This window comes from Bombyx mandarina, chromosome 15 (genome assembly GCF_030267445.1).
Source record: "Bombyx mandarina strain Sakado chromosome 15, ASM3026744v2".
In the NCBI taxonomy this organism is placed as follows: Eukaryota; Metazoa; Arthropoda; class Insecta; order Lepidoptera; family Bombycidae; genus Bombyx; species Bombyx mandarina.
Window position 1 is genome coordinate 7863525 of NC_143221.1, and position 126416 is coordinate 7989940.

At 37.4% G+C, this 126416-nt stretch overlaps 1 protein-coding gene and 1 long non-coding RNA gene across 2 annotated transcripts; one reads left to right on the forward strand and one right to left on the reverse strand.

Moving 5' to 3' along the window:
- The first annotated feature begins 52746 nt into the window (after positions 1-52746).
- Positions 52747-114712, forward strand: LOC114249358 (uncharacterized). Its single transcript, XM_028182888.2, has 10 exons — positions 52747-53124; positions 96338-96578; positions 109333-112228; positions 112315-112553; positions 112657-112733; positions 112805-113180; positions 113262-113392; positions 113497-113646; positions 113917-114074; positions 114446-114712. Exons 2-10 carry the CDS (start codon positions 96503-96505, stop codon positions 114564-114566), a joined length of 4224 nt encoding a protein of 1407 aa, XP_028038689.2. The 5' UTR covers positions 52747-53124; positions 96338-96502; the 3' UTR covers positions 114567-114712.
- Positions 102300-104833, reverse strand: LOC149501454 (uncharacterized). Its single transcript, XR_016324235.1, has 4 exons — positions 104733-104833; positions 104485-104556; positions 103909-104029; positions 102300-103817 (listed from the first exon to the last, which is right to left on the reverse strand). It is a non-coding gene; the product is annotated as an uncharacterized LOC149501454 (long non-coding RNA).
- Positions 114713-126416: the final 11704 nt, after the last annotated feature.

Below are 126416 nucleotides of genomic sequence, written 5' to 3' on the forward strand. Positions count from 1 at the left end.
GACACCCGAAAAACACAATTTATCAAAAAAAAAAACATCGGTCATCGTCTAGTTATTTATTATTCAGTCAATCCTTTAGGAAGCATTTTTGTGTTCCTAATGGAGATACTTCCCTTATGACATTCACTCAATTCGGTGGTAGATTCAGCGAAGCACTGCTGTTGCTAGGGCCAGTGTTAGCAATGCTCTCAGGTTGAGCCCGTGAGCTCACTTACCTGTCCGCGCGTAGTTGGAATAGTCTTTTAGGCTATCAACCAATAGGATGGAAAAATGTCTTGGAAATCTGTAGTTGTTTCGTACGCTTAATTTACGTTGCGATATTGATGCTGTTTCTCTCTTCTAAACTCGAATTTTTATTATAACTAATCTATATATTAATACGTGAAGCAAAAACTTTGTACCCCTTTTTACGAAAATTGCGCGGACGTAGGAGTATGAAATTTCCCACACTTATAGAGAACATAGAGAAGAAGTGCAGAATGCTAAGTTTTTTTTTAATTATGCAAAAAAATACATTAAATCAATAAAGAAAACATTACACACACTACTATGTATTTGACACAACACATACGTATAAATATACTCTTTGTGTATTGTCTATTGTGAAACTTTTGTTATTGTTTGAAGTCTGTGGTCAAATTGAGAATAGATTAATATTTTTTGTCTTTCATATTATTTATCTATAACGTAGTTTTGGCGAAATCTGTATTATATAGAAAATATTAAAAACTGTATTATTATAGAAATATAATAGTGTTTGACAATAGAACCATAATAATGTTTTAACTTTTAATTTCAATTAACTATAGTCGAATTTGGACTACTGCGAGGACCACTAGTTCCAGTAATTACAAGAAATCCGCAAAAAATATAATTTGCGTTTTTCTGTGCCACTACGTATAATAACCCCGTATGGGTTGTCACCCGTGGATAGCACCGCGGCTGTTTCTGCCGCAAAGCAGTCATCTGGATTGAAGGGTCGGACTTGTCTTCTATATAATTCAATTGAGACTCAGATATTATGTCTTAAGCGGCACTTAGGTTACGATGTTTCGGTAACCACTTAGCACCAGATGGGCTATGAGCCCGTCCATCTATGCAATAAATAGAAATTGAACTATTTTTTATTCCGCCTTCGTAGCTATCATTGATGAATAAGCTAGAACCAATTAACGCATTGAAATTCATTTTCGTGTTTTTTGTCGAACAACAAAAGCGGAGCAACTAAAATCGAACCGTCTGAATACTGGTCTAATTTTTTGATAATCAATCTAGAGAATCAATCAATATACTGGGCTTTCATGGAATTGCAATTTTGTTAGTCATCAGTCGTTTTTACGGAAGTACATTTTATGTGTGTATTATGTGCATCGTGTAATAAAAATCGAACCCGCAAAATTATAATTTGCGTAATTACTGGTGGTAGGATTTCTTGTGAGTCCGCACGGGTAGGTACCACCACCCTGCCTATTTCTGCCGTGAAGCAGTAATGCATTTCGATTTGAAAGGTAGAGCAGCCGTTGTAACTATACTGAGACCTTAGAACTTATATCTCAAAGTAGGTGGCGGCATTTACGTTGAAGATGTCTATGGGCTCCGGTAACCGCTTAACACCAGGTGGGCCGTGAGCTCGTCCCCCAACCTAAACAAAAAAAAAAGAAAAAAATTATCAAATTAGCCAAAAGCTAGAAAAAAAACATCAGAGTCATTGAGAAAGAGCGAACTATATTGAATAACGTCCAGTAAGCTATGTCCCAACCCATTTATTCGTTTAAATCACGGGTCAGATACCAAATTTCATTCGGTTTTATTCAGCAGAATAATCATAAAAGATGAACGGATATATGAAGGGTACCGATTATTGTAAACGTTATTGGCTTATTATTTATTCATCCACAAAATTCAGAACCCGTGTGTAATCTCCTGGAATCACCCAAATTTTTTGTTTACCGTTTTGTGACATTGTCAATGTATGCATTAAATTTTGTACGTCCTTTTCGTAATCAAAACATTAGGGCCTCATGGGTTATATAGATTTCAAATAATTATACCTAAATTACAGTTTTTCTATATCCGAAAAGTACGTAATGTTTTGATAATTTTTTATAGATACTTTAAATAAATAGCATTAACTAAAAATAAAATTTCTCTTGCCCAAAGTCTCATTTTACCCATTTTGTACTACGCTGATGCTTGCTACCTAGATTCCACTGAGGAGCTTCTCAATAAGCTTGAGCGTTTGCAAAATTTGTGCATCCGTTTTATTTTTGGTCTCAAAAAATATGATCATATTTCTGAATATCGCAAAAATCTCGAGTGGCTCCCAGTCCATTTCTGCAGAAATACTATAATATTGTGCCTGCTGTTTAATATCCTACATAATCCTAACTACCCGCAATATTTACGTGATCGCTTTACCTATGCCCGTCCCTCCATTGCTACTTGTAGAACTCACATTAAAACTCTCCTCAAATGCCCTGTTCATAAAACACATACTTACGCTAAATCATTTTCTGTACAAGCAGTTATACTTTAGAATTCCATCCCTCCAAGCATAAGAGCGTGCAAAACCATAGCAGCGTTCAAGAAATCTGTTAAAGAACACTATTTATCCTTACCATATTAAATAAAAGTATGTATATTTGTATAATGTATTATAATATAAAGTAAGTATATGTATGTGTGTATATGTATGTGTGTGTGTTTGTATGTATATATATTGTTTTGTATCTTGTAATGTTTATATATTATTATACGTAATGTTTAATGTATGCACTAGGTTTGTGTTCCTAATTCTTCTTTCCTTTTGCGGGCCGGGCCTACTGGAAGAGATTTCAACATGAAATAAGTAGTGCTCTTGTACTCTGTATCCTTATTGTCGTGTTTCTTCTAACAGCTGTGTGTACAAAATATATTAAATAAATAAATAGTATCTAAATATTGTCGTAATATGTGACTAATTGTTATAAGTATTTTTTTATTATATTTCATTCCACAAGCGGGCCATAATGTTACTTTAGCACGAAGTATCATCAACCTTTATTTAATGGGAACAAAACCTAATTCCCCTGTACCGAATACTGAACTCTTATCGAAACAAGTACACCTCGAGTGGGTTTTGTACGTGGAAAGTTTTGACTGCGGTGCAATTTGCGAGGGTTTTACGAACGGAATGGCCGCTACCGCGCCGGTGCTCTTGTTGGCGTGCAGTTTAAAAGATATATCGTTCAACTGTATTGCGACCGTAATGTGTTGAGTATATCGAGGTGTCCGGCAAGTTAACAGGCCGTTTGTTACGTCTTATGTCGGACATCGCAGTAAAATGAACTCGGCCCCGTAATGCGAGAATACGTTTACGATACACTAAGCCCGAGAGTATTACGGCGATAGTAGGTACATAATATAAAGGTTAACGCAAACAAGGTTGCTCTGCGATTTCAGAATAGGCTAATGAAAACATGGTTGAAATATTTCACGTACATAATGTACATAATATTATTATATGCCTAAAGTTTTATATATTATGTAATCTAGGAATATATGTTTTCTTCGATTTTCACGAGTAGTAGACATAATGCATTTAGGGCAGTAATGTGTTTCGGTTTGGAGGGTGGGGCAACTATACTTGAGACCTTAGAACTTATATCTCAAGGTGGGTGGCGCATTGACGTTATAGATGTCTATGGGCTCCAGTAACCATTTAACACCAGGTGGGCTGTGAGCTCGTCCACCGATTTAAGCAATAAAAAAAGGGCTTAATCTAACGTTTCTTATTATAAGTTTTCTCTCGAGTTCTTGACTCGGTTTAGTTCCTAGCTCCCGCCCTGAAACCTTCAGGGAAGAGGAGGTTCGGATTCTCCTGAATTTATGAAAACTGTATTACCCAAAACTTTACTTATTATTGTGCGTGTGTGTATGGCTGCTTGTTTTTGTATTATGTGTATGTTTATATTTGCTTCCAATTTGTTTATATATCTATGTATACTTTTTGCCACTACGGCTGTTGTGCCTATTACTATGGGGATGGTTTCTGTGTGTGTATTCCAGAGTCGTGTTAGTTCTACTTTTAAGGGGTGATATTTACTAAGTTTTTCCAGTTCTTATGGTCCTATATTGTAGTCAGTTGGTACGATTATGTCTATTAAGTAGGTTTTATTTTCTGTCTTGTCTATGTATATTATGTCTGGTCTATTGTGCTTTATTTATTTTTATTTATTTATTTATACTTTATGCACAAAACAAAACTTGTACACAGGCGGACTTAATGCCATGGGCATTCTCTTCCAGTCGACCATAGGGTGGTCATTGTAACGTCCGTCTGCATTGGTGTGATTATTATTATATATTATTTACCATGTTTCGAATGTTTTACAGTTTTCGTAGTCACGGACAACTAAGTCATTATTCGTTGGCATTTCAATATTGTACTTGCTAACTGTTGGCAGAGTTATTACATTAATAAACGCGAGTATATGTAAATGGCAAATGTAGTTGTTTAGTCATTTTTTTAAATACAAGTTCGCTTAGGAATTGGCTTGAAAAGCAACAAAGTCAGTTAGTTTTAAATGAGATACTGAAATAGACGAAATAATTTTAAGCAAAGGCGCCTATTTGACAATTTTATTTTTTACATTGCATTCCAAGTTTTTTTCTATATTCGAAGCGGGTGGAATGAATAATATTATTTTTGGCAACTTTCATGTGATTTTTTATCGCATACTCTGATTTTGTTGTTAATTTTATTTAGAAAATAGGACAACACATTAATTTCAGTACTCAAAGTAGGTTGTGAAATTTAAAATCATTCTTAAATCAGTTCCTAGATATTCTAGCGTGTTTAAAATGTTGTTAGTATCTGTTCTGTATTTTGATTTTTCATTTACTCGACTCGGAAGAGATTCATGCACCTAGGAGACTCGTGGAATAGATAGATGAGATTCAGTGGCCGAAGATTGTAAAGGCCACGGCCGAAGATGGTAAAGTGGGTGGGCTATTATACGACTCCTCTGAGCTCTTCTCGACGGCCGCGACAGTACCCGGGTAAGAAAGGGAGATTCCATATCGAACCGACGGAATCGCCAGACCCCTTGATGGGGGCATGAAGCGGGCTTCAGGGCGAATTCCTCTACCCAGGCGTGGGCTCCTTGTTCCTCAGGCAGGGGAGAATTTGAAGTGGGGATGGATTCGGGTGGATTGAAATGCATGTGTACGGCCGCAGCCACAATGATGTGGAGTTTGATTGCTGGTAAGCAGTGAGAGGTTTACTTACATTTACTGGTGGAAGGACCTCTTGTGAGTCCGCGCGGGTGGGTACCACCACCCTGCCTATTTCTGCCGTGAAGCAGTAATGCGTTTCGGTTTGAAGGGCGGGGCAGCCGTTGTAACTATACTGAGACCTTAGAACTTGTATCTCAAGATGGGTGGTGCATTTACGTTGTAGATGTCTATGGGCTCCAGTAACTACTTAACACCAGGTGGGCTGTGAGCTCGTCCACCCATCTAAGCAATAAATAAATAAAAAAATCGTCAAGGCGATTGTCGGCGATTCTGCATTGACCGTCACGGTAAATCATCATTCCCACTTTCACTACATATTCCACTTTGTTGGTGTTTCAGAATTTTCAGATTATTTATATATTATATAGTAAATGAAACTTAACAAATATGCTATCGTTGTTTGAAAAATATCTTATTCACGTTTGGCTTCGATTTTTAAACTTACATTTTACGTAAGCTGGCGACTTAAAGCAATAAAATGGCTATAATATTTCTATTTTGCAAGCAATTTAAACTTCAATTTCAGTTTGAACTTCACGTAACATGTCAACAAGCGTTCGGAGAGGTACTTAAATGTATAGAGAATATGTGTGAGCGGTTTAGACGTATTTTAGTCATTCAATATTTAGTAAGATGGAAAATTTAATGAAAATAATTTTTATTGTCAATACTATTAATAAAAACTTATGGCTTTTTCTAAGTGTGAGTAAGTTTTCTAAGAGGGATGGGCCTAGTTAAGCGTTTTTTTTTTTAACTCGAATGAATTCACCGCTTATCCCGCTAGGGCGAAGTGTGGTGGTTAATTTTGTTCAACTTCCGCGGCATCGAAAATGGAGAAGCTTACGTTGAGGTTATTACGTATGGACAGTAGCACCAACAAAGACAAACCTAAGCAGCTGTCTATCGCTTGACTTATTTTTCAAGACATTTAAGAAAGAGATATGAGAGAAAGAGGATTGAGTGTTGAGATGACGGCGGATAGATGAGAATGGAATAGAAAAATTCGCTGTGCTGACACCACCTAGTGGGATAAGTTGGAGACAAAGAAGAAGAAGAAGACTCATTTAAGAAAGACATAATAGACATAAATCACTCAGGAATTTCCGTGAAGGTTTTTCCTGGGTCGGATTGTACGTGGCAAAAATGATAATTTAGAACGCACTGTAGACGAACGCCCGTGAGTTCATCGACAAAAAATTTATGGAACGATGATTTATAGGAGATTCCTAAAGTACTCCCTTTGAAATATCCGTTACAAAATACTGAAAGAACCAAGGTCTCACCGTAGATCGAGATGCTCGAAATTAACTGTGAGAACAGGATTGTTGACAATTCGAACAACTCTATTATGTATGAGCCACGATTCATCCAGTCTGCGAGGACCGTACCTCGATTCTGGTCGTGTTCGCCGATGCCCAATACACATGATGACATTAATATATTTTACTTTTTAGTTTTCGCTGAAAATAGCTAGGTATTCGCTAATGTAGGTATTGCGTATTTAATCATGCGGGAGGCTGTGAAATGAATATATTCGTATAAGTCTGAGGTTCAACGTTAAAGTGTTTTTATTCAACAACAATCTCAATGTACATGTTAATTAGTTTTGTTAGAGAGCGAGGCCACGATCCTTGGTCTGGGTCGTACCTGGTCCAGAGATTGTCCATTGCCATACAGCGTGGCAATGCTGCTAGCGTAATGGGTACTTTCGGGCCGGGTGCGATCCAGAGTGGCTTGTTTGAGTAGCCGATGCCTATGCGCGCATTGCTGTTTTTTTTTTTTTTTTTTTTTTTTTTTTTTTTTTTTATGATTGAAACTTTACTGGTGGCCCGAAGGCCTTTCCAGTTTCACCAGGACAGGTGGGCGAGCAAAGGCTCAGCCAAGAGGGGTGGGATTTGCTAACAACTGCCCGAGCGCCTCCGAAGGAGACCTAACAACTCAAGAGCAATTGTTTCGCGAATGAATCTACTACCGGATCGGAATCGCGACCCGCTGAGAAGATCCGGCGAGAAACTCGGCGGGCTGATGCATGGGTTAGGTTGCACGTCGACCTCTTTGTCGAGTTCGACGAGTACGGTTACCGGGGTCCCTAAGACTGCCCCTAGTATTAGAGCTGAAGGCATCTAATGCAAAGGTTATTGGATCTGATGGATCCGTAAGGACGTGTCTAGGGCGTCGACGGTGACTGGCTCCTGCATGATCAGGATTCGGGGAGTAGTCAGCGGCGGCAACGATAAGGCGATTATCATGACGCATAGCCTTATCGAAGTATCGTTCCGACGCTGACTTCATGTATTTCCGAATTGATTCGAGGCCCAGGTCGTCGTGTAGGTCAACGTTCCTCACGAACCACGGAGCCCCGACAGCTAACCTGCAAAAGCGGGATTGTAGGGATTGGAGGGTGTCTATGTGTGTGCGGGCTGCGTGAGCGAACACCACACTCGCGTAAGTCATGACGGGCCTTATGCAAGCTTTGTAAAGTGTCACCTTGTTCCGAAGGGACATTTTACTCCGCTTACAGATCATGGGGTAGAGTCTACCGAGAATAAACGCGGCACGGTCACGGACTGATTTTATATGCGGGCGGAATGTCATCGATGCATCCAGGGTAACGCCCAGGTACTTGACCTTCCTGGCCCAGGGTATGGGTTGTCTAAAGAGAGTAATCGGGGGTGTGAGATTCCTCCTCCTAATCCGGGAGGAAATCCGTGTAGAGCTTCCCCTCTGAAATAGCACCGCAGTACTTTTCGCTGGGTTGATGTCTATGCGCCATTTTCGGAACCACTGTCCTAGGGCTAGGGCTGCGCTCTGAAGCTTCTTCGCGATTAGGGACTTATTTCTACTAGAATAGTAAACAGTCGTGTCGTCGGCGAATAAAGCTAAATGGGTCGGCGGCGACCGGGGAATATCGTTGACGAATAAGCTAAATAGGAGGGGTGAGAGGACAGAGCCTTGCGGGACTCCAGCTGTGAGAGGTCGTGGGGAGGAGCGGGTTCCCTCGACTCGATATCGAAAAGAGCGGTTCGACAAGAAGTCCCGTATGATGAGCACGAGACTATCCGGCACACCCATGTTGAATAGTTTGAAAATCAAACCATTGTGCCAGACTTTGTCGAACGCTTTTGCGACGTCGAAGAAGAGAGCTCCCGTGTATAACGGTTTTGGTCGATTAAGCCCCACAAGAATGTGCTCCGTGAGGCGGTGCACCTGTTGAACGCATGAGTGATTTGTACGGAATCCGAATTGTTCATCGATGAGAATGCCCTTGGATGAGACGAAGTCTCTGAGGCGTTTGTAGAGCAGACGCTCATACAGTTTGCCTAGAGACATGAGGAGGCTAATCGGGCGGTAGCTCGTTGGATGATTTTTTGGTTTACCGGGTTTATGTATGCCGATAACGTCCGCTTCTTTCCACACCGCGGGAAAGATACAGTTCGCCATAGCGGCATTGAAAATAGATGCCAACGTCACGATGAGTTGGACGGGTAGAAGTTTAATAACGCGGTTAGATATACCGTCGGAACCGGGAGCCTTGCGAGGACGTAGGTCTTTGATCAAGTCTTTAACTTCTATCGGGGTGACGGGTGGTAACGCATCCGATGGTGGCAAGCAGGCTCTGCGTTCTACCTCACTGTCTACTAATTCTACATGAACAGGGTCCACGGATTGAGTACTGGGCGTGCACTGGGTTTGCAATGTATCGGCCAGCAGCTCTGCTTTTTCATCATCATCGAACGCCGCGAGTCGGCCTGAGGGGCCTACGAGGGGGGGCATAGTTACTACCGTATCCGATTTGAGAGTACGAGCTAAGCGGTAGTAAGACCTTTGGGAGGGCGCGAGTCCTTCTAAGAAATCAGACCATCTGGCATCTCGGACTTCGGCGATGCGAGACTTTACGTCGCGTTGTAGGGCACGCATTCGAATACGATTTTCCGCGGTAGGATACCTGTCGTAGGCGCGTATCGAGGCGTTCTTAGCTCTCAGGAGTTCCCTAATATCGTCGGACAATTTGAAGCGGTGAAGGAAGTCCTCCGCTACAACTTGTTTCGATGACCTATCTAATGTCGAGGTGATGTGTGACGTTAAGATGTCTATGGCTTCAGCGGTATCCTGAGGAGACGGGATAGAGTCCGGGTTAAACGGGAGCGATGGTGGATCAGATTCAGCCAGGCTGATGCCCAGCGTGTGCCAATCCACCACAGTCCTCGTGACGGGAACGGAATCGGGAGCGCGACCGAGCTTCATAACGACGGGACGGTGGTCTGAATCTAACTCTGAAACTACTTCGATCGAGTGTAAGCGCAGAGTTACGTTTTTTAATAACGCTATGTCGAGTATATCCGGGCGATGCGCGATGTTTAGCGGGTAGTGAGTCGGGGTTAGCGGAGCGACGATATCGAAAGCGAGATCATCGACTAACGCGTCAAGCCGCCTGCCATTCGGGGTTGTGGTGTGTGAGTTCCACCTGATGTGTTTACAATTTAGGTCGCCCGCCAGAATGACAGAGCTCCCCATACCGAGCAGCGCCTCGATATCACTGCTTAGAACGATCTTATTCGGTGGAAGATAAACGGACGCGATAACGATCGGCGCGTGTCCCGTCAGTGAGATTCGGCACACAGATGCTTCGATATTAGCGAGCGCGGGAGGATCGAGCGGGACGCAATGCAGGGCTCTTCTATAGTAAATGACGGTACCACCACCACGGGCAGAGAGCCTGTCGTTCCTGACCATGTTATAGTTCGCGATTTTAGGGTCACGGCGCGCGGGCTTAAGTAGGGTCTCCTGCACTAAAAAGATATCAATTTGATGGTCACGCAAAAAGTCAGAAACCTGATCACGTTGATTTGCGAGACCGTAAGCGTTAAAAAATCCTATCGTTACGGATAGGGGCTTTATTCTACTTATATACGCCATTGATTACCGGCGGAGTGAGGGGAGGACGTACGTATTTAATGACGCGTATACGTCGGCGTATTCTTGCACAACGGCGATAAAGTGTTGTGCAGTGGAGGCAGCGCGAATGGCGTCGCCCAAAGCGTTAACGCGCTCAAAGTTGATCGACTGAAAGAAGTCGATCGCTAAAGCGAGATTTTCGGACGCGGTCGGAGGGCAAGTCGCGGGAGAGGGACGAGTCGCGGGGGCGGGACGAATCGCGGAGGAGGGAGTTGTAGCCGTGTTCGTGTACGGCAGCGGTTTTGCCCAGGCCGAGACACTGGGCACCGCCGCCGGAACGAACGCTGGCTTAGCCTGCGACGCAGAGGGTGCCGAGGCTTTGATGTCTGGGCCGGAAGCTCGGAGGCGGTTTTGGCGGGCGACGCGGCGATTTATTTTAGGGGCTCGGGGGCAACCACGGTAATTCGCGGGGTGACCCTGTGTTCGACACAGGACGCAGCTAGGCGGTTCCGTCGCGGTTTTTTGGTCGCGAGCGCAGAGGGCCGTGGCGTGATCGCCCAAACACTTAACACATCGGGGGCGCGCGTGACAGTTACGGGAAGAGTGCCCGTACAATTGACAGTTATGGCACTGGCTAGGAGTGCCTTTTTTATGGGGGGCTTCGATGGCGATACCGGAGAGCCTACAGACGGTCTGTGTGTTGAAGATTTTCTTACCCTCGGGGGTAGGCTGGAGGGTGACTAGAACCATATTATATGGCTCCCTACCGCGACCGGTGTGCATACGGTGCACAGAATTCACTGGAAAGCCCTGTTCTAACAGATCGGCCTTGACGAGCTCTACATCTAACTCTTTAGGGATTCCGCGTATTACAACGCGGAGTTCGCGCTCCTCCTGGAGCGTATAAGTATGGAAACTTATGCGTTCCTTACGGAGGTAAGAAGAGAGGGCCCTATGGTCGTCAGGTGTTTGAACCTTAATTTGAATGCCGTTCGCGAGGTTACGGGCATTCGTGAAATTTATATTTTTGGCCTTAAGGGCCAGGCAAACTCGATCCCAAGCTGCCTTCTCCTGAAGGATAACCGGGGGAGGGGTCTGGGTTTTAATTTGTGCCACCGGACGCGGCGACGGAGTGGCACGGGCTGGGGGCGCAACGGGAGTCTGAGGGCGGGGGCGCGACGCGTTCACGGCTTTGCTAATTTTAGCGGCCGCGGGAGCTCGAGACTCCGCGGCACGCTTCTTACCCTTCTGTACCAGGGTGAATCCATCCGTCGATGAGGCGGGGGCGAGGTCGACCTCCATGTCCGAGTCAGAGTCGGAGCACGAGGAGGCGGGTGCAGGCGACCTACGAGCAAGTGTAGGTGTTTTAGAGGGCGCGACGGAGGCCGCGGATGATCGCTCAGCTGAAACGATGGTCACGGCGGACGACGCAGCAGCTTTTCTCGCCAGTATAGGCGACACGGGAGCGGCAGGCACGACAGAGGCTGCGGTGCTCAATGCAGAAACTCTGCACGCAGGTACAGGCGACGCAGGAGCAGCGAGCGCGGCGGAGTCCTCGAGAGGGCTCGCAGTGTGATTGGCCTTGAAGGCCAGAAACTCTGAGGCGAGCTGTGGGTGGCGAAGTCGGAGGAATTCCGCGAATACAGCGTCCATGATCGCTGAGTACCCAGGTGGGGCGGCCCCGGGTCTTGAAACACTCGCCTTGCGGCGAGGCCCCAACTTCTCGGACCTGAGCGGTTCTATTGAACACAGGTGGCAATGCGGCGCGATTACTACAGGACAAAGAAAAAGCACAACAAAACAGAAATTACAAAAAGAAACAAAACAAATAAATACTTGCAGGAAAACACTTTGTCGGCAAATGTTCCACGAACACAAAAATAACTAAAACAAAACAAATAAAAGCTTCCAGGAAACACACTTGGTCGGCAGATGTATCACGAACACAGGCCGCGCGAACAATGGCCGGGCTAACAAAAGCCGGGCGAACAAAGACCGGGCGATCGAGTGGACGATGAGCACGTCCGCACGTGACGGGTGCCTCTATCGGAATGCATTGCTGTTAGCGTGGGCCTATAGGTTACTTATGACGACGCCTGTAGCTGAAAGTAAGTATTTTTGACGAAGCATGTTGCTGATAACTCTGTTTCTATAATCTGACGAAGCGTGTTGCGGATAATAATATGTTTAAAAAAAGTGTTATTTCATTATTGCGAAAAATAAGGATACTAGTTTGTAATTATGTATATGTGTTCATGTTAATTAGTTTTTTTCCAGGAATCTAGTACACCGTCTCTTAATTTTTTAAATCTCTTTAAATTTAGTTTTTACGTATACACTCAAGTTTAATTTCGTTTCACTTTGTGGTCGGAAAATTTGATTTTTCGTTGATTAACTTTTAAATAAAAATATAATAATTTCGTGGAAATCTTAATAGCTATATTTTATCTTAATGACGATAACGAATTTTCGATAAAGTAGCTGAAAGAAACCAATTTAAGCCAATAAATTAGTAGGCTATTTAGTAAAGGTAAGTAGAACCGATTTCATTTTTAATCAGTATTAAAAACTTCTGCCTAATTACCTGTCTACACGTTGAGGGGTTTTCAAACTTCAGCCTTTTAAAAGTTGAGAGCAAAAACCGATTCCCGAAAAGTTGGTGTCCTTAAATTTAATGGTACACTTGAGGCATTCTGAAAGTTCCAGAACAAATCGAAGTTAATTAAAAAGTTGTCTTTGAATTCTCTTAACGGCAGCTAAAGAAGCTATGGAATAGAGGCGTATTGAGCCAAACAATAAACAAAATTAAACGGTGCGCAGCTTCCAGCTATTTATTAAGCACTTAGTCAAGTTGAGTTGAATTTAAAATTTCAGTTTGTGTACAATTTATTCTATTCTAATCATAAATATTTATGGCAATTGTCCGGTATATTTAAATTTTAGTACATATTATTTGATGGGTGTGTTTGTGTTGTAGTTTATATTTGTTACTGATGATAGTAGTCGAGGTCACCACAGCCAACTACTGGCAGTTGATTTAAAATATTAGTCGTATGACTCAATAAAACAAATAATAGTTTAAAAAAACTAACAAAATATGCTTTTATAGAAAATCCAACTAAAAAATAGAATGCTTTTCAGGATATTATCAAAATAACCCTTCTACTCATATCTGTTCATAAAATATTTATAACTACTGATACTATGTACTCCACGCTTTTTTTACAATAAATTTTTTTTTTCTTACACTATTTTTACTTCAAATTTCTTAAAATTTATTTTCTATTTTTTAGTTGGATTTTCTATAAAAGCGTATTTTGTTGTGAACTATTATTTATTTTTAAATAATAGTTTTTAAATTATTAAATTATCATCGGTCCTTAATAAGTAATATAGGTATATACCAAATTTTCTGAAGTTAATAAGAGCGTATTAAAAAAACAAAAGTCTGGAAGAAGGAAGGTCTAAAGATGACTAGACCTGTGTGAGATTGTTTGCTCAACAACTAAAAAGCAGGAAGTGTGACGATTGATGTTCGTAGATGTTTGCAAAATTCTTATGTATTCAAAATTACCAATAAACTTCAAGAGTCTTGGCTAATAGCAACTTATAAGAGGCATTACTTGCGAAAAAATAAACGATGGGCCAAGCTTGATCTATCTTTTGTCTTTCAGCCCACAGACGTTCACTGCTGGATATAGCTATATACCTACGTCTTCCAGTACGCCGTCGCCACTTGAGAACGTTTTGGCCACAGCAGCCATTTGTTCTACAAGAAATGTGTCCTGCCTACTGTCACTTCAACGTTGCAACGGGCTATGTTACCGTACTTTTCCTACGAATCTTCTCATTCTTGATTTGATCTCGCAGGAAACTCCGAGCATAGTTTTCCTCATTGCTCTTTGGGTGACCTTGAGCCCTCTGATAAGACCTATTGTGCGTTCTCCGAGTATCATAACAGAACACAGCGATCGCCAACCCGCATGCCAAGCGTGGCGATTACGGCAATCCCTCCACATGACCAAGCATAAATTATACTCTAGTTTATCATTATTGGCCATATATATGTACCTAGTCAGGTCATAAGTATTGTCACACAGTAAAAACTTTTCTTTTAGAATGCTGGCCACAAAAAAGTTTATTAAATTCGAATTTCGAATTGTTCATGAAAATAAAAATGTATACTTTTAGAATTTTACTCATTTTTAAATATGGAGTGGACGCTTAAAGAAGACCGTGTTGCAGTTATTGCGTTGCATCGTTGCGGTTACGCGCCAATTCAAATTTTTAACATACTGAAAATTTTTAATATAACCAAAAGATTCGTTTATCGTACCATCAAACGATACAATGAAGACTCTAGTGTAGATGACAGGTCAAGAAGTAGTCGCCCTCGGTCTGTTAGGACTCCAGCAGTGATAAAAGCTGTGAAGGCGCGAATTCAAAGAAATCCCAAACGTAAGCAGAAACTGTTGACCCTTCAGATGGGGTTAAGCAGAACCACGGTGAAAAGGGTGTTAAATGAAGACTTAGGGCTTCGGGCATATCGAAGAAAAACAGGACATCGTTGAATGCTCGTCTAATGGACCTGAGACTCAAGAGATGCCGCGCTTTGTTGAAGCTTTACGCGGGAAAAAAATATCGGGAAATTCTTTTTTCGGATGAAAAAATTTTTATCGTAGAAGAGAGATACAACAAACAAAATGATAAGGTGTACGCACACAGTAGTGAAGAAGCGAGCAACCGTATTCCGCGTCTCCAACGAGGTCATTTTCCATCCTCGCTCATGGTATGGTTGGGAGTTTCTTATTGGGGCTTAACAGAGGTACATTTTTGTGAGAAAGGTGTAAAAACGAATGCAGTTGTGTATCAAAATACAGTCCTGACGAACCTTGTGGAACCTGTTTCTCATACCATGTTCAATAACTGGCACTGGGTATTCCAACAAGATTCGGCGCCAGCTCATAGAGCGAAGAGCACACAAGACTGGCTGGCGGCGCGTGAAATCGACTTCATCCAGCACGAAGACTGGCCCTCCTCCAGTCCAGATTTGAATCCGTTAGATTACAAGATATGGCAACACTTGGAGGAAAAGGCGTGCTCAAAGCCTCATCCCAATTTGGAGTCACTCAAGACATCCTTGATTAAGGCAGCCGCCGATATTGACATGGACCTCGTTCGTGCTGCGATAGACGACTGGCCTGTATTCAAAATCACGGAGGTCATTTTGAATAAACTTTAGTGTCATAAGAATCTATGTTTTGTTAAGTTCATTTTGGTATATGAACGGTTACATAATGAATAAACTTGTTTCAATTACTTTACATTAAACATGTGACAGAATTTATGACCTGGCTAGGTATATGACGACACCGTGAATCAGATGTAAGTAAAATCTGAAGGATTAACGGATTTTTGTGTCTATTTATGTGAGCAGGCGAGAATAAAGATCCTTTTAATTCTGAAACAATTTAAATATAAGTTGCCGATCGTGAAACAACAAGTTTCAAGATACATTCACTTAAGTCATCAATATTCGGAGCCAAATCGAATTTTTACCCTAATGGAGTCGTTCAAAGAAAAAGTTTGCTGAATTTTTTTGTAGATTGGTAAACGTTTTCTTTGCATATTTGATATTTAGCGGATGCTGTAACCTAATCATATATTTTAAATGATATGTACTGATTGAAAAATATTGTGTAAATTTTACATATTTTATTTATTTATTTTTTATTGCTTAGGTGGGTGGACGAGCTCATAGCCCACCTGGTGTTAAGTGGTTACTGGAGCCCATAGACATCTACAACGTAAATGTGCCACTCACCTTGAGATATAAGTTCTACGGTCTCAAGTATAGTTACAACGGCTGCCCCACCCTTCAAACCGAAACGCATTACTGCTTCGCGGCAGAAATAGGCAGGGTGGTGGTACCTTGTTTCGGGAGGTACCTGTGGAAGGTCTGCAGGAGAGAGCCACATCCGGACTGCCACCAGTGCGGGCACCCGGACGATGACGCGCAGCACGCGCTCGAAACGTGCCCGCGTTGGGAGCACTCGCGGCTTGATCTCGTCGCAGTGCTGGGGAGAGACCTCTCCCTGCAGGCTGTCGTCGCCCGCATGTTAGAGAATCAGGGCTCGTGGGAGGCCATGGCCAGGTTTTGTGACCTGGTAATGGCGTCCCGTGAGGCTGAGGAGCGCGAAAGGGAGTGGGATCCCTCTTCAGCACCTCAGCGCAGAAGGCGGGGTGGGTGGCGCGGGCGTGAAGCTCCCGCTCAGCCCCCGTAGGGACTATCAGGTAGCGGGTGCGGGCGCGCCCGGTACTCGACTGTCGGTCCGGTGATGGGGCGATGCAAGGTGGCGCCTGTGCGCCGCCCACGGTGTATCTCCCGAAATGACGTCCTTCGGGACTTTCCCGGAGATGAAATCCCGTCTTATCATCAGGACGGGTACCGGCGAAGGCGGATTTTCGGCGCGCCCTGCGGTACCGTAGGTCTGGTGTAGCCGGTGTGGTGGAGCTCGATGAGGTTTAGTCGGTAGTCGTTCTGCGGGGCAAGTGCTTCGCGCGCCTTTTTCTAGGCGTAGTCTCCTGCGAGGAATTCGGGGAGGTGGAGGACCATGGCCCTCCTCGTCCACCTCTTCCTCTCAGGAGGCGCCGGAGTCCGACATAACCCGGTTCGCTTACTTCCCCGGACCGGGTATCCGTAAATGGATTGCACAGAGTTAAAAAAAAAGAGTGGTGGTACCTACCCGCGCGGACTCACAAGAGGTCCTACCACCATATGCTGGACATTTAGGAAAAATGAAGGACTTAAGTTTCTTGCCGATTCTTCTTTTTCGTGAACCTTAATATTAATTTTTTGGTAATCCGATGATGTGATCTGCACACCAAAAACATAATTATTTCACGATAGAACGGTTTTCGTATGGACTCAAGGCCGCCAGTAATACCAGTTAGCCTTTTGTTTTATTTATTACCATGACAGGCAGACTGGCATGCGGCCCACCTTTTTTCAATTGCTTAGCTGGGTGAACGAGCTCACGACCCACCTGCTGTTAAGTGGTTACCGGAGCCTATAGACATCTACAACGTAAATGCCGCCACCCACCTCGAGACATGAGTTTTGAGGTCTCAGTTTTGACAACGGCTCAACGGCCAAGATATCCTAGCATTAGTGATACCACCACCTAATGCTAAGTAGTCTTTATCGCTCATGGATTTCTGCAATGCCAAGAGCATAACCACAGCGCTGCCGACTTCTGAAAACTAATCAAATCTTATTTGAAGAATGACACAGCGCTTGAAAAACTTTATTCCAATGTTCGATGGTACACATCAGAAAAGGTCTCTAGAAACGCACTGTTGATATAAACTGTCCTGAAAAGAGGCTGTAAAAAGGATGTGAAGAGATCAATTTCAATACTTCCTCACAGCACACCCAATGATACATACAGTATTCAGAAAGTCCGTCCGTAGACCTAGAGGTTCCAAACGATCCGCGAGAATAGGATTATCGACAATTTGAACCTCCCTGATCTGTGTGGAGTCAAATAGAAGTAGTTGGTATTTGAGAGTCCTGGTCCAGAGATATGGGCACCACTCCATGAGAAGTAGGATTTATACTTTATCAAACACAAGTCCTTGTCCTGGCGTGAAGTACCATATGTCTTTGTTGAGGAGTTCCAACATTATACAGTCAGAAGTTTAGTTTTGCCTTCCATATGACCTCCATACTGGAAACAGTTCCAAATATCAACCTACATATTCCATTATTTCTACGACAAAAGGGTCCTTCTTTGCAGTGAACCGAGAAACTTGTTGTTTAAAAGGATTTAACAAAATTTTCATTCTGTTTCTCGCTGATCTCCATTCCAGACACAAGTTTCGATAGTCTCTCTTGAGTTGTGTTCCGAGAAACTCTGATGGATTATACAAGCATATCTCTTTATATGAATGAAACAACCGAATATTATGTTAGATATATATTAGATAAGCTCTAGTAATCTCACATCAGGTGTGCTTCATTCACCCATTTAATTTTTTTATGTTTTTCTTAGAAAATATTTCCGTAATTTAATATTGCATTTAGGTAATATCGGTAAGTATTCACCAAGCATATATGTTCCTGATTTAAAACAGTATCAATTAAGAGAGAACAACTGTTAATTTAAAGTAAATTTAAACAGAAATAATACACATAACTCTTTCGTTCGTTCGTTCGTTTCGTTTTTTAAAAACAGTAATTGACGAATTAATTGCTTGTAAGCTGAATTACTAGGAAGAGTAGTTTTGTAGTTTCAAAACCAACTCATAACTACTATGATGTCATACAACTAAAAAATAGGAAGCTCTTTGCGAAAAATAAAGTATATACTTTGTTTTTTTTATTTTGGTTTTCTTCTGCTTTCTTATTATGTAGAAGCATGGGAGTTATAATAGTGGGCGCTTTTACTGTATAATCCGTAGACAGTCCTGTATTCTTTTTATTTATAGTTTACAGTAACTTAAAATGTTACAGTCGTCAACTCAAAGAGCATATTACCATCCATCCAGTTCATCCGATCTTATTGCTGCAAAAAGACTTTATCAAAAAATGGTAAGTCTCTTTTTCAATGCCGGCTTCAATTCCCCCAGGTGCAGGGGTGCAATTCTTTACTGTTAACATTTTCCTTTCCGCGCCACTTGCTGCAGAGTCCCGAGACAGCTTTCTGTCATTTTCGAACTCCAAGAAAAACACAAGCAGTACATTCACGACAAAGGTTCACGTGGCTTTTTAATTTTAAATTTTTCGTACCGTGGGTTGGTGACTTAATTTGTGACAAAGGGTTATCGAAGTCTATAGAGAGTGTCCATACCTTAAACTAAGTATATAAGGTGGAAGTATCTCTTGTATTGTGTAATGACTGTGCCACTTTTGACTATTTCTAGACAGAAATAGGCAAGAAACCAGTTGATAAAGCTGCTAATTCCTGTTTGGAGTATTGGACATAAGGCGTGTTGTATACTGCGCGGCATACTACTGCCGTCCTGTCTGTTTGTGTCTCAAAGCAAATATGCCTTTCTTGCGTAATGCAACCGAGCCTTTGACCTGATATCCTAGATAAGGAAGTAAGCAGTTAAAAACTTCCGTCATCTTTGTTATAGTCAAATAATTTACATGATACTTGTCAGGATAGGTCACGCTGTGTCTATCGCGAATTACGAGTGATTTAATGATTATGAATTCAAGGCCATGAATGGTTATCTTAAGGAAACTTTCTTCAGAACGTGTCACACACAGCTACTGCGCTGCGTTCTACATACACTGAGAGTATATCACCGAAGTACATATTTAGGTATGAATATGTATATAACATATATTATGTACTTCTTCCTGAACGAATATTTATTCTTTATACTTTCGTGTATACATTGCGCCGGAAATTGATTTACGGCTTTTGAGTCTGAAACGAGTTTGTCGACTTTTTACAGGAAATTAAAAATAAAACTCCAACACTCATTTTGTTTTTGGGAAGAAATCAATTTAAATTATTTCCTTTCATGCTGATGGATGATTGATTGTAATTATATTATGTGCCTCATGAAATTTTCCTTCTCTTGCGAAATTGTGCCTCAAATTGTTTTCGTTAAGCACTCATTCATATCAAACATTAATTAGTCGTTAATATATAATGAACTTGTTCGTTTTGAAACGCAATCAACATCGATGAACTGCTAAGTGGGAATGTTTCCAAAGGGAATATTCTAGCAGCACGAAAAGCATTGAAAGCAAAACATTAATGGAAACGGATTTATGACAACAAAAGTACCGAATTTTGAAGCCATGAAAAATGCAAAGCGTTCACGAACGAATATTGATGGGGCGTTCCAATTACAAAGAGAGGCTCGTGTCTGCAAATCGTTGTGCTTGTTTCGGACGTACTCGTAGGTACGTTCGACCATCACTGGGACAAGTAAAAATTGAAAAACAATTGACGGCTCCGACATGAAGTTTTGTATATATCGAATGCACGAACGCTTTTAACGAATGAATGCGCCGCGAAATTTGCTTTGTCACAATATTCCCGGCTATGGGAGCTTACAAGAGGCGGTATTTTTATCTTAATTAACTCCCGAGCGATGATGATGGATTCACCCGAATTGGATTTCATAGGGTGAATTGTGGCTGTCGATGCCTTTGCTATGAAATTGTGTGTGTGTGTGTGTGAATGTGTTTTGTGAAATTTAAACAATTTTATATCATATATTCTTCTCATATGCGGTATATAGATTGTTATAAATTTCGTGAAATACACTATAAATAAATAAAATTGAAAAACAATATTGTTTTAGGACAAGCAGTTCCGTTAGACAAGCTTACGGCCCATCTGTTGTTAAGTTATACTTCAAGGCGGGAGTAAGCATACATGACATACATCTGTTACCAGCCCTAGAAGGAAGAGGGATGGAAATAAGCTGGACATACTACTACCATAGATTATTCACGGTGAAGTAATTGTAAAGCCGGAAAAAATAATTTAGAGCGTCGACAATGGATGACGAATAGTTGGAACAAGACGAAATATAATATATAATATATTCTATATATATTAGAATTTGTCAATCTGACATTAAAACACTGTAAAGGCTAGCTACTAGAGATCTACAACGTAATGGCTAGTTTCCGAATTCTGAAAAGATTAGGTTTCGTAGACCTCCAATCCCAGTACTAGTGAATTTGGATGGACCTTATCGTATCGAAGTAGTGAACGATTTCAGACGCTCTGAATACTTTACACTTTTCGTAGCTCAGAATCCGAAGTAATAGAGACACAAAAATTAAAACTTTCACAACAAAAACATCAACAACGCTGCTATCTGGATTCCGAAATGTGATTGAAGACAGTTTCGATCGATCTTATCGCTACACAGTCAATTAGTTTTCGGCAGTCAATAAGAACATGGGATGCTACAAATTGTATTATCTATTATAGGATTACAAACGTCGGCGCAAACTAATCAGGTCTTACCATTGTATGAGAGGTCTCATTGTGTTCCATTGTGGACTTTGTTAAACAAACCTGGAAGTCGGTTTCGGGTGTTCCGCCAAATAGCTTGACTTTACCTCGTGTGTGCGACGGTTAGTAGACTAATAAAAGCTCAGTTAAATGAATCAGATGAAAATTGTATGCACCTCAATTTGTTATTCGCTTGTTAAATGATAATTTTTAATCTCTGTGAGATTAGAACAGAGAAGGGTAATTGCGTGTCGTAAATAAGTAGTATTTAGGTATGATGGAAGGATTCCGATCCGGCGGCGATCGTAAAACTCGAACAAAATGGCAGTGACATACGTACAGACGAACAAGATTAAAATCATAAGTGGTAAGTGACATGGTCACTACACAAGGGGGTCGCGGGTTCGAATCCCGCCAAGGGAAGGTATTTGTATGATAAATATAAATGTCTTTTCCAGGGTTATGGATGTATCTTAAATATATGTATGTGTATAATAAAAGTCTTACATTTATTTCCATTATCTGGTACCTGTAACACAAGTTCTTTACGAACTTATCACGGGACCAGTCAACGTGGTGTGATTGTTAGTAAATATTTATTAATATTTATTTATTATTATTATTATATTACCAGAAGCGAAACCCTAAAAATAACCTTACTAATGTCAAAACGGTCAACGGTGTTAACGTTGTTTTCATCGTTGCAAATAAAAACTCAGCTAAACACGACACGAAATCACAAAAAAAATATTTGAGAACCAAAAAAAACAGTTATTGTTTGGTAAATTCAATACATTCAACGAAAGTTTCTGCAATAAATCTCCCGAGTTGAAACTAGTTCACGGTCTAAGTAAATACGCAACGATCGGCGCGGCGGCTACAGCACTCTCGTGTATTAAAAGATTTTACGAGTCGTGTGCACTTCTTGCGGTTAAGTTTCGGCTCGAAACGGCCTCACCACCTGTGTAGCTTGTACGCGAAAATGCGCTCATATCTCTTCACTGCGCTGTAAGGTTCCCGGCTAAGTTCCCACCGGAAAGTTTGAACGTGTATCACAATAAATGTTACAAACCTTTTTTGCTTAGATGGGTGGGCTTAGGGTCCTCCTGAGGGCGTTATGAATTCCGGAGCACATAGACGTTGACAATCTTAAGTGTATGAGTTTTAAGTGTCAGTTTTATAGTATAACGACTGCCCTACCTTTCGAGTCGCAATGCATTACTGCTTCACGGCAGAAATGGGCAGGGCGGTGGCGGTACTCGCCTGTGTGGGCTCAAAGACGCCCTGCCACCAGTACTTTTAACTTTACGCTTAATTCGAACATCAGATTTGACTTGACTTTTTAAATAATTTTAATTATTGTCAGCCTACAAACAATAACTGTACAGTTTAATTTATTAATATTCTTTTTCGTTTTCACTACACATAAATCAAAAGATTTTCATCGAATAAAGTTTTGAGACGCATAACTTTAAGTTTATTAGATGAAGCCAGAAATCGAAATACTTATAACAATAGGTCTGGTTTACGGCTCTCCTTTTGCTTCAAAGTTTACAAACAAAACATTCTAGAGGACGTCTTAACCGCTGAAGGTTAATTAGACCATGTGTTAGAATGTCACCTTTAATCCGAGACTGATATCAGTTAACAACAATTTAAGATCTAATGAAATTTATATTCTAAAAATCAGATTATTTATTCATCGACTAATTAAGACTAATCCCAATTATAAAATAAAAACCGAACGATATAAAATACTTTTAGAGTTTCACTATAAGTTTTAATATCGCGGCGTTCACTGGGATCATATATCAAGTGGTGTTAAGTTGTTACAGAGTCCGTAGATACGAAAACGTTAATGTGCTACTCAGCTTGAGACGTTCCGAAATTTATCGTATCGTTTTAAAGGCTTCCGACTGGAACTCACAAATGCTTCACAACAGAAATATGAGGATAATTAATGTTAAAAAAAATTGTAATCATATTTTTGAACACGATAAAAGATTATAGGAAATAATTACGTACCAAAGTAATGTTGGTCAAATATTTCGAGATTAACCAAAAAAAACATGATTAAAAGCTGTTTAAAGCTGTGCTGCGATTAAAAGCTATTTTAAATTTTGATTTTAAACATACATTTGCAAGCATTTATGTATGACTAATGTCTGACAGTAAAATTGTTTCGCTTTACGAACGCAAAAGGCATGATTTTAGGAACGGCAAAAGGCAGACGTTCTCGTTTCGCTCGCGGGCTGTTTAATATAAGCCCGTCACACAAACCCCCACATTATGTAAATAACGGAGATAAAGACAGCAATTCAATTAGGGAAGGCTTCACGCATGGTCCCCATCCACGCGCGCCAAGAACGTCAAGATTTCCATTAATTAACTCAATTATGTTCCCGCATATCGAATTTATATGAATTCAAACAGTCATAACAATATTCGCGATTCTAAATTTTTTTGGGATTTTACAAATGCAATAGGTTTTTCTGTCGGCGAATTCATGAATTAATTTGGGCTCTGCGAGTAAATGACAGTGAGTACGGAACACGCTAGGGTTAACGTTGAAACACATGTGTTTAATTGATGTTATGAATATTTCATATCGTAGCGACAAATGTGAGGTGGATGGAGCTTACTAAAGCGTTCAGAGGCTATGTATGTTATTGCAGTTAAGTACTGTTTGTATGAACACACCATTTAAATTTACGAAAATTGCCTAATTTGGTTTTGATTGAATAATAATTATCAGAGTGATTGGAATTGGTAATATTAGAGTTTTCAGTAATATTCTCCGTGCTTACTACTAACTTTTTTTTAATTATTATGTGTCAATACATATGACACTACATATATTACGTTGGTTCGTTAGTCAGGATTTCGAAGTGCGTACCACATTCACATTGTATATGACTTTGTGATTTTGCCTTGCGTTCTGCGCGTATAGAGCGGGTAGTGACTCTACACGAATTTTGATGTTTTGATTGGGAGTTTTGTTTTTGTGTTGTATATACTTCTTTATAGGTCTACACACGTTTTTTTCAATTGCGTTTTGCAATTTTTTTAGCGGAGTATGACAGTTTCTTGTTATAAGGTCTACTCGTCTGCTGCTTTCTTTTCGTTACAGCGGGTCGTGACTGTAACAAATTCGCTAAAGACTAGACATACTCGCAATGCCGCTTGTGTAATTATATTTTGTATTAATTTTATATTTTAGAATTTTGTTACGACGTAACATGGGCTACGGTTACCTCTTAACACCACGACCCTGATGAGCTCCTAAAAAAACTATTATTCCTATCAACAAGACTCGGTGTGTTTTTAGTATTGTATACGCTTCCACGCTCCCCGTCGAGCGCTCAATCAAGTTCTACGTGTAGTCATTAATCAATTGCAAGCCGTACTCAGTTCACCTTTAATTAATTCTGCTCATTATACTCGCTACGGTTTGTTAGCTGAAAATCTACACGGCCCTGTAATTATTACGAGCTGGTACAAAAAGTTGTCGATTTTTATTCGTTGTTCGTTCGTTCAATGAATTCCGGTATTCTGCAGCTTGCAGGTAAAATTACATTTAAATTAAGGCTAATTTTCTCAAATTTGAATCTTTTTTTTTTTTTGTTTCAGTAAAAACCACATATTGTATTTCCTAGTATTACATAAAACCTATTTTAGTAACTTAAAAACACTACGCATTAATATCTGACTCTATTTATTACTGTTTTTTGAGTCTTTCATTAGTGCCAGCTGCAGTATTTCGATATGATGTTCATAAGACTGTTGCCATTGTCACGCATTCGAAGCAATAACGATGCACTTCTCTTCCGCATTAGTGCAAAGAAGTCACCTGTGTGAGATGTCCCAAGCATTGCGGAAAAAATATTTTGTATTTAGTAATATTTTTTTGTATCTGATTAAATTAATTTATAAAGATTATTGAATACTTTACACACCCGGCTCGCCTTGTTGGACGATTTTTTATTTAACTTTGATCCGATCACTACCAAACTTCACGGGATCACTCGCTGGGTTAATTTGAACTTCTTGAAAAGAAAATAGAAATCGATTTACCCGGTTAGAAATGTATATGGAACATATCGATCTTTTATTAAGATTATAAAATTACCTAAACCGAATTCACCTATATGACTAACTGATTTTCATTATTGTAATTTATTAATTAAATAAAAAGACTTAATAGAGAATGAACAGTTTCCATGAAAACTGTTACGTAGTCGCGGCGTCTGTTTCCAAGTATTACAAATGTTTCATCATTATCTTCATTATCAGAAAATAGACGGTCACTGCAGAATATAGGCCATTTATTATAAATGTTTTGCTCAAATTGATATTGCCTTAGTAGATAGTAGATATTTACAATTTAAAAACTGCACGTCACCGAAAATCTCGAAAAAAATTTGTTTGTGTGTTTGTTTATTTGTTTGTTCAAAGAGTCGTTCAAGAAGCTATATTGAGAAATTATTGTTTTTTAGAATTAAAAAATTGATGTGGAAGTACTTCTATTTAAGACGTGCGCAGTAGGAAAAAAAGGCGAGCTCTCGTTCCGAATCTATTTTTAATGCTTTGTCCAAAAACGCTGAAGGAAAATTCACAAGTCACATACAATAATACAAAATATATGCCACTAATATATAAATACAGCAAGTAAAGAAAGGTGAGAAAGTAATAAATTAATAGTTTCATATGTAATTAGCAGTAGCCATGATAAGAGAATTATCGTGTCGCGCCGCTTTGTCAAAGTAGCGTTCTGATGCTTCCTTAAGATACTTAAGTATCAGTTCTAAGTCGAGGTCATCATGGAGACCATCATTTCTCACTTATCATGGTGCTCCTACGACTAACCAAATAGTTTTGTAGAGTGTCACTTTGCTACAAAGAATAACTATAGTTATTACCGTGTTGTTAAGCGTCAGACATTATATGCTCAGTACAAAATTTAAAGTCAACCGAAAAAAGAGAGCGAATTCAAGAACATACAAACTTTTTTTAAGAAAAAATAAAATAGTTTACAAAGTAGTGAACAAATATTTATAGTTTTATTTGGAACATTTAGACTTTAGCAATTTGCTTTGCTGTTTATTTCATTGCAAAGTTCTTCGCCGATACGTTCCGCCGTGGTAGAAAATTTCGGTATTGTACATATACTGTGATAAAACATAAATCCCATGAGATTTTTTTTAATTTGTTAGAAGGCAGATACGACTAAACACAAACGCTAAGTTTTTGAAATATTCTATATCGTCCCGAGTTTCATAAATTCTAATTAATAATGCAAGTGCGAGTGCAATGACGAGTTAACTCGTAACCGATCAGCAAAAATTCTTATTTTTGTGGTGTCTTCACCCGGCGATGCGACTGTGCCCAGATTAAAATCACGGCGGAAGGTAGCAAACAATTATTGTAAAAGAAGAAGAAAACGTACTTTTTTTTTTTTTTTGTCAGGAGGAAATCGCCGGACTTCCGCCCTTCACTGGGGATGGAGGGCGGGGCATGTCGGAGTCGAACCGACTAAAACCTCCTGTCTCTCAACAACCAACGTCCAAACCTCGCATGAGACAAAACTCATGAAAAGGCAAAGGGGGGAAAGTGAAGCGTTTAGTGCGGAGCACATCTCTCCCATTACCCTCCCCCTCGGGACGCCGGACTGGCGGTCGTCGGTGCCACGACCACCAGCCCTCTCGGTCGGCAGGCTATCCGAAGCCCGCCTAGATGGCGCCGGTTAGAAGGGTCTATCCTACGGAATACCCCGCTGGGTCAGAACCAGCGTGGGTTGAGGATAGCCGGCTTTCCATCACCCGGATGCTCATGCATAAAACGTGTGCAAAGCAGCTTGCACGTCGTCTTCTTAGGCCCCTTTCGCCGGTCCCCAGGCTGACATGTGAGGGAGACCCGAAACACTTAGAGGGCCAGGGCTTGGGCGAAATCCGCCTCCCTGGCCCCCGCTCGACGGCGGCGGGCCTGTGCGTCTCTCACGCGCCCCGCCGCCTCCTTCTGCGAGATGGTGCACTCGCAGAAGTCGAGCATCGCCTTCCACGACTCGTCGTCACCGAGCATCGATGCCACAACACTCGGCAACGACAAGTCGTTTTCTATTTTTGCGACGAGGACACGGCGCCACCCCTCCCATGCGGGGCAGGCGACGAGCGTGTGCTCCGCCGTGTCCAAGTCGCAACCACAATGGTGGCACTCTGCCGTCGGCTCGGCTCCGATCCGGTGCAGGAACTCACCGAAGCAACCATGCCCAGTGAGCACCTGCGTGAGCCGGAAAGTGAGGCGTCCTCTGTCACGATTCACCCAATTCACAAGAACCGGGCGAATCGCCTCGACGGTCCTACGACCAGCCGAAGGATCGGCCAGCCGTCTGGACCATGACTCCAGCACGGACCGCCGAGATTCGGCCCTCCGCGCTCTGACCACACTGAGGCTGGGACGTGCCACGCCCCGGGCACGAAGGTCAGTGCGCCACTGATAGTCAGCAGCGAGCGCCTCCGCCTCCAGGACCCAAGGTGGCGTCCCAGCCAGTACACACGCCGCCTCGAAGGAGATGGTGCGATAGCCACGGATGACCCTGACCGCGATGGTGCGTTGCGGCCGTTGCAGCAGCTTCGCTACCCCCACGGCCAGGGACTGGCCCCACACGGGCGCCCCGTATAGGGCCATTGATCGCACCACCCCCGTATAGAGACGGCGCGTCACCTGGTCAGGCCCCCCCACGTTGGGCAGAAGCCGGCTTAACGCGCCGGCCACCCCCAACAAACGAGGGACCAGGTTCAGAAAGTCTAGCACGTGTTCACAACTGCCTATAGACACTATAGCGGTGCTGCTCTTCTATCCTCTATGAAAGCCCACTATGTGGTGATCATTCGATGGATCGGGCAAGAATCCGATGGAAGAAAATACGTTTTTAGGATTCAATTCAATTAAAAAACGAATAACCTCAAAAGCTATTGATTGTCCAGTATGTCATTAATATAATCTAAAACATATTAAAATTATATATCATTACATGAATAAATTTCTCTTAACCATACAACAGGCACTTAGTATCTCAACAATTTGTAAAATTGCGAACACGATATTCGAATAGCTGACTAAAAGGAAATAATATATTTCCGTCGTAAATTCCAGAAGTATTCCCGCATACGAGTGCATGTTACATTTTCGATTCAAAGTTATTTTGAACTGAGAATACGTCCGAGAAAATGTCATTTTCGCTCGCATAAAAACATTAAGGTCATCGTAAGTTATGGGACGTTCAAAGAAAAGTATAAAATTCGTTGTCATCAAAGCTAATTTGTCGAAGTTTGGCGCAACTTCGTGATAGGAGTACAAAAGCCCTCCGAAAAGTGTCTCACAATAAATCTTCTGTGAAAAGGCAATAAAATCGAAATTGGAATTCGAAAGGTTGCTCAAGGGTAAAGGTAAAGGGTGAAACACGCACTTATTATAAATTACAATTATTTTTATGCTAATGGTATCCTGAACTTTATAGATGCTATAACGTGAAAGCTACCTTGAGACGTGAGGTCAAATCTTCTCTGATCTTTTCTGAATAACGGCTGTTTCGCAATAGAAATAGACAGGATGGTAGGACCTACCTGTGTGAGCTCACAATGCATCCTCTCATCTTTTATAACTGCTACCTTTGAGGGATTCTTGCTTCACTTTGGTTGATGGGCGAGCTCACGGGGCTCTGAGAGCATTTGGTAGAATTTGCTCCAGCAAGAGCGTCTCACTGGATCTACCATCAGTCCCTCTTAGCAGTGACTACAGCAACTATTTTGCGCAACTATTTTCATTCGCAATATTAGCTATTCTTGAGTACTTATTAGGTGGTGGTAGGACCTCTTGTGAGTCCACGCGGGTGGGCACCATTACCCCGCCTATTTCTGCCGTGAAGCAGTAATGCGTTTGGTTTGGAAGGGTGGGGCAGCCGTTGTAACTATACTGAGGCGGTAGGCAGCTGCTTGGCTCTGCCCCTGGCATTGCTGAAGTCCATGGGCGACGGTAACCACTCACCATCAGGTGGGCCGTATGCTCGTCTGCCTACAAGGGCAATAAAAAAAAAACCTTAGAACTTATATCTCAAGGTGGGTGGCGCATTCACGTCGTAGATGTCTATGGGCTCCAGTAACCACTTAACACCAGGTAGGCTGTGAGCTCGTCCACCCACCTAAGCAATAAAAAAAAAAGTTATGTATTTTTTTAGAAAAAATTGTGCACATAGACGCATCGCTTGAGACGAAAACGCCCTTTACCTTATCCTGTAGGCCACGACGACTACATAAGGTTGAAATCTCAATTGCATTGAAATAACGGATATCCTACCCTTTCAACCGGAAAGCATTATTATCTACCGGACGTAATAGGAAAGATGGTGCCCCCACCCATGCGTGATTGACGTCTATTCTAATACAAATATTTGGGATAGAAATTAGGCAGTTAGGTATGAAAAGGATACGGATACTAACACTGCATATAGTTGATAAGGAAGTGGTAGTTCAAAGATGTCAGGGCTCGGGGTATTTATCGGTATCTTCTTATCTTATCGTACGTATAAATTTACATTTGGGCATTACCTGATTATCTGATGATAATACTCTATCCGAGTATTACCTGGTATATCTAATAAGTACATACTTCTTGGTCATCGTTGGTAGCCAAAGGGGCTTTTGAAGTACGCACGGTTTGGTAGGTGCTCAACGTTGTAGGACTTGCTAAAATTAGCCTTAGCAAGAGCAGTACTTTACCGAATCTACCACCGGATAGGAAACGCAACCCACTGAAAAGATCCGGCTAGAAACACAGTGGGTTGTGCCTATGGGCTAGGTGACTAGTGGTTGAAGTGCCTAAAATCACCTGGGTGCGGGCCGCGTACACTACACTCGCATGTCATGACTGTACGTACTGGCAGCGGGTTGGCTCAGCTCCTGGCATTACTGAAGTCCATGGGCGACGGTAACCACTCACCGTCAGGGGGACCGTATGCTCATCTGCCTAAAAGGGCAATAAAAAAATGCAAGATGTGTAGATTCTCACCTTATTACTAAGGGACAATTTACTTTGCTTGCAGATCATGGGGTAGTATCGACCGAGTAGGAAAGCGACTCGATTGTGGGCTGTCTTTATATGGGGACGGAATGTCATCCCCCTGTCGAGGGTGACGAGGGAGGGTGAGGTTAAGTATTTGACCTTCGCGGCCCAAGGTATAAGCTGACCAAAGAAGGTCATCAGGCGAACGGCGTCCGTCTAGTACGGTGTAGGATTCGTAAACGCTATGCGATTATTATTCGAGATATATTTATTGTACTCTGTACGTATACTCTGTACGAGTATTATCCGGAAGATTCTCTGATAGTTACGGAACTATTCCACATTCTAATATAATGGTACCAGTAATATGTGGAAGGTATGTCGTAATGTGAAAGAGTAATGGGCTGATTAAACATTTGGAAGTATCGGTTTTAGGCGGACTGTGAACTTATATACATATTATCAAAATATTATAATTAATAATACTACAAAATATTATCTTTATATATATGTACGATTAGTGTATTTATCACAGCTATGACATAATATGCAGCGTCTCCTCAAGTACTTCGGACACGTGGCTCGACAAAATCCTGAGAACTTGGAAAAATTAATAGTTGTAGGTCACGTGGAAGGAAAGAGAAGCCGAGGAAGATTGCCAACCAGGTGGACGGACATTATCAAGGAGGCCACAAACACCAGCGTCCCGGGCGCCATTAAGCAGGCCGAATGCAGGCAACATTGGAGGAAGCTGGTGCAAAAACTGGACCAAGGTGGTCACGACCCTCAGTAATGAGGAAACGACAAAGAAGAAGAAGAAGATGACATAATATATGTATATATTTGGCCATAACATGGACCCACTTTACAAAGTGCCTCTGAAATGTGAGAGAATATGCGCTAACTCGAATTTCCACGAAGCCATTTACGAATAAAATGTATTAATGACATCACGTTTTAACAATGAAATTTGTATGCGGCTAATGAAAAATTCCCAAGTTCAACGGCTCCCAGCTAGAGTTTTCTTTTTTTATGAAGGGCGAAAATACACACGTAACAATAGAATACTTAGAATAGAATACTTAGACAACAGATCCGGAGTGTATTCATCAAGATATCGACTGTGACTGAAAATCGTGAAGGATCTCATGGTGTTAGAAACATAAAATTGTGTCTATGGTTAAAAGAAATAAAAAATACTCTATGGAGTCTGTCGAACAAACGCAGCGCGAGTGGTTTTATTTTATATTACATTATATAGATTCATAGCTGACTAACTAGGCAATCAAAGACTTTAACATGTGGCGCTTATGTCAGTTTCACATTCCTGACAGAATAGAGCAAATTCTATTCTATTCTGTTGGGAAATTTAGTTAGTTTAAGTTTCTATGTATGAATTCTAATATAAACATATTGTAGATTAGATTGATCTATGTTACTACATTATTACAAACTATTGTAACAATTATTATTTAAAATTTTCATAGATACATAAATCTTTATTAATGTTTATTTGGAAGTGTCATTTCTATTTAAGAGTCTTACACTCAATAATGTTCGAACATATTTGTTTTTATTATGTACAATTTCTTAAAGTTTAATACAACATGCAATAGGTATTACGATAAAATTTACAGTCCACTCTAGAGGCAGATATCATGCAGTTAATAAAATACATTAAAGTTAAACTCAATTATTGTAGGTACTTGTATACTTTGTTTAAAATGAATATTGTAACCTCATCTCTTGTGGGGGAATATGTTAGAAACATAAAATTGTGTCTATGGTTAAAAGAAATAAAAAATACTCTATGGAGTCTGTCGAACAAACGCAGCGCGAGTGGTTTTATTTTATATTACATTATATAGATTCATAGCTGACTAACTAGGCAATCAAAGACTTTAACACATGGGCAGAAGTAAAGATCACCAAGCAATGAGGTCCCCACTTAATCTGTTTTCCTCTATAAACACACGAGTAGATCAGTGTTAGCTATAATTAAAATAGATTAAATTTTGATTGCGATAATGAAACAACCGTACCTAATAATAATGCCATTTGAATACTCATATTAACGTATTGGTCTTGAATTATTCCAAACTTCGTTGGGTAGAAATTGGAAATAATTTCCAGATGATCTGCTTTTATTTTATTTTCATCAACAACTAAGAAAATCAATTATAATATTTGTATAGGTTGCGTCTGGTATTTCAATCTTAAACGTTTGAAGTGGATTTCAGTTTTAAAATAAAAGAAGTTTCTTAATTTAGTAATAGTCGACCCTGCTCCAATCCTATTGAATAATAAAACAAAGCTATGCTTTGATACAAAAGTATTTTGTGAAACAATAATGTTTTTCATTTAAAATAAATATCTACGTCGCTTTTCGTTTGAGTGTTCTTTGATAAATTATTCTTTTATAAGTACAAAACCTACACAGAAGACAAAGGAAATTAAAATGTTTCCTTAATACTCGCAAAATTTCTTTAGTGCCATTTTTCTTTTGTCGCGACTAAAAAAATTGAAGAGACGTTGATTTAAAAGTAGTACAACCCAAGGCTTTTGTCCGAATGGTTTCTTTATACAAAAAAAAACTTCCGCGTTTGACAAATTACTAATTACAAAATAGAACTCAATCAGCTTAAAATGAGTCTCGAGTTGAAGTTTCATCCTTTGTATTTGTAATTTTAGTAAAAAAAAAAAAACAGAAAATATAGCAAAAGCTAATATACGGTGGCAAATAACGATCCTATTAATCGGTAGCCAGCAATTAGAAGCTTTGATCTCGGAATCAACTTTGTAAACGAATACTTGATTGGGTTTCAATATTTGCCCTTCTTTTTATCAATGTTACTGACGAAGAGAAGCAATCGACGTTATGAAAGGCGACAGGATTATATTGGCAGGCGGGATGAATACTACGGGAAGCCGTAAGGAACTTTGTCGCATTATCGATACCGAAGATAGCGGCGCGCTCTATAAGCTCCCTATTCGATTTTACCATTGGCAGACTTGATTTCCGTAGATACTATAGACAGCTTAGTGTGAGCTAACAGTTTGAGCACGTGATTATCGATTGTGAAATACAATACAGCTCCAATTTTGTCGAACTTAATTGCAATTAAATGTAAACAAAGAGTACAATTTCATTCCGCCGCGTTTTAAATCGCAAAACCGTTTTCAATTCTGAGGCAAATTTCTTACAAGAAGATCAATGGCTACTATCTAATACTAACATTGTTACATAATTCACTGTTTACGTCAAATATTGAGTAGAACACAATGCCCCCAATAATTGTTCAAAATCCATAAAGCCTCTAAACTATGTATAACCACACTAATTGACAAGCATTAATAGGGCTTATACCACTCAATTGAGATGCCTACAAATGGTCAGATAGCTAGATCGTTTGCTTATATCTTATGGTCTCGATCATTTTAAGACGACATTAATGTGTGGAGGTATTTGTGTAAACAGTTGGCCGAGACTATTCAAATGTTTGTTGAAAGTCTGGTCCAGGGTGGGGATGAATCGGACATTAGTATTTATTGTCTATGTTGTAAATGAGATGTTTTGGAGAACGTTTTTCGGTAATCATTTGTCGGCTATTTAAATACGTTGTTGAAGTTTTTTTACTAAAGTAGACTTGGAAATTATCGAATGAAATGGGTAATCTAACAAAACTGTCTATATACAAACTATATTTATAACTAGAGTTTATTTAAACAGAGAGTTATAAAGCAGAATATTCACCTTGTGAAGGTATACAAAGAATATATTAGTAAAATACTTAGAGGTTTTTTCCGCTACTAACTTATGGGGATATTCCAGCTAAGTTGTGACTAGTAGGTGAGCCCATAAGACTCAATCTGAGAGATTATGCTAACACTAGCCCTAGCAAGAGCAGTGCTTCACAGAATCTACTACTGGATCGGAATCGCGATCCACTGAAAAAATCCGGCTTGAAACTCAGTGGGTTGCGAGCTTATAATTATGCTACTTGAAAAACTATTATTAAATTTACGCGTATCCAACGTTGGACCTACCACGTGTATTTTCTATACATATAACTACTTTCAGCAAAATAACCTTTCGCTATCTCGATTTTCATCTACTGTAATGCAATAAAATAATATATAATTTGTAAAAAATCATATAATATAATTATACGTTTTGATTATCAAATCTATTCTAGATAAAAGATAAATATAATGTACATATCTAAAATTATTTTTTTCATTTACTTTATATCGATTGTTTGGTACAACAATTAATAGGTGCACTTAAGAAGAAAGAAAAATTACACATTGAATAAGTTCCTCTCAATCGTTACATAATCAAAAGGTATTGAACGCCAAAGTCAAACTCACAATGGCGGCACAATGTCGCGCCGAATGAAACCGGCCGAGGTTTCAATAAAATTGTATTTATCTTTTCCTTTCTTTAGTTCCCAAGATAAACGTCAATCGGCAGATTGCATAAACTTGGCCGAACTTTGCTTTTGATTGATTGCTACTTTTCAAACTCCCTGTGTTGAGAGTTGTGTCTGTTTACTTTTGAGATTGCCAAAGTGTACGGGCGTTTCCTTTTCACAGATATTTTACCTTATCTACCTTTATCAAACCCAGGAAAACTTTAGATCCACAACGACTCCGAACTTAACCGGAGTCAGCACTTTGTTAGTATAATTTTATGTGTTTTAACATATTCAATTTTTACAAATACCTTTTTACTGTTCAGTTGGCAGTCACAAAATAAAATAACTAAAACGTAAAAAATTCGTGATTTCCGTATGTCACAAACATGTATTTAAATCTTGAATCTTTTAGCACATGAAAAGGAGGTAGCTACGTAGGCAACAACAACGATCGATTGAGGTAAAAAAAATTGAAATTATAGGTGGTGATTTTTGTGTTAAAGGGTTATTAAGACCTTTAAATACATTAGATTGTTTTAAATGTTCTTTTCTCGAGTTGTGGACATAATTCAAGCTAATCTTAATCTTACTTAATCTGGTGTTTTTTTTTAAATTGTTGTTATATTATTTCCGGTGTTTCGAATAGTTTATTTACAGTTGTCATGGTCCCGGATGACTGTCGTAATATGCGGACAATAAAAAACGCGAGATTAAACTCTAAAGTAGTTTTAATTAGGATCAAGCTTGTGGAATTTTTTTAGGATATGTGATATTTTGATTGTACGAGGCTTTAAGTTACTTGCTTCGTTTTTTTCCTTAGTTTGACGGCGAACATGGATTCTGCTACGAAGTCCTTCTCTGTCCGAGAGACATTTGACCGATTTTTTTATTATTATTATTGATCCTAGTTCTGGCGACAGTCGGTGGATTGAAGTGCTTTTATTAAATATGATTAAATCACATTTAACGTTATAACTACTACATTTTTTTAAACTAACAATAAAAACAATTTTCAATTTACTAAATAAAACAATATACCTAATTACAACAGATTAAGTAAAAGGAATAAATAAAGCCGAACATAATCTGAAAAAATGTTTTGTTTTTAGTCTAAAAATGACGTATTTCGTCTCTTTACATTAAAAGACCAGTTAGATGTGTTTTTTTTATATATTTTCTAATAAATAGCCATTAATTGACTAATTAGCTAATTAAACTAATTACCTGTTGACATCCCAGACAAACTGAGGTATCTGAAACATATACTGAGCAATACGAACTAGTAATCAACAATGACTTCAGGCTAATCAATAGCAATGGTAGGTAGAAATAAAATAATAACAGTAAATTATTTTGTGTTATTGGGATAGGATGATTTTTTATTCTACACTATCTGACCCGGCAGACTTCGTAGTACCTCAATCGATAAACAGAAAACCTAAACTTTTGTGTAAAATAAACTTAAAACAAACAAAAGGAATCTGTCCGACGGGGGACACATCAAAGGAAAAACATAATTGTTATTTTTATTTAATTCCGAGCATTTTCATATTTATCTACCTTTTAAACCTTCTCTGGACCTTCACAAATAATTCAAGACCAAAATTAGCCAAATCGGTCCAGCCGTTCCCGAGTTTTAGCGAGACTAACGAACAGTAATTCATTTATATATATACATAGTCAGGTCATAAATTCTGTCACATGTTTAATGTAAAATAATTGAAACAAGTTTATTCATTATGTAACCATTCATATACCAAAATGAACTTAACAAAACATAGATTCTTATGACACTGAAGTATATTCAAAATGACCTCCGTGATTTTGAATACAGGCCTTCAATCTGCGCGGCCAGTCGTCTATCGCAGCACGAACGAGGTCCATGTCAATATCGGCGGCTGCCTTAATCAAGGATGTCTTGAGTGACTCCAAATTGGGATGAGGCTTTGAGCACGCCTTTTCCTCCAAGTGTTGCCATATCTTGTAATCTAACGGATTCAAATCTGGACTGGAGGAGGGCCAGTCTTCGTGCCGGATGAAGTCGATTTCACGCACCGCCAGCCAGTCTTGTGTGCTCTTCGCTCTATGAGCTGGCGCCGAATCTTGTTGGAATACCCAGTGCCTGTTATTGAACATGGTATGAGAAACAGGTTCCACAAGGTTCGTCAGGACTGTATTTTGATACACAACTGCATTCGTTTTTACACCTTTCTCACAAAAATGTACCTCTGTTAAGCCCCAATAAGAAACTCCCAACCATACCATGAGCGAGGATGGAAAATGACCTCGTTGGACACGCGGAATACGGTTGCTCGCTTCTTCACTACTGTGTGCGTACACCTTATCATTTTGTTTGTTGTAGCTCTCTTCTACGGTAAAAATTTTTTCGTCCGAAAAAAGAATTTCCCGATATTTTTTTCCCGCGTACCGCTTCAACAAAGCGCGGCATCTCTTCAGTCTCAGGTCCATTAGACGAGCATTCAAACGATGTCCTGTTTTTCTTCGATATGCCCGAAGCCCTAAGTCTTCATTTAACACCCTTTTCACCGTGGTTCTGCTTAACCCCATCTGAAGGGCCAACAGTTTCTGCTTACGTTTGGGATTTCTTTGAATTCGCGCCTTCACAGCTTTTATCACTGCTAGAGTCCTAACAGACCGAGGGCGACCACTTCTTGACCTGTCATCTACACTAGAGTCTTCATTGTATCGTTTGATGCTACGATAAACGAATCTTTTGGTTGTATTCAAATTTTACAGTATGTTAAAATTTGAATTGGCGCGTAACCGCAACGATGCAACGCAATAACTGCAACACGGTCTTCTTTAAGCGTCCACTCCATATTTAAAAATGAGTGAAATTCTAAATGTATACTATTTTTATTTTCATGAACAACTCGAAATTCGAATTCAATAAACTTTTTTGTGGCCAGCATTCTAAAAGAAAAGTTTTTACTGTGTGACAATACTTATGACCTGACTAGGTATAGAAGAAGATATTAGATTCTCTTGTAATCCATTGTGAGTCGATGACGTATCTTGTTCAATAGTTGATAGAGTACACCGACTCAAACGTAAAGGTCAGTATCGCTTTGGATACTTTATTCTGACTGTCAGTTTCAAGAACAGAGTTATTTCGTTCATATATTTGTGGTATTGTGAGATAGCTATATTAAGTCATGAATTCTAGAATGAAAGGTAGAACAGGTCTTTTTATAATACAATTCATACTTGGACCCAATGACTCAAGATCGCAGTGATTGACTTCGGTAGCAATGTTTTTCTTGCACTGGGAGCTCTTCATCGTTGTCATCATCGTTGTCATCAGCCTGCCGACGTCAAATTAGAAATTTAGTCCAAGAAACAGCAGAATTATTAAAAAGCAACGAAAAATTACAGAAATTAATTGAACCCATTGCTTAATATCACAGCTATACTTAAAATATAATTTTATTATTTACTAAATTATTAAATTATAATCTATTATAAAAAAGAGGATACGCATTATTCTAGGCATGTGCATGTGCGCTGTAGTCTAAGACCAGAAAATAATTTTGGGTTTAAATTGCAATTCGTATAATGAATATAACGTATTTTCTGTAGAAAGTTTTACAATAACAACAAAAATTGGAATAACATCAAAGTGACTTGATAATAGAAAATAACAAAAATCGTGTTTGGATAAACCTAAATTCCTACATATTTTCTTTAATTCCAATAGATGAACTTTTATGATGATAAGACTTTAGATATCGTCGGGGTCTCTGGTTCTCTGGACTGCGTACCGCGGGCCCAAGGATGTTTTTAGGGTCCTACCGCACTAAACGACTCCCCTGCACTCTTACACCCGACGTCCGATCTCAGCCCGGGGTCAGAACCCGGTCAGAGTAAGGGGGTTCCCGCGGTCAAAACTACAACCCGACTCGCGGTGCCACCCCTAGGAGACCCGACCGACGGGTCGTCGAGGCGATAATCGACGATCCGGGCGATACCGCTGATGTTCCGGGATACCTCGCTGCGTCAGAACCGGCCTGCCGGGTCGGAACGCGATACACCTTCGACCGGATTTCTCTCCCACAGTATGTTCGGCGACGACAACGACGACGGCGATGCTCACGTGGGCCGGGGTTGGACGAATGCCCTCCTTCGACCCCCGGCTCGGCGGCGGCGGCACAGCGCCGAGAGGGAAGAACAGCTCTCCCTCTCCCGTTCCTCCTTGTGCGAGATGGTGGACTCGTAGAAGTCGAGCATCGCCTCACCGCTACAACAACCAATAACAAAATAGATGACTATTGTAATATGACACTTTCTGGGACTTATTGATTAATTATTAATTGCATTAACGAAATCGCAAGCTATTTGTTGTTAAATTATTACTACAGCCCGTAAATATCTCAATGAATGGATCTACTATTTAATTTTATTAGTCATGGCTTCGACTTCTCAATAGTATTGAATTCCGCCTGTCACACACTTTATACTGGAACGCATGACTGCGCCTCGGTAGAGATAAGCGGGTCCCATACGTGCGGGCTTACAGTGCGCCCTAAATAATTATTATCCTACAGTGGATCGTGGATATTATTCGTGAGCACATGTAAACTACGTATTGTCTTAAAGAAATTGGTTCCTGCCCGCGAGATTCGAATGCTGACTAGCATAGCTTGATACGAGTACAACTGGCCATTTAAATCCATATTTTAATCCACAAAAACCAGTTCTGAGCATCAGAAACACATACAAAACAAGAACAACGATTCCGGGACTCAGAATGCAACCAAACGAGATTCGAATGCGAATCTCCTAGTATGGCATTCAGGTTAATTGTCGATCATCGTTGATCACACTATGTCCGACAAGAGGTCTCCATTATTGATATTAATGTACCTTGCAATATTAGAAAAGTGAATGTGTTAATCACGCTAAGCTATTTTAGCACGATTAAGGAAGATACTTGGAAAAAATGTATCACAACAATACGTCTAACGTCGATGCCTGGATTAACACATACTTTCGTGATGATGATGATGAAAATGACCCATACAACGTCGAATATTTTTGGTACAATATATACTTTAATGTGTTTGCTGGGTCAGGAATTTATGTAAAAAGGAACCTACAAATAGATTGGTTGTTTGTGGATCAGTGAGTGACAATATCAACTCTTTACCACTAGAATATGCAACGTGCTTAATTCTTTCTAATTTACAGGTGAAACCGCGGGAAAATAATTGCTTAGAAATAAATTCATCATTAAAATATTGTTCTACGAAGCAACTTAAATAAATTTGCATTGAAATCATCGGACAAACAAGTAAACAACGAAAAGACGTTATGTCAAAGTAGCACCCTGTGTCAGCAGAGAGTTGCTGTCGTACTTAGGAGGAGTTAGCTACAAACTCCAAACAAAGCAATAGTAACGATATGCCCTCAACTTAAAGCCGATTTTTCAATGATCAGATTAAAGCTATCATTCAACCGCATAATTCATTCATGGAACTACATATTGTTTATTTTATTGATGTTTTAAAACCTTTTTGAAAGTTTAATAATTAAAAAATGGCTCACAATAACTTTTTTTTTATTGCACTTGTAGGCAGTCGAGCATACGGCCCACCTGATGGTGTGTGGTTACCGTCACCCATGGACTTCAGCAATGCCAGGGGCAGAGCCAAGCCGCTGCCTACCGCTTAATACTCTCCACAAGCCTCGTTTGAAGAAGGACATGTCATAGCGCTCGGGAAACACCGTGGAGGGGAACTCATTCCATAGCCGCATGGTACGTGGCAAAAAATGTAAAAAATCTATCACTATATAATCTTTATAACGGCTTATTAAATACCAATAACATATTTTACCAGTGTTCACCAGTATTTTACGTATAACGTAATTAGTGTACTGTTGCGTGAATTTTCCAGCTGTGAAACGAGGCCGCTTACAAACGGAGTGTTACTTGAGCGTTAAATGAATTTGTATGTGAACGAACACATTGCTAGTCACTTTTTTAATTTGTTATGTTCGCAACACATTTTTGCTTTTTTATTATTTTTTTATTCCTACCTATGCTGATAGCCTTGAGAGGCTATTTCAGCTTACCCTAGCGTGTGTAGGTCAGCTCAAGGGGTTCTAACCGGAGAATTGCTAACACTGACCCTAGCAAGAGCAGTGCTTCGCAGAATCTACTACAGGATCGGAAGCGCGACCCACTGAGAAGATCCGGCGAGAAACTCAGTGGGCTACATTTTTGCGTTTATGCAACAACAACAAAAATAAAATCTAAAACAATCTGATTGACGTTTTAAATTAGAATTTAATAGTGAACATTTTTTATTTTATTTTTTATTGCTTAGATGTGTGGACGAGCTCACAGCCCACCTGGTGTTAAGTGGTTACTGGAGCCCATATACATCTACAACGTAAATGCGCCTTGAGATATAACCTATATACCTATCTTGAGATATAAGTTGTAAGGTCTTAAGTATAGTTACTAACTAAATGTTATAACGAAAAAGTACTTAAATTAGATGTTTTTGACGATTTATTAAGTCATTCGTTGTGTTTGTCGTCTAATTTCGCCACTGTCTACTTTACTTAGGATATTCTTCGATTTCACGCGGCCCCGGACATTGTCTTCGGTAACGTTATAGTTTATGAGAGGAGCCTCTTGAGAGGGATCTTAAATCGGCCTAAATTTTGTAGGACGGGTGGAGTTAAGAACTCCACCCGTCCTACAAAATTTAGGCCGACCTCTTTCGTTGGGTCGGCAATGTTTTCGTTTTGCTTCTGTGGCCTTGTATTATTTGTAACAGTAATAACAAAAAAAAAAAAATCTACTACGTAAATCTAACGAAAGGTCTTGTTCAAATTGATCTGAAATAAAAATTGGTGTGTTGATTGGATTAGAATGAATTAGAAAACCTATATGTATTACAGTTATGTACATTCAAAGCTCTTTTTTCATAAATATAACTTAATGATTACATATTCTTCAGACATTAATTAAATTATTTGACTATATGTTAGTTTTTATTTTTTATTTTTATTTATACTTATTGTACACAAAAAGAAAATACAATAAAAACAGATTTAAAGAATGTCTAAATACTATGTACAAAGGCGAGCTTAACTCATTCATGAGTTTTCTTCCAGCAAACCATTAGCAGAGAGAAATACGATGTATAAGAGGGGAATAGTGTACAATATAAAAGCTATTAAAGCATAATTTTTAAACTAAGTATTAAAAAAAACAAAAATCTAATATTAAATGAAAAATACATATAAATAAAAATACATAAAACAATAACTTAAATACGATTAAAGTGACAGGAAATGTTTCTTCATTTGACTCTTAAAAACTTCTAGAGAGGAACTAGCACGAATAGGTTGAGGGAGAGAATACCATAATCGCACTGCTTGTATTGTGAAAGAGCCACTATAGCGACTAGAGCTGTGTATGGGAGTTTTTAAAAGAAGAGAAGTGGCTTGTCGACTAACTTTGCCGTCAGGAATCAGATATTCAAAGCGTTCACGGAGATAGATAGGGGCATCAAGATTGTGAAGAATAGAATAGAGAAAAGAGAGAATGTGGCAATCTCGACGTCGCCTAATTGGCAGCCACCCCAGCTCAGCCCGGAAATCAGACACATGGTCATACTTCCGGAGACCAAAAATGAAGCGGATGCACAAATTCTGCAGACGTTCGAGTTTATCTAAAAGCAATTCAGAAGCATCTAGAAAACAGATATCAGCATAATCAAGGAGAGGAAGTAGAAGCGTTTGGGCAAGAGAAATTTTAGTGCGAAGAGGCAAGAATTTTTGAAGGCGTTTCAGAGACTGAAAGGAGTAAACTGTTTTTCTGCTTACTTCGGAAACGTGATTAATCCACGAGAGGTGACTGTCGATGTATAAACCTAGATTTTTGACACATTTCGAATACGCTATCGGAACGTTGTCGTAGAGGATGGGCGCTAACGAGCTGTAATCGAGAAGGCCGCACATATACCTGCCACCAACAATGAGAGCTTGCGATTTCGAAGGGTTCACCAAAAGACCAAAGGACTTGGCCCAGTTTTAAATCGCAGAGAGATCCACGTTGATTGCCGAAATGGCAGCCCCAACGTCAGCAACCCTCGTATGGCGATATAGCTGCAAGTCGTCTGCATAGAGATGGAAGTGGGAAGATAAAGATTGAGAAATTGTGTTTATAAACCCAGAGAAGAGGAGAGGAGAAAGTACGCCACCCTGTGGAACACCCGCAGTGAGGTCACACCACTCAGAGAAAGACTCTTCATAGCGAACCGACTGCGAGCGTCCACGGAGGTAAGAATTAAACCACTGAATTACCGAAGACGAGACATTAAGAGAGGATAGGATACCGAGAAGAATGTCAAAATCAACTGAATTAAAAGCATTGCTGAAGTCCAGTAAAACCAAAATAGTAATTGATTTCCGCTCCATGGCCAAGCGAATATCATCGGTGATTTTCACCAACGCGGTGACAGTGCTGTGACCTGGACGGAATCCAGATTGATACGGACTCAGTAGGTTATTCGAAGAGAGGTAAAAAGACAGTTGTTTCTGAACAATGCTCTCGAGGACTTTGGAAAAGATCAGAAGAATAGAGATGGGACGGTAATGGGACAAAGAAGCAGGTTTTGCAATTTTAGGCAAGGGTAGGACATTTTTATGTCATATTTGTACCTGTATGCATTAATCATAATTGCTGACACGCAAACTAATTGCTCACGTACTCTCAGGACACTATCAAAACAAAGGTCACAACCAAGCCCAGGTACTGCTATGCCATAATCCCTCTATAAAATAGAAGGTCAACAATGACCAAAATAAGATGGAAATTAATGGATTAAGTTAGTTTTTTTTTTGCTAAGATGAGTGAGCGAGCTCACGGCCCACTAGGTACTGGTCACCGGAGCCCGTAGACATCAAACAAGTTAATGACGCTGTCTATCTTGAGACATGAGTTCTAAGTCTCTTTTTTTACAGTATATCGGCTGCCCCACTCTTGAAACCGAAACGCATTACTGCTTCACGCCAGAAATAAGCAGGGCGGCGCTCACTTGACGCCCTACCACCAGTAATTATGCAAATTAGAATTTTTGCAGGTTTAATTTTTGTTACACGATGTTATTCCTTCGCCGTGGAAGTAATTCTTGAATATTTGTCAAGCACGTATTTCATTACAAAAATTGGTACTTGCCGGTGGATCTGAACAGCAGTACAGTCGCATGGCCCGATACGGATTCACTAGCCATAATAACCTTTAGGCCACGATAAATTCAGAAAATAAGCCGAGTGGTGGTATATAACCGCGCGATTCAATACCACCAGTAACTGTTATAGCTTACAGGGTTGGGACAACCATATGTAACAAAATTCTTAAAGATCAATCAATATATTAGCTGATGGTAGGACATAGTGTGCGTCTGCATAGGCATAAGATCATTACGTGTTCTCGATTGAAATGCAGAATAGCCATTTAACAGTGTATTTGAGATTTTATTCGGTTTTCGCGATTCGTATTTAGTTAAAACTACTTTTAATGATTAAGCTCGGGTTTAATTTTAATAATTTTTTTCCGGCGTTTCGAATATATTATAATTTCCAGTCGTCCTTCATCACTTTATATACATACATATATATTTGTATGCTTTCGTGGACACGGAAGACTAAAAACTATTTATCATTAATAATAAATGGGAGACCATAAAAATAGATTTTATTATATTAACTAGTCAGGTCATAAGTATTGTCACACAGTAAAAACTTTTCTTTTAGAATGCTGGCCACAAAAAAGTTTATTGAATTCGAATTTCGAATTGTTCGTGAAAATAAAAATGTATACTTTTAGAATTTTACTCATTTTTAAATATGGAGTGGACGCTTAAAGAAGACCGTGTTGCAGTTATGGCGTTGCATCGTTGCGGTTACGCGCCAATTCAAATTTTTAACATACTGTAAAATTTGAATATAACCAAAAGATTCGTTTATCGTACCATCAAACGATACAATGAAGACTCTAGTGTAGATGACAGGTCAAGAAGTGGTCGCCCTCGGTCTGTTAGGACTCCAGCAGTGATAAAAGCTGTGAAGGCGCGAATTCAAAGAAATCCCAAACGTAAGCAGAAACTGTTGGCCCTTCAGATGGGGTTAAGCAGAACCACGGTGAAAAGGGTGCTAAATGAAGACTTCGGCTTCGGGCATATCGAAGAAAAACAGGACATCGTTTGAATGCTCGTCTAATGGACCTGAGACTGAAGAGATGCCGCGCTTTGTTGAAGCGGTACGCGGGAAAAAAATATCGGGAAATTCTTTTTTCGGATGAAAAAATTTTTACCGTAGAAGAGAGCTACAACAAACAAAATGATAAGGTGTACGCACACAGTACTGAAGAAGCGAGCAACCGTATTCCGCGTGTCCAACGAGGTCATTTTCCATCCTCGCTCATGGTATGGTTGGGAGTTTCTTATTGGGGCTTAACAGAGGTACATTTTTGTGAGAAAGGTGTAAAAACGAATGCAGTTGTGTATCAAAATACAGTCCTGACGAACCTTGTGGAACCTGTTTCTCATACCATGTTCAATAACAGGCACTGGGTATTCCAACAAGATTCGGCGCCAGCTCATAGAGCGAAGAGCACACAAGACTGGCTGGCGGCGCGTGAAATCGACTTCATCCGGCACGAAGAATGGCCCTCCTCCAGTCCAGATTTGAATCCGTTAGATTACAAGATATGGCAACACTTGGAGGAAAAGGCGTGCTCAAAGCCTCATTCCAATTTGGAGTCACTCAAGACATCCTTGATTAAGGCAGCCGCCGATATTGACATGGACCTCGTTCGTGCTGCGATAGACGACTGGCCGCGCAGATTGAAGGCCTGTATTCAAAATCACGGAGGTCATTTTGAATAAACTTTAGTGTCATAAGAATCTATGTTTTGTTAAGTTCATTTTGGTATATGAATGGTTACATAATGAATAAACTTATTTCAATTATTTTACATTAAACATGTGACAGAATTTATGACCTGACTAGGTATAACTTTTCTATCATTACATTTGAGACTTAGACTTCATATGTCAGTGGGTTCCCGTAGCCACTTCCTCGAAGAAATATCTTCCTTTGTAAATTTTCAACAATAGTAAAAATGGCAGATGGCAAACGACTGTATCATAATTTTACTTATTATGTTAATATATCAAACATAGTCCAACGTTCCCAGTCTAATAATCGTCAAGTTTGAATATGCGGTGGAAGATTCTACGCTTTCAATTATTTCGCCAAGATGGCAGCTGTCACTTGTCAACAGTAGTTAGGCGATCACTTTAGCTATTATATAGGACACGTGCGAATGCCGCCGTGCACCTTGGAACATGAGCTTAAAGCTTTAAATACATTGGCGCAACGTGTATCAAGCCAGAGCAGCGTTGTAAACACAAAGACTTTTAACACTTCTTTTCTGGCCCCGCAGAAAGTCTTTAACAAACCAAAATCCTTCATTACTCTTAAAAAAAACGTAATTCGGTCCGTAAAACTATCACACATCGTCGGACAATCGAAAACGCTTTATAGTTGGTATCACGCTCTCGATCACCATAAAGATGTTGATTGGAAAACCGAATTGTCCGGGTGCTGTGACCCGGAAACAATAAAAACTTTACGGGCTTGCGGAAGCCGGCCTTCTTCCTCGACGTGTTTCCGTACGGTTCTGTACTCTGCTTGAGCTCCGCATGTTCACATGAAAATAATTTGAGTTTAGTAATAACACCAAAGTCCAGGAGTAGTTTAATTTGTAACTTTATAATGAAACTTAGCTTCGAACACGTGCTGTAATTGATTTTATATATTTATATATATGCTCTAGTATTCACTGTTGATTATTAATAATATTGTAAGCCATAGTAAAACGTCTTACTGGTGGTAGGACCTCTTGTGAGTCCGCACGGGTAGGTACCACCACCCCGCCTATTTCTCCCGTGAAGCAGTAATGCGTTTCGGTTTGAAGGGTGAGGCAGCCGTTGTAACTATACTGAGACCGTAGAACTTATATCTCAAGCTGGGTAGCGCATTTACGTTGTAGATGTCTATGGGCTCCAGTAACCACTCTAGGTGGGCTGTGAGCTCGTTCACCCAACTAAGCAAAAAAAAAACGTTGCGTCTATTTTCGTAACCGGCTTTTTAAATCTCGCTTTTAAATCATTTAAATCCCAGCGTGTTAGTTCTGCGGCGTGGTGGTATATAGGATAAATTTGATTTCACTGAACAAGCCAAACTCAAACGTCAGATCTTCAGCGACACAGACTTTGGACTTGGGAAATTACGCCATGATTGAAATTAAGTATGTCGTATGAGGAGGACCTTTAGAAAAACTTTGGATACGTTGCTTGTTTGAAACTGAGTTTTATAAATTTTTGAAACACACAGATGTATTGAAAATATATTTGGGGACTTTTAAAAATCAGTTAAGCATACAACAAGGAACTGACCGGCGGAATTCGAATTAAATGAATTGAATCGTGCTCGGCTAGTCTTCTGCAATCTTGAATTAAGACTATTGCCTATCTATTTATCTATCTATAAGTGTCATAAGTGTATTACCGTCGCAGCCCGAAGCAAACTTTAACTTATATGTCGTAGCTAGCTTGTTTTCGTGTCATTTGCCAAGTTTACACATCCTGAAATAGGATAATAAAGAAATAACAATATTTTAGGGGCCCTGCCTACCTGCAAAAGTTTCCTCATATTTATATTTCTGAAGCAGCGTTCGTTCGCAAACTTTAGATTCGCATCACGTGCAAACCCTTAGGGAACGTGACTTTAAGTAAATATATATTTTTTTCCGAACTCGTATACTATTAGATCATCGCAAAACTTTGTTGGGAACCTTGGCGTGCCCTCGATTCACTTTCGTTAGGCGGAGCCACGGTCGCGCACCACCTGTGAATGAAATAATTCGACACAGATTAAAAATGTATCACACAACCTTTCGAAACAGAACGCTTCGGTTTCTATATTTAGAATTGTGTTCTAGCATATTTTTAATGTCGCTTATTGAACATAGAATAGTAATAGTAGTAATTTTATTTTTATTGCTCAGATGGGTGGACCAGCTCACAGCCCACCTGGTGTTAAGTGGTTACTGGAGCCCATAGTCATCTAAAACGTAAATGCACCACCCACCTTGAGATATAAGTTCTATGGTCTCAAGTATAGTTACAACGGCTGCCACACCCTTCAAACTGAAACGCATTACTGCTTCACGGCAGAATTAGGCAGTGTGGTGGTACCTACCCGTGAGGACTCACAAGAGGTAGTAATTTGGAATTTAACAAGAACAATATACTACAGTAAATAATCGAATACAAAACAGTTCCATCCTTTTTCTCCTCTATTTATGAACCTACTATGTTTTTTCTTTTCTGTTTGGTATTTATTGTGTTGGCAACATTTGTATTGAATAACCGCTGACTTTGGGTTCACGTCAGTAGTGGGTTCAACACCTTATCACCATACGACACCAAGAGCATGGTTGAGGGGCTCCCAATTAACTTAGCTTTCGAAGATCAACTAAAGTAATAGGAATTTTCTAAAACGAAGAATACTTACCAAATACTAAATAAATATTACTGTGTAGTGTAATAATTCAGTTGTTACTTCGATTATCTTTAATCCTGCACAGCGTGCGTCACTGAAAGGAACAGCTCAAAAATCGAATCAAATTATTAACTTAATAATACCAAAAACATTATTTTTCGATGTAATTTAATAATAAAAAAAATCATTTCTTTTCTAAAACATCTGTTTTTCATTAACCCTATAGATGTTGTGTTTACATTGTTCAGCACTTTATTTTAATGAACAAATCATGTTTTTGCTTTATCCGCAATAATTATATCTCGTATACAACAGACCGGCCGCACTGGAGATCTATTGGAGATGCCTGTGTTCATCAGTAGACAGATATAGGCTGAGATGATGATGATCATGATACACATAGTTTTAATAGGAAGTTTATTAAAGTGCAAAATAGAAGGATGGATTAGACGGCACTAGATGCCCAAGGTATCGGAAGTCTTTGCCGACGCTTTGGCGAGTTTTCTTTTCAACGTCGATAAGGCAACCTTAAATATTCTATACATACAAACTTGGGAGTATGTCATTTTAAAAATCAAAGTATTTATCTAAATTTATTTGTATTTTTTATTTATCGCAGAGGTCACGGCCTCCTGGTGTAATTTGGTTGCGGAGCCCAGGAACATCACTACGTGAATGCTGTCACCCGTCCTGAGACATGTGCTCGAAGTCTCAATTGTATTATTTAATGTTTATTCCATCCTTGAAGCTAGAACGCATAGCTGCTTTACAAAAATAAGCAGGTTTTTGGTAGCTAACCGTTCGGCCCTATAATACACCCTACTAAGAATAAAAAAAGACACTTTCAAAATTATAATAAACCATCACGTTCACGAGTTGTAGAGATAAAACCATTTCCTCCAAACTATTGTTTCTTAAAATCTTTTGAACTCGCTTGGCCAATTCTGTTACGTGACTTGATCCACTTCGTAGTTCTAGTTACTCGCACACATTAAGTTTACAATAGTTTTTTCGTGTTGCACGGTTGCCCTACAAGGTTATTTGTTAACAGTTCCGTGAGCGGTTTTGTGGTACCAGACTTAAGTTTAAAAGTAATTAGGTACTACTTTTTTGATACTCGGTTTTTCGACTTGGACATGAAAGTCTATGTCGAAGGATCTTCCATAATAGTAGCCTGCCCTTCCGGTTACTGTAGGAAGATACGGATATGTCACTCGGGCCATTTCTGGCTATGACAATTTTTCTCATTATCTTACCGTTGTAGTTTTATTTTTATTGGTGTTTTTGTTTCATTAAATAAGTGAAGCTTCCCAGTTCCTGCCCTGGCTTCCCAAAACCCAATTTTTGCCTTTTCTTTTCCTATCTTTTTTAAAGACCGTAGATGGCCATTTCTAAACCTATACGCTAACTTATATACAAACCTAATTCCGATTCATATTATTACTGTTGTTCACTGAAGGAGCTGTCCCTTCTATGTTTATGTACGAAAATTTCAAATAAAAAAATAACTGCTTATAAATCGTTTCTACTGTGTTTCTCCCCTCAAAATTTTGTACTTCCTTTCTTATTTCCATGGACATAAAAGTATATCTAGAGATTCAAGACGGATGTTTCGCATAAAAAAATTACGATTGCTTCATTTTTTTGTATATAAACATGGAGTTCGTGTTCCTGTTGCAATTAATTAATCGATTAGTCATTTACCTCTTTACTTTTAAACTAACTGTACACGTGTTCCCGTTCAAGGCCATACTCTAGGATTTCTACACGTGTACCTGAAAAGCACGAGACAATATGAACAAGTGCACCCCAACGTGTATACTGCCGCTGAGCTCGAGATACAATTGAAGTCTTAATTGCATTACAACTTTTAGATGTTGTGTGTATCTACATTGATGTGATATAGTTAGTTGTAGCCGTCTTTGTATTCGTAATCCGAAAACGGATTAATTAAACACAATAATTAATACCCTATGATAATGCTAGGTATTAAAATAAAAAGGAAATAGATTTCATGATAGATATATATGAGGATGTGGCCCACCCTAACTGTGTGAAACTTGATACAATGGTCGAGGTTATATTAAAATGAAACAAGCTAAATGCGCCGACATCAATGCATTTTGATGTACGCGATAAACATTCTTAGCATTGCGTTGCCTCGTTGTCGTAACCAGTTCCTTTATTTACACTTTGAAATAAAAAGTTGAAATTATATTCAAAACTCTCTTTTGCCGGTATTTTTCTTTGTCGGTTTTTATTAGCTTGGATGGGCAGATGAGCTCTTAACACGTTGACTGCCATATAGGTCACCGGTGCCCTGCGTGGCGCACTGAAGTAATTATGTCAATTTCTGTTACTAAGCGCCTGGATTGCCTAAATTTGCCTTCTTTTGTTTGTTAATGTACATGTTTTATTCTTTTAAGTGTTTTAGAAATATATTCATTCTCGATATTTTCGGATTCCTCTTTCTCATAGTTTACTAGATATTTTGGCGCTTTAGTAAGATCTAAGAGAGAAATCGACATAATTACTTCAGAGCACCACGTAGGGCACCGGTGACCTACATGGCAGTCAACGTGTTAACCCACCTGGGATAAAGCAGTTACCGGAACCCATACAGGCTTCAATGTGAATGCAGTCGTCCACCTTGAGACATAAGCTGGTAATTTCAGTGGCGTTGGAATAAAGATAGTAATATTCATCAGGCCGGAACGATTGCTGTAAAAAGAACTAGTTTGTTATGTTCCGAACGGTCTTCTCATTTCCCATTGGTTTGGAATAGTTTATAAAAATGTATTTTTAATTTATTTTAAATTCTGTCAATGCCAAATAAATAATGGGCATTCCTTAACACCGCAAACACCGAATCTTCTTTTGGATTCAAATATTGCGAAAATCATTGCGTCTCAAGTTCATTTGTGTAAGTAGAAAAAATGAATTTCAATTGTTTTATTGTATACGCTTCGAGGTTTTCATAAATAAGGAAATCTCAATAAAACAAAAGATCGCTGCAGGGTGTTTATTTTCTTCGGAGCTTTTTAAAGTATGAATTCTATTGTTTGCCTTAATGTTTTAATTAATTCGTATAAAAGTATATTCGATATTTCCTATTGTTCTTTCAATCCGAATTCTTAACATTTTTTTCAGTAATTGTTTTTTATCTCTCCCATGTTCGTACTTACTATGTTGTTTGGCTTGTATGGAATGTCTTAGGCATTGGATCGGCCATTGTACATTTTATGTCTAAAGTTTAGTTGTTGCCATAAATACCTAATCAAATACGTTATGTACCGCTAAGATACCTATCTACATATCTAGCTTACCTACTGTGTGTCCGTTGTATGCGATATGCGAACCTAAATCTTATTCAAAAATAAAGCTTCATACCAGTAAACGCACAACTTCAAAAAGCTTAAATCAATTTTGCTGTTTTCAAATCCTTGTAGACCGAATAACACTTATATAAAAATTAATTTCGGAAAGAAATGACTTAATCAACTATTTTCATTAAACAATCAAACAATAATGAAAATAAAGGTACAGGCCATAATTAACTCACATATTCAATTTCCTGTTTCAATATTTTAGGTAAACAAAGGGTCGAAATTTGCGTAGCATACAATGATATTATAATACTGTAATCCTCAGACAATACCTACGAAAACTCGAATTTCACTCGCACTTAAATAGCTGTTGCTTCAAGTTCGAGCAAGCGTACTCGAGAATACTACTATATTAAGTTCAATGATTTAATATTAAAACTTTGATTATATTACTGACACTCGATCATCAAAGACATATTTGTCGAAACTATCCGCGCGCCACCTGTGTGCTTGTTGATGGATGTGTGAAAATATCCTTTCGTGAAGTCCAAAATACAACTTACGTACAAAGTTTATCTAACAGATAAAAGATAAGCGAACGCATAGTACACTAACAAAACAAGCCACAGACGTTAATTTATTTTCGAATTTCCGGCTCCTTTTATATGAAGAAATCAAATAAAAAGGTTTTACTACCACTCATCAGAAGATTGAGCGTTTATTGGATATTTTTATCTAAAAATGTACGTATATCCGAGTCCAATGACATTATCTGAACATACTATCTACCGATCATCAGCGGAAGCGCTGTATCGTAACAGTTGTGGAAAGTAGCGGAAAGAAAATGAGTTTTCTTTTGCTATTATAGCATTGCTGGATGTGGATTTAGTGGGTGGTTTCATTAAGACAAAAGCAACGTACACATTAATAATTGTTTTTCTCATTTCCGTTTACATATAACAAACGCTTGTGCAATGATCTATGCCTTTCAAATAATTTATAAAGGCAAAGCGCGGTTAGCTTAGAACTATAAAGGCTCCAGTTCGAGTTTCTAAGGCTGTGTTGTTTTCGTCTCTGTCAGCGCCGCGAGTTATGTATGTTCTGTTTCAGTCTAACTTGAGAAGGCTTGCGCGGAAAGAGAATGTGGGTAACGAACGACCTTTTGCCGTTGTTGGCGAGCAGTGCGGCCCGTGCGTTCACCGGGAGTGGTACATTTGGTTGTGTAGACAGAGAACATCGCGACCGCTGACTGAAAAAAAAATTACGTAAATATTACAACCGTCACGCATTGATTATGAAACGTCTGTAAGGCTCGATGCTGCAGTACGGTTCGATACGAGATTCCTGAACGGGTCACGTTGCTCTAGTGTATGGTGTGCCAAACGCGTTTTGTTAGAATCGTGCGTTGATGTTTGACCCTGGTGATTTCATTTTACTATAATATTATTTTGTAATCTCCCCTCTTGTGGTGTATTTCTTCAACTTAAGTTTCTGTGGTTCTGTTGTGTTTTTATTTCGAAATTCCATTGGATTGTCACGTTTGTTAAGGTAAGTTTTTCAGAAAGATCCTAAGCTTGTTTTTATTACGAGCCAATTAAAAAAAATTATCCGTGCTTTTAGAGCTTTGTAATTCTAATAGAAATGATGATTTTTAAAGGTTCTTTTTGGTTAATTAAATTAGACACATTTTATTGGTTAAGAAAGGTAGGGATATGCGAAGATAATTTAATTGACAATCGACAAACCTTTCCTGACATGATTACCAGAATCAAGGGATATTTTTACCTAAATTTATTTATTTATTTGTAGTTATTGTATAGAAAGATAAATAGATAGAATTGTAAATGATGTAATTTTGTCCACAAAACCTGTAAATTAATACACCTAAAAAGAAATGTTAAACCCTAACTAAGCAATGGCATCGACAATTATTACACCTGATCTCGTGTTTGTATGAAAAAACGCATTTATGTGTGGCATACATGACCTGGGCGGTCCGTCCAAAATAAAATAATGAAGATCGTGTTAAGAAGTAGATACTTTAAAAACTACTTGTAACATTTATAGAAATTCCACATGGTAATTTCAATTACATTAAGTTACATCTATTCGTCCAGTTCATTATGAAACCTGAAAGGAAAAGAGGAAGTTTTATCGCCACTTAACATCTTCTCTTCTTGATGGTAATTTTCAGAGCTTTCGTACCCTTCTAGTAATATTTTCTACTGCTTTCTGTCTTCAGTTTTCTACTTGGATGGGTTTCTTTTTTAAATTTAGTTTAGTTGTTATATTATCCACCTTTCCTCATTAGCACTTTCTATTTTGATCCAAGTTTTTGCATTGTTTCTCAATTTGACAAACTTTGAGATTGGTCAAAGAAATAGGTTTATGTTTTCTTCACAAATTTACTAAAAACTACTTTTACTATTCAATCTCGTGTTTTTTAAATATATTGATAATAAAAAACGCGTGATTAAACCGTAAAAGGAGTTTTAATTATATTTCAATTTGTCTTTATGAATAGCTCATATTGAATAAGTACATAATGTGACTAAGCCTTTATTCACACCTTCGTAACAGCAGCCTTCGTGGCGTAACTCTCTCGCAAGGTAGCTGAGTATCGTTTTATGAATCCGAAGGTTAGGACCTCGAATTCATTAAAGAATGAGGATAAGGTATCCGAATTAAAAACAGAGTTGCATGTCATTGAATTGCTAAGGGTCCATTCAACACAATATTGGCTTTTATTTCCATAGATGCTCAGGGAACATTTGTTCTTAAATAGTCAGCGAAGTATTTACATGAAGCTGAGGTCTAGACTGTTTTAAAATTACCCTGTTCTTCAGACCGCAATGAATAGTTGCCCGGTGACAGGAATAGACAGTAAATTAGTCAATTTCACAAAACGCCCTTACTGCACTAATCCATTACATTCTATTGTCACCCCTGTTTCCATGGCGAAACATTCTGCTTCCCGACTTTGAAGGTAGGACAGAGATTTCTACCTCGTGACTGAAAGTGGTTAGTGTTTGCGTTGTAAGTTATATGAGCTAGTATCAGCTGGATTGTAAGATTCTTTGATAACCTAAAACTATATTAAAACAAGCAGAATGTGTAACGCAGTATGTTCAGGTAATCAAACACAGGTAATTAAAAAAATCCTGATCATCGGTGAATCACTTAGTCGCCTTTTATTATACTTACAGGAAGATATGGAGTGCTTCCCTAGAGGGCTATAAACAGATGTGAAAATATAGATCTGTCATCTATTATAATCCCTTCCCGTATTTATTTGTACAACTAAACCATATAAAACATAAAGACAGTGAGCATCACAAATATTAAATCGGAAATCGTATGCAGGAGTGCAGATTTTACTGGTGGTAGTGCGTCTTGTGATCCCACACGAGTAGGTACCACCACACTGCCCATTTCTGCCGTGAAGCAGTAATGCGTTTCGGTTTGAAGGGTGGGGCAGCCGTTTTACTATAAAATTAAGATTTAGAACTAATATCTCAATGAATGGTGGCATTTAGGTACGTTGTTGATGTCTATGGACTTCCATAATCACCTAACACCATAGCAATAAAAAATATGAAGAATAATGGAATATATGTTACATACATAGACGTGACTCTAATAACAAACTGGGTTAAAGCATAAGTAAGTTAAGCATTGTAACAATGGTTTATGAAAAAGCTAGTTAGATACTAAAGTCTTAAATAGTCCGACGCGTCTGGTACAGAATATGAGGGAACTGTGAAGGAATGTTTTTTAATATTAAATAATTATCAACTTACTATTGAGTGATAACCAACTCGAGTGCTGAGTTGTTCGTATTGTTGTTTTTGTATTATCTCATTTTGAACAGCCATTCCAAACATGATCGTAACTATTAAGTTGGTAATGACTATACGTTCGTACTACAAACACTTAAATGCAAATATTATTCACCAAGCTTTTGTGTTTAATAATATTCACAGATGAAATAATAATATACTTCATTGTGTGAATAAAATTAAAATGCCGCTTAGTATTTAAACGAGTTTATTATCCGATCTTATAAAATTGGATGAAGAATCAACATTCACACAAAATTATACTTCTGAGAATATTTTATTAAGTAAAAAAAAATTCCATTTTTCAAAGCACTATTTATGTCACATTGGAGCTAAAGTAACTCATATTCATTTCTCGTTCGCACTATTTGCTGAAATTTCCCATGATGTGATTTTTACTACTTTGTCTTGTTCCCAAACTAGTATTATTTCCTGTAAGTGCTAGTAAAACATAAACGGACAGAGATTAATTAATTAACCTTAAATGCCAAATAATTTTCATAAACTTAGCATTTTGATCTGGAATTGAGAATAGAGCTCGGATTTCGTGTAGGTACTTTGCGTTTAATAACTGACACCCAACACTAGTCCAATGAGGCGATCAAAATTAAATCAAAAACAAAATTAGAATCGAAACTAGATACCATTGGCTAACGAAGTGTAAACTTTTTTCCACTTGTCTAACTTCTTTTTATAAATCGACCATCGAGCGTCGTAGATATTTCGTAATACCTACTACAAAAAACGTGACGATTTCTAAACAACCGTGCACGATTCATAAACTAAAATGAATGTTTCCATTGACCTGGATTATGGGGTAGTTCTTTGATTGAGAAGAGAAAAGAAAAATATCGTATTTTTGAACGGGAAATGATTAGGCACTTGTAGTCCGTGGCTTAAGTGGTAATAAGCGAACTAGAAATAGAGAAGAACAAACTTTTTAAGTAAATACCTTTTTTTTTCGTGCCTACGCTGATAGTCTTGAGAGGCTATTTCAGCTTCACACACACAGCTCACTTACACGTTAAGGATAACGTGTAAGTGAGCTCACGGGGCTCAAACCGGGAGTGTTGCTAACACTGGCCCTAGCAAGAGCAGTGCTTCGCAGGATCTACCACCGGATCGGAAACGCGACTCACTGAGAAGATCCGACGAGAAACTAAGTGGGCTGTGTCTATGGGTTAATTTACTCGTCGAGCCCTTCGTCGCAAGCGACGGGTGCGGCCAGGACGGTGACCGGTGCTTGAGGTACCTAAAAGCACCGTTAATGGATCGGGAGGATCCGTAATGACGTGCTTAGGGCGACGTCGACTGTTTACCATTCGGTCTACAGGATCGAGTACGAAATAAGTACTACGTGACTGAGTCTATTACTAGTGGTGTTGAGCCCGTTGAGCCCGCAAAGGAAGATACCACTATCCTGCGAAATTCTGCCGCGAAGTATTCGTCCGTTCGGATTTGAAGGAAACGACAATCGTTGAGATAATTTCCTCCCGTGTTTTGTTAAACTTCGATTATAAAAATGACAGCAGAGCACAGAAACCCAATAATCTCCTTGGTAACATATTTTACGAAACACTTTAATAATATTTTTTCTATAATTAAATCCTTATATCGATCGCTAACATCAACTCTAGAACCGGCTTCAACAATATATAAAATAAATTTCTGTGCTTTAAACCTTTATGTTTAAATGTGTGTGCTATTATAGCTATTATGTTCGATATCAAATGGAATTGATTTAAAAAATATACATAATGGGTTTGCATTTGCCAGATATTTTTTGTTTGAGATAAATTAATGAACGAAAAACTTGATCGCTAAAACGAATATAAAAAATAAATTTAAAGTTTGCGTTTTATTTTAAATAGTAAGCCATCACTGAAATTTATGTCCCATTTTATAAAAGAATACCAGAATACAAGGATGCTCACAAACACACTTTTAATTAAACAAAAAGTGTTTATACGATTTCATTAGATTCAGTCATAGATTAATTAGCATACGGATGGTTCTTTTTTAGGAAAATAACTCTTAGCTATTAAATTTCATAGATTACGTTTTTTTATTCTTTACGAGGAGTCGATGAGCTCACAGCCTGTTTTTAAGGGGGATACCGGATTATTGGTAGTTATAGGTATGGATATTTTAGGTATCACTACATAGTATAAAACAAAGTCGCTTTCTCTGTCCCTATATCCCTATGTATGCTTAAATCTTTAAAAGTACGCAACGGATTTTGATGCGGTTTTTTTTAATAGACAGAGTGATTAAAGAGGAAGGTTTATATGTATAATCACATCCATTAAATAGTGGAGAAATACTGTTATCAATAATAAATTACAGTTCCCTAAGCGAAGCGAGGGCGGGTCGCTAGTTAGGTATAATATTAAAACGAAACAGTGACGTGTGCGGTAAATTTTGACATTGAAGAGGTCGTTAGTGTGGGCAGTTTTTTGGTTTGAACGACTCGATAATCGGTGACTCATGTCGAAAACTAAACGGAGGTCACACACTGGATCCGCCTTTGTCCGCTGCACTTGGACAATTCGATTTTGTGAATTACGTAAATGCACGTGAACTGAATCTAAAGAGTGTTTTATAAGTAAAAAGTTTTGTGTACGTGGTTTTTTATTGTCCGGAATTCAGTTGAATACGTTTATATGTGAATTTAAAATAAGTTTAGAACAACTCGTGACCCAGTGGTCGTAGGACTATTTGAAGAAACATAAACTCGATTTTAAAGTAATGTCTCCAGATTTTAAGATAATCTCTAAAGTTGAGTTAAATAATTGTAGAATTTTTAAAATGATTTCCCATTGCAGACTTCCGTACTTTTCTCCTTAGATTTCTCTCTCCTCGTCAATAAATGCACTGTGTGTTTTCGCTCTAATACTCGCAACATAGTGACAATTAGTACCAATCTGTTGCACGAACTGTAATTATTGAGTATTCAGAATTTCACATTTAGGTACCTGTAGACCGCAATGGCTTACCTAACTAACTGTACAATTATAGATTTGTCGCATTCATGAATGTAAGCGGTTTCCTAACTATACAATGAGTAGGTATTTATTGACAATTGGATTTTTGCGAAATTTAAATATGACACGTTTTTATTTTTATTTTTATTGCTTAGATGGGTGGACGAGCTCACAGCCCACCTGGTGTTAGTGGTTACTGGAGCCCACAGACATCTACAACGTAAATGCGCCACCCACCTCGAGATATAAGTTCTAAGGTCTCAAGTATAGTTATAACGGCTGCCCCACCCTTCAAACCGAAACGTATTACTGCTTCACGGCTGAAATAGGCAGGAATGTTTGTAGCATTCTGAGAGAATGTTATAAAATAAATAAAACTAGTTAAATGATTGAGAAACTTTGATGATCAATTGTCGTTCTTAGTCGCCAGCAATTTTTTTTTGTTTTCTTCTTACATTTTTTTTTATTTTAGACATTTTAGATTAGACACTCTTGTCAGAGTGGTCGTAGTTGCGCTGACAATGTACACGTAGAAGCATCCGTTAGATCGCCCATGCTCCCGATTGCCTTCTTGGCGATGCCCTTCTGGTATTGCGTATATTGTAATTTACCAATGAATGAAGAAAGTGCAAACATAACCTTAAATGATAATTGTTTTTACTACGGTAATAAACATGATGTTAGCAAAGCCGCCGTCGCCCGAAACATGTCTTGTTGGATCCCCCGGATTCACTCTCGGTGCTTTTAGGCCTCTCAAGCACAGGTCACCGTTCTCGTCGAACCCGTCGCTTGCGACGAAGGGCTCGACGAGCGAATTAACCCATAAACACAGCCCACTGAGTTTCTCGCCGAATCTTCTCAATGGGTCACGTTTCCGATCCGGTGGTAGATTCTGCGAAGCACTGCTCTTGCTAGAGTCAGTGTTAGCATCACTCCGGTTTGAGCCCCGTGAGCTCACCTACTGGTTAAGGTTACGCTGAAATAGCCTGTCAAGGCTATCAGCTTAGGTAGGAAAAAAAGGTATTTACTTAAAAAATTGGTACGGTTAGAAGACGTACCTTTATCGGATAGAATTAGCTGAACAGCCAAACCTTCGTAGTAATCAAATGGCGATTAACACTTTCCTTTTTTAATTTATAGTAAATTGAAGCAGATGGAAAATTTAAAACTATTTTGAAAATGTATGAACTTAAACCAATTTGACTTAATAGTTTCGTTGTGTAGATTATTATAGTGCATTAATTTATTAGTAGATAATTTATATTCAAAACGAGAATGATTACCCTTGACCGACCGGTCCGAGTAAATTTTGCAAATTAGTTCAGCAACTACGATTTATCCACCCACTTTTGTCTATAAATCAATGTTGTATTTTATGTTACTAATGATCAAGTACTTAGGTAAGATTGGGTTTTCCAGATTTAACCTAAGTCATCATGGTTACAGAACAAGGAGAATTGTAATTATGCCTGAAGCTCAGTAATAAGACGACTTCTTATTCCAGTTTGGATCCGACATAAAAAAACTTAGTAAATATTTAACTTTATCTTTCATTAGTTTGAATAAACGAGGTCTCGAGCCAGTAGTAGCGTTTAAACAATACAAGGTATAAGAAAATCGGTAGCTACGTAATAATTTACCACCTCAATTTAAACGGAAACATTATTCATTTGTTATTGTAAGAATTAACTAGAGGTCCCGCAGCAGTCAAAATTCGACTATAATTAATTGGAATTGTATAATAAGTTTGTACACTATTATGATTCTATTTTATACTTCTGTAATCACAAATTTCGCCAAGGCTACACTAAAAAAAAATTAATAAAGACAAACAATATTTAATCTATTCTCAATTTGACCACAGACGTCAAGAACAAAAGTTTGACAATAAATAGTATGCATTCGTCTGTGCGTCAAACACATGGTACGTAGTGTGTGTAATGCTTTCTTTATTGATTTAATGTATCTTTTATGCGTTATTTTAAAAAAATATTAGCATTGTGCACTTCTTCTCTATATTCTCTATAAGTGTGGAAAATTTCATACTCCTCCGTCCGCGCATTTTCGTAAAAAGGGATACAAAGTTTTTGCTTCACGTATTATAAGAATTAATAGTCTGGTTCATATTTTGTGTACCGGCAAAATGAAGCGAACAAAACTTTTCCTCATTACACTAGAGTGTTGATTGCGCGCGTTATGTTTTTATTTATCTTACTTTGCGTGCATTTTTTTTTATATAGCGTTTGAGAATTCACCAAAAATATTTTGCTCACACTCCGGTTCTATATGAGATTTTAAGACAACAAAATATGACTACCAGAAAGTAATGAGCACTTTTGCACATTTGTGTCCCAAATTTATCGTGTTTATACAGATTTTCGACAAGTTGGAGGTGTAAATTGCGTATTAGCCTTTCCGGAATCCGAAATGGCTAAAGCACTTTATAAAATAGTGTTGGTAGGCCTTCAGAGACGATAAGAGTTTCCTTAATTTTTTTATATAATTTTTTGTTACTATCTTTTGTTGCAAAATGGAGTGACATATTCACTAGGTGAATAATCTCCTTAAATAAAGATTTAAAAAAAAAAGTTATCGTGGCCTAAAGGATAAGTTGATGCGTGTTCAAATCCGCAGGCAGCTACCAATTTTTCTAATGAAATACGTACTTAATAAATGTGAATAACTCCCACGGTATAGGAATAACATCTGGTGGTAGAGCGTCATGTGACCACCACCCTACTTATTTCTAGCATGAAGCAGTAATGATTTCGGTTTGAAGGGCGGGACAGCCTTTATAGTGTAAGCCATCACCGATCAAGGAAAAGTATTTATATATGTAATAAGATTCATAAAATTTTTACATAACTTTTTCTTCGTGATTTTATTTTTACTCTCTAAAGATTGTCCGTGTAATGAGTTGATATCGCACCCGACTCTTTAATTTTTATTCTTTTTTTTTAAATATAATCCCACGTCAGGTGCCGTGAGATATAGCGTAGACGTGTGACGACGCGTTGTGAATTTTATTAGATTCCTAGCGGAACTTGCGGATTTTTTTGCGTCCCGTTTCAACAAAATCTGTGGGAATTGTCACAGTATTCTTTTTTCAAATTTAAAACTCATAGGGCGTTGGAGGAAATTTCGAAGTGAACAACTCAACTCGAGAGAAAATGTAAAAGCTGTTTTGCAAAAATAAAAATAACTTATACAACCGTTTTAGTTTTTCATTCACGCCGTTTGGTAATTATTTGCAAATAATTCCGATTTCCGTAAATTCATATTACATAATTGCTATTTTGTAGCTTTATAGATTTGAAGGTAATTTGTTTAAAACGTGTTTCGTGCAGATATGTATTTCATTGTAACCGAACCTAATTTATGGTACCAATAACCGCATGTACCATGTAATTTTTGCATTTGTTTTATTGCCGTAGTGGGTTAAACCTTGTAAGTTAAGGTCGAAGACTCAATTCTCCTACAGAGCGAAACGCATACATCTTTCGAGGTTTAAATAGGCTTTCTATAGGTATCAGTTATGCTTTTTCTTTTTCCGGCAGTTTTTCCCAAGCAAGGGAATGACAATCTTAATGCAGATTCATTTTCTGTATATAAATCTTTTAAATACAATATTTCGAGTACTTTTCCTTCATTTATTGCCTTTCCTGTCTTATTGAACAAATATATCTAGTAAGAGATAATACAACCTAAGATAGTATAAAATTTATTGAGAATTATTATGATCGATATGCCAGCCACTAAGTATCAAACTCTAAAAATAATCAATCAGTTTTACACCGTAGAATGTGAGGAATGTGGATCTTACGACGACCGACTTCAAAGATTTTTTTCTATTGGTACTGCAAGCTACGAATCTTTGATAATGTTGCACATTAATTTTTTTTTATATGGACATCAATTTAATTTAAAGTATATGAAAAAAATTTTGATACGCCGTATGAAAATAAGGATTTAAAATGTAGCATTCTATTCGTTTTCATTTAAGGTAATAGTCGTTGCAATATACATCTTTAAAGTCGTAAAAGTGCAATTTTAACCTTCCGAAGAGCCATGCTCTTGCAATATGATTCTTGACTTTCTTGACGCTTGTGCACAAATACAAAACAGTTACATTGTACATTGCGAGCATGATTACATCTGAGAGTCAAATAAACAATTCACCTCCCTTAGTATTAGATTGGTTTATTATGAGACCAGACGAATATATAACATGCTTGTTTTTCAACATGCATACCTACCTACTCTCCTAGTTGTTGTAAAATCATTTAAATAGAAGGCAATTAAGACCTCAACCATATCTCAAGGTGAGCGGCGGCAAAAATAAGCGTTTTTCTCGAGTCTATATATTATTAATATTTACGACTTGGGCCGATAAAGTGCTATTTTTCACCGCTAGCCGAGCGGATCCACGATTTCACCCGCGACACGCCACTACAATCACGAATACCTCTGCATCCGTCCGAGCATAGACGTCGTATATTGTTTTTGGAATAGTAAAATTTTCGTGAAATATTAGGAATTACTGAGGACATCACAGCCACTCATTATAACAGTTACCATCATAGCAATTCGTAAAGAATAATGCGTTACAATTCGAGGGATAACAAAAAAATAACATTTGAGGGATAAAAAAAATTACAAATAAAAAACGATTGTTTGAATTCTAATCTGAATTAATTAATATGTCATTAGCATTTTATGCATGGAATCAAAACAATATTACCTGGAGCACATGGTAGGTACGTTAGAATAAAAAAAAGAGTTCTTACATTGACGTCGTATAAATAATGTAAAATTGTATTATTTTAAAGCACGCACTATTTCATAAAACGTCAATGGTCGTCAGCAATTAGTCAGTAAATGGGTCCCAGAAATAGAATAATACGGGACGTCTAATGCATCATATTTCTTGTCACGTATCGGGTTACCGTTCCTTTGTTACGTGAGCCACTTTCAGTGAATGGAACCAATGGAATGAGTTGTGAGTTGAATGTGATTAATTATTTCATACGCATAAATATTAGGGCTGTGCCACAATAGCTCTCACGGCGTAAAATGCTATGACCACGTCACGGTTTGCTTACAAACGATTTAATAAACTACTTATGTCAGTAATAAAACTTGTTCTCATTGGATATTTAGGTTGCCATTAGAAAGTCATTACATATTGGCTTATTTTTTTGATGTTTTTAGATTTGCGACTCTTATCTTAAGCTCATAGCCTTTTTTTGTCTTCCGGAGTCCGTAGGTGTCTTACCATGTAAGCCACCGCTCCCTTAAAGGTATGAGGTCTCAATTGTAGAGTATAATAGCTGTTCCGCTCTTCAGACTAGAAAATATGATTTTGTGGCTGTGACTATCATAGGAAAGAAGAAATCTGGTAAAAACCTGAATCGCGCTAACAACATTTTGAAGACAAACTTGCAATTGTCCGTATAACAAAAGCACCGTGAGTTTATGAAAAATACCCGCTTGGTGGAAGATTTCCCTTTCATAGCTGTTACTCTAACATTTTCCTACCTAAATTAGGTTATAGGATCACATGTACCCCTGCGGGCTCTCAATGAGGCCTACAATAACAGCAGTTATAAAATATTTTTTTTGGAGTATCCACGTTAACCCTATTCATTTGGGTACGTACGTCCGATACGTTGTTGATAAATGATTTATAGTTAAATTCCAACATAGTCGTAACACTCGATACGAGAACACTGGGCTTCATTCACATATCCTTAAATTACTGATTGCTGCTGTAAAAACTTCAACCACGAAAGATAACAATGGAACAACAATTATGATGCCAAGACGCGTGTGCACCGCCATTCTTAACCAACACGTATACTGTGAAGTGAAGCAACATTGCACTACCTAACAGAGTCAATGCTAACACTCCCCATATAAACGACCGACGTTGAGAAATAGATTGCAATTACAAACCAACCTCTACGATAAGTAGGTCGTATCCGTGCGTGTTACTTTATATTCTAAACTCATTACTTCGACATCTAACCATAGCACCGGATCAACTTCGTGGGCAGTTTGTTTTTTATAATTCAGCCAGTTACAATGTTATTTTTTTTTAAACCAAAGACTTGACTTACGATGCTATGCCGTATTATAATGAATAGTTTCGTATTGCTGTTTACATAGCAGACCTGAATATGACTCACCAGATATTAGGCCCAGAAGAAATCATGGATACCATAATGTGGATGCCTCAGTCGCAAATAATATTCAATGTCTCAATATAAATAGATCAACAATTCTCACTTCATACTCGGACAAAAACAGATAATTAGCTAGGCGGAGGAAAAAGAGTTTAGTGATGTTTCTTAACGTATCTTAGAAAAATCGAGTTTTAAAGAAATTTAATACTATTACAATGCAACTGAATTTCATTTTTACGACGCATCAGTATTTCATTATTTTGCAAATCTATCAACAGCCCCAAAAAATTGACAATCTTCAATTATTGTATTGTCGAAATTTAAAATGTGACTAGATCGACTGGCCAGCTGTCTCCCGAGGAAAATTATCTAGCTATGGCAATGGCAGAGAAAAAGAAAACGAGAAAATGATACTGCTAAAATCACTAAAGTGCAACTATCTTATCAGATTATACTAGAAATTATGGCATGTAAGTTGCCCTTATTTAAAAAAATTAACATTAAAGACACCAAGCACCTAAAATGCACCCGGTTATTACAAAATCCGACACTTACCCGAATGGTTAATAGAGTAAGAAAATTTATACAGATTTAAACGCCGCAATTACGCACATACTAGAAGTAATAAGCACTTGGCATACCGACATAATGCATCATTAATTTATGAATGTTCCGTTTTTACTTCAATGAGACTGCTGTGTCGGGTACATGTTAATGCTGGTATGCATTTAATATAATTAAAAAGAGTCTCTGGTTTCTGATATTTATTCGTAAACTAATTTTTCTTCATATCTTTATTGCAGCAAAATTAACTTTAATGATTCCATACACAAAATGATTGTGCTGTTAGACACTTTAATAACATTATCATGGTTTTTTTCTGAATTCACGATAAATCTGATTTTTTGGGTCTAAAAGTTGGATCGCTGGTCATCAACCTACGCCGGTTGTAAATGAAGAGTGATATTTATTGAATTCAACCTACTAAATAATCTCAGCGTTTCTTATGCACCTAATTCTGATAAAGCAACATAACTTAGAAGCAGGCATAAAAAATAAATTAAAAAAAGACTGTCAATTATCAAATCGATCACTATTTTTTAAGGATATTATAGACGTGGTTACTGAAGCCGTGTCCCATCCCATATCACACTAACAACCAACCGACTTGCGACATGAAGTCGATTAAACTGTAATAATGTCTCACTCCTAAAACTGGAACACATAAATACTTTACATGTTCAAATACAATGGTCATTTAATAAATAAATAAATAAAAATATTTACTAACAATCAACGCCACGTTAACTGGTCCCGTGCTAAGTTCGTAAAGAACTTGTGTTACAAGTACCAGATAACGGAAATAAATATAATATTTTTATTATACACATACATATATTTAATATACACCAATAACCCTGGAAAGACATTTATATTTATCATACAAATATCTTCCTTTGGCGGGATTCGAACCCGCGACCACCTTGTGTAGTGACCATGTCACTTACCACTACACCAGACGGCCGTAAATCCCTATCGCTCACACTATACTGTGTATACACACGCCTTAATGAGTAATTACGCAGACTTATCTATTTATGCGGGTTTGTTTTTTCACAGGATCTTAGTCCTTCATCGTGGAAATCATTAGCTATTAGATTTAAGCTCTGCATGCTTCACTGCTTCATTGAAGCATATGAAAAACATAAAGTTTTCAGTAGGAACCTTCGTGATACTTTCTTCTGGCTGTTTTGTCGGATAACGCGAATTTATTACTCAAGTTTACATTTTAACTTTTCAAAAAGCCTCCAAGTCTCGAAATGACATTGGCTTGAATCCAAAGCATTATGCCAAAGTTCAAAGGCACGATAAGTTTTTTGTTCGGCTTTAAAGCAATCGTTCTTGCTGAGAAAATAAAATCACGAAACTCATTTATTCGCAGAGGAGTGTCTGCAATAGATTAATCCCGGGTTTGCTTGCATTTCTTGAAATTTAAACTAGTATCTACATTTATTCTGTATCTTACTCTTACCTTTAATCCAAAGAAGATTTTTTTAGATTCATTCGTTTAAATTCATCCTGATTGAAAGGTGTACTGTGAATTCATACAGCTATTTCTGCCGCGAAGTAGCCATGCAGTCCAATTTTCTGATTGGACCCGATATTATCCATATATTATGCCACAGAACGATCGAGACTTCGACCTCATTTAGGTAGTATGTTTGCTGTGACCCTGAAATTGCTGATGTCCATGAGCGTCTTTATTTTCCTGCATAAGCTGATGATCTACCGATACCATATCAGCGTAACCTTAACTAGTAGCTCACGGGGCTCAAACCTAATGGGGTTGCTAACACGAACCTTAGCAAGAGCCGTGCTTCACAGGATCTACCACAGGATCGAAAACACGACCCACTGAGAAGATCCGGCGAGAAACTCAGTGGGCTGTGTCTGTGGCTGAATTTACTCGTCGAGACCTTCGTCGTAAACGACGGGTTCGACGAGAACGATGACCTGTACTTGGGGTACCTAAAAGCACCGTTAGTGGATCGGGAGGATCCGAAATGACGTGTTTTGGGCTACGTCGACTGTTTACAATTTGGTCCGCAGGATAGCCTATGTAGTTTCCGGCGGCCACGATGAGAGGGTTCTCATGTCGTGCCACTTTATCGAAGTGAGATGAGCGACTTTGACTCTACTATAAATGAGCCGTATCCTCGTTTACTTAAAATTAAAATTAAAAACTGTGAGATCTATGGAGTGCCAGGGCTGGAAGCTTATCTACACATTTAGTGCAATAAAAAACATGATTACTATATGGGTTATTATTCTCACTAAGTTTTTTTTTTAAATATCTAACGTATTTAGTTTCGCGCTTGTGTTAAATTTATTTATTCTTTGACATTGGACAATCAATGAATCAGCATTTTGAAATATTTTATTCAAGCATTTGGAATTTCCCTAATTTATTCTTTAGTCACGTTACAAAAAGCTTGAGAATTTTATTTTTTGTCCACACATTTTTGCCTAATTCAAATAAACCTACGATATTATACATTTTATAATTAAATATACCTATCAACTTTAGCAAGTACCACTAGATTAAAATTTGCCGGGAAAAAAACACCTAAAATAACATAAAAGTATTGTTGTCATAAACGGTGAAGGATTATTACAGAATCTTAAATTTGTGTTAGTTGAAGTCGTTGTGGCGCTGAAGTCGTTGTGGCCTAAAGGATAAGACGTCCGGTGCATTCGTATGTAGCGATGCACCGGTGTTCGAATCCCGCAGGCGGGTACCAATTTTTCTAATGAAATACGTACTCAACAAATGTTCACGATTGACTTCCACGGTGAAGGAATAACATCGTGTAATAAAAATCAAACCCGCAAAATTATAATTTGCGTAATCACTGGTGGTAGGACCTCTTGGGAGTCCGCACGGGTAGGTACCACCACCCCGCCTATTTCCGCCGTGAAGCAGTAATGCGTTTCGGTTCGAAGGGTGGGGTAGCCGTTGTAACTATACTGAGATCTTAGAACTTATATCTCGAGGTGGGTGGCGCATTTACGTTGTAGATGTCTATGGGCTCCAGTAACCACTTAACACCAGGTGGGCTGTGAGCTCGTCCATACATCTAAGCAATAAAAATAAAAATAAAAGTTACAAAAGATACTAGCAAAATGAACAATCTCGCAAAGCAGAGAGGCAACCAGAATAAGAAAAATTCAACAGCAGTTGCTCAAAGGACAGTTCCTTCTTTATAAAGTCTGTTAAATCTTTTTGTTTGTGCCACCGCTCTCCCGCGGGACGAAATCCTTCGTTTTGACGCTGTTTTAACATTAACCGTATTTATTTACTTAAGGAGTAAAAATATCTCCGCTCACACAATTCTTTAGGACAGCTTTTTAAGTCATAGTTAAGTTACGTATTAAAATTTATTGACTAATTCGATAATTATATCATTGAAAAAAATTTTCAAAAACACTAAATTTTTAGGCAAAAGGCAAAAACCGCATAGCTGTTATTAATTTCAGGAATAAATTATCAGTTAGAAGCTTTTGGCAACGTTAAACAGCAATGGTGCCAAAGACTGTGATTAATTAAACTTTATTAGACCTTTCATTATATTTTTCGCGACAAAGCGCGACCGTTAATCTCTGCGTGGGAAAGTATCGCTCGTAATTCACAGATTTCTAATGCAAATATCAATAGTTTGTTAACAAAATACTTTCTAACCGGTGTGTTTACTTTCACTGTCAATGACGAACGCCGAAACCCTAATCTTATATTCACTTGTTTTCAATTTCTACAATGTCTTGACCTTTGTCTACATGGTAGATTGTCTCTACATTTAGAGCAATTTTTTTTACATAACTTATTTAACCTACTTCGCTGATATTAAAAAGCTTCCTATGTGAATCCAACGAACAAGGAAAACGAACTGTGTGGTTACTTCAGGAGCTTGTTGATAAGGTATTGTAATTACTATAGGTATTTTAGTTAATCTTCTATTCTTGTATTGGTGTAACGTCACCGCGTCGGTCACCGTTGATTTTGAGTTTTTATTTATTTTTTTATTGCTTAGATGGATGGACGAGCTTACAGCCCACCCGGTGCCAAGTGGCTACTGGAGCCCATAGACATCTACAACGCAAATGCGCCACCCACCATGAGATATAAGTTCTAAGGTCTCAGTTTAGTTTCAACGGCTGCCCCACCCTTGAAACCGAAACGCATTACTGCTTCACGGCAGAAATAGGCGAGGTGGTGGTACCCACCCATGCGGACTCACAAGAGGTCCGATAAAAAATGTTTGATGGAAATAAAAAAAACATAATTACACGTTATTTCTGTTGGAATTACGATGGACCGACCCGAAAATACCAATTCAATGAGCAACGATAAATTCAATTCATGTACCTAACAGCATCCGGAAAAAGAACAAAAAGGGGCTATTAAAAGTGTGCATTTTTTAACGGAATCATGAAAGGTTGTGTAGGTAGCGTTCATTTTTAACGGAATGGCGGCGGTCGCTGTTGGGTCGCGCGGAATGTGACCGCGTCGGAATGCCATACACTCACGCTAGTGCTCGTGGCATGGCGGAAAGGCCCAAGATGTGAGCGATGCGAGCGGCCGGTATGTTATAGCGCAAGCTACACACTTGCCGACTCACTGCACATCACTACGGAACCCATGAATCATTCACAGGCCTATAGAAAAAACGGTTTTTTTCCGTTTTCTCTCCCCGTAAATAACGTCAAAAAACACAGCACATTCTTTTGTTGGCTAGGATTTTATCTTAACTTTGAGATAATCTTTGAATACTGGTGCAATCCCTGCGGTCCCTTTTATATGACATATAAATAAAGTTATACTTAGGTATGTACGAGATTGTGCAAAGTGCATTCTCACTGCATTCATTCTGTGATGTTCAGGTTTTGATTTCTTAGTCGTTGCAACATAAAGAGGTGGTGGTACTGAGTATAAAGACACACTGCATTCTATTTTGCATCACTGTGTGGAAATCTGATGAGTCAGATCTACAAATAAGAATATTTTTGATGGCCGTATTCGCGCTGGAATAGGTTGATCATTTATCAATAACTTGTTTAACTGTTGAAAACAAATAACAGAAAAGAAAATAGTAATAACTTGATGCCCTTGAAGTATGTTTTGATTGTTGGTTTTTCTTTTTTTATATTTTTTTTGCCCGTGTAGGCAGACGACTGACTATACGACTCACCTAATGGTGAGTGGTTACCGTCGTTTATGGATCTCAGATATACCAGAAGCAGATTCAAGCTTCTGCCTACCGTTAGATTTCTTAATTCGTAAATAAAACAATAAAAATAAACTTCGTTTCCAATACAATGTTTTATTTCTTTATTTAAAGCTCATTGCTAATATAATTATATTTTCTTACAGTGACGGAAGGCTTTGTGAATCGTGCCGCAAAAAAAGAATACATTTTTCTTTTTCGCATAAAGGCATTTTCACACTTTCTCGTAGGCAATTATAATTCTTCGGGGCTTATCGCGGAAATCTGTGACAATTATTGGATCTAGCTAGTTCCTATAGCTATTACCTATACAGGTCGCCTTAATATAAAAAAAAAATCAAATAGATATACCTTTATCCAACGTAACACAAACGATACTTAAAATGCAGCAGCTGATTTATTTTAGTCTAGAATATACTTAGCTTTCAAATTAAAACTTACACAGACTAGTAAAAGTTTAGTAGTTTTAATTAGTAAAGTTAAAACCTTATATAGTACACTAATAGCTATTTGTGGCATGGGCAGAAAGTTATGAAATTTTCTTTTAACCCCCAACAATAAAGAACTTTTTTTTTTTAGTTTATGGCGTGTTGTCTAGACTTTTAGGCCAACAATAAAGAAGTATAAAACAAAAAAAGTTAAGGTTTACATATGACGATTTTAGCTCACAGCCCGCGAATAGCTGACCGTCCTTGTAAAAATAATTGGGCAGAAGGCAGGTGCACACCGGAACTTCCTTATTCATTGTCAGCTATTTCCCATTACAGCCGGCGCCTTTAGCGTGACGAATCAAGAAATTTACAAAGAGTTCTGCCCTGTGGCCCGCTGCTATCCGCTTGGGTTACGAAGCTCTTCAGAATTGTTAATGACATTGGAAATTGACCTCACGAGTCAGCAATTTTTCTTTTCAAAATATTAATTTCAGACCCAAAGCCCATACATACATCTTACTTTTTTTAAATACTCATTCAAGTACTTCTCAGTATTTATTTATTTGTAAGCTTTTTGAAGCTTTTAATTGAATTAATTGTTTCTTATTTTTAAGTTAATTATAATAGATACCATTATCTTCTGATTTAACTGAGCTTGAGCGACGCTATAGCAAAATCAGTATTAGATAAAATATCAACCGACGATAACACAAAACTTGCAATAATTTCTATTGGGATATCCACTTTATTTGTTGGGTTTAGTTCGAAACTAGATCACAAGAACTTACCGATCTATGTCCCCCTTCATGTATCAATCCATATTATATGAGTTTAACAAAACCTCACTTCATGCTTCTTTTATTCAAGTGAAATTGTTTCTAATATAAATAATATAGCTGCTTGTTATAATGCCATGTTCAATTGCTGATTTTAAGATTAAATTGAATTTTCTTAGATAGGTGGCGTTCTGTGGTTCGTTATATACTCATTTTTGACGATTGCAATTTAAATGCAATACATATATAATGTCTTAACCAACTTTCGAAATTATTTCAGTAAATACTTCGTATCGTATGTAATAGACATTCAGAATGAGCAGTCGTTATGAAGGAAGGTAGATAAAGGGATATTCGTTGAAACAGCCCAAGGGGTAAATAGCCGTAAGATAGCGCGGTATTTGACCCTACCATTGTCTGTGGGATACTTATTTACTGAGAAATGTTACACACTTTGTTTTCCTTTTTGTTTACGATACGGCTCCGTGTAAATGTCTGCTTAACATGAAGCTCACCCACGCTGAATCTATAAGTGGATCCTTCACCTCTTCCAGGGAATTAATGTCACCTCATTTGTTTACTGAGCCATCGAAATGTACGAGTGGTTCCAGTTTAAATAATGTCTATTCGTTGTTAAACTGAAATGGGATAGAACGATTCAGGTATTTCTTTGTATCGTTAATCATCAGGGGACGCTTCAAACGATAGAACGAACGTTTTTGTTTTGTAAAATCAATTTCTAAAATACTCATTTTGAAATTATTTAATGAATCAAAACTACGAATGAATGAAGGCTTTAATTACAATGAAAACTCTTAAGCATTTCATTATACGGAAATTATAAAACTAAAATAATAAAGGCGACCGTAGGAATTAGTTTTCAATTCTGTGGCCACCTCCAAAATATTATTTAAATCAAGTTTATGCTTGAATAATTATAAATCAACACTGTTATTCATCACGATTTACACAATTTACATTCGTAAAATAGCTTGGTCTATAGAGTTTCCTTCAAAAGTTCAAAACCTTTGTTAAATACATAAAATAACTATATGATACTGTGAAATAATGTTACGTAACTAATAGTAGATGTACAACATGAAATTGATCTTCGTATTCAATATACTTGTTCCAACAATCGACATTACTGAGCACTGACGCGGAAGATGAGACCCCAATTTTATCAAATATCGCACGATACTTTACAACCTACGGATTCCTATTTTCGGAATATATCTGCTATAATTATTTATGCTTGACTGCCCAACAATTGGATGCTATTCGGAGTAAAATGAAATCTAAATTTGCTTTGAGTGTAGTTGACTGTTGGTGAGCTGTTTCACCTTCTACGTAATAAAAAAAGAGCTAAATAGTTGTTGATTTTTTTTTATTGCCTTTATAGGCAGACGAGCATACGGCCCACCTGATGGTAAGAGAGAGAGAGAGAGTATTCTTTATTGTACACCAAAAAACAAATAAACAGTGCGATACATTAAAAACAAAAAAGTACAATTGGCGGTCTTATCGCTAAGAGCGATCTCTTCCAGACAACCATCAGGTGGACAAGAATCATTTGGAAACGAACTACGCGCGGTGTACCATTCCAGTGAAATACATATACATATATGTTCACATACATATACACATACATATCTCCGTAAATATACATACAATTAATACAAAGTATTATAATATAATAATAATTATTAAAATTGTATTATATATAATTATTAAATTATTAAAATTAAAATGGTAAGTGGTCATCGTCGCCCATGGACGTCAGCAATGACAGGGGCAGAGCCAAGCCGCTGCCTACCATTAAGTACTCTCCGCAAGCCTCGTTTGAAGAAGGACGTTGATATTTCTACTCACCTACATTAAATATGAAATCGAAATGTAATATGCAGTTCAATACGTAGTCGTTTAAGCTATTTAGATTATAGAAATATTGGCTGGTAAACAAGTTTAACTCACGAAGGCATGTGAGCGGCTGAGTGACTAGGCGTGGTAGTGCCGAGGTCGCCAAGTCCACTAGTATTGAAAGTGTAGCTAGTCGGTATGCTTTATGTGATTAATATCAAAACAAATATGTTTGCTAAAAAAATATGTAGTACTTTATTGTATTTTCTTCAACAAAATTTTTGCCACGACCGCCGAAAATTGTCAAAGTAAGTCAAACATTGAAATAATCAACTACATACATAAAATATCAAACTGCTATTTCGTATGACGCAGGAGATCTTGTTTTTCAAGACCAGATTGCATCCGGTAATTCTTTCAATAAAAATCACTAGCTCTCTGAACAACTCCGCGCATTACTTGAAGTTCTTTGTCTGAGCGGATGAAATTCCTGCATTAATAAGCCCGTTGGGAGTGCTGCACTATGACATCACGAGCTCGCCTTAGATCCGTAATCGATTTTGGTATGTATTAGTTAAAAGTTTGTCTAAGCAAATCTTTTCAATTCGACCGAAATGATGGACTTTCAAAATAATTCCTACTTTTTCCGAACATAATTCACTATAGTGCAAGTTTCCTGGTAAGTTTTGAGCAACCAAACTTTCAGTTTCTTCTGCAACTCGGTCCACGTATCTGTAGGTTGTCGTGTTATTTCATCGCAATTGAGTATTCGTCATTACGTTCTTGCGCATTGCACCCTGGATTTGGCAGTGGCTCTCACAACATCATGACGTTGTCTAAAAGTTTATAGTAGTACATAGAGAACAAATAACTATATAATTTTGCGGTTATTCTTCAAACAAAAATGATGATAACCCAAAATATATAGGGTAAAACCTGGATAGATGCCGCAGCGGGATAGATGCCTCATGTTCTAAAAACCTAACTTCCCGCACTCATGACAAAAAATTAATTTAATAAGTAGGAACCACAGTCACCCTATACCTTATCTACCATTTGACAATCGCGTGGTGACGAAGTGTTTTCCTCGTGCACATAATTTTCTCCGCGCGGAATTTCACGAACACGTCAAAGATTGAAAGGTTAGCATTTAGCGTGGTATAACTTTATAATTAGTGTAAAATTCCATTATATTTTTTGCTACGTGAATATATTGGTTCATTGAGTCTGCATCTAGGTGTAAATAAATGCTATTAAGTTTATAATTTATTTACAAAAAATTTGGGCATCTATCCTTATCACAAAGGATAGTTGCCCTGATTTTTTGGGGTATAGGGGCCTTTAGAGGCATCTATCCCTCCATACTCTGCCATTTCAGAATACAGCAGAAATATGCCACGAAAACATAAAACACAAACAACTGATTTACAGTTCAAGCAGCGAAGATGAAGACAACCCACTTAACTATAAAATGAAAGGAAATAAAACAATAGATTTGCCCCTAAAGAAATCTAAGGGATAACCCTAAAACGCATGTAATAATATCTGCATTGAATGTTTTGAAAACTATAAAAATACGAAGTCGTAATCCGACTGAATTCAATGTTTAGTGTTTCAGAACTAGCTACATGAAACGTGTTTTTCAGAAATGATGTAGAAGATGTGGAAAATTTAAAGCACTATCCAGTTAAACTTCAATTGGACAAAATAATAAAGATATCTTTATTGTGTTAATTTAATATAAAAAAATATGATTTTGCAATGTACACATTGACACTTAATGTGAATATTTTATAAACAATTAATTGTTTAAACTCTTAAGAGTTTATATTTTTGTTGAATAAATATATGTAAAATTTAATTTCATAAAAAAATAGGATAATGCATGTTGAAACTAAAAAAATTGTAGTTTAGCTTACGCTTACTTAACGCTTTAAAAATTTAATTATGATCATTTGTGTGATATGAGAACTATCTTTTAATTATAAACATTCATAGACTTAAAAAATACAAAATATTTTTTATTATTATGACCCATGTTTCTTGGAGACAATTATTGCTCTGTTAGGAATAGAACTTCTAAATATTTGGTTTGGTTTTTACGTTTACACGATATAAAGGGCATCTATCCTGCACTGCAGGCATCTATCCTACTCAGTATTTTCTTGGTGGGGCAACTATCCATACAGGTAGGCATCTATCCTCCAAAAAAAGGTTCTACGAAAAACGAATTTCTGCAAAATCTGTATTTGATTGGTTAAAAATTTTTTATACTAATTAAACATAAGGGATTGAGCTAACTACATTAATAGAAATTATTCGTATAAAATTAATATTTTCAAAATTACATGACTTTTTCAAAAAGTGGGGCATCTATCTCGGCTTTACCCTATTAGTAAGAAAAATATAACTGTGATTTTTTTATATAAAACCTGGTTTCCAAGTCCCCTAGTCCACTAGGTGGTAACCCAGATAGTGCACTATCACCTCTATTTCAGATAGGCACTAAGGCGTTAGGATTTAGGGAGTTGAATAGCAATACAACTGACAGAAGATAGAGAAGTGTAACAGTGCCTAGAGAAAACTAGGCTCTTACTTCCTATTGGTAGATTGAATAGCTGCAGATCAAGATTCTTTGCATGACTATTCATTACAAATCTTCATATTTATTTGGCCATAAAACTATTTCAGCTTGTCGAGTATTCGACATACAATTCTTAAAAATTCTAAAGATTTAATGTGAAGAAACGCTTATAAAGTTAATTTTGTATTTTAAGTTTTTGCAAAGCAACCGTTTTGCACGAGTAACTCACTGCGAAGTTGGCTTGAAAATATTTTCTCGTTGTTAAAGGAATGGCAAAAGATTTATAACGATTTCGGCCGTCGACAGCAAGTTGCTGAGGCGGATATAAAAGTTTCTTATGCTCAGCTATAACTCTAAAAGTTAGCTAATATTCAAGTTTTTAATAAATTGCCAAAATAATGTGCTTATCGGGTTTCTTCAGTCATGAAAACCTGAACTGCTTACTTGTTTCACTATTAATTTAATTAAAAAGCCTTTTCAGAAGCTACATATACAGTTTTTACACGTGTGTAGTTTTATGATGACCATGAGAGATCTTGAAATCTCCTTCTTATTGTTCGTTTCCTAGTAGGTAAAGTTGGCATTATATATATTCATGTTGCAATGACTTAGTGAAAGTTTTATCATTAGCCATTTGCCTGACGTCAAAGTTTTTGAGAAGGGTGGGCCTGGAATTGGCAAATCAGGATAGGAATTGACTGGTTTAATAAAATAGATAGGTAAAGTTACATCAGAGACGAATGACGGTGAAATAGACAAAGAAGTTGTCTATACGTCTGTCACAACTGTAAAATGTTTAAATCATGCAAGTATTATTACATGATTTATGTGGCCATAGCGGTTTAATGTCGTTTAATAATATTTTCGCGCAATCTCTTGATGCTCTTTTATTTAAATGTGGTAAAATACCCTAGCTTCTATGTAGTACATGTTTCGATTGTGATGTTTTCATGTGTGTAGATTGCTTTCTTTGAGAAACACTCTGTAGCAATATATTTTATTTCCGATAATGGCAGTAGATTTTTTTCCCCTACCAAAACGTTAGTAGCCTAAGGGGCTCGGGATCGGAATTGCGACTCACTGAGAAGATCCGACGACGAAATGTACGCAAGTTTAATAGAGTGTCACCTTGTTACGAAGGAACAATTTACTCCACTTGCTAATCATGGGGTAAAATCGGCCGAGTAGGAACGCCGCTCATTCGTAGACTGTCTTAATTTGAGGACGCAATGTCATCCCAATGTCGAGAAACTCCTATATACTTAGCCTTCGAGTCCGACGGTATGGGCTGGCCAAAGATTTTGATGACAGGAATAGAGTTAACGAAATACTAAAATTAGTGTCTGGAAGGTGGATGCAGGGCAGTAGATGTACGAAAAAATTTTTTTTATTTTATTTTTGTAGACGTAGGTATATCATTATTAATACTCGTAGTTACCGTTAACCGTACTCGTATGCGTATATTTTTTCTTAGAAAGTATGACAAAGTACTCTTGCTCTTTAAACTAGTTAACGCAAATAACTTCATGTATTTTTTGCAATCTAGCAGATTTTCATTTAATGCCTCCTTATTTTACAGACGAATTGCAGATCAATTAGCAATTATAATCACTGTAATTAATATACAGAGACGACCTACAATGACCGCTGTTAATCCAACCATTTCCAATACAGTTCAATCTAATCCAATCTAATTCATAATATTCTGAGTTTATCCGTGGTAGGTTGTGCTGTGAACCCGCAGGTACCACCATCCTGCCTATTTCTACAGCGTAACAGTTGTCGGTTCTGCCTTGAAAGGGTGGAACCCACGCCATACAGTACAATTAGGACTTCGACCTTATGTTTCAAGGACTATAAATTAAACCAAGTGTGAAGTGAGCGAGCGGTCTTTGCAATAAAAAGTCGAAAATCTATAAACCAGTGGCTATAGTCATTGTCAAGTAGGAAGAAAAGGAGGAACACAATACTAGTCAACGCTACCTCTAATGTTCACATAATATATGCATTTTCTACAATAGCTTAATATACACTGATATTTACTATTTCGTACAAAATATTGGGGCTAATTCAAATATATCAATGTATCTTCCTCTTTTATTAAATGGAACAGAATGAATGTTACTTTTTAAGATCAAATAACTATCTACAAAGACGTTCAAATCAATGAAGGGCAAAATACGGCACGGGTAGATTTCGAAAATTCGCCCCAACAGTATTAACGATCCGGTGAATAGTATTTCAGTACAGACTGATGTTGCGCTAATTGAAGCTGGTTGGAAAATGTTAATTTGGAAACAACCACTAGCGTTTACATTTACATAATTTGCGGGTGCGCTAATAGGAAAACGCTAGGGGGTTGATTTTTGGCGTCGACATGTTTTTGGCAAACAAACGGAATATTTTGAAAGCGCTTATACTTATTCATTCTCGCCGACATTCATTTATCAAAATGTTATATAAGATTGATTGAAAATTTCGGGACTATTAAATCGGTGAGCGTGAATTTCTGGATGGTTCTAGATTTGCTATGTCATGATTAACCTTTAATTTTACAAAAGATTTTGACCTGTTTTTTTTTATTTTTGATAATAAGATTAACTGCCACTTTTCTTGAGCCCTTGTTGTAACTGTTATTGTTTGAAATGATATATGAGTACAGTATGCCTCCTGGTATAGGCCTCCACGGGCATTTTCCATTATTGTCTTTTGCGACTCTCCGTCAATTAAGGCAAGCTGCTATTTCTGGTTCATCTTCAAATCTTTAACGTTGTATTAACTGTTTTTCTTTTGTAATTTCTAGGATATCAGTTATTTAGGATCGTACTAAATTTCTAATGACAAGGGAATTCTAGGAGGACTCAATCTTTAATAGTGTAATCAAATTGTATTTATTTTATCTCGAGCGCGTGAACTTTTTGAAGAGATTTGGCAAATACAACCCAGGGATAGAACGGTGTTGTACCTGACCCCCAAATTCTTACCTTAAACATTGATTAAACACCTTTAGGCGAATGGCACAGGTAGTATCAGGCGTTCAAATGCTGGTATTCAAATCCTGAAAACAATAACCAGCGCTTCTGAACAATTAATTAATTGTATCTTTAAAATGTTCACAAACGACTTCCACCGCGTAAACATCATTACCGATCACATCTCTTCCGCGATCATTAGATCTTCAAAAGAAGTCGACGTGGAGGACAGCTTCCACCGCATCAGACTGTCCCCCGATCTTAGGAATCTCTTAAGAGTTAGGAACGCGGCAATCCGGGCCTACGATCGTCTTCCCACGCATTCAAACCGGATTCAGATGCGTCGTCTACAACGCGAAGTCCACTCCCGCTTAAGCGACGCGCGTAACGATAATTGGCATAGTTATTTAGAACAACTCTCGCCCTCCCACCAAGCATACTGGCGACTAGCTAGGACTCTCAAATCCGAAACTACCGCTACTATGCCTCCCCTCGTACGCCCTTCAGGCCAACCACCGGCATTCGATGACGATGACAAGGCTGAGCTGCTGGCCGATGCACTGCAAGAACAGTGCACCACCAGCACTCAACACGCGGACCCCGAACACACCGAGTTAGTCGACAGGGAGGTCGAGCGCAGAGCTTCCCTGCCGCCCTCGGACGCGTTACCCCCCATTACCACTGACGAAGTTAGAGACGCGATCCACAACCTCCAACCTAGGAAGGCACCCGGCTCCGACGGCATCCACAACCGCGCGCTAAAACTCTTGCCAGTCCAACTGATAGCGATGTTGGCTACAATTTTAAATGCCGCTATGACGCACTGCATCTTTCCCGCGGTGTGGAAAGAAGCGGACGTTATCGGTATACATAAGCCGGGCAAACCTACAAACGAAACTTCTAGTTACCGTCCGATTAGTCTCCTCTCGACGATAGGAAAAATTTACGAACGGCTCCTTAGGAAACGCCTCTGGGATTTTGTTACCGCGAACAAAATTCTCATAGACGAACAGTTCGGATTCCGCTCTAAACACTCGTGCGTACAACAAGTGCACCGCCTCACGGAGCACATCCTGATAGGACTAAATAGGCGTAAACAAATCCCGACCGGCGCCCTCTTCTTCGACATCGCGAAGGCGTTCGACAAAGTCTGGCACAACGGTTTAATTTATAAACTGTATAACATGGGAGTGCCAGACAGACTCGTGCTCATCATACGAGACTTCTTGTCGAACCGTTCGTTTCGATATCGAGTAGAGGGAACTCGTTCTCGTCCCCGTCAACTGACTGCCGGAGTCCCGCAAGGCTCCGCGCTCTCCCCGTTATTATTTAGTTTGTATATCAATGATATACCCCGGTCTCCGGAGACCCATCTAGCGCTCTTCGCCGATGACACGGCTATCTACTACTCGTGTAGGAAGATGTCGCTGCTTCATCGGCGACTCCAGATCGCAGTAGCCACCATGGGACAGTGGTTCCGGAAGTGGCGAATAGACATCAACCCCACGAAAAGCGCAGCGGTGCTCTTCAAAAGGGGTCGCCCTCCAAACATCACTTCGAGCATCCCACTCCGTAGTAGGCGCGCAAACACCTCCGCCGTTAGTCCCATCACTCTCTTTGGCCAGCCCATACCGTGGGTCTCGAAGGTCAAATATCTGGGCGTCACCCTCGACAGAGGGATGACATTCCGTCCCCATATAAAAACGGTACGCGACCGCGCCGCGTTTATTCTAGGACGACTCTATCCAATGCTTTGTAGTCGAAGCAAACTGTCCCTCCGCAATAAGGTAACTCTCTACAAAACTTGTATACGCCCCGTCATGACGTATGCAAGCGTAGTGTTCGCTCACGCAGCCCGCACCCACTTGAAATCCCTTCAGGTTATTCAATCACGATTCTGCAGGATAGCCGTCGGAGCGCCATGGTTCCTTAGGAATGTGGATCTCCACGATGACCTGGAGCTCGACTCTCTTAGTAAGTATCTACAGTCGGCATCGCTGCGCCATTTTGAGAAGGCGGCACGACATGAGAACCCTCTCATCGTAGCCGCTGGAAATTACATACCCGACCCAGTAGACCGAATGGTAAACCGTCGACGTCGCCCAAAGCACGTCATTACGGATCCTCCTGATCCATTAACGGTGCTTTTAGGCACCACAAGCACCGGTCACCGTCCTCGTCGAACCCGTCGCTTGCGACGAAGGGCTCGACGAGCGAACTAACCCATAGACACAGCCCACTGAGTTTCTCGCCGGATCTTCTCAGTGGGTCGCGTTTCCGATCCGGTGGTAGATTCTGCGAAGCACTGCTCTTGCTAGGGTCAGTGTTAGCAACTCTCCGGTTGAGCCCCGCGAGCTCACCTACTAACGTTAGGGTGAAGCTGAAATAGCCTCTCAAGGCTATCAGCATAGGTAGGGAAAAAAAAAAAAAAAAAAAAAAAAAAAAAAAAATCCACCGCGTAATAGATATGAGACGCGTGTGAGAGAGTGCTAGGAACACATTCCTGTCTCCACTACGCACTGTGATTGATTCGGACATGAAGAGTGCTTGTTAAATCATAAAGCACCATAAACATAGAAAGTCGTCGTGGCCTTAACAGATAAGACGTCCGGTGCATTCGTGTTGAGCGATGCACCGGTGTTTGAATCTCAGGCGGGTACAAATTTTTCTGATGAAGTACGTACTCAACAAATGTTCAAGATTGTTTTCCACGGTGAAGGAATAACATCGTGTAATAAAAATGAAACCCGCAAAATTATAATTTGCGTAATTACTGGTGGTAGGACCTCTTGTGAGTCCGCGCGGGTGGGTACCCTGCCTATTTCTGTCGTGAAGTAGTAATGCGTTTCGGCTTGAAGGGTGGGGCAGCCGTTGTACGTAACTATACTTGAGACCTTAGAACTTATATCTCAAGGAGGGTGGCGCATTTACGTTGTGGATGCCTATGGGCTCCAGTAACCACTTAACACCAGGTGGGCTGTGAGCTCGTCCAACCATCTAAGCAATTAAAAAAAAAAACATAGCCATCATAAATAAAGATTGAAAAAATATTTTAATAGGGTTGTAAATAAACATTGAAAAAAATATTTTAATAGGGTTGTAAAAAGACTGCTTTTGACTTTGTTTGAGAACAAACTGCTACATTAAATAGATGCAAAAAAATTCACTGACCATTATCTCGTGAATCCGTAATGGATACGCAGCTGGTGTTCCCCCTCTATTCCCCCGAGAGAGTAGATTCCGCACGCCGACTGATTTTTAATTGTATTCCATTGCGCGTAATGCCAAAAATACTAGTACAATTAAAAATTCGAATGTGATTTTTGCATCACCCGCCACCTGTTATCTGTGTCTTTTCTCAAAAATGCTTCCAACACACCCTGTATAAAAGTTTTTAAATGAACCCCATTAGTTTTACAATAAAATCTGCGTTATAGGTTTGGGCATTGACGTCATAGTTCACTAAACCTCTCTATCTAGCACCAATTATAACGCTTACAACAACTTTATATTTGAACAGATTTTATTTCAAATATGTAGACGGCTCAAATTATATTCCAACTTTTTATGACCCAATAACTTAGCATGTAAAACGAAGTTAATGAAGAGCATTATAAGTAAAATCAGAATTCCATTGAAAGGATTTTCGATGAATATTTCCCATAATTATTATTTCCCTCGAAAAATGAAGTTTTTTTCTATATTCTCTTTGTTTCCAATAACTTGCACGTGGAAAGCGCGCCACCAGCTGGAGACGCTTAAAAGCTAAGGACGGATAGTACACGGTTATTTATTTCATCAATACTTTTTTCTCTTCATACAGGAAACTCGGCCTTTAAAGGCTGTAAATAGCAGTATTTTAATTGTTTGATAGCGATAATATGTTAGAGACATTTTATTCACGAAGGTTAACAAGTGACATTTAACACTAGTTCTTCCGCGGGTTGAAATTTAGTACGCATCTCGGTCTATTAGCATACAAACCGGTTCTCGCATATGTCAGCCATTTTTGATTTTTGTTACATCCTCTTGATATTTACAATGTTCGTGTTTGTTTATTTATAATGGCTTTTTTTCTTTCTTTTTTGCCTTTGACCTTTGATCTTTAGCTCAAGGTGGGTGACATTAACTTTATTATGTCTACGGAAAGCCGGTAGCCGCTTAACACCAGATGAACTGGTTCACATACGCAATAAATAAAATAAAAACGGTGTCTACCTATTTTTATATACGTCGTTTTCTGAGAAGCTTGAAAAGTATGAATAATTACAATTAACTCTTCTCTCTTCTTAGTCGAATACTTCATTGGTGAAGTTCGTGTCCCTGAAAGCCCTCGTGGCTCTTTGTACCATCAGCTTCCATTTGCTTCGGTTTTCGGCTTCTCTCAGGGCTGTCGCAACAGAATATATACTAACATGTACCTGTAAAACTACGTTTTTAGAATCAAAGCTCTATCTTGGCTGCAAATTTAAGAGCAACGTGTAATTTAAATCTCCTAAGTAGTTAAATGACAACGTAAGTAATCGTCTTTGTTAGTAAATCATTTAACTTATACTTACTTACTTTTGAAACATACACTAGATTTACACAATTATCCACATAATAAGTATTCGCGCTTTATATATAGTTCTGTTGGTAAAACGGTAATGCTTTAAACGGCATTGGTTTTCATTGATTTACAGACATTGACAACAAGGCTACGCCCGCAAACCAATACAGTATACGTTAAATTTAATTACTTTATTACTCCCATTATAAATAATGAATTAAATTAACGAAAAAAATTAAATCTTATCCATAAATACAGAAACGATCTGATCAATGGCACATAAAGACTCTGATATTTTAATTAACTACAATAACGCTGGCATCTAACCATAAAAAGTTATTAAGGAACACGATGAAGGTCGAAGCGGGTGAAAGTGATTCAGTGGAAGGGGGAAGTCGTGTGAGGGGAAGTGGGGGGTACAAGGTTGCGAACCGGCTGCACCGGCTGTGTACGTCGTGCCAAACAGCTATTGAGTAATAGCTAATAACAGTTGCGTTAGTCTAATGATTCAGTGATGTATGGTGCTATTGTAGTGCTGAGACTTTGTCGTCCAAAACGAACGAGAAACGTAACAAGGTTAATTGGGCCGGTTACGGATTGCTTGTTTCGTAAATGTATGTCACAGCGAGGATGCATGTCCGATTTCAGAGGACGATTCGTTTCCGCTTAGGCTCTTCTAGTTGTAGAACGGACAAACGTAACCTTTTGACGTTTCGGTAAATCAACATTAGGCGCTGTCTTTATCACAAACCGTATATCAGTCATATCGTGACTTGACATATTCAAAACATTCGAGGAGATTCATTCGCGAAGCAGCTGCTCTTGACTTGTTAGGTCTCCTTTAGAGGCGCTCGGGCAGTTTCTCGCAAATCCCACCTTAGACTGGAAAGATCACCAATAATCCCTCATTTATAAAATAGAAAAACACTCTAGATTGGTTTTTTGATAGAATTTCAGCATATTATGAATCCCACTAAATTAAAAGTGCATACGGACCCATCTTAATCTCGTTTCAATAAGCGAATTGGATCTATATGTATATGGACACATAACAATTTTATTCCTTCGCCGTCTTAAAATATCAAGCATACATTTACAACACGTAATTCACTTGAGTACGTAAATAACCAATTTTAAGAGAAACCAATACGAAGGTTATTTCCGTGAGAGCTTTATAAATGAAACCCGTTATCCGGAAGTATTAGTGGCCATTTCAAACTTGGCTTGTGTTCATATCAATACTATTCAAAAGCCTAACTGGCGAAATGCTTTTGCTGGTGGTAGGACCTCTTGTGAGTCCGCGCGGGTGGGTACCACCACTCTGCCTACTTCTGCCGTGAAGAAGTAATGCGTTTCGGTTTGAAGGGTGGGGCAGCCGTTGTAACTATACTTGAGATCTTAGAACTTATATCTCAAGGTGGGTGGCGCATTTACGTTGTGAATGTCTATGGGCTCCAGTAACCACTTAACACCAGGTGGGCTGTGAACTCGTCCACCCATCTAAGAATAAAAAAATATATATATATGCACTGCCGAAAATTCTGATATGATTTTATTCAATGAAATACGAACTTAGCTGCTTTAGTATTACAGTCTACATTCGTCTATAGTGACGCGCATTCAATCAGTGTAATCTATATTGAGTAACGCAGATTATCAGGTTCTTGTGCCAGTTCTTGTCGGCTGTGAAATAATATGATTGCCATTACTTCAGAACTATTAGTGAATTTATTGCGCTCCAATTGCGTATGTCTGTGTGCAGTGGCACGTTGAAAATTGCGAGTGTTCTATTTATTATTTTTGTCGCTTAAAAATTGCAGCGGAATCTTACTTCGATTTTAATGTAATTTTGAAGTTGTCGTGGCTTAAAGGATAAGACGTCCGGTGCATTCGTATGTAGCGACGCATCGGTGTTCGAATGCCGCCGGCAGGTTCCAATTTTTCCAATGAAATAAGTACTTAACAAATGTTCACGATTGACTTCCACGGTGAAGGAATAGCATCGTATAATAAAAAATCAAACCCGCAAAATTATAATTTGCGTAATTACTGGTGCTAGGACGTCTTGTGAGTCCGCACGGTTAGGTACTACCACAGACGGTGGGTACACTTAACACCAGGTGGGCCGTGAGTTCGTCTATCCATCTAAGTAATAAAAATAAAAATAAAACTTTTTTGGAAATATGTGTTTGTAAAATATTATACTTGATGGCCTATTTCATATATATGATCTAGGTAAGAATGTTCCATTGACAAACACCACTTCACTTAGACTCCGTAAAGATACACATTGTGACGACACAAAGACAAGAGTCTTCTAATAGATTTTAAATCAATGAAACTCAAAAATGTTTATTCAAAACAAACAAGTTATATTACGGCAAGCTATATTTTAAACGGCCGTCTGGTGTAAGTGACATAGTCACTACACAAGGGGGTCGCGGGTTCGAATCCCGCCAAGGGAAGATATTTGTATGATAAATATAAATGTCTTTTTCAGGGTTATGGATGTATATTAAATATATGTATGTGTATAATAAAAATCTTACATTTATTTCCGTTATCTGGTACCTGTAACACAAGTTCTTTACGAACTTATCACGGGACCAGTTAACGTGGCGTGATTGTTAGTAAATATTTATTATTATTATTTATTATATTAAAGTTACAGAGGTACAGAGGAAGAGGTAGACCTAAGAAGAAATGGATGGATTGTGTGAAAGACGATATGGGTAGGAGGGGAGTGAGCGAAGAAATGGTATATGATAGAAGAGTATGGAAAGAGAAAACATGTTGCGCCGACCCCAGGTGACTGGGAGAAGGGCAGAATAGTGATGATGATATTATATTAAAGCTACACTTCAAAATAAAGTCTTTCGTCTGGCGCCTGTATAATTCGTAATAATGGAAATGATAATCTGTTTACAAAGCTTATAATCTGTATGCTATCCATTACGTGCAGAAATTTTATTGTTAGCGGCTACAGCGGTGACACAGCAAATTACTCTGGCAGAAATACGACATCGTTTAAAAACTTTACTTATAAACTATTGCTTGAGCACCGTCGGTATTTACGAACGAAATGAGAATACAAATTTTTTAAACATACGTACGTATGTGTGTGTGTAGAAAGCACATTTTGAAACTTTAACAACAAAATGTCAGTGTCAGAATGACAGTCCTCGGTGTATCTACGAATATACGTGGGTATTAAGATAAATTTTAGCCTTTTTATTGGTTAGCATGCTTAACGAGCCGGTACAGCTGGTGTTGAGTGGTTATAGGAACCCACAGGTTTTTATTTTATTTATTACCCTTGTAGGCAGACGAGCATATGAGTCGTCTATTATCAAAGGTATCTGTGCATTTGGACAAAAAAAAAATATTGATATGTCAATACAGATTGATTTGAATATAATCGTCTCCTTCAAAGAATACGGTTCAAAACCTGCATTAAATAAAGGTTAATAGTTAACCTGTTATTTATCTAAGATGTCGTTCCGAAGAGTTTTGTGACTGCCAATGGAATACAAAGTCAATAATTTGTTTTTCTGATTTACCAATCATTGTCCAAAAGTCAGATTGCCGGCTTTGATAATAGTCGACTCATATATGCCTTCGTAGGATGCTGGAATTCTTCGGACATATTGCTCGTAAAGAGGGTCACAATCTAGAATAGCTGATGGTGACAGGCAAAGTAGATGGCAAACGTCCCAGAGGACGCAGTCCCACGAGATGGTCGGACCAAATACGATCTTCCCTGAACATCAACTTCCACAATGCCCTTCATGAAGCTAAGGATCGCATCAGATGGAGGGTATCGTAATGCGGAAAACGACGTGTGGAGGAGGAGGACGCAGACAAACATACGACCCACCTGATGGTGAGTGGTTACCGTCGCCCATGGACTTCAGCAATACCAAGGGCAGAGCCAAGCCGCTGCTTACTGTTAAGTACTCTGCACAAGCCTCGTTTGAAGAAGGTAATGTGAATCCCTCCACTTTCGGACCTGAAGTCGAAGTACCAACTGTATTCTACGACTGTCCCATTCTTCAAACCGAAATGTATGATTCGAGGCAAAAATAGGCAAGACGATGGTAACTCACACTAATAAACTTCAGTTATCGATCCAAATAGCTGGAATAATATTCAAGGTAGTTGTGTTGCTGCCCATTAAAACATTATGACAACTATGCAAAGAGGTGTAATTCTAAGAGACCACATTGTCTATTCCAAGGTTTAAAAAAAAAACAAATAAATAGTGGCTAATTTAAATAACTATGAGGTATCAATAATAAATGGAATATTTAAATTAATTCTATACTTTCTAATTTAAAATTAAATAAACGAATTGGGAAAGATTAAACTATAAACTACAAATAAAAAATAACATTCTAAGACTCTTCGATTGCATTATAATAAATCATTAAACATCACACATCAGTATCTAAAATACAGTTAGCATTTACGTTATTGCATACCCATTAACATAATTATACATATACACTTACAAACTTATGACAATAACAGTAAGTTGGCACACTAAAACATGGACTTGAATCAGTTAGACGTAACAACGCAGTCAAGAATAAATTTGTCTTACGTCAACTGTAAGGTCGATAAGATGATAAATATTTATCGTTTGATGTCATTGTAAAATCGTGATTCATTTACAATCTTAACACTCGTAACTGTCTAGCAGACCTTCAATGTAATGTTAATAAGACTTCGAAACTTTGAATACGTAACGGGCAAAATATTTAACCTTTTTGACGTGTTGTCATCATGAAAGCGAGGCAGGAGCTCAGCATGTTCATGACAATTTATTGATGAAAGAATTTGGAAGGAACATCACGTTATTCATCAAATTAATTGTAATAGAGATTTAACGTGTGATTTACACCACGCCCGTAATAGGAAGCCGGGTGATGGTAGACCGCGTTACCCCAACCGCTCTGGGGGAAGGTGCAGCGTGGCGCCATCAACGTGGCGTGGGAACCGGTGGTCGTTTCGCCGGTCTGGGGGACGGCGGGATGGATGTAATGTGCTCTGCGTTAACCCTGTCCCGCCGTCTCAATAACTCCGACTGGGCTCCGGCCCAGTCCGGGGTAGGCCGCCGGCAGTGAGCGGCAGGAGTTTTTAGTGAGGTTCAACTCCCACATACACCACCCGCTGCGCGGATGGGGATCCGGCAATTTTCTCCTGTGAAAAAAAAGATAGAGATTTAACGTGGCAATTTCACTCCTCCTTGATACCACAACTGAATACTATTGCTCGTGGACATGTATTTAAATAAATTTATATACACTCTAGGATCGAATTAAGGCAAAATGTCATCTTACTTATTTACTAATCACGCTGATATTTGTAAATGTCATCAAATCGACACTAAATCTCAAAGTTTATTTAAAACAAACATTAACAAATTAAAACGAATTGTGAAACATTAATAATTACAAATTACGAACTTTAACAATAGAAATTGCGGAGTCAATCAAAGTATAATTACGATTGAGAAACACAGAGAAACACATTTCGTGCCCTTGTAGAGCACAAAGGAACGTGTCACTAATAACCGAACCGTAACACTTACACTAACCGTTTTCAACTAAAAACCGTTGCGAAGTGGTCAGTATAATGACGTTCTAATATCCATTATAACACGAGTGGAATGCATATGGGCTCAACACACGAGTCAACAATAGTCCTACGGCCGTGAGAACATGTCGTAACCTCTACAATGGAGGCAATTTAAGTCTCTCTCAGACACGGCTCGCACATTTGCATTCTGGACGTTGCTTTTGTCCGATATTCATAAAAAAGCGATCGGCCTAAACTGGAAGCAAACCTATCCAGTGAATGTTCTCATTTATCTGATGGCGCCATCTGTTTTGAATTCCCGTAATAAGTAGAGAAGCACGCTTCTTGCACCACTGGTTATATATCAATGAATCAGCTTAGCTGTGTTGTGACCATCAGGATATGGTATAAGAATAGCTTGTTGGAAATCCTGGAATTCGGTATAATGGAGCCGTTATAACTTGATACGGTAGAGGTTTTTTCAACAATATGCGAGGGCTAGTAAGCAACATACAAAGTAGTGTGTAAACTGCCAAACCTACACTAAATATTTTTCCTGGGTATCTTCTGCTCTTACAATAATTATCAGTACTAGTGGCAAACTAGTGCGTGATTATGTAGAAACTAAGAAAGCATAGAACTAGGGTTTTTTAGCGCATGGCTATCTATAAGATGGCATGGCAATCTATAAGGATACCTATTGATAAAAAAATTAAACATTATGTTTCAAATAACTGTAATCAAATGTGATAAAGTCACTAAGATATTACTTCCCTTAAACCTTGATTATTTGACTTGATTGATTGTTTTTGGCAGATTTTCAATACTTAGTATTCTATTTGCGGTAGATATCAGATACGGATAAGTTTCAACGGGCGAACTCACAGCCCACCTGGTTGTTAAGTGGTTACTATAGCCCATAGACAACTACAACATAATTGCGCCACCCACCCTGAGATATAAGTCCTAAGGTCTCAATATAGTTACAACGGCTGCCCTACCCTTCAAACCGAAACGCGTTACTTCTTCACGGCAGAAATAGGCAGGGTGGTGGTACGTACCCGTGCGGACACACAAGAGGTCCTACCACCAGTAAAATTTTATAAATGCAGTGTAATTTTTAACGTTTTTATTATTAAAAAAATATTATATTTTTTATATATATTAGCAAATCTGTATTCGAACAACATTAATGACTTGACGTTAAAAAAACATTGAACATTGTTAATTTTGGACGGTCGAGTAAAAAGTTTTAATTGCCTTCTTCATATTTGGACGCGAAAAACAATGACATAACTTAAAATGACAGAATGGACTCTCACTTGTTAGAAAAGGGTTAATTAAAATTATATTAGGTTAAGAAAATATTTATATTACTCGTTCACGTAAATTCACATTGTAACTTTAATTACCGATCGGCTCTTAAAATCGTATGTTCAGCTTTATTGCGCAATAACAAGATGTGTGATTACCTCAAATAATGAGCACACATATCTCGCAAGCATTGGTTCCTACTATTTCGGTTTGAAGGGTAGGAAAACCGCTGCTGGAATAAATACATTGAATGTTCGACTTGTAATTTCAAAGTGGTGGCGGCATTTACGTCCGACATCTATAAGCACTGGTTACCAATTAACACCAAATGAATCATGACATGGGACATGGCATGGTTCTCCTGGCTATTCCTTGCTTGTTCCGTATCTCTCTGGGCACCGTTTACTAGTGGTAGGACCTCTTGTGAGTCCGCGCGGATAGGTACCACCACCCTGCCTATTTCTGCCGTGAAGCAGTAATGCGTTTCGGTTTGAAGGGTGAGGTAGCCGTTGTAACTATACTGAGACCCTTAAAACTTATATCTCAAGGCGGGTGGCGCATTTACGTTGTAGATGTATATGGGCTCCAGTAACCACTTAACACCAGGTGGGCTGTGAGCTCGTCCACCCATCGAAGCAATAAATAAAAAAAAAACGTAGATTGGTCATTGAAAATTCTAAAACAGCCCTGTTTCGAAGTTGATATTTGTGACTTCATCTGTTTGATTGTTCGTCTTTTATGAGATTCTCCTACCACGCAAATTATGAGCGGCACACTTCACTTAGTGATGTATGTATGTATATGGGTTCAGTTACTACTTACTACCAGGTTACTACCAGGCAGGTTGTCCAGTGGTTGCCCCTTCTACAGCAATAAAAAATTTTAAACCCCATAGAGTGTTAGTTATCAATTAATAGCAATTTTAAAATTGAAAACTTTGAATTAATCATCTATCGAATAGTTTGTGCAATTTTCATTGACAGGAACATGCAACATCGCATGCAGTTATTACAAACAATTTAAACAAAAAACGCGATTGTTATTTCAATTGACACACAAACCTAGCTGTTTACTTTTTTACATATATCAAAATGCAATAAATTACTTGCATGGTTAATTGCCTATTTAATATCATGAATATTTAAATTCATTGACGCAATAAAATATTCTCTTCAAAACCTAAGGAAAACTGGAAGATTTATGTTCAATTTTGTAGTTAGCTTTAAAGGTCCTCATTTTTTATATAAATGTATCATATTTAATTATTTATAATATATTCCACAAAAAAGTATTGCGGTATACTCGTAAAAAAAATGACGCACCAGTCATACAAAATTTAATTGAATTGATGCGATCAATTGTTGGTGTGAACTCAACAGCTCTTTAGAGATATTTAAGAAAGTTTACGTTTACATAACATCTACATCCTGTGTAACTTATGAAATCATGTAGGTAGAACACAATACAATAACTTGTTCAAACAATCTAGATCCGTTTTTTCAAAATATTAAACAGATAATGCCCTATATTTTTTCTTATAAAAGTAATCTATAATTATTATATATATATTCTGTTATCTAAGTAGGTGTACAACTTGATTTTTAACTCCCCGAAATTACCACAGGCCGTTCAAAACATTAAATCAAAACAAAAACACAGACAAAAACTAAGCAAAACGAACTTCGTACTAAAAACAACGTAACTCGTTCGCATTCATTAGGACATTTACATAATTGTGCCGAATCAGTGCGTTCTTGTTAAACTTTTTTCTTTTGCTGTCTCATGCATGCCTTGGTTTAAAGATACAAATTCTAAACTTAAGCCGAACATCACAGTAATTTACTATTTATATCGTAAAAAACAAATGAAATAATATTGAATAAAATTTTATGAAATTTAGATAACATCTTGTGTATCGAGAAGGATGAATAAAATATTTCTCGATACAGAAGTCTTTTAAATAACTAGAGGTCCCGCAGTAGTCGAATTTCGACTATAATTAATTGGAATTGTAAGTTTGTACACTATTATGATTGTATTTTATACTTCTATAATCACAAATTTCGCCAAGGCTACACTATAAAAAATATGAACAAACAATATTTAAGTAATCTATTCTCAATTTGACAACAGACGCCAAGAACAAAAGTTTGACAATAAATAGTATCCATGCGTGTGTGCGTCAAATACATGGTGTGTAGTGTGTGTAATGTTTTCTTAATTGATTTAGCGTATCTTTTGTGCATTATTAAAAAAAAAGAAGCATTTTGCACTTCTTCTCTATATTCTCTATAAGTGTGGAAAATTTCATACTCCTCCGTCCGCGCAATTTTCGTAAAAAGAGATACAAAGTTTTCGCTTCACGTATAAATATAATAATGTCAAATGAAAAAAAAATTCGACATTATTACATATAAACAGGCGTGGAATAATCACGGAATAATAGTCACAGTGACAGACAGGGTCAAACTGACAGACAGACAGGTACAGATAGTTCTAGTCTTAAATATTAAGTGTATTATCTATGGTTCTAGTCTACATCTTGCTCACAGAATGTTGGGTAGCAAAATTATCAAGAAAACAACATTTAATTTACTAAAAATACAAAATGAGGATAAAATAAATATTTGTCGTTTTTTCTGCTTTTTTTTAGTCGGGCACTTTAACAAGACTAGTCTGTCCATAGATTTCAAAAAAGAAACGGTAATTATTTGAAAAAAAAATCAAAGGCGTATCTGAGTGTATTTGTGTATTTACGTGAAATTGTTCGACGAGGCAGAACGCGCCGCTTTCACGGCACCGACACGCCGCCGGCTACGTGACGCGAACATGACGTCACGATACATTTCACTACCTCTTGTTGTATTCAACCAATGCATATATGTAAAGTACGAGTATATGAATATATTATGTAAATTCCATCGTCCAAAAGATAAAAAACAACGGACAAAGCGGGTGACTGTAATTAAAACGTCAGAAAACAAATTCCATAAAATAAATACAAACTCAGACCGTAAAGTGTTGTTAATTATATTATTCTGATATTTTGACTTTGTCAAATCTTATAAAATGATTGATGACGTTTCGATTATTGGGCATCATTACCGTGTATCACATTTAGGGTCATATGGTTACCGGTATTATTGCAAGTTCGTTCAACTTAAATTTTTGACATGACAACGTCTTATAATTCGATGGAGCCGGCTGCACGCACGAAAAAACATGACTCATGCGGCCTTACCTCGCCCTGAGGCGTTCCACGAACACGTGGCTAAACGGGCAATAAACTACAAATTATTTGACGACAACAAAGACGCGATCATGGAACGCCGTAGTCAATTCGAGTTTAATTTGAACATTGAAAACGTCATGAGAGAAATTGTAGCGTCACGATCAATTCAATAGTGATTTCCATTTACCTCCTTCTCTATATCCATACAAAATATCTATCAAACAAATAAAATTAAAATTTTCTTTTGAAAAATAAAATCATTCCATCAGTATTTTCTTATGACGTTGTCACGTTCAACTATCGTCAGTAAACCGACTTTACAGACAACCGATTTTTTTTTATCCTCAATGCCTAGAGATGAATTTTCTCAGCTTTGCAAACACGAAACAACAAAGCAGCCGACCCGTTTGTCAATATACCGTGATTGCGTTACGTAAAACTTACAATAGCCACATGGGCTTCAACAATAAGAACAATCACTGCATAATTGTGAACAAAATCACACGGACGCAATGCCGGAAGTTGCGACTAGCTCACCTTACCTTTCTACAAATACTGATTAGACATCCGAAATCAATAGTTAATAAGAATATTTTTTTGACATATTTTTTTTTTGTTTATTACTCGACTATTGCCATAGAAGTTTAACATTTTCCAGTTCAATAGATACTTTGTGTACATGTTTGTAAAGTTAATGAGTTGATGAATTTTAACAAACACATTAGATAATTCTTTGGAGAAAATTCTCTTATACGAACTCACCATTAGCTACCAGAAATAAAAAAAAATTGTGGCTTTTATTCTTCTAACACTATTTCGTTTATTTATCGAAAAAATGGTTTTAGCGAATGTTAAGAACAGCTATGGAATCTTTGAATCACTGTCCTAGTGTATTAGGCGACCACGAACGCAGTGCTGCGCGTGCGTACGAAAAATATTCGGCCATACTCTACTGCTTTCTACAAACAGATTTGGATGTAGGACCATAACAATGTCCATAATTTATGCTAATTAAAATTTGATTTATTCACTTCTCACAATTAGGATAAGGCGCGCTACTACTTTCTCTGAACACTATCTGAATTCTTATGTGTTACGCAATTGAAAACCAATGTAGGTACAGATTCTCGACAAACTTGTTTTAAATTACATAAGGGCGGTTACCTTATCTTCTCAAATAGTCGGTGGCAATGGTTGTAGATGTAAATCAAGCGATATTCGAGTAAAGAACAAATTAGACAAAGAAACCAAATGGGGTTTAAATTTTAAAGTGTTCGACCTATTTTTAAAAGCCAAAGAATGTTATATAGTAACAATGATCCTTGCAATCCAGACCTTTACAAACTGATAGTACCATGTACTTCTTATTGTTGTACAGCAAACGCTTTTGCACTTATTATCTCTCTCCGAATATCTTCTAATTTCTAATACTGACATAAGTTCTAGAAGAGCGTCCTGTGAATTCAATAAGATTGAGACTTCGACTCTAAGATGGGTGATGGCACGTCATATCTACCTATTTATATTTAAAAACAATTTGACACGTAAAATAACACAAATACAAATATTCAAATATATCCAACTTAAACTGATACCATACCCATACTCTTTATCCGGCGATATTCACCGATTATCAAAACCTGTCGTGTTTATGTTCATTACTCGCACAATGATTATGATCACGTCAATTATTGGCCCTACCGTACGCACGCCTACCGCTAAAGTTTCTTTATAAGGCAAAAGCGAAGTCCTTGTGGTCACGCGAGATCAGCTCAAGTGGTGCACGGCACGATTCGAGCAAAGTTTGTATTGAGGGTGACAGCCCGAGGACCATGTACTAATAAACCTTAACAGTATTGGATCGTTTATTGACACACTTCAGCAACTAATCTGTAAAGTTTAACCACTACCTGACACCTCGTCTTCGCTTTCGCAGTTGATGGGACGCACTCAATTTAAGGCTTAATGATTTTGGCGACAGAGTTTGTTGAAGGATGTATATTTAGGTCGTGCCCTTGTGCTTATTTATCAATTGATCTATTGTTTATATTCCTTATTATTTTTTGCGACTAATTTGCTTAATAATTTCACGGTTCACCTGGTGTCCTAATTGTATACTATAATCACTATCTTAACCTAGAAAATCGGAAGGCATGACTGCTTGACGGTTGACATGAGCAGGTTGGTGATACCATCTTCGGCCTTCGAGACGCAAATATCCCACACGCCCCCTTAAGCCCCTGTAGGAGGATCGGTCCCCGTCCGAAGCCCGTGCAGGCTCACAGTGTCACGAGCAATATAGATAGCTTTACGAATAAATTTACGATGCTATGTGTTGCAAATTTTAAACAATTTTACGATCACAACAAATTGTATAATAGTTTTTTACAAAAGTATTTTAATATTATGCGCAGAAAATGCATGTTATTTTCAGTAAGTCAGTTGTTTCCATTATACATTTATTTTGAGATTTAAAAATGAAGGTTTTATTAAGAGCTCACACGAACTATCAAGACTCTAGGGTTTTTAATATCAAATTCATAGTTTCCCAATGAAACAAACGTCTTACGAATAACATATTTCAAGTCATAAATAAAACTTTAAGATCTTATTCTCGCCCACTTATTCTTGTAAGCATGTCTCTATAATATCTCGTTTCTTTTTTGTTACAGGTGTGACAGCATTCCGTGACATATATTCAATGAGCTTACCGATTTCATTGATGCCAATTATGGCAAAGCCACAAGATACATTGAAAGTTACTGATTGAAATTCGCTAATTTAGCGATATAAAACATTATTTTAAATGAAACGGTGAAAATTGATCTAAAACAAAGATGGGGCGGCGACGATGGAGGTTCGTGACGATCGCAGCCTTCTTGCTGTTTATTATAAAAGACACGCAATGTCAAGGTAAGAGTCGTCTATTTAAACAAATAAAACATTTTGTTTGGTAAGCGGTAATTTGAGAAAAACTGGACTCATTTAACATTTTAGGATGTTTATGGAAGGAAAATATGCGTTCAGCATTTTAATTTTGCTAACAAAGAATGATGAACCTTAATCTACTCCTTTTTAAGTTAACATTAAGTCTCACATAAAAAGTTCAGAGGCATCAGGACTGTGCCACTACTAAAAACTCTTTGAAAGGTCATCTAAAGAACAACCTGAAATATCACAATCCTACCATAAAAACAGTATAATAAAACTCGGACTTACGTGACTTGTGAGAACATAATATTTCAATATTGGTAGTGGGAACGTTGAAATGTCGAGGAAAGCCGATTAAAATCATTACAATGACGAAGTTGTATTTGCAATTTCGAAAATATTTTACTTTTAAATTTAATAACGACTTACATCAAACAAATAAAAGTCCTATTCATATAGAAAATATGATTGAGAATAATTTTATTGTTCACTTGAATATTATTGTTTTACAGTTACTTAAAAAAATCATAGATTAAAAAAATACTTGATTTAACAAGCCTTGAGCTCGTTCGCTAATCAGATGATTACTGATGTAATAAAATTTAAACCGCCCAGGCTAGGCGGATCTACTGGCCATTCATTGATCAAACACAAAGAACATTTATATAGATAATGCAGTGAATTATAGAACTGTATTGAAACAACATATACCTATCGGTCTTTTCGAAGATTCCTTTCAACCAAAAATAGGGCTTTGTCTCGCAATTATCTTGAGGCAACTCAAAAAAAATCTTTTATTTCGTTCATCGCAAGCGATCGAATCAAATTTCTCGATTTTACCATTATTCGACAAGACGCTATAAGAATAGAATTTATACAATGCTTTATATTATTGTTAACTCACAAACGAACGCTTGAAAAAAATATTTTGACAATTGAAATCCTATTTTAACTTTTTTTTTTTATTGCTTTGATTGGTGGACGAGCTCACAGCCCACCTGGTGTTAAGAGGTTACTGGAGCCCATAGACATCCACAGCGTAAATGCGCCACCCACCTTGAGATATAAGTTCTAAGGTCTTAAGTATAGTTACAACGGCTGCCCCCCCCCCCCCTCAAACCGAAACGCTGCTTCACGGCAGAAAAAGGCAGGGTGGTGGTACCTACCCGCGCGGACTCACAAGTGGTCCTACCACCAGTAATAATACATTTTTTTTTTATCGCGAGTAGTTTTCAGAACGTAGACGTACAAAAAAAGCCGCTTGACCTTGCAACGTCGGCTTACTAGATTTAGCGTTACTACTAGCAAAATAGGCAAAACGACATAAAGTCCGTGTTTGTCCAAAGATGTGGGCGGACAATGCAAGTCCGTCGCCCACATGCCGACAGAAACCACGGGCGCTCGCTCTATTTATTTATTATTCTAGAGTAGTTCCACACACCGCAGTTTACCATTTAGCATAATGTAGAATGCTTGGGCGTCATGTGTAGGCAGATTTATGGAAATGCACCTAAGCCGAGATAAGACTGAATTTCAACTGATTCCAGAAAGTGTTTTATTTTTTATTTAAATACATGTTGTAAAATACATTTAAATAGGTTTAAAAGGCATTCCTTGTTCTTTGAAGTATACTAAATATCCTCTTTATTTTGTCCTATACTACCAGAGATAAATATTTTAAATGAAACCTTACATCGATCGGATATTTGAGTCGTCTATTATCAAAGGTGGCAATCTGTGCATTTGGACAAAAAAATGTTATTGATATGTCAATACAGATTGATTTGAATATAATCGTCTCCTTCAAAGAATACGGTTCAAAACCTGCATTAAATAACAGGTTAATACTTAACCTGTTATTTATCTAAGATGTCGATCAGAAGAGTTTTGTGACTGCCAATGGAATACAAAGTCAATAATTCGTTTTTCTGATTTACCAATAATTGTCCAAAAGTCACATTGCCGGCTTTGATAATAGTTGACTCATTTATATAAATACTAAACAATTAATTAGTTTAAATTTGATGCTATTTAAAATTTATAGTAATTATACTACCGCTACTGAGGCATACGATACTAATGACGTATGATCACCGTAGATTATGAACATCTTTTCAAAGACTACTCACATAATAGAATATAGTATTTTCTTCGGATTTGGTTAGTCGTAAGCATGCGAAGGAATATCAAAAGAAGAAATATACGAAGTCATAACATAGTGTCATGCGGTCAGGCATTTTGACGTCCGTGACCACGAAAACTGTAAACTATTCAAATAATATGATATTTAAGAACAAAAAAACGCAAGAGTAAATCGCAAAAGTGCTTTTAATTGTCTCATAGAATACAGCAAGAAAACATGCAACCAATTCCACTTAGCTCATTTGACCTTTAAATTACCACAAAAATTAGGCCGATGTTGTTTATAAACGAATAAAACTCTAATTGGAATGAAAAAGCACGAATTTGACATTTCAAATTTAGAAATTCGTGACGTTTTAATATCCATATTGTAATCAAATAATGCATATCATTTTGTGCCGTAAGTGAGATAAAAGTAGGAGATGAAAGAGTTTGATAGTTTTGATTTACGATTAACCATTTTTAATTACACGCCCTTATCGTAGCTATGAATATGTATATTCTTTCACCTATTGGTTGTCTGGAACAGACTTCGTTATCAATGAAACTTGCTCTAAATTTATTGCATGTTCTAGATTAATTTATTATTTTATCACCCAAAACACTAACTTATAGTAAAAGGTAAAAGCGTGTTTAGTTCTTTGATTAAATAATGTCGACAATACCTTCAGAATATACTTAAGTAGCAGTAAAATAGAAAATAATAGAACGATATTTATATTATACTAGCTGATCCGGCAGACGTCGTAGTGCCTCAATCCATAAATAAATGACCTAAGCTTTTGTATAAAATAAACTAAAAACAAACAAAAGGAATCCGTCCGAAGGGAGATACATCAAAGGGAAAACAAAATTGTTATTTTTATTGAATTCCGAGCATTTTCATATTTGTCTACCTTTTAAACCTTCTCTGGACTTCTATAAATAGTTCAAGACCAAAATTAGCCTAATCGGACCAGCCGTTCTCGAGTTTTAGCGAGACTAACGAACAGCAAATTATTTTTATATAGACAGATTATATTCCTGAAATGGTAATCGTAAAAAAAACATAAAAGAAAAATCTTGTGAACGCACACCATGTGACAGGATGTACTCGTAGTGCCCGTTCAAAGGACGGGTCTGACTTAGAGATATCAACGGCATACGTGAATGAACTACATAAGGTGCTCTTACAGAATCTATTTTGCCAATATCCAATACCGCATAGTGGATAGGGGCAAGATAAATGCCATATAAAACGTGATCCTTTTCCAAAATATATGGGTAGGTGGCATTTATTAGGCGGATTCCGCCCACCCGTGTCGAACTTCCCCTGACGTTGGTACCAGTAAGAAGTCAGATATAAGATGTTTTTGTAGACTGTAGAGCACGTCTTGTCATATGAAGACATTTATTCACGTAGGTTTTAAGAAAAATTGAGTGCACAATACTCAGAGAAACTATTTAGAAATTATAGTAATCAAATTAAAAAATCTAGTTGCAGCTTTAAAATCGTGGTCTTTTGTACAAACAAATCCGATATAATAATGAATTTCGGTGAATGTAATTATTTAAGTAACAGCAATGTTGCGAAATTCGTTAAATTTCGTGTTTTTCACGAGCCAAAAATAAGAGTGATCGATTTTTGCGGAGGCCTATTTTATTACAAATTCCTTTATCAAGAGCTGCCTTGCGCTAACCCTTCTCACGAAGGATCAAAGTTATTGATACACCGATCCCGTAACAGGAATTGTTTTAATATTAAAAGTTATGAAGGTGTAGAACAATAACCAAGTTGTTTATTTAGCATTAGGCTTGTTTAAAGCATAACTCTTCTTTATGATAATATTTTGCGAATAAATAAACACATATGTATTTAAATACCTTGTATATAAATATCTACATACCTTACATTAATATCACAAGTTGAAATACTGTTGATCACATGTTTATACCACAATTAACTTCGTCATTAGTTTCAGTGGCAGAGGATTTCATGGCCTCGTATTAAAAAATTCTCGAAGTCGCACTATAAGTTAGAATATACGAAAATCTCCTTTTGTTACATGACCTTATTTGACCTTTTATTGGAGCTTCTAGAAAGGGGGTTCACGGTGCTTACGAGAAATACGACACGAACAAGATACTTGAACTTAAATTAAATGGATTAATAATTGTAAATAGACATGCTTTAACAAAAACTGACTTCAAATAACAAAAAAAAAAATATTCCAAGACAAATTAATCTTTATAATGTTATAAAGAGGAAAGATTGGTTTGTTTGTTTGTATTGAATAGGCTCCGAAACTACTGAACCGATTTGAAAAATTCTTTCACTATTTGGAAGCTACACTATTCCCGAGTGACATAGGGTGTAGTCTTTTTTGAAAAAAATTAGTGATCCTTACTAAAACTCCAATAATGTAACCCAAGGTGTAAAAAAATTACCTAAAATATTCTTTACATCGCGTGCCCTGCGAAAACTATTCATGATAGAATAAAATTATGTGCTACGACTTTGTAGAACACATTATCATTTACAAACGAGTGTCGCGACAGCGTATGTCTACTATTATAGTTATGCCGCAATAAGTGTTCTTTTATTTAAAAAAATAATAAATATTATACAACGTCAAATATCGTTGAAATTGCTGTTAAAGTCCCGAGCGGTGCCGGAGCGGGCCGCTAGTATACACTAAAAACAATAATCATCGAAATCGGTTGGCGTGATATTGAGTTATTGAGTTGTTCATCTATTTGTCACGCACGTCCTTAATGCAAATTTAAGACTTTCTGGTTTTCTCATGGATACCATTATCAGAACTGGACTAAATTGAAATGGGACCTCACGAAAAGCGTCAGCCTTCTGATAAAAAAAAATCATCAAAATCGATTCACCCAGTCAAAAGTTATGAGGAAAGAACATAAAAAAAAACTTACAGTCGAATTGAGAACCTCCTCCTTTTTTGAAGTTAGCTAAAAATAAGTTTAAATATCGCTGAACAGTTTTGGGTGAAGTTTCGCAGTGTTGAATTCGCATTGTAAAGCCTTTTATGTAATATAAATAACATGAAAATTTCGGGTACATCTTCCGCGGGGTCGGGGTTGTACCAACGGATTTATAAATCGACTGGCGATTTATGGACTGGAGTTCTTGAATCATAGCAACTGTTTGTGCCAGAAAAAAGCAACCTGTTTCATTATTTTCGAATTGGATTGCGCTACGTCATTTGTCAAATAAATGTCACTTACATTTTGTAACGTGTAATGCATAGATTATACACTTAATATATTAGAGATAGATGCGCAACTCTCGTTTTTATTTTTGCTTTAGTTAAAGCCCGGTCCAGCAGGCGTCGCTACGGTCGATTATTAGTCTCCCTACCCCCCACCAGGTGGCTTTTTTAGTAATTTTAATATTTTTAATAACTCTCTTTATGAAAAAATCTTATCGTTTAGAATCGCTGGAATTCCCGGTAGTACTTATGAGATATTAAGGTATGTTTGATTGTGTTCAGCATTCTAATCGATAAGATCTTTTCATACAGAGAGAAAACAGTTTTTTAAAATAAAAAGCTGTAATTCTCTGTAAGCTATTTAATTTCCCTATATTACAAACAATTTTCGGTTAAAAGATTGTATGAACGTACAATTGTATAAAACTTCGAATAACAATAACTCCTCTAGATTAATCCTACTAGCGTACTTATTAACATTAAATCGAAAGTTATCTAAAAGTTAATTAAGTCTAGATAATCAAATCATTCAATGTCAATTAAGTCATTTGTGCGAAATATAAACATGTCAGCTTTCCATTATAAACATAGTAGACAATTTGAATTAAATTTAATAAATTTGTTTCTTAATGATAGCAGTTCTTGCTTAAAGTTGATCGTGACAGATCATGACCTTGTATGAAAATATTACATCTATAAATACTACCTATGCTTCGTCATACAATAATTGTCATTTAAACTAGCATTGTAGAGATAATACACACACTAAAGTGAATACTAAATTATTCTTAGCATTCTTATAAACATTTAGAAATTTAAGAAACGATCAACCCACAATCATGTTCATAACATGTGACATTTTGTTCTGCACAAACGTTTTGTTACATGATTTGAAAAGCAAAAAAAAAACAAAAAATGTTTAAAAAATGTAATGATGATTTAAAGTACTCTTAAATATTGATAGTTTGTACTTAATGACACTTATAGTAATCTTAGACATGATTACAATAGTTATACTTTTATTCTTTAACTAAATTATTTCTATTCTGACGTTTCTGATGCTTTAGCTTTGGTAATACTAGATGAAACAAACAGCATATTGAAAGAAAATCATCTTAAAGTTAATTACATTCATTACAAACCATTAGTTTGCATTTTGTTACAAAAGAAACTGATGTTCGTTACATGCAAATGAATTATAAACATACACATGCAAACATAAAATGTAAATTTATCTTTTAATCCAAATTAAATGTACATTAATATTACATCTAAATAATAGAAAGGGTCTCGAAAATTTTTATTGCACTCAACAGCAGACGAGCACACAACCCGGCTCATGATAAGTGGTCACCAGTGCTTATAAACTTCAGCAGTGTCATAGGGGTTGCTGTCTATCACTTAAGTTTTAATAAATTATTAATATACTCAGTCACAAGCATATTGATTTCACATAATGAAAATGTAAGAAACATAATCATGTTTGGGCATTTTCATTTATATCTGCTCATACAGAAAACACAACTTAGCAAATATATTCCACAGTTAATCTAAATAATTGCAAATAATGCTTTTGAAGATCATTGACTTTTGATCATTAATTAAAATCATCTTCTCGTAGAATTTACAAAAGCTCATTTACAAAAATTTATATCAGTATTTTCATATATTACTAACTTACTAATTACAACTATTCAAACGTAATAGTATAACTATAAGAACTAAACAACCTATTTTAAAACAAAATTGGCATCAATTTAGTTCTTATGAACTATTTCATCTATTAATTTATAAATTATAAACATATTTAAAAAAAATTAAGATCCCTTGTGAGTTCACATTCCTTGCTGAATCAGTTTCTCTTCTGAAACGGAGAAACAAAGTATCTTAAGTATGTAACAAATATTGAAAAAATACGACCATGAAAAATTTAGTGTTAATGTAATCATACTTACAAATTAATATATTACATAACACGTTCTGGTTCAAATATAGTGCATCAATCTTTTCATGTTTCAGACATTTTAGTGCTCCTTATAATTTTTCCATAAAATTTTGTCATTATCAAACCTTTGTCTACAAAAATAAAAACATTATTTTATATTGGGTAGAAGGATGAACGTGGTCACAGGCCACTTGGTGTAACTTGGTTATCAAACACCAGGAAACAAAATGTGAATGCCATCATCTAACTTTGGATGTGAGATCAATTGTGCTGTATTTTATTTAAACAGGAAAGCATGACTGATTGATCATTCCAAAAAACTAGTTCGGGCCCACTTGACAATAGGCATATAATACGCTGAGTTGCAAAACATAAATACTTCCACCCACTCGAGACAATTTTATTATCTGAGTTGTGTGTGTGATAGTACGAGACTTAACACCGACTGTTTTAATCAAACTTAACATATATGATAGCTAGGCAGCAGAAATAGGAAGGACCATTAGTTGGTGCTAATTCATTTAATTATATTATGAATAATAATTCTGTTAGCAAATAATATACCGGGAAAATAGTGTAAACTCACCGCTATCAAGGCATCCGAAATAGCATTTCATTTTCGATCTTCGAGGCATGCTGATTTTTAATAATAAACTTTCTGTAAGAAACGAAAATAGTTACACAGGCTTACGAAACGCTAACGAAGAAAAAAGTATTGGAACCAAGTTATGTCTAAAGAGAATTCAAAACAGAGTTTCTCAATGTCTAATCGTCTAATATTCTCATAAAGCTAAAAGATGCTCTAAATTAATACTACAACGTAAAATAACTCACACCAAGACCAAAAAAAAAATGATTTAAAAAATTAAATCGTTACGACATTTTGAAAACTTTTTTTTTTTTTTTTGAGATTGTTTTACGGCCCTGGAATTTTGAAAACTTCAAAGCAGTGTTTCCATTTACGTTTCTTTTACCACATTTTACCCTAGTTTCTTTTGAATTTATCCCTAAAATTTCCTAGACAACTTTCATAAATCCTTTATATAGAAAGCATAAATAAAATACAGAAAATAAACCACAGCATATTATTTAATGTAGGTATATATAATATAAACGCCCCCAGAAGATCATAGATCTATAGGATTAGAATTTTCAAGGAAGTCGACGCATTTCTTTTATATTCTTTTGCTGCACGCAACCTAACACTGTTCGGTTCTAAAATTGAGCAATTGTTTGCTGGCAAAGTTGGGAACTTTCTATGAAGCAAGCCGTTCAGGGTTTCATTAGAAAGCCTGTTTCTTTTGTCAGTTTTTACATTTGAGAACACTGAATAATCTTTCCACCTCAGTCTTTGAAGAAGGAACTGCTAGCAAAAGTGAAATGACAATTACAAGGTTTTCGTAAATGAAATTACCATGATAATCTTTCATGGTACATGAAGTACCTGTATATTACAATACAAGTAAGTTCTGGTGACATCAACGAAAATAGGTAAATAAAAGTTTGGCGGATTATACTTATTGGGATTCTGGGGAATCCCTAAGAAAAAAGCAGTGGCTTAATCTATGATTTACTTTACTAGAGGGTTACTGTTGAATCAAACCTTCTTAATAGTTTTTATACACAACTCTGTTTTATTCTTTTACTTGTCAACTCGACTTAATGTCATTCTCTCTCCATAAAATAAAATGTTCATTGTTTTACTTTAAAAACCGTTTATTTTAAAATTCACAACAGTTACTAGTATAGGCTTTGCTTTTTATATTTTTTAAATTGTCTTTATCATCCAAAATATCAGCTATTTTTCCCTAAAAAAGGGAGAATTCCCTAAAAATGGAAGCACTGCTTCAAAGTACGCTAACCTTTTTTATTGAGTCAGAACTCGTATCTGCCATCTAGTGAGTTTATTAGTTCATTAAGGCCAAAACGTTTCAAAAATGACCTCGCCGGTTCCTAAAGATGACGCTAGTTGTATGTTATTTTCCTTTGTATGGGAGTTGCACCCCCCTGGTGTAATGTTTAGTGAAGATGAAAAAATGTATTTTCGGTCTGGTTCCAATTTTTTATTATTATTACCGGAGATTATACATGTTACATTCTAAATACCATCGCCCACCTTGAGATATGACGTCGTAGTATCCGCGGAATTAATTCAAAGGATATCCTGCTCTTCAGCCGGGTACATAGTTTCTTCGCGGCAGAGATAATAAATAGATATAGATAAAAAGCACACAACTTGTAACTCTTCTCACCATTCTTATACTAATGTATTAAATGCTAAAAGAAACGAAATAGAAAATGTTTAAGTACAATTTCAGCGGGTTCACCGCTTTTAATACTGTTTTTCAATTTTCTCTTGTGGTACTTGTCCTTCGACTTGAAAAGTTTTTCTAAGCACTTCAAACATACTTGTGATGTAATGACATACCTTTTTTATTTTGTAGATACACACTGATAATTCCCTGCATGCGAAAGTTTTAAAATGTAAAAAGCAAAGTCATAAAAACGCCGAGTGTATAGCCATAAAGTTGAGAGTCCCTTTCATACACGTCAGGTGCAGGTGTGCTCAGGGTACAAGTGTGCCCTTCTAATTACTCGCGATTTATTTAATTTGTCCCGCTTTTGTATAAACAATAACAATTACGTATTGCTGCGGACTTTAATGTTGCGATTTTAAAAAAAATAATTAAATTAGTCATCATCATCATCATCAGCCTTTATTTGCCCACTGCTGGACATAGGCCTTCCCCAGTGCCTTTCACAGAATGCGATCCTCCGCTTTCCGCATCCAACGACTTCCCGCCGTGCGCACTAAGTCGTCGGTCCACTTGGTTGGAGGGCGCCCCACGCTCCTGGTACCCATCCGTGGCCTCCATTCGAGGACTTTCCTCCCCCACCTGGCGTCGTTGACTCGACAGACGTGACCGTCCCTATTGCCACTTTAGCCTTTAATAAAATTAGTGCGAATACGTTACTTCAACACATTTTTACCATTATTTGGTTTTGTTTCACTAGCCAAGATGCCTTCAGTCAATATAGTCCAAAGCGGTCTCCAATTTTCTTAGAAACAACACATGAATCGCGTCGTCCACATCGAGATATGAGGTCGAAGTTCAAATGCAGTTACTGGCTTAACTAGTTTCATACCTTTAAGACGCGCGATTCTTCTTCTGATTGCCCAAGCCCACGGCCCAACCGCATTGTTAAATAGTTACTGTGTTGCATGGAAATCCTGCGTCATTAGGCCGGTAGAAAATGCACTTTATTTTCTCAGACATGTGAACGACTTTCTATTAATTGGTTACCGAAGTCCAAGGGCATCATGAAATGCATGCCACTACCTACATTGAGACGTGAGATCGCAGTCTCAATTGCACTACGTAACGGCAATCTCACCCTTCAAACATACAGAATCGCAATAATCACATAAAAAAACAAACAAAACTTTCTGTGATTAGTCTTTCCTAGACGAATTTGGAAAATATTATAGATCACTTTCAACAGTCTCCAACTTTAATGGCAATTCCTGTTAACGTAAGTTAAGTTATGATCGTTAAAGATTTGCAACCGCAGAACACGGTCCTGTCCAAACAGACTGTGGTAATAGACTAGTGGGATTAATATCTACTGGGATCATCACAACGCCATAAGTAAACTAAAGTTCTTACTATGCAATAATGGAAAACTATAAAGAACACTTAGGTAAATGTAAGGGTGTTACATGAGATTATTGTTGGTGTTTGCACTAAAACTTTGGAAACTTATATTTTATCCTATCGCTACGCTAATATCTTTACATCATTTATCATAGGTATTTTAAAATCGTACAATCAAATTTGATTCAATAAAATGACAATACTTTTAAGATTTTAACTTTACAGTATTTTCCTAAAATCTTTTAATGTTTTTATTATTTTAACCAACACAATATAGGTTATGGAAACAAGACATAAAACGCGTTAGCTAACACAAACACTGGTCTCTGAAAGGGATTGAATAAACCGTACATTAACACTATGTCCAAAGCTAAAGCAAACATCGACTCGCAAACATTAGCCTCGGCGCGATATAACCTCAAAACATGGCACATCCCGGGGGAAATTTCACTTTTCGCAGCAGCTAACTTCATCGAAAAAATGTATCGACGTCTCCAAGACCGCACTGGGAACGATTCCTTTGATCCTTTTGAAACTGACAGCTAATTAGTCAACGAATTCGATTTCATAATTCGACTATTGTAGATTGTTTTTGTCAAAGTCACTCGAATACTTCCAATTACCAGGACTGAAACCAAAGATTCCCAGACAAAAAGGTACCTAAGACATAGATTTACTTAATTTTTGACCTGTTTTTATCTCGATCTATTTAAGATCAACCTCGTTACAACTTCGAAAACCAAACGTAAGTAAAAGCTAAATCACGGAAACGATAACCTTAATAATCGGTTACATTATTAAAAACTTGATCCCTGAGACTCGTGTAGTTTATGAGCGAGCCAATTTATCGATTTCCTATTACGCTCAACGATGCTTCAAGTCGAACCCTGATGAGGACCGCCGCCATTCTTAATTAGGGATATGATCCGCAAGAAAGTAATTTCCCCGAGATTATCTCTTCCGACGATGTGGACGCCGAAACCGAGGGCATAATAATTTGGCGACGGTGCCATAAAATGTGATTAGGATCCGGCGTATCTTCATTTTTTCGAGGAATATTTTCGCGACACGTCGCCTGTTCCAAATCGTAACTTATATTCGCCAAGCAAACGTGTATTCTAAGTAGAATGTATTATAGCTACTTCATTTGCTTTACATGTTCTTTATAATTTCTGAAGCGTCATATCTTTCGATTACACATAAACGTAAAACAGTAATGCAAACATTACAAATAAGCAGATAGATAAGTACTATATTCATATGTAGCTATAATTTATGTTTTTCATTTTTATGATCAACGAAATATTACATATTTAGGAAAAAGTTTCGTCCAGATTGCATCAAAATGGTTTCCAATAGCATTGTGTTCTGTACAAAGAAAACTAAAGTCAATTAGTATATTATCCTCTCATAGGACGGAGCAAACAAGTGGTAATGCTTTGTCTTTTAAAATGAAGTAAATGAAATAAAACACGGTATCAGTTAATTCAATATTTTTTAATAGTACCGATTTGAATAGCAACGTAAACACCATCTAATGTAATAAGTAATAATAGACGTCTATCTGCAAATTTCCAACCCCGTCAATAGTAAAATACCCGCCTAAGCGTCCGACCGTACAACATGGCAGAAAGATACTTGAACTTAAATCTAAGTAGACTTTTACTACGTAGCGCAGGTATAAATCTTTTATTGTGATTTCATAGTTGTAAATGCGTATTACAAGTTATTATGACTACTACTATTAAGTATTGCTTCATTTTGGTTTTCTTTTTCAGATGAAAATGACTTCGACTATCCACTGGTGGAACGAAGTTTTGCTCAAGTTCAACCCCCTTTATTTTCAAATGTTCGACCGACGACATTTTTTGAACACGGTGACAGTTATAGAATCCCAAGGCCCTCGCAACAACCGCTTTATAATCAAGGAAACGTAAGGTTTCCTAGCCCAAACTACAATCAAAATCCATCACCGTTTCAACTACCTACAGGAAGGAGTCAGTCTGGAGCCCAGTACTATATTAATCAACCAGAATTCACGCCGCAGCGGCAGAGATTTAGACCTGCATTACCTTATAATTTTCAACTTCATCCAGCTTCTACAAAACGACCTGAAGTTTCACAAATCCACTCGGTCGCTTATCAAAACGATCCATCGAAACCAGAAACGTTTCTGGGTCAAATAACTTTAAACAATCCCGACATTGATTACTTACAAAATAATAGATTCAAAAACATTCCATTTGACGGTAGTAACAGTTTAAAAACCAGCATTCAGAATGGACATTTAATTCGTGATGACATAGATATTGACACTGATAACCAAGACCTATTCGATCAGCACAGAGTTACAACCTACAATCCTACTAAGCTTGTTAGCAAGCCCAAATTGAATGGCAAACCTGCAAGGTTTTCGCACTTTGTTCCTCCGCTAGCCAATAATAAGCCGAATTCACAAAATACACCTTTCCACACAAGAAACAATTTGACACCGGTAAAAACGAATGCTAACATATTATATCATAGTTCTACCGAATATAAAGCTTTATTAGATTTGGAACCACTTCTTGAAGAAGAAATTAGCGATTTAAGTACCTTTAGAGAATTAATGAAAAACACACAGGGTTCACATGACGTTCAAGTCATAAAACCTAATACAACTGATGATTCTGAAGCATTTGACGATAGTAAGCCTGATGCTAGTTATATGAATACCGATAATGTACCTAATTCAGATAAAAGCCAATTCCTTAAAGTAACAACTAGCTCTTCATCACCTGCTCCAACAACTATATCAACAAGTACTACCACTGCTAGTAATACACACGTTGATGAGGATAATGATGATATCTTGGATGACGAGGAATTTGTTGAGTATTACGATGATGTAGATAGTTCGGAAGTCAAACCAACTGTGCAGACGCCACATCATTCCTCTGAACATGTAACCGATATTTATGATGATTACGATTCTACGGAAGAGCCTGAAAGCTCCACAGATGGTGTAGAAACAAACGTGACAAAGGCTTTCGATGTCCTTGTAACGAATCCTAACAATACAATGGTTAAAGATGATAACTTTAAGCATTTTGTTGACACAACAGTAATAGACCAGTTAGATGGTAAAAAAGAATTGACAAGTCCTAATACTTATATACCAGTGTCGGAAGAAATAACTTCTATTGAGCCACCATCTATTTTAGGACAAGAAGTAGTTTCAGTTGTGACTACGAAAAGTGTTGTGAATGGTACTATATCTATTCCTGATGTAACATATGCTCCTAGTACTGCAAAAATTAATACAGAAACTGATGCTATGTTATCCACAATTAAGAATCATCTGAATGATTCCTCATCACCGATCACAACAGAAAGCTGGATTGTTGTTGCTTCAGTGCAAACAAGTCGAAGTGTCTCCGGTGCTCGATTTTTACCTTTCCCAACTGTCGAACAAGAAGAAAAGAAACAAGTCTTAGCCGATGACAGTGATGAAGAAGATCAAGAAAATGTAACCAGAGACCCAAAACAAGACATTGGTGCTAGCAGTGGTAGTTCATCAACAGAAAACATTAATGACAAATTAGACAGTATACAGTCAGAATTGTCTAGTGCTGTTTTATCAGGAAGTTTAGACAACGAGAACAAAAATATTGAACTTATAACAGAATCTACAACTGAAAAAACTTCAACACCATCTACTACTACGACTACCACAACAACAACAACTACTACTACTACTACTACAACAACCACGCCTGCAGTTCCAAATGTTTTCACCTTGAAGAGTACTCAGCCACCGTCGACAACAGTTAGATCTGCACCAGAACCGTTACCAGTAATGGTCAAAAAGTTTGCACCTAGAGTAACATCGTCCACAACACCGAAACCAAAGAAAAAATTAGTTACAGTAATGGATGAATTGCCTGTGGGTCTCTTACCTGCTGGATATAAACCTAGATCGTCGTTCAAAGATAAACGAACTACTTCGACCACGACTACAACAAGTACATCTCGACCTCGTGTTAATGAAGTACCAATTATAAATAGTACGCAAGCACGATCATCTGGAATAAATAGTAAAAATAAGGTTATTATTCTAGATGATAAATCACTCCTTCCTAAAGAATACAGACCGAAAGAACATAAATCACAAGAAGAGGTGAAAAAAATCCAAAAGCACGATTCAAGTACATTACTACCACCTAGCGATAAAAATCCTACAGAAGCACCACTAATAAATCAAACGACAACGGTTAGTTTGTTGAATAATATAAATACTGTGGATATATCAGCATTTTTGCCCAAAGGATTTAATTTAAGCGCCACAACAGAGACAAAACCAAAAGAAGTCATAAAACCTATAGCAGTACCTGTCGACATCCGAGCGCTACTACCTCCAGGTTTCAAATTGAACGGAACAGAAAACAATTCAGACGAAAGTCCAATTGTAAAATTGACCGTTGCCGACGTTTCCAACTTATTACCACCAGGGTTTAAATTAAATGATACAGATACAGAATCTGTTTCGTCTAGTTCTACAACCAAAGCACCAGGGGGTATCAAATTAGTTTTCCCTTCAAGACCAGGAGGAAAAGTCAATAGGAAAACTACTACACCTAAATCATTAGGTCCATCACCCGTTACACCAAAGATACAAAAGGGATGGCCCACCAGGTATGTTACTTTTATCCCACCACGTACGTTAAAATGCATATTGTTTTTTTCTCTATTAACACAATTATTTATTTTATTAATTATAGGGCTTCAACTGAATTCACGGGCTGGCCTTCACCATCGACAACTCCATTTTCGATTGAAAAGCTCTTGGAAGCTCAGAGAAATGCAACTGCTACAAGTCCACTACCTGAATTTAGTACTGAAGCAACGACACGACGATCCACGACTACGACAACTACGACCCCAGTACCACCACCTTCGACTACTCCCGGTGTATGCCGTAAAGAATGTGATATAGCAGCTACTATCAAAATTGTTTCAGGTACATAAATAATATCATTCTTATGTTTTCTTTTTACACTGTAGAAAACTGTAAATTACAATAAGTATTTAAAACATTTATTGTTTATTTTTTTCTATTTTAGGAGTCAAGTGGGTACCCGAACTACTAGATCACCATACAGACGAATGGCAAAATCTTGCAAAAGATGTCAAAGAAGAGGTACTTGTATTTTCAATAAGTATTGCCGTTTAGTTTAATTAAGAGAAATAAGTATTTTATTTTAATTTCAGCTCAATTCTGTGTATTCGAAATCGGATAATTTAAGAAAATGGTATAAAAATATTCGAATTGACGGATTCAGTGAGGGTTCTGTTCTGGTTGACTATTTCATTGAACTGAACAATGTAGAAGAAAGAATAAACACGCTAGATTTGAAGAAAATATTCCATAAATCACTTCATGAGGCTAGACCAGGCTCAGTAGTCGAAACGGTAACAACACCACGAAACGATGATGAGTTTGATCCAGATGTGATGCTTGGAGATCAACCAGATGAAGATAGAATGAAAAAAAGTAACGAAAAAATGACAAAAACTATAGATAAATCGGCAGGAAAATTAGAGATAGGTAAATTTGTTATGGATCCGGCATATACGGAATTCATTGGTGGGTACAATGTTTCTTTTTTTGATTTAATAGCTTCAGCTTATCTTAAATATTATCACTTTTTTTAATTATATTTTATAGTTTTACCGAAGCGTGATGAGCCTACAATGGTGGTTCCTGATGAAGAATCACTTTTACCTCAATGGGGCATTGCAGTTATTGTCATAGCATTAGCCTCCCTGCTATTCGTCGTCATTTTTGGAGTTACAGTCGTAAGCAATAAAACATAATTTATAATAATTCCTTTAGTATATTCGTTTATTTAATTTAAATGTATTATGATACTACTAAATTTTCCTGTGTTCATTTATCTTAGTTGGTGAATCGGCAAAAAAGTGCCAAGGCAAAAGCACCTATACCGTTGAGTGAAGAGATGCTTCGAGATTTAGACAAAAGTCATATGGGTGGCTTTGATGACATGCATCAGTTAAAAGAACGGGACTTACCTTATCTTCCATCAGGAAAGGTAGTAAAACTAGAAGCTTTCACAATATTTTAATGCCTAATACTAAATTTCTTGAGTTTTTTGTGTGGCTGGGACAACCATAAAGATCTTACTTAAGATTAAGAGAAATGCATTTCTAGATTGAAAAACTTAAATTACGTATCTACACACATCTATATGGCTGAAATTTAAAATATGGAACTCTTCAAATCATCTCAGAAGATCTGACCCCTTCATATCATAAAAGGGGTTTCAGTACATTTTATCACTAAATGTGATTTTATTTCACAGCGTATGTCAACTGCTTTCATTGAGCAATTAGCATACCCGAACCCTGGTGACTCTTGGCGATCGGAGTGGACGCCGCAATTACAGAAATATATGCAGCATTATACGCCAGATTCGGGTCGGGGATCACAAACTTATGGTCCAACGAACAATGGTTATGGGTAAGAAAAACACTTTCACGATTTTATATTATAGATGTAAACGGGAAGTTAGTTGGCCGATCAATGCGGTGCTTAAGGAACATCAATAAGCATAACAGGACTGTACTGATACAAGGAGTATTATAAGTTTGGTAGTTGTAGATACCAGCAGCATGTTTGTTATATCTACGCAATAAATAGTTTTAAAAAGGTATCTCTACGATCCGAGAGATGTGACTTCGGATTTAGATATGTGATCTTAAAATACGTCGACCACTAGTAAATTTTGAAGCTCTAAAATAAAAGAAAACACCATAGATTTTATAGGTTATCAATATTTAAAAACTGCTCAGAGCGTTTGGCTTATTTCCAAAATACCTTTCTACTTTCAGATTCAGTGCTTCCCAAATATATGGACAGACAGGAGGTGGATCCCAAATATACGGTTACACGGGCGAATACCCGCGTGCTCACTACCCGCGACGACGCTCCGACTACGACAGCAACTTCTAGATTTCTTTAGAAATATTGCTAACTGAGACTTGACAAAACTTTGACAATATACCCTTAAAGTCTTGATTCTAGTACGTTTAGATCTGTTTCAATTCACACTGTATAAATATCAAAATTATCACCGACATCAAAGACAGGTTGTGAAATACTTTATCATCATATACATTTTCCTTATAGAGTACGAGGGTTGTATGAGAAATTTAATATCAATTAGTCCGGCCTATTTAGGACGTGCAGTGCCAAACAAGTAATTCCTTTGCAATTTTATACATTCTGTTTTACGAAAGCTTTATTATGTAATTAAATTGACTACTTAGAAAAGATCGATTTGCCAAACATAAAAGAAATTACGACTGATTGTGAGATGTAAATATTTAGAATAAGAACTCACCTTATTTTAAGCGACTGTTATCGTAGGTGAGGCTACGAGAAATTCTGTAGATAACTCTTTGCATACCTATATTTGCTCAGAAAACTGTAGTCGTGAATGAAGGCCAGGGTGTAAGCGTGAAACGCCTATGTGTGCCAAACGTTCATTCGTCTGTGTGTGTGTGTAAATATAAACAATACTTAATATCGTATAATGTTAATGTTATCTTAGGACGGTGCCAATATTGCGTCGCCTCTACCGGAGACGCACCACGTTCAATTTACGGACGGAGTTCAAGCAAAATATTTGGAGACTATCATATCAGAGGTCCCGTTTTGCTGATACATAAAATAATTACATAACATCTCACTATCGAGGAGTTTTGTTCAAATATATATTTAAATAATGAACGAAATTTTACATTGATGATTGTCAATTTTTATTAATTCGCAAATGAGTAGCTGTTAAATTTGTTACTTGTAATTTTAATAGCGATTTCGCGGTGTAAACTTTAACGTATATGAGGTTTTAATATTTAATAAATGTCTTCTTGATTGTGTCAAAAATTACATCATGGATGTCGATTGTATTGTAAATTCTGAGAATATTGCGAATATATTATACCTACTTACCATTTAGATTAAGATTAGTTGCATGAAAATTTGTGTATATAAAACCAATTTTTGTACATGTAGTTTTTAATTTAATTATTGAATTAGTGACAAATTATATAACTAAGATCCCCAATATAGATACATGATAAAAGTGTATTTTTTTTACTTACACCCCAACAAAAAAAGGACCGAATATTTTCATCTGAATTTCCATCTATTAAATTACACGAAAAAGCTCAGCTAATGAATCGTGAATGAAACTGAATAGTCCACATGAATACTTAATAAAAAATCTCGGTGCTTTTGAAAGCACGATTTTTAACGGAGGCTTGTAAGAGCATTACCTACTCATATGTGTACGTGCATTATTCGGAAAGCCCGTAATCATTTACAAAAGATGAGTGCGTTAACCCCACCGAGTATAAAAGTAACGCTGGTAATAACCAAAACCCTTCATTTTAATAAAAAGGCCTACACAAACATGACATACTAAATTTGAGAATATGTTTTTGCATTTGCATTACTTAACTTTAGACTCTTGGTACGGAAGCTTGTTTAAACTATATAAATTAAGATTCAACACACACAATTATTACTCTTAAACATAGATATAGACATAAGCAAGACAAGTCTAGAGCATACTCGAATTCCAGTTGTATCGAGAGTGTTCTTGGGAATGTTCTGGAAATTTGTAGGCGAAATGACTATAAAAGCGTGAGATAGGCTAGGCAGTTCTGTTCGAAGCGAAACGACGAACGAATCACCTCAAGAAAACGAAGAAGTGAATCGTGATAGTGAATTCATTAGGTACAAGTCTTCGTAATATTCTACTATTTAATGCTATTTTAATTAGTATTTCGGTGAAGAATTATTATTTATCCAGAACTCCAACACGAAACAATATTAAATGTACGTATTACGATCAAACAATATTTTAATTTCAGGGAAAATTCATACAGAGATAAGGTTAAGGCAAACTAATGCAAGTTATGCCTACATAACATGTTTTAAGAAGAATTACTTATGACACTTTTTTTAACGCTGGGGAGGACATTTATGGATAACCGGTCGAGGGGGGTAATAGACCGGATTATGTCGGACTCCGGCGCTTCCAGAGAAGAAGAGGAAGCAGAGGAAGATCCCCTCTGCTTCCAATTCCTGCCGGACGACTACGCCCTGTGAAAGGCGCGCAAAAAGCATTAGTGACCAATTTCCATCCACGAGTATCATCGTCAGCTTTATCGCGCAAACTAACCCTGATTTCGAGTAAACTACTCTGCTAATACCACAGGCGGATCAATAGGTTCTGATGATAGATTCATCAAGGTTCACAAGGTTCATCGATATTAGTACCAAAATCCTGCCTTTTTCTGACATCAGTTAAATATTACGGATTGAAAGGAAGAATAACCATTATTAAAATAAACTTAGGCCTTTGTCCTCTAGTCTGGAGGTCAAAGGTGGCATCTATTAACTGCTAAACACCAAGAGAACCATGAGAAGAATACATAATATATACCTATTTATATAAAAATTCATACATAGGCCCGTACTTATGTTAGTTGCCTATTAATCGACTTAAAAATAACAGAAGTTTCTCAATTAATGTCGCATGTTTTTTTAAACAAAATTACAGCAGAACATGCCGAAAATTGACAAAATTACGATACGTTAAAGTTGTAAAAATAAATATTCGAGTAGGTCAGTAACACAATTGCTACTTCAGTGATTTTCCATTACGACCATTGACCTAATTTGTGAATGAACTTACTCGCATTTCGAAGTCACCCTATCTATACCTGATACCGCATACAAAAGCTTCATTTCGAACTCTGGCCGCATTAATGTAAACTCCCCTTTTAGATCTTCGCTATATCTTACCTTCGATGTATAGAGCCGGAATAGTCTGGTCCTCATTACCATTGAAATAAAACCTTACGAAACGTTTACCATGGAGGGATGTAAGGCGATTTCTTCTTGGATATTCATTTCCTTTTTATTGCTTCAACCCGCTTAGATATAGCACTCGTAATGAAATACTAAATTTAGTACGAACGCTTTATAGCATATACGATGTACGTAACACTGACTTGAAGTGTTAGGTTTTTCAGAAAGTTGTCAAAATGGATTGCGTATATTTTTTTATTGCGCAAATGGATGATCGAGATCACGAACGTTATTCATCAGAAAATTTGGTTCAGGTCTGCGGAATATGAATACTGGCACAGTCGCATCGCTTGATACGATTAAACCAGGCAACTTATCTTCTAGAAAGTATAGACCATGCTAACTTTTAAGAGAGATACTTTGGAACGTTCAAACCCCGTTAAAAACTAAATAATAAGCATAAGTATATACAAAACGAGAACTACATTAATATAATGTACCTTTGATATTGAGCTCTACTGTAAGTTCTGAATCAATTTTAGCACACTGAAACAGATACGAGTATAATAATAAGATTAAAAAAGCACCTATTCATCTAACTAAACACAATACGAATTAAGAATATTTTGCTATTAATCTACTAAATCTTCGGTAAAACAATTTACTGGTGATAGGACCTTTTGTGAGTCCGCGCGGGTAGGTACCACCGCCCTACCTATTTCTGCGTTTCGGTTTGAAGGGTAGGGCAGCCGTTGTAACTATACTGAGACAGAACTTATATCTCAAGGTACCCTTGCGCATTTACGTTGTAGATGTCTATTGGCTCCAGTAACCACTTAACACCAGGTGGGCTGTGAGCTCGCATCTAAGCAAATAAAAATAAATCGGTTACTGCCAAAGACATCTTTTGCACACTATGGAGCAGAGCGACTCAGCAGTTTAGAAAAGGTTGTGCCAATTGGCCCGTGGTATTATTTATTTCCGTGTTAGCTACATATAAGTACCGGTAACTCATACCCGATCCTGTAGACCGAATGGCAAACAGTCGACATCGCCATAAGCACGTCATTACGGATCGTCCCGATCCATTAACGGTGCTTTTAGGTACCGCAACCACCGGTCACCGTCCTCGCTAAGCCCGTCGCTTTATGAAGGGCTCGACGAGTAAGCTAACCCATAGTCACAGCCCACTGAGTTTCTCGCCGGATCTTCTCAGTGGGTCGCGTTTCCGATCCGGTGGTAGATTCTGCGAAGCACTGCTCTTGCTAGGGCCAGTGTTACCAACACTCCCGGTTAGAGCCCCGTGAGCTCCTACCTACACGTCATGTAGAAGCTGAAATAACCTCTAAGGCTATCAGTATAGGTAGGGAAAAAAAACCGGTAACACATGGAAGGCAATAACATAAACACAAACCCTAAATATCTTGGACAAAGCCACTGACACCCACCAGGAAACTAATCCAAGCGCCTGATGATGATGATAGTCAATGAGGCCGAGAAACTACTAATAGTTTTATAAACTCAAAAATAAATAAATATTAGACACCTGAATAATACAGCACGGTCAAATAATAAGACGCCAGGATAATAAAAGACCACGCCGTTACAGTTTCCATTAGGCCACGTACATTAATAACGGGCTGCCTCGGAGATGCCTAATATAATAGAGGCCATACAATAAATCGCAGACTTGTTAAAGGCATGCTCATTACACTTACAATTACTTAATAATTTATTATAGAATGTAACTTAACGATTTATTTTTGGTGGTAGGACCTCTTATGAGTCCGCATGGGTAGGTGACACCACCCTGCCTATTTCTGTTACTGGTGGTAGGGCCTCTTGTGATTCCGCATGAGTAGGTGCCACCACCCTGCCTATTTCTGTTACTGGTGGTAAGGCCTCTTGTGATTCCGCATGGGTAGGTGCCACCACCCTGCCTATTTCTGTTACTGGTGGTAGGACCTCTTGTGATTCCACATGGGTAGGTGACACCACCCTGCCTATTTCTGTTACTGGTGGTAGGGCCTCTTGTGATTCCGCATGAGTAGGTGCCACCACCCTGCCTATTTCTGTTACTGGTGGTAGGGCCTCTTGTGATTCCGCATGGGTAAGTGCCACCACCCTGTCTATTTTTGCTACTGGTGGTAGGACCTTTTGTTAGTCTGCATGGGTAGGTGCCACCACCCTACCTATTTCTGCCGTGAAGCAGAAATGCATTTCGATTTGAAGGGTTGGGCAGCCGTAGTAACTATACAGAGACCTTAGAACTTATATCTCAAGGTGGGTGGCACATTTACGTTGTAGATGTCTATGGGCTCCAGTAACCACTTAACACCAGGTGGACAGTAAGCTCGTCCAGCCATCTAAGCAACAATTTAAAAAAAAAAAAAATACGCCTAAACAATGGTAATTAAAAAAAAGAAAATGTTAATCCACTTTTGAAATGCAGTCACAGAGTAGTTTTACACCGTTGTTTTTGATGAAGCTATAATAAGACCGGAAATTTTGAACGATTTATTAATTAAACTACTTCGGGTAGAGTGGAAGTTCTAAATCATTCCCCGTCTACAAACTAATAGATCTCAAAACATTAAAAAAAACATTAAAAATGTGTCACTGTAATTCACGCTTCGTTCTAACAAACAACCAAACATGCTACAATCAGATACTTTAACGTCAAATAACGCATTGAGATATATAAAAGTGCCACGGTATGTTTCCAATAGTATATACATTAAGATGCTCTGCTACTTTATTGAGAAATGATGAAAAAAATGGTCGTATTCTAAGCGCCCGATGTATTTCTAAGTCCTTTCGAGCAATTCTTTTATTGGTGGTAGAACTATTGTGAGTCCGCACGGGTAGGTACCACCACCGTGCCTATTTCTGCCGTGAAGCAGTAATGCGTTTCAGTTTGAAGGGCGGGGCAGCCGTAGTACTGTAAAAACTGAGATCTTAGAACTCATGCCTTAACGTTGGTGACAGAATTTACGTTGTTCATTACGTCTATGGGCTCCAGTAACCACTTAATACAAGGTGGGCTGTGAGACCGTCCACCCACTTAAGCAATTTTTTTTCAATATGCACTTTTTGGAAGTAATACGTTACTCACACGTTTTCACGAACAAACTTCCACGATAAAGTTATTCCTTACCTAAAATAATACAAATGCAATCCGGTGTGCCTTTCAATAGAAGAAAACTATACATTTTCTTTATTACCACTGTAGTTTCACAATTGGTCTTCTCATCCACCGTAACACCAACAGTTTAATAATGTGCACCAATAATTTGCAATAAAATTTAATAACAACAACAGAATCAAAAATAGTTTTTTCATATTCTACTCAACTATGAATAATTCAGTAGCGAGGATTTAGGTGAAATTAATTGTACAGTAACGGGCGTCCAACCACAACATACATTTTCCATCAAAGGGATTTCCCGGAGAATGGTCCCGTGAGCCGAATCCTGCCTTTAACAAACTGTAGCAAACTGTTAACTCTTTTTAGAAAACGTATGCCGAGTAAATATTTTAATAAATTTACATAAACCGATAGAAAGTGTCAACAAACAAGAACCATTCAAGATAATGTTACAGTTTCAAAATCAAGTTATGTTTATCAAGTTCTTCAATGTTTTTTTGTTTTTATGTTCATTAAAAAGGCGACCATAGTTGTTGGTACAATAGTTGATCAGTGAAAACAAAAATGACTTGTTTGGAATTTAGGAAGCCGTAAGCGAATGAGTTAATACTAATAGGTGTTTTTGAACCGTTACCCAAACGGAAATGAACTACTGTTCCATTATCAATGGAAAACATATTATACTAAATAAAAAATACTGTTTTTTTAGAGTTCTTTTTTAGTGTACAATAAAGAATACTCTCTCCCTCTCTCCCTCTCTCCCTCTCTCCCTCTCTCCCTCTCTCCCTCTCTCCCTCTCTCCCTCTCTCCCTCTCTCCCTCTCTCCCTCTCTCCCTCTCTCCCTCTCTCCCTCTCTCCCTCTCAAACTACTACGATTGTATATTGGTTATATCAAATATATTCGACTGGATAAATTGATTACGGACTGACGCAAAACAGAAACACGCAAAATTATGATCTCCTATCATTAATAATTCAAATCTGGTTCATTAGTCAATGCCCTCGCACCAACCTAGTAACTTTCCATGCGAAATTCAGGAGTAGAATCCATGATCGAGATAAGCCACCCGCCATAGTCGTGTACAAATAATTAAATAAAAGTAATCTACATAAAATAGCACACCTTAAATAGGTACATTGTTATTCATATTAGAATATTTGTAGCAAACTCGTGCCAAAGAACCAACAACCTCACTCAAACAATTATTATAACAAGCTAATTGCGCAATTACCTAGGAAACACAATTGTATTCGAACCGTACTCGTAAAGCTCCCGGTGATACAAAGAGAACAAAAAGCCTGTTTTCAGTACAAAACAATAAGTAGACAAACGCGTGCACGCGACAGCCACCGGAAAATTGTTCAGGAAAGCGATTAAAACGCTGAAATTGTTTCACAACAATGGCGGTCCGTCTGCAACACAGTCACTAAGGATGCCATTAAATCTCTTATCTTGTCCAACAGCGCAACCGAGCGTATGCAAATGCGACGCTTACAACACTCACACTCAAAAATACTTTGACAACAAAACTACAAAACCGAACTCAGCTTATGAGCTGGTTAAATTTGATCAATTAACAATATCAAATTAAGCACAAATCATTCATAAAAATTATACGTGTACCTCCTACATTTAGTTTATAATGCAACTAACAAGTCTAAAGCCTAACTACCTCTCTAACGAATTAGTGGCACTAAACTAATCTCTCTCTCTATGGCTCTAAACTAATAAAACAAAGTGATAATTCTAGAACCACTGACGGATAACAGGGATATAATTATGTTGTAATTGACAGTAGGTGCCTATGTATTCTCCACAATAGCCGAACAAACTAATATAATTATCTAAATGTTACTAATAGATTACAGGCTCTCTTTCGTGGTCTCGACCGGATTTTTGTCTGATGATGTTTGGACACAACTATACGTCCAAGCCGTCGAATGTGATGAAGATTATGATGTGCAATGACATAACATAGCACAGATATAGCACAGACATAAGCTACTGAGTTTCTAGCAAGATCTTCTCACTGAATCGCGATTCCGATCCGGTGGTAGATTTAGCAAAGGACTGGTCTAGCTAGGACAGATATTAGCAAACTCGTTCAGGCTGAGAAGGCATGAACTCTTCCACCAGTGAGGATGAAACCAGAATATCCGCTCGACGCCCACAAAACGTTAAAGGAATGCTTGATGTTTCTGCTCCCCAAAAATTTTATTGTTATAAAATCCAAAAGATCTGTGAAGCAGTTTGGTCTAAAACACACTATGATCGACAAGTTCTTGTTTGCGAATTTATATGCAACATCATCTTTTCATAGCAGATAAACGGAGCCAAATTAAACAAGCCAATCTGTAACATCTTCTTATGTTTTACGACATAAGATATCCATGAACAGTTTAATGGCTTCAACGCTGAAGCACATAATGGATCCTCTTTTATTCCTATACTTAAAGATAGTCGATTAGCATAAATGCGTAAAGGAAATATGGAAGGGATCAGCGTCGCCCAAGAAAGAAGGTTATGACTATTTTACGCTTCTGTTGTTATTCTTGGCTGAAGCATCTACCCGCAGAAACGAACATAGCGGATTCTTGATTTAAATCACTTTCCCGCCCTATTCGTATACAAACACATTCACTAATACCAATGTTCTTAAATAAAAAAATATACCTGTACATATTTTTTACTAAATCTGCCTTTTTTTCGCACTCCTAGTAATTTAGCGGGGGTGAAAAATGGAACAGCCCTGAGTTGTACTATTCATTTAATAATGAAAAATAAACTACATCTATGTTTGACCGAAACATTCATCATGGACAAAGAATCTAAAGAAATAAACGTAATTTTATTTCTAGACCTCGATCGCCAATTACCTTAAAACAGCGAAATGTGTTGTTTATTTCCTAAAATTTCACCAGAGTATACGTTATATCAAAATGTATGTTACAATGACGAGGGTGCGCGCGATCAAACTGCGTGAAATGTTAAAAAAAAATGTAAAAACGCGTGTGTCGCATTTTGGGAGATTAAAGGAGGGATCTGTCATTAATCACAGCAGGCTGGGGAGTACGCAATGAAATGTTGGTTAGAATATTGAATCATTTATATTTTAGCAGCGTTATAATCTACCTCGAGCATGGAGCAAAAGTAATCGCCAAAGGGAAGGTTCATTTCAAAATTTCACGTGCATATTTTAGTAACAGATACATACTATAATGGCAGAATGTTTAATAAAGCAGAAATTTGAAAATTGTAAATTGGCTCATTTTGAATACTTAACATTTAAAAAGATTGCTATTACAGGCAGATAAACATACGGCTCACCCGATGAAGCCGATGCCCATAGACATCGGAGCTTTTTTTTTTATTGAAGTTATACTTCTTTAGGCGCGTTATGAAAAATTGATGAGAGTGAAATTTTACGATGCGCGAGCACCGTGACACAAAATTAACAGAAATGAAGTAGCCCACTAAATCGCTCATTACAATACGACCGACGTAACTTGGCGAGTCTGAATATTGCCGCAGATGAACTTTCGCGCATGTACACTCGTAAAAAAATGTGTTATTAGCATTCATTATTTGTAAATGACAAAATTATTATTTAATATAATTCATACTAAATATTATTTAATTATTAACGTTAAATATTTATTATTAATTATTTAATATTTAAAAAAAAGGAATAAATTTACTAAAAATTAAGTATAACTTCTTACGCGCGTACATAAGTACACGCACCCTTTTTTGCTTTGGGTGGACGAGCGCACAGCCCTCCTGGTGTTAATTGCTTACTTGGAGCCCGTAGACATCTACGATGTAAATGCGCCACCCACCTTGAGATATAAGTTCTAAGGTCTCAAGTATAGTTACAACGGCTGCCCCACCCTTCAAACCGAAACGCGTTACTGCTTCACGGCAGCAATAGGCAGGGTGGTGGTACCTACCCGCGCGGACATCGTGTCATCTCAGACAATTCCTCAGTGAAGTCCCGAGGCAAATATGCTTTATGCGTTGGTACTAAATAAATATTTAACTAAGATGAGCTTTGTCTCGTAATTAGTCTTAATAAAACAGCGATTCCAATTGAAGAAAATAAAAAATGTAACTAAGGAACAATAATATAAATTTTTAGAATTATTTTGTGTCTGTCTCCTTGTTTGTTTAAATCCACATCTCCCTTTCGAAGAACCGCGAACAGGTTTCCGTGCAGTTTTCACATGTAAAAATTTGTATGTACGTAAAACTAGCACATTGTAGGTATACGACAAAAGGGAAGAAATTCCACCGAGCGGGTGATATTGCTTGGTAGATCGACTATCCGAATATTGTTGTACGGAATATGTATATATGCAAGCTTATCTTGAAAATGTCGTAAGCGAGATTCAGGCATGTATCAAATATCTTGTACTAGCTGACCTGGCAGACTTCGTAGTGCCTCAATCGGTAAATAAAAGACCTAAATTTTTATAGAAAATAAACTTAACACAAACAAAAGGAATCCGTCCGATAGGGGACACATCAAAGGCAAAACATAATTGTTATTTTTATTTAATTCCGAGCATTTTCATATTTATCTACCTTTTAAACCTTCTCTAGACTTCCACAAATAATTCAAGACCAAAATTAGCCAAATCGGTACAGCCGTTCTCAAGTTTTAGCGAGACTAACGAACAGCAATTCATTTTTATATATAGAGATTGTATGATGGCTACCCGCCACAACGTCATAGACAATAAATCAAAAGTAACATCACAAAATATCGAACAAGCAAAAACGTAACGTGTTACTTTTTAAAATCGAGGCAGCGAGAAAAGATTCAGAAGAACATTAATCAAACGCTAACACACACGTCGACGTATCGAATGAGCCAAGCATCGACCTTACGTAAACCTGAAAAGATTTTCAAGGAAATGTGTTATTTTGACCTGATAGAGAATCTCACGATTGTAGCTTTGCAGATGAACATGTAGGGAAATAACAAATTTGTCTACGTTGATCGAAATGCTTTTTACGAGTACATCAATATATCAAGACGAAAATAACTTATTTATTATCCTGAGTGATATTTTCGATGGATAATATAAAACTAAAATGTGTGTTACACAACATTTATTACACATTATTTTATTTTGTTTTGTAAAATCGGTGAAATGTTACACAGTAGCATTAGCAAATTACAGGCATTGGTTTTATTTATTTAATTGTTCTAATTTTATTTCTCCATATATCAAGTTCATTTTTATTTTACCATTTAATCTGCATAGCTTTGAATTAATTATTCAATACTAATAAAAGTAAATGTTTTTGTTGTTATTGTATATTTAATTCATACTCTTCTTAAAATAGTAAGTACTTTTACTCTCCCTTTATCCTATTAATTAAGATTAAATAAATCGTTTACATTTTTATTGATTGCAAAACAAAACAGTATTTCTGTATCTTGTAAAATTATTTCCGTCTCTATCTCTCTTTCAACTCATCGGCTATGTACTTTTTAATGATTTCAACAATTAATTACAAAGAAAGTGAACAAACTCCTTAATTGCGTGCCTTCTTCAGCAATGATAATGACAATTAAAACTTTTCTAATTTCCTTTGAGCCCTTTTGTTTTAAGTAGTCAGCTTGTTAGGCAGATAGAAGTTTCAATATGTTATTAAAAATTTAAAGACTTACCTTGGGCATATCAGCAAGGTAGTTCGTAAATAACGTAAATATTGTGTGACAATAAAAGTCTAAATAATTATTATACTACGGCACTGATGCTCATTTATTCACAAATAAGTAATAGAAAAGGAAAAGATTCAAAAAATAATTATGTAGAAA

Excerpts from the sequence above, each read along its gene's own strand:
- LOC114249358 (XM_028182888.2), top strand. The coding sequence starts at position 96,503 with ATGGGGCGGCGACGATGGAGGTTCGTGACGATCGCAGCCTTCTTGCTG. Across the intron at positions 112,734-112,804 it reads CAAAAGATGTCAAAGAAGAG|CTCAATTCTGTGTATTCGAA; the intron begins GTACTTGTATTT and ends TTTTAATTTCAG. Across the intron at positions 113,647-113,916 it reads CTTATCTTCCATCAGGAAAG|CGTATGTCAACTGCTTTCAT; the intron begins GTAGTAAAACTA and ends TTTATTTCACAG.